We start from the raw sequence: 139,254 nt of genomic DNA on the forward strand, positions 1-139,254 counted from the left end.
TCCAGGTAACCACACACAGTATTAAGAACCAAGGGTTCCCAAACTTTTGAATGGGTTATTTTAATAATTTCAGCATTTTTTTTGTCTTGTGAACTAAATGAAAACATCTTTTATGCACAATATCTTACTCAGGACAGTATTAAATAAAAAATAACATGCATTTAGTATGATCTCTCTTATTTTTTGAAAATTATTCACATTTTCACAGATTCTGCAAGGGGTGCCCAAACTTCCAGCCCCACTGTATATACACACACACACACTACTGGTCAAAAGTTTGGTATCAGAAAGGATTTGATTTTTTTTTTATTTGTTTGTTTTTCTTATGATGGTTGAGTTTATGTGTTTATATGATTAAAGGTGGAGGGGGTGTAATATTAATATTGATTATTATGATGTAAAATAATGTTTCCCTACTTTAATATACATTAAAATCTAATTTATTCCTGTGATGACAAGCTGAATTTTCAGCATCATTTTTTGGAACCTGTGATACTTTTTTCAGGATTCTTTGATGAATAACAGGTTAATTAGAAGAGCATTTATTTAAAATATAAATATTTTCTAACAATATAGACTACCGTCGAAAAGTTTGGGGTGAGTACATTTTTATTCTTTCTTTTTTGAAAGAAAATAAAACTTTTATTCAGCAAGGATGCGTTAAATTGTATGATAGCGAAGATTTATATTGTTAGAAAATATTTATATTTTGAATAAATGTTGTTCTTTTTAACTTTTTATTTCTTTTTTTTGATAGTATAATGGTATAAGAGTTTCACAGTTTAAATATGTGTATGTGGAGGTGTTGCTGTTGTTGATATTTATAATTCTAATAATAAATATTAGTATTATTTTTTTTTATTCATGTGACACATTATATACTGGAGTAATGGCTGATGGAAATTCAGCATTGCATCACAGAAATAAATTATATTTTAAACAAAATTAAAAAAGAAACCATTATTTTATATTGTAATAACATCTTGCAAGATTACAGTTTTTTTTTTGTATTTTTGATCAAATAAATGCAGCCTTGATGAGCATAAGAGACTTAGTCTTACTTACTTATATATAATATTCTGTTTACAGTTCTTATATAGCAACAAAACTTGAATCTCTCCAGTGTTGACCACAGACTTTGCTTTGCTTAATTGCAAGTAATGCAAGAATTCTATTTGAAAATCCAAAGGAAATACTTCAGGGAACTTCTAATAAATTACCCTTTCCGTGTTGGCCTACAATTTGGCACTGTGACTGAACAGCTGCATTTAACTTACTTCAGTTCCATGAAAAAGTTATCTTAGTTTTTAGGGGTTTTTTTTTGTTTTTTTTAGCTGTACTTGTGTATCGTAGAAATACAGACAAAATTAACACATGATTCAGTAATTGGCATAAAAATAGGGCAGTTTGAACTTAAATGGTTTAGGAGCCTTTGTGTATAACTGGTCAGGTACAAAATGGATTAAATGAATGTAACCTCTGTTTTAATTCTTTATTGTGTGCATTATTGTGAAAACCAAATCGACCAATTTGTTTCTGATTTACTTTATCTTTTTAGCGCACAGATGTCTCTGTGGTTGGATGCTTTCTCCATCAGTGTCTTCCTGTCTACCCAGACAGCAACATAGTGTTGGCCCAGATCCGGCCCACATCTGCCCCGCATGGATTTCATGCCGGCCAGATGTGGGCCGAATCTGGGCCAAGTTGTTGCTGTCTGGGTAAGTACAGTAGGTGATCCTAAATAAGCTGGGAGGTAGAACAGACTTTATGGTCAAACAAGTTTTGCAACATTAAACAACATTAACAGGAAAATATCAGAAGAAATGTAACGAAAGGTCACGTCCACTCAGAACCAGACTTGTTATTTGAAAACATCTGCTATGCAGCTGTCTGAAAAACATTACACATAGGCCTACACGGTGGCATTTTCAAGTTGAAAATCCTAGCAAGTAACCCACACTCAAATAACTTGTATACAAGAAAAAAGGCCAAAACTTCCTTTTTAAAACAATCACTCTCACGGGACTCCTGATAATTATGAGATGTCTGTATAAAACATCAAACAGTGAAGTACAACATGAGTTTCAAGATGTTTTGTCATACTTATGACATACTGATAAAAAAGCAGTGGTTTCATCAGCAGAGAACACCTATAATAAGCATTTAACATTTCATTTTCCCATACAAATACAAAAGTGCAGGTGTTACAACATGTTGCTCAATGCTCAGTAGGCCATTTCTCCCATGACATGGAGAAGCAAGCAAGTTTAGCACATTTAACCCAATATCTGTCAGCAGATCACATAGCTGTGATAAGCCCATATTTAAGGGAAAAGATATATGTTCTCATTTTACACCCCATGTACAGCCTCAAATCATGGGAGAACTTTTTCATAAAAGCAACAGAATAATTTATTTATAAACTCCATTTAATTAATTGTCACTTGAATATAGCTTAGACATTTTACAATTTAAAATATCATTTCGCCATAAAATGCATTTATTTATATTTTATCAGTACTAAAATGTTATATTTTTCTATTTCTAAATTTTTCCATCGCTGCCCAAAACACTATAGTAAACACCTACAGTACATAAGAAATAGGCCTACTGAAAGTACTAACGCAGTTTAACTATTTAGAGATTTTTATCAGAAACAATAACATTTATAGTATTTTAGTATTTGTTCCAACAGAACGGTTTTTAACTATTTAGAGATTTTTATCAGAAACAATAACATGCAGATAAGATAGCCACCGCTAGTCGGAGCGCTTTACTTCAAAACGGTTTTTGCCAGCGCTCACAAATGTTGTCACACGTAACGCTCAAATAGAGTATTATCAGAAACAATAACATTTATAGTATTTTAGTATTTGTTCCAACAGAACGGATTAATTTTAATGAGGCAAGACTGACACATACAAGCAACATGCTATATTTGCCAAAGAATTTTCAAGCTCCTTGTGGGTTTCAAATTCTAAAATCAGTTCCTACTTTTACATTGAAATGTATAAGGGATGTGTCGTGCAGGGCTGAATGTAAGTGCACTACTAAAATGAAACGTTGTGCAGATTTAATTTTGTGCAGAAAATCCCATGTGAAGGAAAGATGGTTGTTAGGCTATTGTTCAAATGCTGCCTGGATCAGCTCTATAGCTGCAGCTTTATTAAATGAGCAATGTCTTACTATAGCAATCTTTTAGAAGTAATACAATAAAATACAACGAAAATAGACCTATATATATCTATATATATATATATATATATATATATATATATATATATATATATATATATATATATATATATATAGGCTATATATATATACATAAACATAACCTTATAGTCACAGTGTAAATTCATTCAAACATTCAAAAGACCGAGCTTTATCAATTTTCCTGGAAGATAGAAATAGACTAAATACGACTTAAGAGGAATAAATGATTCAATCTTGCAGCCTGTAGCATGTCATTCATTAATTTATGTAATTATTTGGAAATTTCAAGAACACACTGAGTGTGACGTAAATTAAGCACTATAGCCATTCAAAATGCCTACAATACCCACAACATCCAGCAGCACCTTTGCGTTGTTTCTCCATGATGTTTGTAGTTCCAGCGCCGTTTTGATGCTGCTCAGGTGGTGGAGTTGAGAACCGCCGTGGCTTCTGCGATTGGTGGATGACTTGAGAGTGATATAACACCCTTCATTGCTTCACTGGACTCTCTTTATAGGTAGAGTCTGAAGGCGCCAGAGCATAAATCACAGCAGTTGGTTTGTAGTTATCCAGACTGCTCCTGACGGAATAACAGATCGACTGTGGCAAAAATAACACACTTTATCTGTTTTAACATGCAGGACTGAGCTTATTCAGAAAACAGTCTGAAATGAAGAGGTTTTATTTACTTTTATGCAAGATCATGCAAGAATCAAGTCGAGCTCATAAGCTTACAATACCTGCGAACTAAAATGCACATTTGTAATTTGGCCAGCAAAACACCGAAAGCAAATCGTTCGGTGCGTCTTCGATCAGGCAGGAGACATATTGACTGTGTGTGTTGACTGCATGCATGTTGTTCCTCCTCAGACACAGTTGGTGCAGGCGGTGGGCCAAACTGGGAGTGGGCTGCTGACTCAGCCACCAGTGGTGCATTCATTTATCTGCACTGCAGTGCTCCGCCGCACCCTCTCTCCTCTCTGTCTCCACCTCGCCTTGCACATACTGAACGCGGGGGGTGAGACAGACATTTTATGATAAAAAGCAGGTCCGTACCATGCGTGGCTGCTGCACCGATGGGTTGGGGATGGGATACCATGCGTCGTTAAGGTTTGTCGATGCGAGTAAAAGGAGGGAAACAACAGAACTAGCCAGGTGACTTGCAGAAAGGCGAGCTGGGACACAATCCTGCTCAGCTGTGAAATGGTGGAGAAGCGAGGAAAAGGTAGAAACATTTATGAGCGGTTTACAGCGCCCACGCTTCTTCTCTTTTGCGTGGTTTATTTGCGTCCTTTTCCTTTCTGCTATCTTCTTTTAAAACCCAAAAATGAATATTTTGACTTTTCTCCCAATTAATGAACAAAACCTGTTTGCTGTTAAGAACATTCTGGTGGTTATTTTTTCAATAAAATGAAAGTGAATGAGGACTGGTGCGGTCAAACTCCAAAATTACATAAAGCATAATAAAAGAGATCCATCTGACTCGTGCACTATACCCAAATCTTCTGAAGCCATACAATACATTTTGTGACACTAGCCGAAAATTTAGTCCTTATTTACGGAAAAAACTTGATATCTACCATAGCCGGTATATTCATGAGGAAAGTTACAATAATGTCCGTTTTGTAAATGATTTTTTAATGAATCAGAATAATCTTATAATGAATCTTTTTGACCCATGGCTTTTCTAATCTTTCATGATTTACTGGGTAATAATTAAATATATGATGTAAAAAATATTTTGTACTCAAATTTTCAAACATTTTGGAATATGTATTTAATATAAGAATGCCCATAGAGTTTTACAATTGTATTCATTTGCATAACTCTTCCAGGCCTAGAAATTACACTTTTAAAATTAGGCTTCCTCACCTTCAGGTTTTTTTTCAAATCAAGTTGAGGAGCTAATTTAATGAGAATTCATTAAAAATGATTTTGTCCCTGGTTGAAAACCATCTCAAGGTCAACTCATTGACAGTAAGACATGTCACTGTTTTTCACTCAAGGCTATTATGTGTATCAGATGGTTATAATATATAAAGTCACATGGACCACATTTTTTTTTTTTTTTTTTTTTTTTTTTTTTAGCATGACAGCTTCAATCCCCATTTATTGTCATTTTAAGGAAAAGAATGAGATGCACTATTCAAATTTGTCTCCTTTTCATGGTTAAACAGAAGAAAGTAACAATGAGGGCAAATAAATAATAATCCTTTAAGCAATGCTACACTGGTAAAAGTGCAAATCCATTCAACCAAAAGCTAGTGGTCAGGATGCAACCCCCCTGAGGTTAGGAGGTGAGGCATGTCAGATGAGTGTCACTGATACTTAAGCTCACAGCTAATAGCTTTCTATTGATCTCTCTGCTAAACCATGACTTACTAGATGAACAGAGGAGCATTTCTTGCCACAATTCACAGTAACGCTCATTTAGAAGTCCATGGTATTAGTACAGATCCCATCTTACCCCTGAGAATCATTTGAAAGTTTCTCATACTGTCAAACTCTCAATGACAAGACCACAACATTAAGGGTTTGAGATGACTTACTTTCTTCTGCTGAACTAAAAAGTGTTTTCTCAGTGTTTTTTTCATGTATTAGATGCTGATGGCGTCCAACTTTATTTTTGGACCCTGCTGATTAAATTAGATGAGCAAAAACAGTTGAAATAGCTTTTATTGTGTTCCACAGGAGAAAGAAATGCATATAGCATTGGAACAGTTGGAACAAGGATAAGTAAATAATGATCCAATTTTTTCCTTTTTGGGTAAACTATCACTTTAAGAGCAGAGAATTAAATTAAGTAAATAAAATGTAAAAGGTGTTAATAGTTTTATGGAGGTGGGGGGCAGTTATTACTGTAGCAGATTAAAGACTAATTTTGTGATGTGAAGTGTGCTCTAAATGTGTCTGTGGCTTCTCATTCATGGTCAACAAAATCAGTAACAACTCTGTGCAACTGGAAGGCTGCTTTATTGTTAATAAAAAGTTTCGTGCTCAAATGAAGACAATCTTTTATATGTTCTTACTAAGAGTTCCAGTGGTTGTGCCATACACACCGTTATATGTCGTCCTACAACACTGTGTCAAACAAAACAACAGTTTGAAAAGCACTTTTGAAATCTTTTCAGCAAAATGGAAAGCATTTTAGTCATGCTAAAAATGTAAGTCCAGTAACTGAATATCGATACAAAAGTGAGTTTCAAAGATGGAAAAAACACAAAAGTCTGAAGCCAAGCAGTAGTTTTTTTTTTTTTTTTTTTTTTTTTACAAGCCAAGTGGATGATACACAAAGTACAGAAAACAGAACATCAGAAGATTTCATAACATTGAATCTGGAAGAAGTGGGCTTGTTTTCTTGGTTGGTTTCAGTGTTCCTCTAGTATAACACCAGACACCTTGTTCAGACTATTTTGAATTTTCATATCTTTCCCCCACCATCAACTAAATGTTAAATATGGCACCATCCTTCAAAACTGCAGTGAAATGCAATTCAGAAAATGAAGGAACATGGAGAAAATGCAGTAAAAAGGCACACGACAATTAGTGAAGTAGCACTAGAAACAGACCACTGAACACATAAAACCTGGATACGAAATGCATACAAAACTGTTGTTCAGGCCCGCAAGTACCGGCACTGATGTGTTTGGGGAGGCCTTTAGAGTAAAATACATGAACTGTTTTAGACTTTCAGGCTCGGGTGGGTGACCACACAATGTCCATAGGCAGGACGGCGCATATATATATATATATATTGGTGTGTGTGTGTGTGCATTCACGTGTAAATGTGTGTTTTGTATGTGTGTCAATAAAACCTCAAGGTAACAGAGGCGTGCTGATTGCATAACCCTCTCATTGTACAGTATCAGATTTAAATATCCAAGCAGCATTTATAACAACCGTGCGTGTGTTCATCTCCAACATAATTTTTTTGGACATCCACTGGACATGTTGCATATAAATGAAATATTACAGTGCTCATTAGTATATCCTTTCATATTATATATATATTTTTCTTTTTTCTGATATATATATACACACACACACACATATATATATATATATATATATATACACACACACACATATATATATATATACATATATATATATATATATATATATACACACACACATATATATATATACATACACATATATATATATATATATATACATATACATATACATATATATATACACACACACATGTATATATTCTTTGTATAATATTCTTGATACGTTATATAATTTAATTCCCTTTAATAAAAGTGAAATGTGAGAAACAAAATTAAATATGTGACAAGGGCATCAGCTGGAAGCCATTCTATATCATTGTTATAATTTATTATTAGATTAATAGCAGTAATTCTTTAAAATTCTGTATTTACAAAACCCACAACAAAGCATGCCATTTAAAATAAAATAATATATTACAATGCTTATAGTTTTCCTCAAAAAGTTCATTCTTTTCAGCAACTGTGCCATGTACATCATAACCCCTTTCTGTACATTGAATGATACATTAACTTGTCATACAGTCAGTGAGAGTGATTTTTCATTTCACATCTGAACTTAAATGGGAGTTAGGGGGGAAAACTACACGGTAGTCTAAGTGTTTCACCAGGCTTCGTTTGGTTCAAGTCCACAGCACACACACTGATTTACAGATCTCAGGCAGTAAGCAGACCTGCAGGTCTGAGAAGTAGAGGAAGTGGGTTTGTAAACTGGTGTGCTCTCCCGCTCACTGGTGGCGTGTGTCTGCTGACCCAGCGATTGAAGATGTCCTATGATTTAATACTCCTGTTCCTATGTATTAGCATTGTATTACGTTATCTGTGATCCACCGTAACACCCCACACTGAATAAGTGTTCATCCTTATCAAATATTAGAGTTAATGAAACATTACTCAAAATACTGTAAACAAAAGAATTACTGTTGCCAATTCAAACTATTTCTATTGCACCCAGAGCAAGAAGGGATGGCAGTTTGCTCAAGAGGTAGCAATGAGCCAATTTGTAGTATCACCACCACTGGCTAAAATAAACTACATGCTATCAGGCAACAAGTACCCATCACTTCATTAAAAATCATCTTCGTACTTCATAAAAGGGCCACCTTCCTTGTTTTCCTGCTGTGTAAGGCCAGTTTACATGTATAATCCAAGCTGTTCCAAATATACATCAGTCACTTTTTTCATTCAACAGGGAGAAAGCTATTAAATGTCTACAGGATGCATTCAAAATGGCTGCTCGAGTGCTTTCTCCGACATCTTTCAGACAAAACAAGATGCTAACACAACTGACAACCTCTTTTAATGGTAAACATGAGGATGCGCTGACATGAAGACAAGTACCTCCAGGAAAATCGAAGAGATGGCCTCCCACCAAAGCATTGTAAGGGTTTAAATGGCATGGTGGCTGTACCTTTTGAAGATCTATTGAAGGCCCTACCGGAGCCTCAGCTGCACATTGAGGGGCAGTTGAATCATATTGCTGGTGCAAAAAAGCAAATCAAGGTTTATGAACCCAAGATTTGATTCGAGTGAAATCGTTTCTCCAAATTGGCATCCCAAATTCTCCTCAGGTCCAGGGCAGTGAAACGCCTCTACGGGTGTGCCAATGTGCAGTTGCCACATTGTATAACCAAATGAAGGAACAGCTTTGATTGACCACCTTAAAAATACCCACATGACGCATGGTGTGAGAATCGGTTAATCAGGAAGCAAGCTTTAGGAGGGGTAAGTATACATATACTTGTCATAGCCAGTAGTTAAATATGTTGCTATTGACCAATCATTTCCCAGCTATATCTATTTAATTTGATAACTAGTGGACAGTATCGAATGTATGGTCAAGCCACTGATGTGGTTTGAGTAGCAGTGTCAAGTGGACTATGATTATACATGCATGATTCCTGATCAAAACATGCCACCATGCAAGTCATTTCTATGCATTGAACGAGCACAATTAATTATTTATTTACCAGGAACTCGGTCTGAGTAAGTCCCTTTCAGCCCAAGTCAAAACCCTGATAAATTCCCCAACCCAATATCAATGTGAAAGCCCATGTATAAAATGTCTTTTTTCTGTAAGTATAACAAAGAGATGATGACGAGATGAATGACATGGGCTGAGCTTTTTTCCCTACTTTTTGTGGGTCAAATAAGGTGAGATATTCATCACAACTGAAAACCCTTGCATAATGTTTCTGTTTTGTTTTTTGTTCTTTTTTTTTTTTAACCACGGACACTCCACATGATTGAGTTAACGTCGTTATTACTGGTTCTCCTATGATTAAAATACAACGTCCCAGAATCCTCGGGTTGAGCGGGAGGTTTCCGTGGGATTTCGGCAGTGTAGTGTTTGAAAGGGATGTCCATAGCAGAGGAATGCTGAACTCCACGCGTGGTGGTGCAAAGGAATCCATCTTATGAGCTTGCTTTGTACTGCTTTGTCCTTTGGCAGGTGGTCCCTATCAAAGATGTCTGCCATAGGTCATTATTTTGTTTCTTCTTGTAAGTGCCTTTCAGCTGCAGTTGGAACAGTAAAGTATTGGTCACTGAGCACAAATGTTAAGACAGTAAGCTCATAGGTTGGTTTGGTCATCATTAAATCTGTAAAAACCAAGCTGCTTTCCCGGTACATTTGTTGTCTGTAAACAACCTTGTTCCCCAAAGATTTCTGTGTTTTTTGTTGCAAATGATTTTCTATACATTTGTTGGAATAGATAGTTTCAGTCTCAACTCAACAGTTCAGTCTTAACACTTGGATTCCTTGACCTCTTTTTGGTTTTTGCCCTTTTTGTCACTCTCCTCCAGGTTCTCCTTCTCGGGTTTGGTCACACTGTCGTAGGACGGCAGCGAGGCAGTAGAAGGCGTGCTCTCCTTCTTGTCCTGATTGGTCCCGCCATTCTCCAGCCTGCTGCTGCTGAGCAAGCGCTTGCAGATGAAGCCTCTCCGAATAAGATAAGCACGGTAAGAACGCTGGATGACTGCGGCAGACATGTGCTCCTGCTTTCGGCGCAGAGTGGTGGTGATGGGCTCAAAAGACACTTTGGAAGGATTGGCAGCAATGAATCGTTCCTCCATCTGTTGCCGCATCATGTCCAGGTCGCCGCTATCACCCAACACGCGTTTGGTGAAGGCAAAGAGGATATCTAGGCAGTGAATACGGTCGCCGCTCACCATGGGCAGGTCCATGGCGATCAGCTCTATAGTGTTGGGCTTGGGAACCCGCAGCGGGTGCTCCAGAGTGTCAGCAAAGTCACCCAGCTTGGCGAAGGTGATAAACTGGGAAGCAGTGGGGTCAAACTTTTCCCAGATTTCGTAGAAGGACTCAAAGTCATCCTCGCAAAGTGGATCAGCGCTTTCCTCTGTGGCGACGCTGAAGTTCTCCAGAATGATGGCGATGTACATGTTAACCACGATAAGGAACGAGACAATGATGTACATGACGAAGAAGAAGATGCCCACTGAAGGGTTTCCACAGTTTCCTTTCACTGTGGTACCTGGATTCTCCTTATTCGGGTCACAATCCGGTGGGTAGTTGAGAATGGGAGCAAGAAGGCCATCCCACCCCGCTGAGGTGGTTATCATGAACAGGCAGATCATGCTATTCCCAAAAGTTTCAAAATTATACAAGTCATCTATGCCAGCCTCCCGCTTTACGTAGGCAAAGTTTGACATGCCAAAGATAGAAAAGATGAACATGACCAAGAACAGCAGAAGGCCGATATTGAACAGGGCCGGCAGTGACATCATCAGGGCAAACAGTAGAGTCCGAATGCCCTTTGCTCCTTTGATCAGACGCAAGATACGTCCGATTCGAGCCAGACGGATAACCCTGAACAAAGTTGGTGACACAAAGTATTTCTCGATCAGGTCAGCCAGAAACATTCCTGTGGTTTGGGGGATAGAAAGCAAAGAGAAGAAGAGGACAAATGAGCCAAACATATGCCACTGTATTTCAAAACCTAAATGAAAAACAAAATGGGATTTAGTGAAACATTGTTCACTTACCCACGATAGAGAGAATGACCACAACACAGTCAAAGATGTTCCAGCCATTGGTGAAGTAATAATGACGCAGTGCAAAGAGCTTCAGGACAAACTCAGTGGTGAAGGCCACAATGAAGATGAAGTTAACCCAATACAAAATGTTTTCAGTCTCTTGTGATTGATCGTCTGTCTCAACCATCATGGTGACCATGTTCAAACAGATGAGGATCATGATGGAGATATCAAACACCTGCTGTGTCACAAAGTCAAACACCATGCCCTGGAGCTTGTTCTAAAGAAGAGGAGAAATTAGCATAGATTTGAGATTAGGACTCTATTCAAGTCAGTTCAATGAGCGAAATATCACACTTTTCCTCAGTGTTGTACCTGGGGTCTGGGTATGGGTTTCTGAGGTTTCTTTGAGCCAAGCTTCTTCATAGCATTGTAGTACTTCTTTTGTTCCTCTGTCATGAAGATATCCTGACCTCCAAAGTATAGACATAAACAATATTTGGTTAAAATCTGCTCCGCTAAAGTCCAAATATGCTGGGAAAATCACTTGTTTAAATACAAAACAACAATAATTTAAAGTGAAGAAAAAAAAGTGGAGACTTATTTTTTTCTTCTGCTGGTTGAAGTTATCAATGATGACACCAATGAAGAGGTTGAGTGTGAAGAAAGAGCCAAATATAATGAAGATAACAAAGTAGATGTACATGTAGATGTTGTCCTCATACTTTGGTTGTTCTCCCACCTGAGGAGAGAAAGACAGTTTAAAAGGGTACTTTGACTCAGGTGTCAAGTAAGATTGCACAGACATCTCACCTTTCGTGAATCAATTGCTGCATACATGATGTCCATCCATCCTTTAAAGGTTGCCTAAGCAGCAAAAAGGGAAAGTTAATATCAGTGTTTAACATATTTCTTCAGCCAAAAAAACATTTTACTAAAAACTAAAAGCAGGCAGGTAGTCTTACCACTTGCAGTAGAGCCAAGTAACCAGCACCCACATTGTCAAAGTTGATTTTGACGTTTCTCCAGCGCACCTCAGTGTAGTTCTGATCTATCAATGCTTGGCACTCTGATTTGTTGTTGACTACATCAATTTCGAACAATGCCTTTTCAGTTGCATTGTAGCAGTAGTAGTACTTTCCCGCAAACAGGTTGACACCCATGATACTGAAAATCAGCCAAAAGATGAGGCAAACCAGCAAGACATTCATAATGGAAGGGATGGCACCAACCAAGGCGTTGACTACCACCTAGACCAGAGTAGGACAGACAAGATGTACAGTGTAAGAGACCCGAAATGGCCCATCAAATCCTCAAACAGAAACACATTTAAACACTCTCACATTTGTGGCTGCATATTTGCATGGCATAAGAAAAAGAATGACACTACGAACATTGCTCAGTGTCCAATATTAACTAATTATAAACTATCTTTGATTCATGTTTCAGTCACATGGCCATCCAAGAAAATTGCTTCAAAGCTTATTGTCTACACTGTCTTTATTTTGTTTCAGCGATAGGCGGAGCGTGTGTAAGGCTGGGGAAGGCTTAGCCTTCCCATGCCCTGACCATGGGGACTTAGGGCAAAAATGGCTCTAAATTGGACAAAAATGCCCCTGTACAAACAAATTAAATATAGTATGTCTGTTGCTAACAAAGGGAAAATGAATAGACAGTGTCGATTGTGGCATTAAATTAAGATCTGATCATATGTTTCTGTTTTTATTTTTAGTATTTTTTGTTTGTTGTTTTTTTTGTATTGTGTATTTTAATTATTTTGAGATTATTCTGTTGAGCTTAGAAATGCAATGGCCAATCAGAGGAGTTCAGTTGAGTCATCGCTGAAATTCATTTGTTTTGTTGAGTGCGTGCACATTCTCTGACTGAATTCTGGACTCTTGGGAATTCTCTCATCAGAAACAGCAAAGCGCAGATGTACGTACAATGTAAGTAAGAGATTAATTTCACAGTGTATACAGCTTCAGTTATAACGGTAGTTTCTTTTTTTTTGAGAGTACTTAAACTTGTGATAGATCAAAGTTAGTGATAATGTCACTTTCTATAGCCTATATAATTTATTCGCTGTTTGAATAGCAGTGGAAAGGAATTATCAATTTCTAATGTTTTTATTAAATTGTAATCACGTTAAATACAAATTGAGTCTCATTAAACATGTTTTATTAGCCTACATGACACCCATGTCTGGTTCTTGCCTAAGAAGATGGGTTTATGATGTTTAATACATTTGGCTGCTTTTAGCTTTACCTTGGAGTTGGTTCAACCTCCTGCGGTTTCAGCTCTATGTTAAAAATGTGTCCAAGGTTCCTGCTATAATTCTATAATTTGACTTTTTTGTTGTTTTCCTATAGACAGCAGTTTCAGATCAGGGATCTTAGCTAATACTTAAAATCTTAAATTTGGCTGCAAGAAGATTTTCATTGTAATGATGACGTGTTCAACCTTGTTATACCAAAAGACGGAATTTCTCCCAATTCATTCCAAAGGTATTTTTTTCCCAAAAAGTATGAATGATGCTTTTCTTCAGTCTAATGTAATGCAAGATGATGACATCAGTGTACTTTCCGAAAAAAAACTAGCAACCAAAGTTTTGTTTTTGTTATCTGTAATATTATTTCATAAATGTTGTCTTCCAAAGTTTATTAATTTTCATTTTTTATTAAATGCATTACAATATTGCGTTACTCCATAAAAAGCTACCAACTCCATTATTTTCTATGGAAAGTAAGTCATTATGTTACTTTTGCATTACATTTTATCACCTGGGCTGGGTTTGCTTATTTATTTTTTAATAACAAGAAACCCAAAAGTTATATTTCTTTGCAACTGTAAAGAACTGTAATTAAAAATAAGACCAATTTTGTAATCATTTTGTAAAATTAGCTACAGGACCCACATACAACCCATAATTTGTAAATCATCATAATTAAGTCTCTTTAAGGTCATTAATATTCAAGAGTGAAGCAATTAACTTAGTGGGATTTGTAAATTGATTGTTATTTCTTTGCATAAATATAAATTCATTAGTATAGTACTGGTGGAATTTAGCATATACTGTACGTACATCTGTGGTTTGGGAAATCTTTTTTTTTTTACTGGCCATGCTGTCACTACAAATAGCTTTTTTTGTTTTCCTTGGGTGGCCTATGACTTTTACAAAGTAAATACTATTACTTGTCTATACTAGTTTCAAAGCCAATAAATCCTTTGAATCCCAAAAATTTGAGTCCTAAATAGGTGGCTCCTTATTCTGGCTCTGGATTATCCCAGCACTGCACAATGTGGAAAGATGCATCCAAAATTGCACACTGCATTCAATGATATATATAAAAAAATAAAGTCCTAAAGTCCTACTCATCAAATGCACAGTGCTGAGGTCTTCCAGGACTACAGCCCTAAATAGTAGCTCTCTGACTAAGCAGTATATTTATAAAAATGAATGCAACATCTTCCATACAAATATGCCACAGACTCACACAACTTCTACATCCCCAAAGCAAACAGTTGCATCCTTAAAACTACAACCCACCACCCAACTACTTTAACATTGCCATGGCAAGCTTGAGTAACTTAAAACCTTTTACACATCATCCCATCCTCCCCACAACCCATTTGCCTCCATATCCCTCCCCTCCCCCACCGTCCCAGTCAGGACATCGTCCATCAGTGATTAGCGATGAGCAGAGCGTGCCAGGAGACGCTCACTAACTGTGTTAGGCAGCCGAGCCGCAGCTCTCAGGCAGGCAGCTGAGCATGCACATACTGAAAAGTGGAGCCATATTCCCCCCTTGAACACACTGAGAGGCACAGAGGATGGCAGGATTCTCTCAGCAAGTGCAGGGGACCAGGCTGATAGCAGATGTTTTTGAGTGCTGATTTGTTTTACATTTTCAAAATGAGAAATACAGTAATACACAAGATGACAGAATACGTAAAATTTGGAGTGCTGAAGATTGAAAGACCCCCAGGAAAAAGCACTTGTCAAGAGAATTACTGTCCATCTTTTAATAGAGACTACATGTTCAAATGTCACATAGACGTAAAATATATTTGTGAGAATTGACACAGATATCAAAGTGAGGGAAAATGGCTTTCAAAAGTGCATAATGTGCATTTCCAATTGAACAGGACATGCGTGTTACATGACATCTTTGTGCAATCTCAAGAACCGTTAAAATCAATAAATAAATGGACAGGAGAGGCAGCAGTGTGGAGCGATTTCTGCCGTTTCAAAGCTGGCTGGGGTTCGATATATGATTTGGGGTACAGAAAAACTAATAATTGAATAAGGTAACTCAAATTTTAGATAATCAAGACAATACATCAGACGAGAACTAACTCCTATACTTAATGTGTTTGTATTTGGCCAGAGAATCACCTATCAAAAATCGCAAACATAGCACAGTCTAAGCTGGTTTTATCTCTCCACTGTTGCGTCTCCTTATCAAGTCATTTATTCATTTTTAACTCTAATTTCAAACAAAACAGCATATCAGTTGATGAACATCGATTATTCACTAGGGTAAGAACTCATCGTTCTCTCTGTACTTATTTTACTTATATATACTTCTACCGGTTACATAAAATGGATTTCACACACCCTCATGAATCCAATTATAGGTACACAAACAGAACAAATTTAGGAAAACACCATTTCGATTCACCCAAAAATGACAGTATAATCTACACACAATACTTAAAGTTTTAAGAGATAGAAGAAAGACAGAAGACAACAAAATAATTACTAAATCCTACGAAATAAACTGCCATAAAATAGTACAACAGGGCTCCAGAATAAAATAAAAATGACTAGCGAGCCACTGGCTCTTAAAATTAAACATTTAGGAGCTAAATAACTTTGCTTATGATCTATAAATTACAAATCAATAAATAATAATGGTAAATATATATTTTTTAATTCATATAAGTAACATATCCTAGTTCATTTACAATCGGATTGAAAAATTGTTATTCACCAACTCATTGCTTGAACATTTCACTGACTGAGCTAGTCTTATTTAAAAAACTAACTCACAAGCACATTCGTTTCTTGAAACATTTACTCAAAGCGGGACAGACATCATGGCTGCCACTATGTTCTTTACCCATGCCAACAAGATTATAACTGACAAACTGTATATGGACAGCAAGTTGCCCTGACTAAAGCCAGTGGTGACTAGATTTTAAGTTAGTGTTTTTTTAAATCACATTTGCAACCATTTTAGTTGAAATCTGGAGCCCTGTTATCAGATGTATACATAAGGGCAAACATAACATCAACTATAGCTTTAAATTTGATAACTGATATACCTTATCTGTCATTTTTGGGTCCAGGCATACCTTAAGTCATAACAGCAGTGTGAGATCACAGATCTCTTTACTCTGATTCCTTTTCTGTTTGGAAGTAAAACTAACACAAACCTCTCACTTCCATAGTCTTGCACATTTCCTAAGCTTCTGTGTTTACTCCTTGTAAACCACTGACTAGTAACTATTACAATTGTCCTAACTAATCAAATCTAAAAGATATCATCCACTCCACATTGTTAAAGGCTTCAACTGGAAACCAGATGGAAAATGCAGAGAGATACAGAAGCTTAGCAAATATATCCCTCTCACACCCAGGGTTTCTCTTTTCACAGTTCCATGTGCAGATCCTCGACAAGCAAAGAGGGGTGAGGTGAGCCTCCAGCGGCTTGGTTCCTCGACGCTGCTCTGGGCTGGGCAGCGCGGGGCCAAATGGGCTGAAGTGAACAGTGTGGAATGGAGGGAGGTAGGGAGGGAGGCAGGGAGGAGGTGAGGAGGGGTTGAGAGGATACAGCTCAGGGCAACCAGTCCACAGGTAAGAGAAGAAAGACTGAAAGTGACAACAACCAGGTGCAACGGTTCACAACCATCAAAGGGGTAAAGTACCTATCGTTGCCAAATTTGTTAGGATGGCCTCCATGTGTTCAAACATTCAGCACTGACAGGTGTTTGTTGTTTATAGGGAAACTCTCACACATATTTTTGCTCTCTGACTAAAGTAAAATAGCCCATTTCTTTTACCTTCACCAACTGACTCTTTGCTAAGCCTTAAAACGTCAGTGACCAATTATACCTTAGCAATACTTGCTATATCAAGCTTTGGCTCTTTTGTAATTAAGTCAATGGTAGATATGCGTCTTTGGATAGTTTTAAATGGAATTTGAAAGAGTTTTTACTACTGTTCATAAGTTTGGGGTCGGTAAGATTTTGTAATGTTTTTGAGAAAGTCACTTTTTCTCACCAAGGCTGCATTTATCTTGACAAAATAAAGCAAAAACAGTAATATTATGAAATATTATTACAATTTAAAAATCTGAATTTTCAGCAACTATTAGTCCAGTCTTCAGAGTCACATGCTGATTTGGGTCTTAAGATACATTTGTTGTTATTATCAATTATCAGTTGCACTGTTATTAGCTGAAAAGAATTTATATGAAATTGAATCTTTAGTAACATTATAAATGTCTTAACTGTCACTGTTGATTAATTTCTTGCATCCTTAATGAATAAAAATACAAATTAAAATTAAATTAAAATCTAACTGAACCTATACAGTTTAGTGTATCCACCTTATTTTTCAATGCAGAAGTCATTTTCTGTGAATGAGCGAGACTTCTGGTTCATTAGCTGCTGTAGGGAAATAACAAGAAGAAAAACAAAGTGCAGTAAATGGTAAAACTGTTTTCACTACACACCAGTGTTTTCATAATTAAGATATTACATTAAAATAATATGGTAAGACACAGCAAAACAAGCTGTTTTATACAGCTAAAATAGCAGGAAGCGGATGACACCGGAAGCCAGACACATACAATTTACAAATGACCACATCCACACATGGGAAAAATAAGGCGGATACAAAATGGTAAAATATTTTTGCTAGAAGACATACATGCAGCATTTGCCAATCTTTAATGATCATTATAAGATGTGTTATTCCCAAAAGAACATGTTTTACTTAAATATGTACAATTTGAATTTTAATTCATTTAAATATTAATTCATATAGTACTAGAAATCACAGTATTTGATTATTTTAGAGCTTTCCTTAATTCAACCTCTTAATCTCAGTATTGCATAATTTAATTTCCTTAGAAAAATGGCAGATGAAAGATACTTTTTACATTTTAACAACACTCACGGAGAGCGAGTAACAGTAACCAAGGGGGGTGGAGCTTAGCAAAGAGTCAATTATATTAAATGTGCTCTGAGTCATCAAGAGAATATCTAGTGTGCTGTAGTACTAGTGAAGTGGGGACCTCAGTGGTAAAGTGTTTTGTGCTGCTGGTTGTTCTCTGAGAGACAGGGTCAGTGTAACAGAGGAGAAATGGAAGGAAGGGGGCTCTCCATCAAAAGCAGAAGTTGAGAGTCAGGCCAAATGAACAGCCAATTGCAGATCAAATGCTGTGTGAAAATGAGAAGGGATTTGAATGGTTTTGCGTTTGGATTTGTAAATAATTGTTCATGCTATTTTTGTCGTCCAGGGCCAATTGGAAATATTATTTGTAATGAGGCAGCTTTGATACATCTGACAATGACTTTACTAGGAGTCAATCATACACCCGATTTCAGTTAAATCAGGGAAGCTTTTCACATCCTATTTTTCAAGTTATCTCAGCTGCATCATGACTGGATCATTAATGTGGTACAGAAGAGGTGTGCATGAAAAGGTGAGTCCTTTTCATTGGCGGCTGTCTTTAAAAAAAATCCCCCAGTATGGTTTCGGTGGTTCTTGTCGCTTTTTTTTTTTTTTTTTGTTTGTTTTTCGATCAGTTCTAGCATGCTTTAACTGCTGAATGGGCATGCAGAGAGATCAGCTCTATAGCTTTGTATCTTACCCTCATCCCTTCAAAACGTGACAATGCTCTGAGGGGTCTCAGGGCCCTTAGTGTCCTGAGTGATTTAATGGGCCCTAGTTCGGAGTAGCCCAGCGCATTAGCTATAAGGCTGACTATAGACACCTACACAGAAACAGAGAAGCAAAAAAGGATCCATACTGTTAGACGAGAGAAAGCTCTTGAGGGAAGAGATGGCCTCTAGAGCTGCTGGAACGTTGGTTTACACACATACACAACAGTTCGGATGGGTATATACATATATAACACTGCATTTATACATGTATATATCCCCAAGAAGGAGAGAGAGAGAGAAAGACTCATATTTAGTATCGGTTACAGGTACAGATAGGGATTTAGAGGCAGAGGATAAACCCAGGATTAGTTAGTTTTGGGAGGTCACCAACCCTTGTGAGCTTCCTTACACCTGTGGAGAAACTTGTGGTTGAAAGAAAGAGACAGAGAGAAAGAGAAACATAAGACTCGAACAAAAAAAGACAGAGAAGCGCACAACGCACGGCTGATGAAGTACGTTAGGGGACCTTGGGGACGTGGGGGGTTGAGAAGATAGAGGTGACCCCTGCAGATGCATCAAAAAAGCAACCCAACATACTTCAAGAACCTTACCCTTGCCCTTCTAACATTGTCTCTCCATGTAGCTCTTGGCTGAGGCATTAAATCCCATTTAATTTAAGACAGACAAACTAATGGAACCTGTGAGAAAGAATACAGGTAAACATGTACATGTATGCCAAATTGCAAATTACATTGATTTTACAGTTTAAAGAGCATCACAGTGACACAGTAACGTGACAGCGAAAGGGGAGATCGGGGGGCGCAGATAGTAAATGAAAATTAGACAGCACCCAAAGGACGAAAAAATCACTCTGTGGGAACCCAAGCCCTGGTTACTCAAAATGCCATCCACTGTGGAAAAGTAAATGCCCTCCATGCTAACTGGAAGGATAAAGCGAACATGTAAGTAAAGGGCAGAAAGGTCATATCGGTCAAAATGGCTCTCTAGAGAACTGTATTGATTATATCGCATGTATGTCCATGCAAAGGATTGGTGCAAACAAGAACATCAAAAAAGGCTTGTAACTGTTCAGGAACAAAAACACCAATGGATAGGCAGTGGATTGGGACACCAGGCTTGAGCACCCCTATGAAAAGGTATACAAACAGACCTGCACACCTCCAACCAACCACTGACGAAGACTTGGTAAAAACACAGCAAAAGTCCACAACACCGAAAGCTAACCAACTCACAGAAGGGGTTCTATTAAAGGTGAAAGCTTTATTCTGAATGGCTATCATATTCCTTTACTGAAGAAACCATGCTAGCTGACATTTTAGAAACCAAAAGGCAAGAATTTTTGGCGGTTTTTAATACCCACAAGGGCACCAGTATCCATCAATAATCTCTGCACAGAAATATCCAGTTAAATTCCCCTTAAAAAAAAAAAAAATTATTGATTCGGTGGCATCAATTAAAATGGACTAATTTTTTTGTTTCACATATTTAAAAATAATAAAAATGCTCTTTTTCTCTCAAAATAGACAGAATACAACTCTTCACAAAATGAGTACTTTTTAGAAGCTACCGTGTAATAAAGCTTTCTCCTTCATCTACAGATCATGTGATCTTTGGGGGTAATTGTCACCTTAAGCCTCAGTCGGAACCCACAAGCACCCCTTTATGGAGGGCCCCGGGGCCCCCTGAGCCGGCTGAGATGGCCCCTCAGTGTAAGCTTTCTTCATCTGCCAGCACGCTCGCTCTGTAAGGCAAGGTCAATGAGATGTGTGGCTGTGACCAAATGAAGACAGGAAAAAAAAATGTCAACTAAAATTGAATAGATTCAAAACAATCAAAAATGGCTGATGTTTGTCACTCAAACCCTTTTGGTTATTAAATGAATTACAAGATAATAAAGCATATTAAAATAATATTTAATATATTATTAAATAATTTCTTTTGGAATGGATCTTAACTTTATAATATATATCTAAAAAAATTAGATATATGAGCATAGTCAAATAATAGTCTGTATGGCTGATGGCACAGATATATAGCATGACAGACAATAGGAAATAATGGAACATATACAGTATATAAACATACATGAACACACAAACGCATGCTAGATATGATGCTGGCCCCTTGTGAAAGCCCTCTGAGCATCACACCCATAAAAGCAAAAGCAAATATCAGTGGAGGAACAAAGCATATACTAGTCAGGAGGACAACTCACCGTCTGCTGCACGTCCTCAACATCAACACATCTCAGCACTACCTCACGGAAGGGAAGAGTGGGGAGGGAGGAATGAACTTTTGATCCATCTTGGGATATGGAGTTCTTCCCAACTAGCACAAGTGTTAGTCCAGCACCCCGGGAATAGTTAAGATGGACTATAGCTCCCATCAGCCTCAGTTAGGGCTGAGGAGTAGGGGTTGATGGACAGAGGGTTGGTATGGACTGTAGTCAGAGCAAACTCACAAATTTGGTTTATTTTTTAGCTGTGCTGCATTCCATTCAAAGTCAGATGTGGAACATTCCTACATGATATCTTAAAATCCCTGAATAAAAACCATTCCTCAACACTGAGACGATGTATAAATAAGATGTTTGAAAATTCATTTAGGCATTTGGTAGATGCTTTTATCAAAAATCAATTTTGTCAGTTAATATGTTCCACGTGAATCAAACCCATGACTTCAGCATTGATCGTCATGCTCCACCATTTGAATCACATCAACTCTATAGATTTAACCAAATAGTAACCAAATTGTGGAGGATAAATGATGCATGAAAAAATATCAGATACCAAAACATTACCACGTTTCATACTATCTGAAAACAACTTCTACCCTCATGTAATACCTCTGACTAATTTCTGCATTTGATTTGGTAAAAATTAAAAATGTTAAGTATCATAAATGAACATCCATGTGAACATCTCCCTATACACAACTATTTAAAAGTTTGGGGTGGTTTTTTCAATGTTTTCAGTGTCTTATGCTCACCAAGGCTGCATTTATTTGATCAAATAAAATCAGTAATATTGTGAAAAGTTTATTACAATTAAAATATTAGTTAATTTTTTTTTTTCATTTTATTATAAATCTAATTTGTTAAAGTGATGGCAAAGATGAATTTTCAATTTTCAATTTGCTGATCTTGGTGCTCAAGAAACATGTCTCAGTATTATCACAGTCGATAACATTAGTGCTACTTAGTATTTTTGTATAACTCATGATACATATTTTTTCAGGATTCTTTGATGAATAAAGAATTTATTTGAAATTGATTTTTTTTGTAACATCACAAATGTCTTTACCGAAACTTTTGATAATTTTAATGTGCCTTTGTTGAAAACCAGTATTCATTTATTTAAAAACAAAAATAATAATAAATAAACTTCCCAAACTTTTGAATGGAGTTTGCGAGATGTCATAAAACCAGCGTCTCGGCAAGTTTCTGCATGGATTCCGAGACGGAAGTCTGTTAGTGAAGTCAAGTGAAGTTCTTTCGAACTTTTGCAGGCAGGAAATTCAAAGTTTCAGAGTTGGAATGGAATACAGCACCAGCTATGAATGAGGGATCAGGCTTTGTGTGTAAATAAATAAATGTGATATTTAATTAATTGTCATAGTGTAAAAATTATCTTCATATAGTGCTAAACAAAATATTTCAGAATAAAACTTTTGGGAGCGTCTATATGCTTTTGGATAAATTTCAGGTGTATAAAACTGTTGGTAAAAGAAGATTAACTTCTGATAACATTTAAGGAAATATATGACATGAAAGAACATCAAATAGACTGTGTATGCATCTAATAATGTCCCACAGCACCTCATTAAACAGCATTGTGTGTACGAGTTCTGCTAAAAGGTGGTTAGTTCAGGAACAAGGTCAGAACACACATACAATCAAATTGTATCTTGACATGGTCACTGCAATTGTAACATGTCCTCCACATATCATGAGAAAAGCACATCCACATGACATTCCTCTGAATCCCTTAGTTTGGAGTCCAAGTGTGAGCATTTTAGATACATAAACAACTTAACATATTTTCATCAAATACCTTGACTCATAATTTAAAACTACATTAGCATCACTCATTTGTTGTGTAAAATACTCTGTTTATGGAACAACTGATTGCAATCATAACTTGTAATGGACTCTAAAATGCATTTTACACTTGGTGAGTCTCCCACAATAAGGGCAGGGCAGAAAATGAACCCAGTCAGAGGCCACACATATCTTATTGTTCACACAGTATAGACATCATACACATGTACGGGATTTAGAAACAAGGTTCATTTAGAATGAGATATGCTTGAATATCTTAGATCAATAATCATTGTTATTGACAGACTGATTCTGGCTAGTAATTTCCATTCCAACACTTAAACCATACAATGATAGATATGGCCTGTGTCATTTTATTAAAGGAAATTGAATACAAAGGGGGAAGACAATATTTGCACAATATTGGTGACTTTCAAGCCAGTTTATCATTCTTGATAGCAGATATTCAAGCATCCCAGGGTAATGTAGAAATCTAGCATTTTTGCACAGCTATGCATGGGTGATAGATCTTAAAGAGATGATGCAATCTTATGAAATAACATGATTTAGACACAAAGAATATTTATTATATAAGCATTTATATTCAAGATAAGCACAACATTTTTCCTTCAAGCTTCACCCCTGCATAACAACACACAGCTTTACTCTTCATATAAAAGATCACATTTGACTCTTCTCTGCCCAAAACATTAACATCTTGTTAAAAGGGGAACCATCCTTTTGTTGGCCTTGACTATCGCATAAAACATCTGCATAGATACAGGACGGCGAGCAGATATTTGTCTTTTCATCTCCTCTGCTGCACCATTTTCCTTTTTAACTGACAGCTCAAAGAAACTGCTCAACCGGTTTTCAGCTATTTTTAAGTCATCTTTAAAACTTACATTGCTGTGACTGGCAACCAGTATCGTCAGGTCTATGAACATGCAGAGTTTATACGATCTCTGCTGTCTGAAATGCCAAAGAATTTATTTTATCATTTTAAACAAAGCTTCTAATGTCCCTGACTTGGTTAGGTCACTTGGCGGCCATCTTGATAACACCCATTTGCAGCTAATTTTTATGTAGGTAAAAGATATACAGCTCCTAGCTACTTGAATGGGAAAACAGAGAAATTTCCAAAGCTGTTTATCAAGACATTTTGACCCTAACCCTAACCCTAAGTCACAGAAAAAGCACTGACGTGTCTGTAGTAAAGTAGAGCTCCTGCACTCAGATTCATAGCTTGTTTGTGGTAATAGCGAAAAGAAAGATTTTTTGAACAGTGGAAAAAGTGTAAAATATAAAAAAGTGACAGGACTGAATTATATACTTTATTTATTTTATACTTTAAAACATAAAATAAAACAACAACAGAAAAAGTGTAAACGTATATTAAAAAAAGTTTGTTTGTAACTTTGTTTTATTTATTTCATACTTTGAAACATTTCGCACACGCACACGCACACACACACACACTGATATATATATATATATATTATATATATATATATATATATATATATATATATATATATATATATATATATATATATATATATATATATGCATATATACATATATACACACAAACATTAATGTTGAACATTAGAGTTTCCACCAAATTATTGTTATGGTCTGGCTTACACTCTCACTCACACTGTTTCTGTCCTGGTCCAGGATAATTCTACTTTTCTCATTTGCTAAAATGCTTGAATTACACTTTCATGTTTAAATGTATTGACTGGTATGAGAAGCATACAAAATAATCTTATCATCATAAAGTGACTTAACAAAAGTTAAATTTTTTTGTCCAAAGCAGCCATACGTGTATCACATCATGCTGCTTGGCCCCACACACTGATTTGTGCAAAATCTCGTTCCACATAGCTTCATATTAGAAATGAAATATGTTCAGGTTATGATACAATGTAACACTAGTCAGACTTTGCTTTTGGCAGGATGGAACCCATCAACAAAATGTGTACGTTAAGGGCATTTATCAAACTGACAACAAACATAGCACAAATTAAATCATAGACTTACGTCAACAATGAAGAAGTCCAGCCAGCACCAGGCGTTGGTGAAGTACTTGACAAAACCGTAGGCCACCCACTTTAACAACATCTCCAATATGAAGATGTAGGTAAAGACCTTGTCAGCGTACTCCAGAATAATACGGATTGTCTTCCTCTGTTCAATGTACACATCCTCAAAAGCCTGCAGCAGATAACATACAGTTGCATTAATAAAAAAAGTTCTATCTGCTGCTCTAATTCTCAGTGGTTTTCATTTCAATTAAAAAACCAAAGAAGAGAATGCAGTAATATTTCAGTTAGAATATTAATTCAAGAAATAATCAATAGAAATAATACAAAAACAGATAATGATATTATTATTATTTATGCACAACAACAACTGGGAAAACAACTGAACAGAAGGCTACTTCTTTGTGTTATAATTCAGTTTAAAACAGAGTCAGCTTTCAAAAAGCAATTGTATAAAGCAAGACCCCTGATTCTATTACATTCCTTTTTTTGGCAACATTAGTAGTGCTAAATACAGGAACATTTCCAATGCCAGAAATAGATCCAATAGGATGAATAGGACAGTCCATTAATCACATGGCGCCAGGTCTCTACAATGAGACAATGCCTGCTTGAACCTCACATTATATATACCTCACATGAACATTAATGCAACAGTCAGACAGAATCCAAAACATAATGGAAATCAGTTCAAAAGTACAAAAAAAAATATATTTTTATGTTACAAAACAATATAATAATGGAATCCCAAGCAATATTTAAGCAGCATTTTTCTACTTAAGTAGTTAAACACAGAACAAAGTGCTTGTGTGTTTGTGTACATTCTCACCAATGCTCCACTACTGAGGAGGATCATAAAGATGATGAGGGTTTCAAACCAGTTGTGCTCCACAATGAGATAGCAGGTCTTCCGGAGGAACCACCAGTTCTTACCCCAGCCCTCCGTGATGGGCACATCACAACACTTGTAGCGGGCCACACAAGCTACAAAATGCCACACATTATTCTTCAGTTCTCACAATCCATTACAGTTTCTGTATAAAAAAATAAATAATCTGCAAAGAGAAATCTATGAGCCATTTTACCTTCAGTCCAGCAAGCTTCAGGGTCAACATATTCCTCTACTGCCTCCACCACCACCGCTTCCTCTACCTCTGGTTTAATATCTATGGTGCTGCCCTCTGAAGAGCTGATGTCATCCAACTGATTAAGAAGAGTTCACAAGTGCCATTTTTTTATGTAAAGAAATTAAAATAGCAAATCAAAAACAATGTCCAATGCCAATTTTAACTGCATTAATAAAACGCTTATAAAAACTCAAGATGCTCAAACAGAACAATAGCCTAAATAGCATGAGTTTAGGACTGTTTGCCTGACCAGTGGCAGACAAGAAAATGTGTTTGTAAATGCTAGACATCCAGAATGAACACACTTTAGCTCTAAGAATGAAATGACAAGTATCTGTATTCATGTTTCACAATACAGTGTTCTAAATGGCCTACACGCATTTCGACATCATTTTGAAACAATACACTGCACTTTACTCCACATATATCAATATCATGGACAAAAATTAGCAAATACCTCAGTTTAGAATTACTAAACATTTACTCCTGAGGCCAAATCAATAACCACAGGGTATTACATTTCAACCACAAGCAACTAGGTCAAAGCCTAAAAGCATCACAACATCAGCTCTTTTGCATACTCACTTCTTTGCTGCCCTCTGCTTCAGACTCACTGCTGAAATCTTCTGTGTTGAGATTCTCAAAGTCTGACTCGCCCACGGCGATGGGCACGCATACGGTCAGGTTGGGGTTGTGGATGAAGGACATGTGGTCATCATCAATCATGTACTTGCCCACGCTACTGCCTATACCACTGGTGGTTCCGTTGCCATTTTTCTGATAGTCCAGGTCACGGCTGATGTCCACGCCTGTGTGATTGGTGATGCAGTTTAGTTTCCGATCGTACATGTCATCTAGCGGCTTGGCCTCATCGGTGACCTTCCTCCTGAGGATGATGTTGACCAGTTCACGAACTTTGATCTTCACCCAGGCAATTCCCTTCTTAATGCGAATAACTGCAATCTGCAGGTTGTTCATCTCGCCGTCGTCATCAGAAGCTGCCAAATTGTCTGCGCTGAATGAGCTCAGCAGCAAGGCAAGGAACAGATTCAAGACCTGATCAGTGTGAGAGAAAAGTAATATAACTTAGCCTCAAATGACCAAGACAGCTGCCTTTGAAGGCATTTTATGCATCATATACTCAGGAATACTGATAAAATTTTTAAAGTGATAGTTCACCCAAAAATGAAAACTCTGTCATCATTTACTCACTTTCACGTGGTCCCAAACCCAAAAGACTTCAAATTAATATATTTTTATAAAGAAACCTGACAAGTTCTTCCCTCCATTAAGTAACCAAAGCTTAAAAGACCCAAAAAAGTTATAAAGGCATCATAAAGAGAATTTCAGTTTAATCTAACGGGTGGTTTTTTTTTTTTTTTTTTGCTTTTATTTGGTTCATCTTAAGTCAGACACAATAACGACAAAATAGTAATGTAATATAAATAATATTAATATACACATCTACAGAACATATAACAGGCAACCATACATTAATTCAGATGAAGAAAAAGAAAACACCAGGCAAGCATAAAGGTGTTCTTTAATGTGTATGTTTTAATGTATTTGTGTTTAATTGTGAATAAAAGCCAAAACTGAATGTTAGTCATTTGAAGCGATTGTTATCTCTTCACTTGACTTGTTTTAAATTGTTTGATTCATATGGGTTAATATAACCCACCTTTATAACCTTTTTGGATCTTTTAAGTTTTGGTTACCTGGACTTTCAACAGAGGGATAGAAACCTAAATATTGCGTTTATCTCCATTTAAGCAGTTTTCAGTACAACTTAGCTCAAATTTCATGACAAAAATGCATTTTCTGCATCAAAAGAACACTTACCACCAAGTTTCCTATGACCATGACCATCATGAAGACAATGAGACACATTCCCTGTCCAGCCACCTCCATACAATCCCACATGGTCTCGATCCACTCTCCACATAACACCCGGAAGACGATTAAGAATGAGTGAAAGAAGTCATTCATGTGCCAGCGGGGCAGCTCACAATCTGCAGCGATCTTACACACACAGTCCTTGTAGCTCTTCCCAAACAACTGCATGCCCACCACGGCGAAGATGAAGACGATGATGGCCAACACCAGGGTCAGGTTCCCCAAAGCTCCCACTGAGTTGCCGATGATCTTTATCAGCATGTTAAGGGTGGGCCATGACTTAGCCAGTTTAAAAACTCTCAGCTGTTAAACGAGAGCACAAGCAGAATTAACATGTTCAATATTATTCTTTGAATGTGTGCTATTGAAAACAAAGGGCATATTCATTAAAGAGTTGTGCAACTTATTCATTATGTCTTATTCACTAACCACCCACAATCCTGCTTAACCAGACGCTGTTTTAAAATAATGTTGCTCTGTATTTAAATAAAATAACCGTCATTCTTTTCAGTACAAACACACCTCCTTTCTATGTAAATTAGACTTATTATACTCACAATCTCCCTTATGCAATTAACATTGTGCTATTACCTCCCACAGAAAGAAGGTGCTAAACAGAATTTTATTTATGAGAGATCTGTGTTTATGCTTTTGTATTTGTATTGGAAGCAGATGACAATCATAACATAAATGACATACTGTCCAGACCTGACAAAATTTGACTTTTTTTGAGTATCATCAGTGTGCAGTGTGAATAATAAAAAAAAAAAAATCATAGGTTACTCAGTGTTCACTCCTATATTTCTGAATGGAAGAAACTGCAATGCGCAATATGGTGGAATAGTCCTGCCTTCTAAATGAAAGAGCCGTAGAAAGCTGTAAACAGTCCGCCATTTTTTCGACGCCGGAGCAGGTAGACAAGAATGTTTCCTAAGCGACTGAGGTGTTTTGTTGTTGGATGTAATAATGAACATAGTAGTTGTCATTTACTCCAAACATCTGAGCCGCTGAAGATGCAGTGGATCACGTTTGTTTTTGAAGGGAATGCGCCCCCCCCCCAATCTACCTAAAATGCTTCTATGTTCGCACAAATCATTCGTGATCCAGCTTCACCTACAGAAGAAGTGAGTATAAGGGTTTTTTAAATTAATCTTTGCAAATCGCCTTTCCTAACAATGTGCTAGTAAGCAAGTTCTGCAGCTAAATGTGGCTAAAGTTTACAGTCTCTCAGAGAACGGCTCATCACCCCACGGAAGAGAGGGGTGGGGTGAGCAGAGCTCATTAGCATATAAAGGGACATGCACCGAAACTGGTCGCTGTGAACAGAGCTGTTTTTGACAAGGTAAAAAGGGTGTTGTTTTACAGTACCATTGAGAAATTTTAACTGAAGTATGTTACAGACTTTTCATTAACTCCTGGAAAATGGGCATCCGTTGACCTCTTTAAAAAAATTCCAGTACACTTTAATTAAAACTATTTCAAATTTCTTTTCATAGAAGTATTATTTTTATGGATTGGCCATTATTTAGTGCTAAAAAACCCATGTAATGTCAGTTTTAAGGCGCCCTCATGCAAAAAATCCACATATGGGTCAGAAGTAATAGAACTGATGACACACCAGGAAATACTTAATATGGACAAAAGCATCCAGCTATCACTGTAACTGAATAAAAGAACACAGAAAAGCTTTGAATGATGACATTCAAAGAGAACATTGCAACAATAAACACTTGACTGTTACAATGTACTGTTTATCTGTGCTCTTAAAACCACCTTGGGTATTTTTATAATTATTAAGTATATTTATAATCCATTGCTAATCAGCATAGCCTTTGTTGCAGTATAGAATATATTTCTGCATCATTATGTGATAAGTAGCCACATCAGATTAGGACAGAAGTTATTTCTAACATTTGTCTGATGTTCTGGGTTATGTTATAATATTCTCTTTTGTTGGACAACAGGTTTAGAATCATTGCAAGGGAAGATGTTCGGTGTTGCGTTTTCAGATGCACGTTTTAAGCGGGGAGGCGCTTCCTCATCTCAGCACGTACATCCACATACACACACAAACAGAGCCAGTTTGGAGAGAAATAAAACACATGGAAATTCTTTAAATGTAAAACCGAAAAACAAAACGATCTGATTGGTTGAACTGGGTTATTCAGAAAACAAAAATGTAGGGAGGGATCAGTTGTTGATTCAATAAAACATAGGTATGAATAAAACATATGCATGGATGAACTGTTCACAATAATATGCAATTAAAAATAGGGTGATTTCGCATTTCATGCAAACTTAACCACTGATTCTGTTCCCTGATTCACATAATTTCTTAATGCAATAGCACATGCACACACATCAAAGATCTGAAGCAATAAAAATGTTTACCAATCGGAATGATCTCAGCACAGAAAGACCTTCTACATCGGCCAAGCCCAACTCCATTAAACTCAAGCTCACGATAAAGCCATCAAAAATATTCCAGCCTTCCTGGAAATAGTAGTATGGGTCCATTGCAACCAGTTTGGCAAACATTTCGGCAGTGAAGATACCAGTAAACACCTGGAAGAAAGAAAACAGAAATTACACGGATTGATGGCAAACAGATCACTTTGAGACAGACTCATTGATTTTTTTCTCTTTATAACATTACAAGAAAAATATATCTTTATATTTTTCTAGTCCTGTTTTTTTCTTTTTATTTTGTATGTCTACATATATGTGTCATTGATTTGTTCCTTTTTATAAGATACGTCATGTTGTTACATTGTGTGCTTTGCTCAATAAAATAAAATCTCATGTTAATGAGCCAGACTAATTTATAAAAGCAATCCCATATCAACAAACTGATTAAAGACGAATAAGCAATGCAGTTGTGAGAGTAATCAGCTCTTTCCTGACCTAGCAGCAACAACATCCTGGCCTACACATTCACAATAACTCCCTGACCAATCGCTACAAGACTCTGTGACGTTCAAAGTGTCAAACGTATCATCCTGCTGTCACAGCTGAATGGTGCAGTTAATCACCCTGCAGGCAGGTGAACTGGGGTAGGGTACAAGGTGGCCTTGACTACAGGAGGCCTGCTGCGTGTCTGCACAAACAGCGAATGTGAGTCATGCTGCCACCTGCACAGCCACGACCTGCTCCATCCCACAGGTGTACTGAAGAAGTTTGAATACTTGCATCATTATATCACCATGTCAGCTGAAATTTGCTGAAATTTCATTGAGAGAGGCCTGGCTATTGCATGCACGTGATTTACTCCACAACGCAGTTCACGTGGCTTAGAAAATCATGATTTATGGTAGGTGTATGGTGCACTGCACTGATTTATGACCCATAACAGTCTCTGTATCACTTGGCTATGCAATATAAAAAGCAATTTGGTTCATAACTGGGAAACATTATCTGTACTTTCCTGCAATGTTGACAATTTCACAAGCATTTTTACACTCATTCAGATGCAGGAACCAAATTGCACAGGTTCAAGCTCCTAGAACTGTGAAAACGCCACCATTTTAGAGCTGCTCATCGATTAGGCTACATGAAATATTTATGCTGGCTCTGCACCACCTCACTCAGCCAGTAGCTTAGCACTGTCTCTACGCCAAGCAAAAAAATGGCTTTGAGTGTTCCAACAACGTCCCTGCACAGACTACAAAAAATAAGCCGTGGGGGAGGGGCACAGTTTCATCAAGCAACGAAAGAATTCTTTATATTTGAATTCAAAGACTCTTGGAAAAAAAGGGCTTTGCAGAATCCTCACCAGGTTTCCGACAGACAGCACATGCTCAAAATTCTCCGTCATAGGGTAATGCTCCATGGCCATGAAGAGAGTATTCAGCACAATACAAATGGTGATAGCCAAGTCTACAAAAGGGTCCATCACGATCAGGTTCACAATCTCCTTAACCTTCATCCAAACAGGTCCACACTCCCAGATAAGAAACTTGTTGGCAAATTTGTACCAGCATGGTGGACAATTTCTCTGAGACTCTTCCAATTCTGGAAGCAAAGAATGAGAAGTATGGTAACCATGGTAACAGATTTCCTTCTTTTCTTTTTTTTTTTTTAAAGCAGTACATTCCTTAGGTTACAAGATATGGACATACCCTCAACCAATGTGTTGGTTAACGCACTCATGACACTGTTGGCTCGCTCCTTGCGCCCAAACGATGTGTTAAGCTGCTCTATAGAAACCATTAGAGAGCCTGAGAGTTTCTTCTTGATTTCGAGATCAGTGGTTGGCTGTCAGGAGAAAAACAATGAGGTTAAACAGAAGCACCACAACATTATACAGTGCAGCCAATGGGTGGGGGAAAACCTGCATCACAGGGCTAGTTAAAGAAAGGCTGGTTAGGAGAAGAATTTTTGTCAACACATTTTGTCCAAAGGAGCCATTTTTCATTTGAATGCATTAAAGCAGAGACATGCTGGGCTCTCACAAGAGAGAAGGTAGGGTGGAAATTCATGGGTATTTGTCATTAGCATTCCTGCGATACATATTCCTAACATAAGCATGTGATTAACACGCTATATGTTATCAAAATGCTCACTCATATGGCCATATGGTCAGCCATGTGTTATAAACTGTTTGTTTTAAAAAATAATATCCAGAATGCTGGAAAGGCTATGAATAAGTAACTTATTCAAGTTTATCATATTATAAATCTACCATTGTTCTCCGCTCCCTCCCTCCTCTCATCTGAAGCCCCTGCATCTCCAGATTTTAGGAGATCCAGTCAGCATGCATCAGCATGCATTCAGTCTAAGAAATCAAGAGAAGAATAGAATAAATATCCTGATCCATTAACCTCATGCTGAAGATCTGAAGCTATACCAGACCTCTATATGATTCATAAAGCTAGCAGACTACCATGCTAACTACCATGCTAACTTCAATGCTTTCATTATAATTACAGTACGAAGAAATGGTGCTGATCATTAAAATAAGAAAAGAATGCATGTATACACTATAAAGAAGAAACACATGGTATACAAAAAAAAAAGTCTAGATTAAGAAAAAATGTGAAAAGACAATTGAAGGCTAGAGGGTGGAAGTGGAAGAATTTCATGGTTAATTCACCTTTGCGAGAATATAAAATGAAATACAATTACAAAGGACATTGAGTTGACATGTATGTTAAAATAAATAAATAAATAAGTATGAAAAAATGAAGAAAGATTTTGCTTGTGGGGTATAATGAGATGATGCAATGAATTCTAATTCCTATTACTAAGACATACATTACCATTAAAAATTCTGGGGTCAGCAAGATTTTTTTAAAATAAATTAATACTTTTATTTAGCAAGGATGCAATAAAATTGATCAAAAGGGAAAATTAATGTTTAAATTAAACAATGCTATATAAGATCATAAGAATAAATGCTGTTCTATTGAACTTTCTAGTCATCAAAGAATCCTTAGAAAAAAACATGAATTCCATGAAGATATTAAGCAGTATAACCATTTTCAACAATGATAATAAAAAAATGTTTTTAGTGCACCAAATCAGCATATTAGACTGATTTCTGAAGGATCATGTGACACTGAAGACTGCTGAAGACTAAGCTTTGCCATTACAGGAATATATTACATAAAATATATTAAAATAGAAAACAAGTATTAAAAATGTAATAATATTTCACAATGTTACTGACTTCTTTCAAAAACATATAAAAAAAAAAAATCCAGCCCCAAATGTTTGAATGGTAGTGTATGAAACCCAGTTTTATAAATCTTAGTGGTTCATTTACTGAGAACTATATATAGTTAGCAGCTTGTTCACTAATTTCAAACTGGCATGGGAGGGCAGCATATCACACAGGGTTTGAGAGCAGTCCTCAACTGAAAGAGAGCTCATTTAAGAGCAAAGTCAAAATAACCATTACACAAGTGCATCAGAAAGAGAGAGAGCCAAACAGAGAGAGCCAAGGTTCAGAGATAGATAATGCCCATGCCTAGACTGATCTACTCTTAGACTTCCTTACGCTGTCGTCAGTGACTGCCTTATCTATTATCACCTCAGGCAGTAGCCGTCCGCCAGGCCCCGGTCCGATGAGAGAGACCACTCCATTGCAATCCACAGTGCTGTTGCGCTTGCCGTAGTAACCTGTGTAGCTGCTGCGACGTTGTGGGCTTAAGAACGAATCGCGCCGCTCGTCGTACTCCTCAACCGTGCTGTGTTCATCATCTGCAAACTCGTTCTCCGAGCCTCCGTCCTTACAGCGGCTGAAGATGCTGCTCTTACTGTTGCGTCTTGAAGGGAATGGTGAGCCTGGGATGCTGAGCAGAGACTGAAGGCAAGAAAGGCAGAGAGACAGATCAAATAGCTGACATCTTTGGTTTTACACACTTGCTCTCGACAGTCGAATGTTGGACATTAGTCACAGACATTAGGAACTTTTCCAGTTACTTCTTAAAGGGGTCATCGGATGCCCATTTTCCACAAGTTGATATGATTCTTTATGAAAAGTCTATAACATACTTTAGTTAAAATATATTAATGGTAGTGTAAAACAAAAAAAATAACCTTATACACTTCTTCTGTAGGTGAGGCTGTTATATTAATGGTTTATTATTTTTAGGGATAAAAAAAAAAAAACACTGGGTGGATTTTTATCATTTTAGGGTGGATGTGTACACACACTGCCAAGACATATTTCACTTCAAACAACAATCAAAAGTGAATTTTGCATCCGATGACCCCTTTAACAGAACAACCACAACAAAAAAACAAGGTCATTCTTTACCTGGTTCATTATAGAACTCCTACGTCCTAAACGGTTGTCAGGGAAACGGAATCTGCTCCTCCTGCTTCCATCATCCGATTCGGATTTGACAAACTTCTCACTGTCCCCTTTCTCCTTGTCCTGCTCTTTCTGCCGCCACTTCTTCTTGCGGTTGCGTCGTTCTTTGGCACTCTTGGAGCTGAGTTTAGACATCTCAGATGAGCTGCAGGACAAGTTCCCACCTCCATCACCATCATCCTCCACCACGTCCTCAGACACCGTCCCCGCCGATGTCGCCATTGCATTAGCCTGCAGTCACAAAATGTATCAATCATTCATCTAAATTACTCTGAGTTTAATTAGTTTTGATTGTAGTCACAAAATTACATTTAAAATATTAAAAGTCCACAATTAGAAACCAGCAGGCAAACACTACACTAAAACACATGTAAGTATTACGAAGAGGACCCTTATTATAAGCATTCAATTATTGCCTGACCTGTGCCTCCTCCTGCTGTTTCTTCAGCTGTTCCAGCATGGCTTTAAACTCCGCCTCCTTTCGCTCCGCCTCTTCCATAGTGGCCTGGTTCTGTTCTTCATATGCCATGGCCACCACAGCCAGGATCAGATTCACAAGGTAGAATGAGCCAACAAAGATCACTAGCACAAAGAAAATCATGTAGGTCTTCCCCGCTGCTCTCAGGGTCTGTGGATGAGGGCCAGATCATATTATATTACAGCGCATCATACATTAGAATAGAAAATGGTTTGTTTTTTAACACACACACACACACAGAAGAATTTCTCAACGCTCATAATAATATTCAGGGATTTTATCCAAACTATTTCACTAATATACAAGTGGCAGAGATGTACTCGCTGGAAAAATGCAAATGTCAGTTCATTATTCTGAGCCTCGGTCATTCAGTTCATTCAACTGTATTAAAACTACTTAAGAGTTAATACTTAAGTATTAAAACTACTTAAGAGACAACTATAACATTTTTATTATGTCAAATTTCAAGTCATATAATAATTATTTTACATTTAAGAATTCGTTTTCATGTTTCTTGACAACAAATTAAAATAAACATGAAACTTGTATCTGTTTATCAGTAACAGTAGGATATCTAGTGCTGAGATAAAAGAGAGGGGGTCTAGATGGCTATGCTTGCATCTACATGTAAGAGTACAGAATCAACTAGAGCTCAGGCTATATTTAGTGTTTTACTATTAAGTCTTCTAGCTGTCCATTACTGCTCCTGATCCCAAAGGGTTCAGTGTGTTTGTGTGCATCCTGCACAACGAGGGCTGTCTGCAGCGGCATACATATTGTGGCTAGTGGTTCAACGGACCACAAATCGCACGGTTCGGATCACATTACCGTTTTTGACCCACGGATCGGATCATTTTTCGGATTAACAAGAAAAGAAAAATATTTCAATTTAACTTATTTTTACATTTATTACTAAAAGCAAAGTACTTCTTTGATACCACAGCAAATAATACTAGATGAACTAAGAACGTTTAAACATGATTAAAGAGACAAGAGAACAGCCAGTAAAAATAAGAACAAATACACAAATTACAAGCATAGATATATACAACAGAATATGTTACAAATAAAATAAGGTTGGTAGTATTCAAATAAAGAAATGTAATATTTGTGGAAAATAATGCATAACTGCATAGTGTTCACTGTAAAAATTAAATATAGATTTTTATCACAGCTGTTTTGTTGTTTGATGATCATTAATGACTGCAGCAGTATTTACAGGCTGCTGTCCCTTTAAGACCTGATGCACAGATCCGATATAATGATACACATCACATCCGACATCTTTTTCAACTGTTTTCATTCACTTGAGACATAACTGACTGCGTTTACCTGAATGATTGTCAAGATGGATATTTTGCCATAATTTTATATGTATGTGTCTGTTCAGAGGATTCAGAAGAGGATTCAGTTCAGTGTTCGCGCACCGTCTGAAACGCATGTGCGCGCTTCATGTGTGTGCGGCTGTGCACGTAGAGAACTGCACGCGAGTAACGAATCAAGTTCCCCTTCGCCTTTTCTCTCTGGAATTTTTTACAATTCGCTTGCTTGTGTAAATACGAACAAATGATAAACGTATACTTTATTATGGTTAAATTTTGCAATTAAACCGTGGATCACATGCATCCCGAACAGTGGGGCTTGGTCCGTTCGGATCACGGATCAACTACGATCCGTTTAACCACAAATTGTGGCTCATCCTAAACACTTTTTCATGTGAGAAATTTACACTTCAAGCATATTGAACTAATGAAAACACAACCAATTGTGACAAAATAAAGAATTTTGAGAGATACATATCGTCACAGTCGCTAATTACATATCATTTTCTGTTCTTTACAAATGTAGTATTAAGTATAAAAGTGTAAGTATAAATATGTATGCCGCTGCAGACAGCCCTCGTTGTGCAGGATGCACACAAACACACTGAACCCTTTGGGATCAGGAGCAGTAATGGACAGCTAGAAGACTAAATAGTAAAACACTAAATATAGCCTGAGCTCTAGTTGTAGACCTTGTATATTCTGTACTTACTGCTTATTGCACTTCTGGTTGGATGCTAACTGCATTTTGTTGCCTTGTACCTTACATGTGCAATGACAATAAAGTTGAATCTAATATAATCTAATCTAAAAAGGCATGGGGGTACCTCAAGCACTGAGTTTGTTTAATTTGCATGCTAAATGCAATTAATTAAATGTGACTATTTAATTGTGCAAAGATAGACCAGTACAATTTTAGATAGTATAATTTAATTTAAATACACATATCATCTGATTTCAAAAAGATTCATTTGCTCAGTAGCAAAATTCAGATTAGTGAGAAAAAAATCTTTAAATGGAACTGAAAGTGATGAAAGAGGGGAAAAAAAGACCACGCCCTTACCAGCTGGTACAAGTTCTCCCAAAAGTCCTGCGTCATGAGGCGGAATAGAGCCAGGAAAGCCCAGCCAAAACTGTCAAAGCTGGTGTACCCATAGTTTGGATTGCGACCAGCCTTCATGCATGTGTAGCCTTCAGGACAGCGACTGAGAGGGGAAAGGAGCACACAACCCAATAATGACTTGGCACCAGTCTATGGATTAGCATAAAATGAACAGTTTGAGAAGAGTCTCAGTAAGCTCTTGCATGTTTTGTCTTTTAACAAGCAAGTGTTCTTTATTATTTTTAATGTCTGTATTCTGTCATTTATAGTTTTGTAATTATATTGTGAAGGAGAAGGCCAGACACTCACCCTGAATCAGAGCTGTTTCCACACAGCAGAGCATCTAGCTGGTCCGGCAGGAAGTAGAAATTGGCTGATGACAAAAAGAAACAGAGAATGTTAACTAAACTATTTTGTAGTTTTCAAGCAATACATGGCCAAAACCGATAAGGCAGATAAACACCCAATATTAAAATTATTATAATTTAAATGCTTCAAGTGAACTTGGCAATTACAACATCATAATGTGTGTTTGTGTGTGTTTTTTTGTGTGTGAGTGTGTGTGTGTGTGTGTATATGTGTGTGTGTGTGTGTGTGTGTGTGTGTATGTATATATATATATATATATATATATATATATATATATATATATATATATATATACACACACACACACACACACACACACATTATGATGTTGTAATGCCCAAATTCACTTATTCACAAATTCATATATATATATATAAAACATTTTAACAGTGTTAAACTGTTAATTTATAAATATTAAACGTAAAAAAAAATCTAAATATAAGTAGTAATTATATTATAGTTATTATAGATGTAGATTTTAATTTGTTTTTATTAAAGATTAACTTTAAATGAGTGTTACATGGCAGTTAAAGCAATGCATGATAAACAGAAACTAATATATTGTCTTAACTGTTTCTGTAATTTGTGTGACAAATTAAACAAAAACTCACTCTCGTTCATGATATACTCATCCCAGTTGAATGCATGGGTGCCATTGGCCTGGTATAGTTCTGTGATGTTGATGGGCCAGACGACACACTTTTGTCGCAGATTTCCCATGAAGAGCTGCAGACCAATGAGGGCAAAGACACTGAGGCAGAAAACGGTGAGGATCATCACATCTGACAGCTTCTTCACCGACTGGATCAAAGCGCCAACAATGGTCTTCAGACCTTTGAGATATCGAATATGCACACACATACACGCACAAATATGCACGCAAACACACACACACACAAAAAGGCAAAGACAGTTGCATGTGTGTTCAAGTCCCAGAAGTGTATAAAAGGAGTCTCAAGGCATGATGTGAGGAATTCACATTTTTTAGATGTGAGGCCATCTATGTTTCATATATATGTCTTGTATACATATTATGTAGATCTGTGGTTCTCAGCTGGTGGTGTGCAGGTATTTTCTGATTGCAGGGAACAACACAATTATTATGCAATACATTTCTATTTTTATTTATATCTATATATTTGTTTGTTTTTGTTGTTGTTTAGGTCTGTATATGTTTTTTTTTATTATTTTTTATTTATGTTGAGTTTATTTTTATTTGTTTCTTAAACTAAGAAAACATTTCCCATACCTTTTCTTATTGATATCATAGGTCAGGCATCCAATAAAACTCAAAAATCATCTATTACTTGGTAGAATCATGAACATGATGCTGGACATGGCCTTCATCATAAACATGGTTTTTGGCCTAATGAGTTTTGTATGATAAATTACTGGCTGCCAAGAGTATGAAACTGTTTTTAAATGTTAATCTGGCTCCTGAAACAAAACCAGTTGAGAACCACTGATATGGCTGCTTAAGGATGCCCTTCAGCATAAATTAATGTTTTTAATTGTTAATTATTATTTTTTCATAATATCATACCTTGAATCCTTATTCAAAATTCACAATGACAATGTATAAATAACAGAGCCACAAAATACACTTTAAGTGTCTTTACACACGTACTGTTTGGGAGCCATCCCGTCATTTGCTCTAATTAGATGAATAATTCACTTTTCTGCTTAAACGTGGTTTAATTAACGACTACAACATTTAATATATTATTCCAGGAAATGCAAAAATTTGTCCTGAAACCTTTTTGAATTCCAGCATTCCAGAATAGAAGTTGAAGGTTCTCGAAGGATAACCTTCAAAGAATTCTCTTGACAATAAAGGGAGGGCTCCCTGAAACAGTGAGAACAGCCTGACATCCGGTTGTCTATAAATACTGCAGCACAACCAGAGGGCCATGACATGGGGAGAATAGAGCAAGCAGGGACTAGGGGGGTGAAGACTGCATGCAGGTCATTTCAGCTCGAAGGCTGAACAGAAACAAGTCCAGTGTAAAAATCTTCCATGGCTCCATCAGACATGCTGAGCTAAACATCATCAGAACTGCACTGACCCCTCCATAACTCCCTCCCAAATACAAAAGAGCTGCTTTACCTTCAGGACAGCAGACACTCAAATTACTATTGATATGCTACAATCCTCTTGCCCATAAACCTCACAAAAACATCAAAAAATCTTGCAGGGCTCAGAGATTTGATGAGTAGGCTTTAGTTCATAGCCTTACTGAAATTAACACAGGATGACAAATATGACTTGCAATAAAACCTAGTCAGCTAAATAAATCCTGTTATTTCACCAAAAATGACTTGCATATGACACTAATGTGTCAAGACATTAAGCTAAAGGTCTGGAATTTTTGCAAAGCCTCTGACTAAAATAAAAACAACAGTACAGATACAATGAAACAATTTAACTCATCTGAAACAGATTTAAAAAAAAAAAAAAAAAAAAAAAAACATTCCTCCTTGACCATCTGCACTATTCTTGTTTTATTTCTAGGTGCAATTTGTGAGTTTCATACAAAATTAAGGAAAAAATAAATGAATTGTCAAACAAATAAAATAAAAGGCAGCCAAGCACTTAGTAGGCTAATACTATAAAAGCAAGTGACTTCCAAAGCATCATGCAGCATAAAATATGTCCACAAACTAGGCTTGGCAGTCTTCATAAATAAGTAAGTATATTCTTTGGGAACTCACTGAGGGCTATGCAATTTTCATTTTGGGGAACAAAACATAGCTTGTTAAAAATATCTACTCTAGTGTTCTGAGGCCAGGGGGCTAGCTTGAAAAGGTCTACTTGTTTCATTATAATTATTAATCAGCAAAATTAATGTTCATACCTTTATTGTTTGATTTTTGAGAAACATACAAGCTCACACACTAGTGAATTCTACAATTAGCTTTTATCTAAAGTCCTCACTGTTAAAATCTGAAATAAAACATGCCTTATGTAACACAAAGATCTGCTTTAGCAAGATCTCAACAACAAACCTACAAATAATACAATAGCTTGAGTTCAACCCTGATCAGGGTTTGTTCACGGATACGTTTTTTGCCTACATGAAAGAGGTTAAAGTGGTTTGGTCGCTAAAGCTTTCTAACTTGCTCTAATCTGCTCTGAAGTTTCTAAAGGGGCAAAATGGTGTTGAAACCAAGGACTCTGGAGATTGATAGTAGACTGCAAAGCCTATCAAAAATGTATAAGTACCATTTTTGATCATTTTGGAGATTGGAAAAAAAGCAAATTAAATGGTCCTCTCCAAATTAATTTCTGCTTAAAAAAAAAAAAAAGATTTCAAATTGAATAGTAATAGGGGATCATACTGAACGTTAACCTCAGCGTCAAAACTGCGTCTCACCTGGAATTACAGAGATAGTTTTCAATGCTCGGAGAACTCTGAATGTTCTCAGCGCAGATACATTCCCCAGGTCCACAAACTCTGTTACATATCTGAAATAAGGGAGGATCACACACAGACACCAATGACAACCACAAACACACCAAGAACACCACCACGCCAATGAACCACCAGGAGGTACGCCACTCACAGAGCCTGTCCACTACCGGGGGAAAGGAAGGAAAAGAAAACCAAGATACACACACCGACACACCAAGAGAACACCGACCCGACCCCCTCCCGCCCACACACTCTCTTACCTGGGATTACAGAAATTGTTTTCAATGCCCTCAGAACTCTGAATGTGCGCAGAGCTGAGACATTGCCTAGGTTTACAAACTCTGTTATATACCTGCAATGATCAGATCAAAGTTACATGGAGACATGGTCATGACTTAGTACTTGATGACTTCCATATGCAGACAAAGATGATCTGTTTCTTATAAGGTGGGAGGAAATTAATGTGGTGTTGTCACAATACAAAGTAGAAATGCCAAATAATCCAATATTTTGATGACAAATATACTAATTAAAACAAAAAAAGAAAAATAATACATTTAATAATAACAATAGTAATTATTATTATTATTATGTTAACACAATGAATATTTTCTATGTTGAAAAAGTAAACATACTATGACAGTATACATTAAATATATCTTTCAGATAGAATATGTGGGCTATTCATGATTTTTATAATATATTATAATTATTATATTATAAAATGTATAATAATAATTATAATATTTGGCATATAATAATAATTATAATAATTATATTATATAATAAATAATATAATTATATAATATAATTATAAATATCATTATATTATTATATAATTATATTTATTAATTATATAATAATAATAATATTATAATATTATAATTATAATAATTATAATATTATATATTTTTTATAATATTATAATTATAATATATAATAATAATTATAATATTATAATATTTTGGCACAACAAAACAAAAACTAATGTCTGTCTCCCACCCCAACAGCTTTTATAAACAAACATGCTTTTATGGTGACATACAATATATTTCAGATGAATATGTCTGGTATGGTTTGTATGCAGAAAACATGACAGATAAATAACAGATGCAGTGAAAATGGAGAATGAGAACTAGAGTCAGTGTGTGAGAGAGAAAGAGAGGAAGAGAGAGAGTTTTCTGCGTGGGCTGCTAAGAGTCGTGTTGTTGGTGAATGGCTCTAAACACTGATAGGTAGGAACATTTGAACGATGAAAGTTCTCAGAAGAGAAGAATAGAGGGATTATTCTGGATCAGTGCAAGAACCAGGTATATCCACAGAAAAGCAGAGAGATGAGGAGAAAAACAGTCACAAGGACAAATGCAGAGCTGTGAGGAACTGGACACAACATGAGCAGAGCAGCCACATCCATAAAGATGCTACCTAAAAAGTGTTCATATGGTTAGAGACAGAATTAACAGCTGAAAATGTGTTGTCTGCATCCCCCGCATACAGTAAGAGCTCAGTGTACAAGCAGCTTTACAGGTATTTATTTTCATCATCCATTATAAACAAGAATGAGGCAGAAAATTGTTTCAGGCAAATGTAATAATCCTGACAAGTTAAATGACTTATTTTTCATAATTACATTAATGACAGAATACTTACGCCATTGAGATGACCATGAAATCCAGCCAGTTCCATGGATCTCTAAGGAATGTGAAGTCATCTATACAGAATCCACGGGCAATGATTTTTACAGCTGATTCAAACGTATAAATTCCAGTGAAGGTATACCTGAAGGAAAGAGCAGCAGTAACTGGATTAAGAAAAAGGGACTAAAATCTGCTTTATATTTTGAATGTGTATATTTCTGATTTTGTGATGTGAATGGCAAGCTGTGGTTAGGATAAATACTTACTCTACTTGTTTGGACCACTCGGGAGGATTACTAAAAGTCATGAACACACAGTTGGTCAAAATTGTACACATAATGAACATGCTGAATACTGTGGGTGTCAGTTAAGGAGATTCTGCGATATTACAGAAAGAAAAAAATGACTTTTTACTATGTCAATATAAATATCAAGACATTCATCAATAACAGAATGCCAAATACAGACAGAAAATGGTGAATTTTAGCTGTAAAGCACTGCTAGGGCTAGGCAATATTTATATTTATTATTTGATGCTTGATATATATTTATGTATTCATCTAAACAGCCATTGTTACAAAGTAGATTAAAATCTTTAATGCAAGAGGTATAATTTTGCATACAATATCAGACAAACACTTATTTAACAAAATGTAATATTAACAAATTATACATGTAATACCTTGAAAAAACATCAACTTAAAGATAAAAAAAAAATCAAGACATGTTTTCCATGTTTGCCACTAAATGAACAGAGATTGATGTTTACAGTATATCTTATACTGTTGGAATAATTAAAATATTCACAAAAAACATTAATGAATTATGTATATTTAAAATATCACCCAGCCCTAGTGCTTACATCATAACGGGGAGTTTCCAGCTCATCTGTGTCATTTATGTAGGCAGTTAAAATGTTTTTGTTTGGACTACAACCACATTAACCATCAAATTAGTCCTCGGAGGACAGGGAATAGCATTACAGTTCAAATCTTTGTGGTAGCCTATACAGTATGTTTGAAAATGATTGTTTCCATTCAGCTCATTATTAACAGCAATGCCTCTGTCTGTAAATATGTTATGAATGAACTGAGAGTTAATGTGGCATGACTGACATCACAATCGGAATAAAACAAATGCCACTATTTGGTCAGAAAGACAAGTCATTTTTAAATTGTGCTGTATTGGCCAATAGGGAGACTGCTTCTGCATGGCGTATGACCACTCAACTAGATGTCCTTAGCCATGGGTTCCAGCATCAAAACAGGACACAACGTGCTAAAAACAGGCCACAAAGCTCCACCATTTTCTCTCTCTATTTGGCATCTCTACTGTCAAACAAAACAGTTGCCGTGCATCTAAAATTTACACCTACATCCACACCCACTGATATGCTTTTACAGTCCCACACTAGAACATACTGCTTAACTACAACATATTAGTCTGCATCTATAGCGTTATTCCTGACCATCACATGCACTCTAGCGATAAGCAGACACGTTACATATTTGATGTCGAGAGAGACAACATAGACATTCATCACATACATTTTAACAGCTGAAAAAGGATATGAATGTATCAAAATTTTAATCGCTATTCGCCTAGCGAGATTAAAAGGGCTTATCATGTACAAGGAAGGTGTGGCACTAAAGCGGAAGATTGTTTTCCCTTTATTTAGGACTATAAATGTCTGTGGAGAGGAAAAAGAGAACAAGCCAGAGAGAAGACAAAGACAGAGAAAGAGAAACATCAGATTAGTTACAAGCAGAGAGAAACATCATCACTTATTCAACTGGACTTTAAAAAGTAATAATCGCATACTGAAAGCCTACGTCTGTTTCTAGAGGACAAGGCATCATAATGAAGACAAACTGCTTTATATCCTACTAAATAATTAAAATCGCATTCTTTGGCAAGTAGTAAGTAAGTCCACAAGTCTGTATGCAAAACATCCATACTGTCTCCCGAGTACAATAAAGTTTAAAGATTATATAACAATCTTTATACAACAGTTTGTTCCAGTTCTCGAATTTGATTGGTTGAGAGCACTGCTATTTCATCCAACACAGTGATCTGAACATCAGCACGCTGTAATTTGAATTTAAGATTGAGGCTGCAAGATGCTTGAAGGAATAATTCACCCAACAATGAATAATAATAATACATTTTATTTTATATAGCGCCTTTTTAAAAAAATATCTCAAAGAGTTTTACAAGAAATAAAATAAAAAATACATTGAAATAATGAAAAATCTGTCATCAAATTCTGCCCTTTTTTAAACAGCAATGTAACAGTTGCATTTCTGCCACCTACTGGACTGGTATTCACAGGGGTGTAACGGTTCTCTGTAAAAAATCAAACCATACCGTTCTCCACCCACGGTTCCACAAGCACATGCACAGAGGGTCAACTTAATTCTGCCAACACATCTGTAATGTTATAAATATCCGTTCGGCTAACAGTATTCACGTTTGGTATTCACATTCTGGCTTCCACTCATCACTCATCCAATGAGCACACACAAATATTGACTTCTCTTTCAAGTTTTGTCCTTGAATGAACAAATTCACACAAAAATGTGGTCAAAATGCCTGTTTTGGTAAGTATCCTAGCAGACATAGCCTGCTGAACATACTCAATGTTAAATCAATGCACTGGATCCATGCATTCTCTTAAAATGACAGCACTTTCTTAATAGTAATCGAACAGCAAAAACAAAAAAATCACTCATTGCTCTTGATGAATTGCTTTTGTAACTTTAATAAAGATTAATCCCTAATTTATAGTCAAATACTCAATGTTATTTTACATTTGAATACTTTATTCAATTTCTGTACCTAAAAACTAATGTTAGACCTACCTGCAAAACAATGTTTATTTTATTTGTATCTTTGCTCTATTGTGTTTATTTGTGCTGTTGCTTGTAGTTATATTGTTTGTTATTTTCTTTATTTTTTATTTGACAGCATAGTCTTTTCCCGAAACATAGCACATACTGAACCGTACTGACTAAACCGTGTTACAAACTGTACCGCAAGTTGAACCATTGCAGCCATAGTGTCCACCACAATTTTATTGTTAAAACTGCTTAAAAATTGGGTTATTCTTAACCAAAACCAAATTATCAGTAAACCGTTTTTTGCTGACACTCCTGCTTGCTTTATTAAATCACAATACACTGCCATTGTAATGAAATCACCCAACCAGATATTCATTGAATTAAATCTTTTTGTTTTCTGTCATTTTCAAATGAGGGTGAGTAAATGTTGACATTTTCACTTCATCATTAACCCTTGAAGTACCCAAAATAATGATGGAAAGTGTAAACAATATTTAAGTCACATATAGGACTGGGAATAAAGAAACAGTACTAAATTCTGTTTTATAACTACAACATACAATAGAATTTACCACATAAGTAGAAAATGATCTTCACTGAGCTGTGACTAAACAACTAAAAATAGCAGAGCACACCAGAGAATTTGGAGAAGCATTAGTGACTCATTAGGCCATTTTGCCCCATTCCAGGAAAGAAATACACATACAGGATTATTAACCTTTACAAAACCTACTGAATATTTGATAAACACATTTCTAAGGCCTCTAAATTATCAGCATGATCAAAACAGCTGAAAAACCTGTTATACAATTTACTACATGCCTTCTGTCCTCTGATATTTCATACTTTTAAACTTTTAGCAGAATTCTAAAAGGTTTGCACACATCTTTTTGCTGTGAAAGTAAATGAGAATAACTTTGATATTGTTAGTAATATTTCAATATGCTGGTCTGAAGCAACTTAAGTTTACTTGATTATCCATAATTTTTTTGTGTGTGTGTGTGTTAAAATGTATCGTAATCAAAGCTTTTGGAGAACATGTATTTGCATATCTCTCAATCATCAGTTTTGCTCCCACAATTAAAATGACAAAGGCTTGATAATAAAACTAAGCTATTAAAATGTTATCTTACTAATATTATTGAGAGAAATAGCATGACAGCTGATATTCCTATGCATTTTAATATGCATATTTTATATGCATATTTATGTAAGTCTGCTATACTGTTATAAAAATATCACTGATTTACAAGCCATTTAAATAACAATTGTGATAAATAGCATACCTGTTTTTGAGCTTTTTTTTTAATGTTTTAGTTTCTTAGAAGAATATATATGCATAATATGATCCACAATGAAAAATTAGGTCAAAGAAGCACAGCTCAGTAAACAACACTTTGTATAAGTAACTAAAGATGGAAAATAGCTGCATCCATTTGGGTCAGACTGAATCAGGCCACCATGTAAACTACATACTGGGACCTGCTTAGTCAAAAAAAAATCTGGTCACTGCTCAGCAACAACAACAGCATGTGTGACATCAGGGTTCAAAAGCTGCATGCTGTGGGGACAAAAAAGAAGAAGACTCATTCAAACCAGCAGCACATATTCAACCGCATATGAAACATGAGATGAAAAATAATGCAGAAGTGGTGCAGTATATGAACAAAAATACATCTGCCCTTTTTCAGTATTCACTTGCTATAGTACAGGAGCACACACAAGAGAAGTGCATGTGGGTTTCGTCTTTTTAATGCATGACAGGCTGCACAGCTACTGAAAATTTCATAATCCAGAATGGAGAAGAAAAAAGACATAGAGAGATAAAGAGCCAGAGAAAGACAGCCCAGAGAGGAATGAGTAAGCAGTGAGAGGAAGGGAGGAAGATGGAGAACGAATGGGGCAACAAGAAAGACAATTAAAAGCCAATGGGAAACAGAAAAAAAGAGCAGATGCTATAAAAAAAGCTGTAAAACTGGACACAGCCTCAAGCAATGAATAAAAACCCCTCGGACAATGTCCTTCAATTCAGCAGCTAAGGTAATAAAGAAACAAGAGGGAAAATAATACTGATGGAAATGCACCATGATATAGCATTTGTTCATAAAAATAAGAAATTAAATGAATACAATCTCAATTAAATTCATAAAAAGTATAGGAAGTTGTTACAGAATTTTGATAAAATGAATGACGGATGGCCAATGCCTGATTTAAAATAAATAAATAAATAAACTTTATACTTGCCAACATATTTCCATACAAGAGATGCCTCCAACTAGAAATTACAATATGTTCAGTTAAAACTCTACATTTAAATTTATAAAATAAATGTAAATCAAAATAAAATGTACACATTTTTGCTAAAAAATGCTGTTATTATTAGACACTGCAATATGTTAGGTTAAAAATATTATTCAGAAACTAAAATTATTACATTTATTTTAATATTCCAACTGAGGCTTCAAAACATCAGGTAGAATCACAACATACAGAAAATAAGAGAGAGAGAGAGACAGAGAGAGAGAGAGAGAAAGAGAGAGATCATGTTACAAGATGATGCCAAGTGAATAGGAAAGAGTAAGTGATTTAAAAAAAAAAGGTGAAGCACAGACCACACCTGTGGCAGGACACATGGGGAGGAGAGAAACATGAAGAAACATAATGACAGAGACAGTGATTAATGTAAAAAAGTGTGACAAGCAGAACAGCAACTGACAAATGAAAAGAGTGAGAAGATGCAGAGCCTATAATAACTTGTATCGCAATCCAAGGTCAAGCTCTCTTCATTCTGTAACATTTAATTTCATACATTATAAAATATTTTCAAATAGCTTCACTTTCAAACCTGTGATTTAATTATGTTTATTAAAATTAAAAGAATTACTGTATTATATTTGTGACCCTGGACCACAAAACCAGTCATCATAAGTCGCACAGGTATATTTGTAGCAATAGCCAACAGTTCATTGTATGGGTCAAAATTATCAATTTTTCTTTTATGCTAAAAATCATTAGGATATTAAGTAAAGATCATGTTCCATGAAGATATTTTGTAAATTTCCTACCTTAAATATATCCAAACTTAATTTTTGAAAAAATATATACATTGCTAAGAACTTAATTTGGACAACTTTAAAGGTGATTTTCTCATTATTTAGATTTTTATTTTTATTTTCTTTTTTTCAAAATATTGTCATATGGAACCCTTATTTATTCAGATTTCAGATGATCTATAAATTTCAATTTCAAAAAATTGACCCTTATGACTGGTTTTGTGGTTCAGGGTCACATTTATCTTTTAATAAAGCACAGAGAAAAATGTACAGGCTTGTTCCTGCATGTAGCCATTTACAGCATATGTACTGAGGCATGTAGCTAACAGAAACAAATGAGATGCCTACATTATAAGATGAGTATTTATAAGAGCTGTTGAGAGTGCTGAGGCTGTGAACAGATGTGAGGCCATTATACTGAAGCAGAGCATCACCCTGCCTTCCCCAGCCCCCCAACCAGCCCAGACAAGCCCACTCTGAGTGCTGCGTCATAACAGGGGGAAGCAATGGTCCTACATGGCACATTTTGAAGAGCCCCTTCTAAGATTTATGACTCCATATGGAGCTTTGCCTCTCTGTCTTTCTTCTTCTGTCTACCCTTTCTACAAACCCTTTATTCAAGCAGAACATGTTCCTGGATCAACAACAATCCTATCAAACAGACAGAGCACAAATCTGATTCCCAGGGATCACACTTACTAATTAACTGCATACCTTGCGTGCATCGTAAATCACACTGGATTTTTTTTTTTTTTTTTTCAATGCATAAAAATAAAATGTTGTTCAAGAACCTGAAGAATGTAGATGCAACATGTCCTACTTTGGGTAAATCCTGTTAAGCCTCTCTTTCTCACAACTGATTTGTTTTCAACATACTGCACTGTATAACCATCTCCTTGAATCATCTGTGCTGGAGGACTCGGGGTTCATCAGCTGCTCCTGTAGCAAAGCTTCCTAGGCTAATTGCTTCTGATAGTGTCACGGGTCTGGATTTAAAAGCTGCCAGCTCCCATTTCTCAGCTGGTTTTACTCTATGAAGAGAGCTGCCCTGAGCCTCAAGAATCAGGTTTCACTACTGCTGCAGGCTGCAAGTCGAGCCTAGCGTGTGGAAACAAAAGGACAATGGGATGCGGGGAGATCTGATCCCAATGCTAGCAAAGGTTACAATCAAAGAGCCATTAAATCCTCGAGATTGCAGGATAGTTAGATATTATATACTACAATATGGCATGTGCATATAAACAGAGATGCATCTAAATATTAAAATATTCTAATGTAAAGTCTAACGTGAGCGATGTTTACAAAAAAAATTAATTCGGTTGAGAACACAATTCCGTTCCTTAACACCACTTTTCACATACGCTCCTCCATGAGGTTTTCATCGGGAGACTGAAATCTCCTTCTTGTGCATGCATGAAGCAGGCGGTTACATAACAGACAGTGTGTGCTGCATGAGAGGGAGCCAGAGGAATGAGACGGAGGGAGAGAGCAAGAGAGGGAGGCAGGGAAAAGCTCCAACACATGCACACATTAACAGGCATTAACACACAAATGAGTCTGTGCATTATTTAGTAAAGTCCAGTGTGGCAGACACCACTAAAGTCTCACCACTGCACTTAGCGCTGAGCCAAACAGGAACACAGATCTCAGCCTGCTGGGCTCCATTACAACTCAGACAGAAAAGATGACCTCATCTTCCACCCGTAGGCTACATCTCATAACAACAACTCGCTCTTGAAAATCTGTTTGAGGACTAGCTTGCATCTGATATTGCTTATTTTTAACATCAAAACAAGCCACTGTTTTATGACTGGTAACATATCAAGAAACTGTGCATTCATTTAAAAGCACAAAATGATTGATTTTTTTTTTTTTTATTGAATTTTTTTTCCACCTGCAAAATATTTTAAATGAAAGATTGAAAAATGTGCAGTTATAAAATGTTGTGGCATTTGGTTTTTACTCCACAAGACTGTGTAGAACCTTTACCATGATTTGTGAATGATCCAAAGAGCGTATTGTGCATCTGAGGAGATTTAGAGTTAAAAATTCATATTCATGTTACATCGTGAGAATTACTACTTGTTTTAAATTTCAAACAGCTAAAAGGTTTCCAGGTTTAAATTTTGAGCTCCAGATTTTTAATGTGGTCACATACTTTTGGTTTGGAGGCTTCACTCATAAATGATAAAAGCCAGTTCTTGGAAATCAAAATAGTCAAAGATCGGCATACAGTTCAGAAATATGAGTAAACACACAGCATGATGATATAATATTAGGCAAAATGCAATAGATTAACCATTAGTTGTGAGCTCTGACTGGACCCAGCAAATTCCGTCCATAACATGGATTTAAATATTTTTGCTGAATAAAACAATTATTTTAAGTGACAGTAAAAACATTTACAATGTTACATAATATTTTGAACATTTGAAGGTTCTATTAAAAAAAAAAAAAAAAATCCTGAAAAAGGGTATTAAGGTCTTACACCACAACAAAAAAATTTTAACAATGAAAATGTTTTTTTTTAGTTGTAAATCAGCATATTAAACAAGATCATGTGACACTGAAACCTGGAGTTATTGCTGCTTAAAATTCAGCTTTGCCATCAAATGAATAAATTACATTTTAAATGATATGAAAACAGAACAGTGTTGTTTTAAATTGTAATAAAATTTCAAAATATTACAGTTTTACTGTATTTGTGATTGAATGATTGAAGGTTTGGTATGAATGAAGTTTTTTTTTTTGTGATGTAATTATTTTAAAATATTTGATTTAAAACAAAATCTACATTTTGGTTAGATGTGGAATACATTTCAGAGAAGAAGTTCTCACTTTTTTTCTCATATTTTTCCTATCTTCACCATATACTGATTTCACCAAAACCTTACACAACAACATTACAGATCTTTAAATAGCCTTGTCCCACCACTCAGAGAGCTATTCTAATATGCTGCATGGTTCCTTTAAATGCATTTCTTTTGCCTCTTCATTTCTAAAGGATTATTACTGGAACAATTAAAACAAGTCTGTCAGCTGGAACTGTAAAGCTTCAGCAGACCACTGCAAACCTCCTCTACAAACCGTTTTTAAGCATCATCTCATACACAATCTACAACATACATAAGCCACAAACAAATTCTTCTGCCCTGTAGTGGATTACTGAAGGATGTTATTCTCATTGTCATATGTTTCGCAAGTAAATCCGACAGCTGCATGTCACCATCAGAGGTTTTCGCATATAAGAGAATAACAATAAATGACCTGGAAAAGTTGGGAAAAAACACATCAGTTTCTCCACTTCTATAATGAGCCATAGTGCACTGCTTAGAAGATAACGTGTGAAGGCCAGCTTTGCAGGACTTATGAATAGACATGATGATGCACTCACTTTCTTATTCATGTAGAAAGGATCGAGATCCTCCAATGGTGTTGCCACCATTCCAGGAGGGATGTCCCCATAGATGAAGGGCAGACTCTTGCCCACCTCCAGGTCACTGTTAGGCTTGGGCTTGTTCTCGTCGTCATCGTCGCGGTAGCTGCTGTCTGCTTTAGGTGGCGGCTTGGCTTTCTCCTCAGCAATGCGCTTCTCGATTTCACACAGAGATTCCCTGGTAAAGTATTTGAAGCTGTCAGGTCCTGGCGGTGCAAAAAGTGGTGCAGCCATGTTTTCATCCTGCAGCAACTTCTTCTGCTGTTATGTACCCTCCACGGCAGCCAGATCTATATCGGAAAGAGAAAAGGACATTATTGGACAACTAGGCTCATAATCATACAGTAGTCTTCTCCACACTGCAACTTGTTTTGTCTCATAAACGCATACGTGTAAAGCAACTGTGCACTCTTACTGCCAAAAGCCAGCCAATGAGATAAAAGCTTACCAGATCAAGAAATTATTTTCTAATTTCGCATTCAAAATGTTCATTTAAGCATTTTGCATATGCATTCCGTATCAGTTCATGCATTCCCTGGGAATCAAACTCATGACCTTGGTCTTGTGATAGTGTGTTGTCTGAGCTCATATCAATATTATATAACATTCCTGTATTATACATTTATCTGCATGTAGCATAAGATATCTGCAAGATATAAGCATTGGAAGAAACTGAATCATATCTAATCTGCTGGTTAAGCTGTGATGTAATAAATACTTTTTCTGGGTCCAAGCCTCCACTATCTCGAAGAATGAGGGTAACCAATTAGTAGCTGGTCCCCATTGACTTCCACTGAATGAAAAATATACAAAATGACAAATATACAAAGTTTTTGGCAGTACTATCCCTTTAACCTAAGCTTACAAAAAAAAAGACTTTAGATACTTAGACAGTGCACTCACATTGCTTATGAATGGGAGAAAGTGCACAATGGTGGAATAAGCCCAATCTTCTAAATACAAAAGCCAATTGGTAAAGTCATTGAACATTTGCACTGGCAGGTTCAGTTTTAGGTTTTTTAACACTATTTTAGAATAAAAAACAAATATGAGCCAGTTTGTCAAGATTTTATGGCTGATTTAAGTGTGGCACGCAGTTTTTGAGATTTCAGGCTTTCCCGATTCAAGTAAGTAGAAGTTGGTTTTGGATGCCTGAAATAGCTTCCCAGAGGCTCTGTAAATATGTCCGCTGAGTGAACAGACTTTCCCTGAAAGGGACTTTACTGCAGTCTCTGTGCTCACAGTGTCCCGGACACCAATATTTTAATGATTCATTAAAGATGAATCACTGTGTGGCCAACTGAGATTTCGGTATTGAGATAAAGGTTAGGATCATAATTTTTAGGTAGTAGTATGACAGAACATTGTGAGTGTATATTAGCACTGTTTGTTATTTGCTTTTGGTATTTAACAGATTACCTTAAATCTACATTTTGCTGATCTTTAATGAAGGTTGGCAAATGGAGAAATCTAAAATTTCAGGACTTAAAGTTGAGATAAAATAGAAGTAGTGACAGATCAGTTGACTGCAAGAAAAGGATTTAAGATGACTAAATGATTGAAAAAATCCAGTATACATCACCAGACAGAAGTTCTTTGCATCAGAAAATCAAGTGATTTCAAGTTTTGAATAAGATCTATAAATTAGCTTATATAGAAAAACTGTAAATCTACTTAAAAATAACTCAGATCTAAATATGTAGCAAGATTTTCTAATCTACAACATTACAATAACTATTCATTCATACATATGATCATTTGTCGTCAATTAGGTTACTATTTTTACCAGCTACTACTACTATCTTGTATCACATCATCAATACTTAAAATCTAAGCCAAGAGAGTCCAAACAACCTTGTCACAATTAAAAAAAAAAAGAAAGATGTATTTAGTTTTAATTTTATTTTGTGTTGTGGATTTATTTTTTCTTAATGATAAATACTACCTTGTTACATCATCCGCTCACACAAACTGATATGTTAAGCACAGGAAAGTAAAATGCTAAGCCTTGCATCTAAAAATATTACCTTACACATCAAAACAATCTGTTGCTAAATTGAGAGCATGTTAAAGAGAGACTGGCACTAGATCCTGGATGAGTCATCCACTTCATGAAAAATGAAATGCACCCTCCATTATGAGCAGATAAAGGTGATACTTAATGTTTGTCTTTGGATTACACTTGCAATAATATGAATTGCCTTTGTGATAAGTGATTCATTGGACTTTTTTCCTGATTTGGGCTTGCGTAACTTCTCATGGTTTGGTTCTTTTGGGTCATTATGATGGATGTTTCTATTTTAGATGAAAAGGTGCTGGGAGCTGAAAGGATGTAGACTGGATTCTAAGAAAACTCACGATAGCACAAGCAGATTTGAACCTGTCTTCCTCATGAACAAAACCTCCACTGAGTGGCCGATTTGGGACATGCGTTATGTCCCCAAGGCTGCAGAATGGGAAATGGGGTGGGTGGTGAAGGGAGGCCTGGTGAACCACATCATCTAAAAGCTTGTGTGCACTTATGGGCCAGATACTTAAACAAGCCATATCCTAATATTACAGAGCTACTTACTGTAGCTGACTTTTTGCTTTTCTCTCCATCCAATTCCAGTTTTTGGAATGGCATTTGCATTGTCATCTGCCTTTGAAGTAAATATACCCTATTTACCTTCAAGCAAATAAGAAACATGAACAAAATATCAAGGCATGCGACAAACATTGGCACATAACAGACATCATTGGTGGCAGAAGTCCCATGGGTATGAATCTGATATCACTTCAAGACCTGCTGGAAAAAACAACTTAAAACAGCCTTAGCTGGTTTGTCAGTCTTAGTAGGTCTCTTGGCAGGTCTAAAAAGGGTTTTGGCACTTACTTGGTCAGACTAGGAGACCAGCTTAAACCAGCAAAGACCTGTAAACCAGTTTAGGTTGGTTGAAGTTGATTTTTTTCCCCTTTGCAATGAAACAGATAAACAAAAGAAATTATCATACTAAAATCCAAACACATTTTGTATTTGTCATTTTTAATGACTTGTGACTAGTAAAACTGTGTAAAGCCATGTGGTCAAAACAACACAAGCAAAGAGGATCTTGCCTTACGGGAGCTGTCCAATCAGCACCACACTGTAAAAACTGACTTATAAGGGTTTTTTGAATCCTATGCAAGTGGAAATTAGAATGACTTTAAATCTACATTTTAAAATAAAATAAAATAAAATAAAATAAAATAAAATAAAATAAAATAAATACAAGAGCAACAATATTTCTGCACATTTTGACCCACCAAGCCTAACAGAGTTGTCTGAATACACATTTATGTTCTAGAATGCTCCTGATTTAAGGTTTCGAGAATTTCCAGCATGCAGTGCAACATGAACAAATTATGCATTAATGGTTAAAGGATTATTATTTTGCCATATGCTGTTAATTGTGTTGTCAAGTTAATTAATTGTTAGTTATTTGTTTAAAAGCACATATTGTTACTTAAATACTTTTCATTAAAATGACAAATTAACAAATTTTCTATTATGAAACACACACATACAAATAGTTGCCCTCACAGGATTTTATTAGCTGTAATGCTATTTTGCATTTTGTGAACAATCACATTCAAATTGGTTAAACAGTAGTATGTAGTATTACTAACGACAGTTAAGAAATCTCATGGCATACCACTGCCAGGAATTACATTTTTACAGTGCACCTTCCATAAGCTTAAGTATAAGGAAGCATAGTGTTTCTCGGCGGGGTTATTGTAAAGGTTTTAAGGGGATTCGTATCAAATGAACGAGGTGGGCTTCTGTTGGGTGGGCCTAAATATCTCGAAATAACTGAAGGGACTGTGCTGGGCTGGACGGGGACACGGCTTTAGAAAATTTCAGGTGGGCTACGCGGTGCATCTTATTTACAGATGAGAGGACATAGGTTAATTTGGGAAGCGTTATGAATAAAATTATGAATTCATTTTCATCCATGTGCTTTTCGAGCTACTTTGCGCAACAGAACGGTCAAAACGACACACTAACGTCTTCAAATGCAAAACACGTCAATAAATGATGTATATTCGGACATAAATTACAATTCCTTAAAATAAACCTCTACCTTATTTCAAGAACATCGTCAAGTATGGTTATGTGACTCGATGCGCAGTGGTCCTACCTTGATTTCATCAATGTTTGGTCACGAAATCCTTATCGGCACAACGGCTCTTTGCGTTCTCCAAACATCTTTGCGTTTTCCAAAACGCTGTCACATTATCCTGAGGTCGAAAAAAATATTTTGTCTGAAAACGTACGTTTCTAAACAGCCCGACGCCTTCACGAAAGCGGGCCGAAGCTGCGGAGGGGAAAAGGAAGGTAGGTTGGTTAATTGAGTTTTTTTTTTTCTCTCTCTTGGTTTTTTAACTTTTTTTATTGAAAAGCGAAAATATTTTTAGTCATGTTACCGCATTTCTGAGCAAAACGTCTATCGCTTTTAGAGAACAGCGAGATATCTCAACGACGTTGTGCAAGGTTTCTGCTCGCGAGGAACATAAACAAGAAAATGTAGCATACCACACCCGTGCAACCTGCGTCCACCCTACAATCAATAAGCAGCCAAGCACGTATTGCCGTTTGAACGTCTTATTAGAACGGATCACTTCAAACCTGTCCACATGTGCATTTTTTGCTCATTTGCTCAGCTTGACATTTGATAAATGTTGACAAGAAGACCTTTATTCAGATGAGGGTGCAAAGCTACAGGCTACGGATCACGTCATTGATAATGCAAATACAAATAACACACCACATATTGCCTTGCAAGAATGTGTTTAATATTATGACCGCTTAACACTGTCATTTGAGAGGGTGAAATTAAAGGGCCTAATCACAATAGGTTCATCTGAACAAAAAAAGAGAGCTACATTACAGTCATTTCAGTCATAACGGAATAAAAAACGAATGTGCATTTGGCGAGAAGGGTCTAGCAGTAAAACTCCCTCAGCGTGCGGCGCCTCTGCGACATTCATTGACAGTGCAACGACTTCCATCGCTGGGAATAAACACATCGCGAGTGCGATATTTAAACACAATACTTACTATGATTACGTTAGCGGGTATCCAAAAAATCCTCACTGGACTGCAGATGTCGAATAAATTGGGAAGGAATTGCGGATGTCGCCATATTGTTGCTGCTACCTTCTTTCAATGTGCACCGTTACCCTGCATAATTGATGACTCCCAGCAAAATGTAAGGGAGTGTCGGCCAATAGGTAGCACCAGTTCCACAATAAGAGATTTCTTTTTAGTTTTCGTTTTCAGTTAAAGTGCCTTCTTCGAGAATGGGGTGTTCCATATGTTCGGGAATGACGATTTTGATGTTATGTTGCCTAAAATGTCTGAAGCAACAATCACACTGCTTTCATTGTGTTTGACTTGGAGTTTAGAAATATCTTTAAAACGCTATAAAATAACAAACAGGTTGTTGACTTGGTGTTTTATCATGAGGGACAAACTCGCATGAAACTTTATGTTATAGAAATTGTAAATATGTATAGCCTATTGTACAATACGCTGTTTTCTCCATAAAGTAAAGATTTGAAATGTGTTGATTTGCACGTTCTTCCTTGTCCGGGTCTTTTAAAACATTACAGAACGATGTTACGTCACTTTCAGAATCTTTTCAGATTACCTAATAATCAGTTCCAAGGAGATTCGATTGTTTCTATCTGCTTTGTATCTCCCTCTTATAGCTTTCACATTTAAAATGTTTATAACAGCCCTGCAATTAGTCTTCATTAGCTCGTTATCGTCTGGAATTACAGGTAGTTTCATTTTAACAATATTATTATTATTAACCCATTTAATCCCAATAAAACAAATTACATGCGTTTTGTGAGGTTTCAGACAATTCTAGTAAAACAAATTATTTTATTCCTTTAACGTTAGACAGCTGTTATCAGTGGTAAACTATATCAAAAAGTCAAAAAGAAAAAAAAAATCAAGCAATTAATAAAGTATCATAATGTTATATGTATTTACTATCAGGCAGTTGTGGGAAAACAAAATTCATATGCAAGAAAATATTTTCTTAAATGTTTATTTAAGAGAATATTTCTTAAATGTTTTATTTAATGTAACAAAAAATTTAATTTTTACTCTACTTTTATAATTTTACTCTACCATTACTTGTTCAAAATAGGGATCTGTGTTTTCCCACTAACATTTACATGCATTGTGAGAGGACCACCTTAATACATCATTAGACCTTTTAAATATCATATATCAAAAAATGCATATAAACGGCTTATTAAATGTTACTGGCGTTTTAAATGGGTTAATATTATTTACAGACAATCTAATCATCAGTGGTTGTCACATTAAAAGTAATGAAAAGTGTTCAGTGTAACTGACTAAATGCACTTTTGGTTGTGGAAAGCAACCTTTGCTGGATCCTCCAAAGCACCTTCGTATTTCAGGAGGCCTTTCTGCATTGGAGGGTGCATGGCCTTGGCAGGTGAGCATACAGCGGATGTCAAGGCATATCTGTGGTGGGTCCGTCATCAGCCATTGGTGGGTAGTCACCGCATCCCACTGCTTCAAAAATAGGTGAGACACTTTATGCTTCTCCTCTCTCATACCATGCAGCATTTGTGCGCAGACAGACATCTTACTATTATAACTTTAAGCAATGTTTAATGTTGCGGGTTAAAGCAAATAGGTGATATGTCACCAGAGCCCAATAACCATTCACAGATGCACATTTAGTTAAATAAACAAGGGCTGGTAGTTGAACTGAAAGTATATACTTGCAGTAGTAGTTCAGTTAATTATATCCTTATTTCTTTTTAGATTAGCATTGGATGTAGACTACTTACTACATCGAACCTTTTTACTCACCAGGAAAATGCCTAAAACAATTTAGGCTTTCGATAAGAATAGTTTTTATTGCATTTTGTATGTAAATTTGTCCCTTACATCTTTCTTTTATAGTAACAACTATAAATTACGAATAGTGGCTGGAGTGAATTCTCGATCCAAGTATGGAATGGGTGTCCAGTATCGTTCAGTCCAGCAAGTGATCCTGCATGAGAATTTCAGCCGATTGAATTATGACAACGATGTGGCTCTTTTGCATCTGCATCACCCTTTATATTTCACAAAACATGTGCAGCCTCTGTGCATAATGGAAAATGAAATGGATGAGAAACAACTAAGCTTCAGTTCGTGTTACATCACTGGTTGGGGCAGCTCAGTGTTAGAAGGTTAGTATTTAAATGTGAAAAAACACTAGTCCAACTGCAAAATCTCTGCATCATAAACTGATTATTATTTAGCAAAATATGTAATAGGCAGCTTAGGGAGTTTGCAGAAGTGGAAGTCGTCATTGTTGGATAAACTTTTATGATGAACGCAAACTTCAAATATATTTTTTTCGTGTTCCCATTTGCTCCAATAGCAAAAGGGAAAAAACATCTTTGACAGTGTTTCTACGACTTTCCAAAAAAAGGAAGAAAAAAAACATTGAGAGACTGATTATGTTGGTCAGAAGAGAAAAATGTCATTAGTATTAGAAACACTCATGCATCAGCATTAATTAGATTTCTTCAACATAGTAAGGTAATATAACACAAAGTATAGTGTTATAAAGATTATACAATAATAAAAAAAAAAAAATGAGAAAAAAATCTGCTAAATTTACAATGTTAAAAACTGTGGAAATGCATCATCACATTCTGTGAAAAGGGTTCATATATCAGAGAGGAGCTCTATTTTTTTTTTTTTGACATCTTTCTGGCAGTTAAACTGTTAAAAGTATGTGGGTTTATATAAGTTCACTCCTTCCTCTTTGAGAAGAAAACCATGAACACTTACATTTTACATGACAACAATATTTTCCTTTAACAAAATTTTAATTTTTAACATTTATGGATGACTTAAGATAATTTCTTATGATCATATTCAAAGGGAGTATTTAAAGAAAAATATATATTTTTTTATTTAAATATTTATGTAATTTGTAATTTTTTATAAGACTATACTTTGTGTTTTATTATATAAAATACATATATATTATACACACACACACACACACATATATATATATAAAATTTTAAATCTGAAACATTTTACTTTTTTTGGAATGTTATTTAGCACTCTTCAGGAAGCTGAAGTTGATCTCATTGATACTGGGATCTGCAACCAAAGTAGTTGGTATAATGGCCATGTTAATGACAACATGATCTGCGCAGGATTTTACAAAGGGGGAGTCGACACGTGTCAGGTAATGTTGTCTCATTATTTTAGAGTAACTTGTCAGTGAAAGACAGTGATTAACAATATCTGTTGGAATACTCTTCAATCAGGGGACAGTGGAGGCCCTTTACAGTGTTTCAGCAAAGACATGGAGAGATTTTACCTTTATGGTGTGACAAGTCATGGAGAGGATTGTGCATTGCCAAGGAAACCTGGCATATATACGCGTGCTAGCCGGTACACTGTCTGGCTGAGAGAAGCTCAAACAAGATCTGTATCTGCTGCCTCAGTCACAGATCTGCCAGTTTTTAAATTAACCTCAGCCCTGTTTTTCTCTGCCTGCATGGGCCTGCTAATGTGAGCCATCCCCCATCGGAGATCAGAACAGCTCTCTGGGCTACAGTATGTGCTGTGTTCCTGTCATTACAATAAAGTGTAACAATAAAATTTACTGTATTTAAGATTTTTTCTAATTGTATTTGATATTCTCATTTTCACAAACTGAATATAAAATGATCACATTTTGTAACTTATTTTATGTTTGTGCTTTTAATTCGTATTTTGATATTTAGGTTCATTTTGAGCACAAATTCCAGTTTGCAAATGTAATAATTGAAAATATGTTTAATTGGTTATTTTTGTACTTTCATTCACTTACGGTGGTCGAGAGCTCACTGCGCTGCAAATGAAAAACACATGCAAATAGAAAAAAAGACCTGCGAATTAAGAAAATATCTTCATCAATTTGACAACTCACGCTAGGGATGGGCAAAAAATCGAATGCAATTTTTATGCGCATCTCGTCAGTAAAGCAGCAACAATTTCCCCTCTGAGATCTGAGCATTTAATAATCACTCCACGAGTGGCATTTGCTACACAGAGCATAGTTCACTGACAAGCTACACAAAATCACGTTCAAAATTGCTGGCGATCCATTGCTGATTTTGAACAGAAACATGCTGCAAATACTCACAACACAAATAAAGAAACATGCTGCAAATACTCACAACACAAATAAAAAAATGTGCTGCAAAAACAGAAACGTGCCGCAAATACTCACAACACAAATAAAGAAACGTGCTGCAAATATTCACAACACAAATAAAAAAATGTGCTGCAAAAACAGAAACATGCTGCAAATACTCACAACACAAATAAAGAAACGTGCTGCAAATACTCACAACACAAAGTATCAGTATCGCATCAGACAGTGCACTATAGATCCCCTGAGGAACAGTTCTACTCATTCTCTACTATAGAGAGGAAGAATTGTATAAACTTGTTAAATCATCTAAACCAACAACATGTATGTTAGACCCTATTCCATCTAAGCTCCTAAAAGAGGTGCTTCCAGAAGTCATAGATCCTCTTCTGACTATTATTAATTCTTCATTGTCAGTAGGATATGTCCCCAAAACCTTCAAACTGGCTGTTATTAAGCCTCTCATCAAAAAAACACAACTTGACCCCAAAGAACTAGTTAATTATAGACTGATCTCTAATCTCCCTTTTCTGTCCAAGATACTACAAAAGGTAGTATCCTCACAATTATATTCCTTCTTAGAGAAAAATGGTATCTGTGAGGATTTCCAGTCAGGATTTAGACCGTATCATAGTACTGAGACTGCTCTCCTTAAAGTTACAAATGACCTGCTCTTATCATCTGATCGTGGTTGTATCTCTCTATTAGTGCTATTGGATCTTAGTGCTGCATTCGACACTATTGACCACAACATTCTTTTGCATAGACTAGAACACTTTGTTGGCATTAATGGAAGTGCATTAGCATGGTTTAAATCATACTTATATATGACCGCCATCAATTCATAGCAGTGAATGAAGAGGTATCATATCGATCACAAGTGCAGTATGGAGTACCTCAAGGCTCAGTACTAGGGCCGTTACTCTTCACGCTTTACATGTTACCCTTGGTAAATATCATCAGGAAACACGGTTTTAGCTTTCACTGTTATCCTGATGATACTCAGCTCTATATTTCTTTGCGGCCCGGCGAAACATACCAATTTGAAAAACTAACGGAATGCATAGTCGATAATAATAGTCGAGGTGTTAATTATAGGTGTTAATTATAGGACCTAAAAAGGTGTTAATTATAGGACCTAAAAACTCTGCATGTAATAACCTAGAACGCTGTCTAAGACTTGATGGCTGCTCTGTCAATTCTTCGTCATCAGTTAGGAACCCAGGTGTACTATTTGATAGCAATCTTTCCTTAGAAAGCCACGTTTCTAGCATTTGTAAAACTGCATTTTTCCATCTCAAAAATATATCTAAATTAAGGCCTATGCTCTCAATGCCAAATGCAGAAATGCTAATCAATGCGTTTATGACCTCAAGGTAAGATTATTGTAATGCTTTATTGGCTGGTTGTTCTGCACGCTTAATAAACAAACTCCAGCTAGTCCAAAATGCAGCAGCTAGAGTTCTTACTAGAACCAGGAAGTATGACCATATTAGCCCGGTCCTGTCAACACTGCACTAGCTCCCTATCAAACATTGTATAGATTTTAAAATCTTGCTTATTACTTATAAAGCCCTGAATGGTTTAGCACCTCAGTATTTGAACGAGCTCTTGTTACATTATAATCCTCCATGTCTGCTGCATTCTCAAAACTCAGGCAATTTGATAATACCTAGAATATCAAAATCAACTGTGGGCGGCAGATCCTTACAGTGCCTAAACTCTGGAATAACCTACCTAACATTGTTTGGGAGGCAGACACACTCTTGCAGTTCAAATCTAGATTAAAGACCCATCTCTTAAACCTGGCTTACACATAGCACACTAATACGCTTCTAATATCCAAATCCGTTAAAGGATTTTTAGGCTGCATTAATTAGGTAAACCGGAACCGGGAACACTTCCCATAACACCCGATGTACTTGCTACATCATTAGAAGAATGGCATCTACGCTAATATTAGTCTGTTACTCTCTTATTCCAAGGTCACTGTAGCCACCAGTTCCAGTCTGTATCCAGATCAGAGGGTCACTGCAGTCACCTGAATCCAGTACGTATCCAGTCCAGATGGTGGATCAGCACCTAGAAAGGACCTCTACAGCCCGGAAAGACAGTGGAGACCAGGACAACTAGAGCCCCAGAGACAGATCCCCTGTAAAGACCTTGTCTCAGACGACCACCGGGACAAGACCACAGGAAACAGATGATTCTTCTGCACAATCTGACTTTGCTGCAGCCTGGAATTGAACTGCTGATTTTGTCTGGTCAGAGGAGAACTGGCCCCCCAACTGAGCCTGGTTTCTCCCATGGTTTTTTCTTCATTCTGTCATCGATGGAGTTTTGGTTCCTTGCCGCTGTTGCCTCTGGCTTGTTAGTTGGGGACACTTCATTGCGACATCGTTAACTTGATTGCAAATGATTGCACAGATACTATTTAAACTGAACTGAGATGATAACATCACTGAATTGAATGATGAACTGCTATTAACTGTCATTTTGCATTATTGACAAACTGTTTTCCTAATTAATGTTGTTCAGTTGCTTTGACACAATCTTTTTTGTTTAAAGTGCTATATAAATAAAGGTTACTTGACTTGACAAATAAAGAAACATGCTGCAAATACTCACAACACAAATAAAGAAACGTGCTGCAAATACTCACAACACAAAAAGAAACGTGCTGCAAATACTCACAACACAAACAGAAAAGCACAGCAAATAGGCACAGACCACATCGGAAATATTTAAGGGAACAGCAAAGTGACGAACATGGCTGAGACATATTTATCAATGTTTGCATTGAAATGTGAGATTTTTGTTTATTTTAACATCCTGATCATATGATTCCTTAGCATTATTTTATATTATTAGCCTAAATAAGCTGACAAAATACACAATTACTATAACTGTGAAAGGTTAGGCTATGTAAGGTGGCTAACTTACTTTTACAACTTCCCTTAGAAAAATTAACCATAGTTAAGTAAATTAACCATAATTAATAAAATTAATTAATTAATAATAAACATTTATTAGGCTATATAAAAATAAATAAAAACAAAAAATGGTTACAATAGTTAAATCATGGTAATCATGCACAAATTAACCATGGATTTACTACACTAATCATAGTTTAACTATGGTATATGTACAACTGTGGTTATACAAATGTTAATCAATATGGCAAAAAAAAGGTTAATTTTGATTTTGTTAAGGTAATTTTGTTGAGGTTTGTGCTACTTGCGCGTTACTGTATATGGTTGTGTTGTGAGGATTTGCAGCATGTTTTGTATTTTGGTCTGTATTTGACATTTTTTACTGGAAAATGTCATCTGAACAAGATAGTAACATGTCTGCTAATTTGTTCTGACCAACTGAGAAAAAAAAAAAACCTTACAATACATTGCGCTACCAACTGTGATTAAATCTAACGATCGCTTCGCTCATATCAAATCAAATTGTGCAAATTTTATATATACTACATTTACTTTACAACATTAGCATTGCGTGACTAAGTTACATGTATGTAGTGTGTATTAGCGTTACCTGTAGATGGCTTGGGCCCGTTCTTCGTACCTCGCTTAATACATCTGAGAAGATTTAAAAGGTTCCAGATCTAGTAACGGTGATAACTGATCTCTGGCTAAATTGGTTCGTCAAACCAATTTGCAGATCTGATTAAAATATCGGGATTAAGTTGACTAAGATTACAGCGCATTCTTGTGTTCCCTGTAAAGGTCAGGTGTATAGATACTCGAAACCACGATCAGCAATGCAGCGATTGGCTGGCGGCAAGAAAGCAATGTAATGACATCATATAATAAAAAAAGACACCTGACGAAAAGCTTGACAAATTACTGGACCTTTTCAAGGAAACAGCCAAGTGAACAAAACTACATAAATGTTATAATAGATAAAGGAAATGTGCACTGTTTTTATTTTATTTATTTTATATTTTTACATGATTCCCAATTATTTATATTCACGATTACTAGTATTTGTACAGGCTTTACATTTTTAATTCAATGTTGAAATTAGCAATTTATGTCATTTTATCTTTGAAGCAGATTTGTTATGCGATAGCATTAAAGTTTCTTAAAGTGGTCCTATTATGCTCTTTTACAAGGTCTTGATTTTGTTTTGGGGGTTTACTAGAACAGGCTCTCATACTAGGTTGTTCGAAAAACACATTAATTTTCACATATTTAACATTATTACAACACCTCTCAACCCAGTCTGGCATGAACATCTGGAATAGTTCCTGGATCATATGAAGGCCCGCCTTTGAAATATGAAATGCGCTGTGATTGGTTAGCTGGGCCAGTCTGTGTTGTGATTGGCAGCACTCGGCACCTGGTCGGGAAATGTCATTCCCCTTAACATAGCCACTTGCTGTGAGCTTCAGTGTAAATATTGCATCAAAATGAAATCAATTTGAGTGCGATTTAAACCCGGATGATTGTAATTACTCTAAGCTCGTCTGCCTTGGGAAAGCTGTGTCTCTGATAACACTCGTTGCCTTCTCTAGTGCAGCTCAACCGGGTCTCGTCCCATTCGTCGATCTTTGTGATATCACAAATCCCGGAAAATATGTGTTGTGACGTTAGTCCAAACGAGTCGTTCGTTGTTTTGAAAAGTGATTTCTGTTACATAAAATATCTCCTTTTGAATTGGACTTTGAGCTTTATAACTTTGCAGATCTTTTTTATGCTCAAACAGCAACATTACAGACTAACTAAAGTTGAAAAAGTGAAAAAGCATAATATTCAATTCAATTCAATTCAAGTTTATTTGTATAGCGCTTTTTACGATACAAATCATTACAAAGCAACTTTACAGAAAATTAAGTTTCTACAAAATTTAGTAGTAGCTTATCAGTGGTGACTGTCAGTTCATGTGCATATGGCAGAAATGTTCAGAAAAATCAATAAAAGACGTAAACAAACAGAAGATTAACACTATTAACAGCAATTATGCATTCAAACTTATAACAAAATGTGGTAATAGCATCCCTTTAAGGGTCAAGATCATGTTATCTGCATCTCCTGCACTCCATCAAGCCACTCCCATAATAGCCATCATCACTCAAATTAATACACGACTCAGATTAACTGTATAGCATGTGTGTAAGTCCCTAATACAATTATAAAGTTATTATTTTATCACAAATAAAATTTTCAACGAGTAAACCTGGCTGTCTATAGTGTTATAGATGATGACTACACAACATTATAAACTCAACAGAATCGTGTGTAATTGGTTATAATGAGCAATGCTGTAAAATGCGTAAAAATAAGATATAATAACATAAGCAGGTCTGACTTTAATACAGCAATCGAAACTTCATTTTAAGTATTAAAGTTTTATTGACAAAAACCAGGGGATCCCCGAAGAATATTTTTTTGGGTGTTATGGGGGGTCCCTTAATGCTGGTCCCTTAATGGAGGTCTGGTGTCCTGACATTTTATCCTACCTGTCAGATTTTCCTACCAGGGTTTACTGCGCATGCGCACATCAATATTGCATCCTTTTTCTCATGCTGAACAACAATATTTAATGTATCTGCATTACTGTAAGGTATAGGTTTAGGGTTGGGGTAGGTGTAGACTTGAATAAAACACAATCTAATAGGTAGAAAAAAATATTTTATGTTGGTTTCCTGTAGCTGTATCCCTTCTAGCTACAACCACGAATATAAGAAAACATTTGCTGTATTTGCTGTATCCTTGTGGAAAAGTCTGAAGGAGATCACCAACTACAAGACACCATCCCCCAGCACTGTGGAGAATCAACAACTGGCAAACGATCTGAACGAGTTTTACTGCAGGTTTGAAAGAACACCTCACACCCGCCCTGAACACCTCTCCACACAACCGTTCACACCATTCACACCTCCTGCAACCCCCCTTTCCCCCACATCTGCAATTCACATCAGCGAGGATGAGGTGCGCCAGGTCTTCCAGAAGCAGAAAAGGAAAAAAGCACCAGGCCCAAATTGTGTTACACCAGCCTGTCTGAAATCCTGTGCTGACCAGCTGGCCCCCATCTTCACACATATCTTCAACAGATAACTGGAGCTGTGCGAAGTCCCTTCATGCTTCAAATGCTCTACCATCATCCCCATCCCAAAGAAATCCAAAATTACAGGACTAAATGACTATAGGCCTGTGGCTTAAACGTCTGTGGTCATGCAGTCATTTGAAAAACTGGTGCTGGCCCACCAGTATAGGACATTACTGGACCCTTACTGGATCCTCTTCAGTTTGCCTACAGAGCAAACAGTTCTGTGAACGATGCAGTAAACGCTGGACTGCATTATGTTCTGCAACATCTAGACAGACCAGGGACTTATGTGAGGATCCTGTTTGTGGACTTCAGCTCTGCCTTTAACACTATCGTTCTAAACCTTCTCCTGCCCAAACTAACTCAGCTCTCTGTGCCCACCTCCATCTGTCAGTGGATCAACAGCTTCCTGACAGACAGGCAGCAGCTAGTGAGGCTGGGAAAATACACATCCAGCACCCGTACAATAAAAACTGGAGCTCCCCAGGGCTGCGTTCTCTCCCCACTGCTCTTCTCCCTGTACACCAATGACTGCACATCTAAAGACGCCTCTGTAAAGCTCCTGAAGTTTGCAGATGACACCAAACTCATCTGCCTCATTCAGGACGGTGTCGAGTCTGCTTACAGACAGGAGGTTAAAGAGCTGGCTATCTGGTGCAGTCTCAACAATCTGGAGCTCAACACGCTCAAAACAGTGGAGATGATAGTGGACTTCAGGAGAAACCCCCCTGCTCTCCCCCGACTCATCATCATGAACAGCACTGTGCCTGCAGTGGAGTCATTCAGGTTCCTGGGCACCACTATCTCTCAGGACCTGAAGTGGGACAATCACATTGACTCCATTGTGAAAAAGGCCTAGCAGAGGTTGTACTTCCCTCGCCAGCTGAGGAAGTTCAACCTGCCACAGGAGCTGCTGAAACAGTTCTACTCCGCCATCATTGAATCCGTCCTCTGCACTTCAGTAAATGTCTGGTTCAGCTCAGCTACCAAATCTGACCTCAGAAGACTACAGAGGGTAGTCCGGACTACTGAGCGAATCATTGGTACAACCCTCCCTTGTATCCAATAACTGTACTCATCCAGAGTGAGCAAAAGGGGCTGGCAAAATCACTCTGGACTCCTCACATCCAGCACACTTCCTCTTTGAACAGTTTTTTCATCTGGTCGATACTACAGGGCCCTGAGCACCAGAACAGCCAGACACAGGAACAGTTTCTGCCCTCAGGCAATCCATCTAATGAACACTTGACAATAACTGTGGAAAACACAACACTATTTATACACACATACACTTATTTATCTAACACACATACATAGTCTACACTTCAAATTTTTACATAATATACCTGTACATACAAAACTGCCTATTGTAATATACCTGCACATACAATTGTCAATTTGTATATTGTTATTCCTTACTTGTTCTATTTAAATTTTTTTATTTGTATGTTTTATTGTTATTTTTTAATTCTTTTATTATCTGATTTTGTTCTGTCGCTGTCATTCTGTTGCACTGTGGAGCTTCTGTCACGAAAACAAATTCCTCGTATGTGTAAACATACCTGGCAATAAAGCTTATTCTTACTTAATATGGCACACAAAAGTGGAAACACTTCAGGAGTGTCGAAGTCGTCATCAGATTGGTTGAATTCTACAGGATTTCCGAGAGACGTGTGTGTCGGATTCTTTAATGTTCCGCCTGGAAACAAAGATACCATGGCGCCGAACCCCCTCACAAAAGAAGAAAGACTAGTGTTTACAACTGTGACGACGAGCGCTTATCAGGATCAACTAAATGCTGGATTTTCAAAAGTATGTGAAATATTTAAAGTCTGTGGCATAGAATCTTTAAAATATGTCCGAGAGTTTTACACAGTGGTATGTTATTGTGGCGACATTTTCACGCTTTGAAACGTGACGATGAACGAAACAAACTGTGATTGGTTGTTTGACATGTTGGTCAAACGGCCCTATGGGCAGGCCTTGGCCAATGAAAGCTGCCATAGATTCCAGACCTTCTGTTATTCTGAGGTAAAAAATTACTAGCTAAATTTATATTTATACAGCTGAACGACGCTTGCTTTGAAAGGTTAATTCAAACAATGTAAAAACGCTGATGAAAGCGGTAAGACTAACGAAAAACATTGCCGATGTTCACTCAGTATAGTGGGCTCTTTAAATTTCCGCGCTGTTGTGACGACGTATGTCACGTGACAATGTCAACATGGGCGGATGTAGTACGTCCAAGGCTGCATCCGAAAACTGAAAAATGCTGCCTTCAGAGGACGCATTCTAAGGTAGGAAGGCATCAAGGCACGTCCAAATTCAATGTCAGCTTGAGTATTCAGATGGAGTATTCTGATGACGACTTTCAAACCTTTTATGGACCTTGGAACTGTTATTTACTTGGCAGTCTATGGGACAGTTACAGGCCTCCAGGTTTTAATCCAAAATATCTTAAATTGTGTTCCGAAGACGAACAAAGCTTTTACGGGTTTGGAACGATATGGGGGTAAGTGATTAATGACAAAATTTTCATTTTGGGGTGGAGTATCCCTTTAAGTCTCTTGATAACTTGCGGTTCAGTAAGTGAGTCAAATTAATTCATGAGGGATTCATAAAAAAGAACTTATAAGAAACTATCATTTCGAGAATCAGACATTTTCCCTGTGTGTTTGTGATTCAGTTAAAAGTACTGACTCATATTAATTTGGTAATCGTTGTATATGTTTGATTCACTAAAAAGAACCAATAGAAATAATAATAATAATAATAATAATAATAATGATTTTGAAAAAAAAATGCTTTCGGTTCCAGTTGACGGCAATGAACTACATGGACCCTCTTCACATTTCCAGGTTTCTCAGCAGCAGAAGTCATCATAGTTGGGTTAACTTAAAGAGCAGTGAATGTGAGAGTACCACAAATATATTTTTTGCATTCCCATTTGCTCAAATAGCAAAAGAAAAACTCAATGATAGTGTTTTCGTGACTTTCAATAAAAGGGAGAAAAAAATTAGAGGTTATACGAGACCCTTTTTGAGAAATGTCTTAAGAGAATTCAAAGATTACATTGAGAAACCTGCACTGCCAGCTCAAAATACAGAAGAGAAAATTATACCTTTGGTCACTTTTTACTCATCTCAAAGCACACAACTAAATTGGGCTACTAAACAAAATTTCACTACGTTTTTGAAAGAGACTTCTCATTTACAGAATCACAAACCAATTGCGGCCTATAAAAGAAATAAAAATCTATTGGATATTCTAGTACAAAGTAAAATACAAAGTCTTACCGTCCCTCCCATGTATGCTGCATTAGAAACGCCCTCGCATTAGCGTTTTTTTTATGCAAAAGTGACATAATACAAAGAATAGTGTTATAAATGTACACACATTAAAAAAATATTAATAATACAAATATGAAAAACTTTCGACGATTTACGATGCTGATGACCGTTAAACGCGTCATCACAGTCTTGTGAAAAGGGTCCATTATCGGTAATATTATGCTTCACAAAACTTAATGACTTACGTCACAGAATTCAAAATTTGACTGTTATTTCAAGCACCCAGTTCCTTTAAATGAACTAAACGTCTCCGTGATGAGCCCTAGCATGAAAATACTCATATTTATAGGTGGTTTGGGGTGGGGGGTAATTTTTTATTTTGCCGCGGTGGGTAACGTTACTCCGACCGAAGAGCGTGAGTTTTAACTTTAACTTTATAAACAATGAGATCAGTGCACTACTTTCAGCGAACTGGGTAATTTAACTCTGTGTTGTTACCAATCTCCTAGATTATCTGTGCGGACAAAGGCCCGAGAGAGTGGATGAACGTCGAGATAAACGGATGATCGGAGGCGAGAACGTCAAAGTGAGCGTTTGGCCGTGGCAGGTGTCCGTACAGTACCAGCCCAATTCATCCGCCCCGTTCACTCAGGTCTGCGGTGGAGCTATCGTCCACCGATACTGGATAATGACAGCAGCTTCATGTGTTAATGAGCAGCAGCAAAGGTGATATATACACTTTAATCCTAAACAGTCAGTATTGATCTGCATATAGCCTCTGATAATGTTGTTGCATTCCCCCATAGCCAATTTTTGATCCGAGCAGGAAGCAATAGATTGGATGTTGATGATAAATCCACACAGCAATCAGAAATCGCCAGAATTATTAAACACAAACGATTCAATCCCGTCACTTTGCGGTACAATATTGCTCTTTTGGAAATGACGACCCCTTTTAAGTTTAATGAGTTTGTCCATCCCATCTGTGTGCCTGATGAAAACACTGCCGATCTTCGATATGAATCGTGTCACATCACAGGATACAACGCTCAGCCTGGTGGTGAGTTGACACTGCAGCTATTTACAACAGCTGACTGAAGATGTTTGGTTTATATTTTATATTTTTATATTTATCAGATGATATTGGCATACTGCAAGAGGCCAAAGTGAATTTAATGTCACGGTCCTTGTGCAATAAGCCAGAGTACTGGAACTACACAGTGCCAGCAGACATGCTTTGTGTTGGTGAATTCGGTGGCGGTGTTGACGCATGTGAGGTATGTTTTAATACACTTCTTAGTGCTTTAACTTTATGAACGTTATAAAGTACTTAAAGACATTTAACTGCTTCTGCATTGGAATTGCATAGTATAGTATCCGTATACCATATTATCAATCGACATAAAAGATTTTTCAGATTATTTTTTTAAACGATTTAATTGCACATATTTGTACATTCAGATTTTTTTCTTACTGACAACAATTTTCTTACTGATTTTTTTATATAAAAAAAAAAAAAAAAAAAAAAAAGTTTAATTTTGGAGTGAGTTAAGCCACTTATCTTGACTGTTAATATTTTTTATATAATTTAATATATTTATTTATGCATGTATGTTTATGCCATAACATGCAGACAAATCTTGGTGGACCGCTGAACTGCTATATCAAAATTGAGGATCGCTACTTTTTGATTGGAATTCGTGTGAAGGCCACTTCTTGTGGAGAACCCAACCGACCAAATGTTTATTTGAAAGTCTACAGCCACTATTATTGGATTGAACGGGAAATGAATATCACCTCAAATTAAATATGAATTTGCAAATACATAAAGATATTTTATATATACAGTAGGCCTAATTCAAATATACAGTAGAGTGTTGTGTCATGATTGTATTGACATACAGTAAGAAAAAAAATCAGAGGATATGGTGACCTCTGGTGGACAGATCTGAATTTAGCCTGAAGCGTGTGTCCTGATTCCTGGATTCATGAAATGTCATGTTAATAAAAGTGGATTATTCCTGAAAAGATGTGTGTGGACTATTTGAGGCCATAAATATAATTTCTTAATATGCCCCTGTATTTATACCTTCAGTAAGCTTGCTTTGAATGACAAGCATGTGCTCCATAACGGTCATTTAAGAACCTAAAAACAGCTCAAACAAACGAAATTCAGTATTTGCACTGTGGTTTTGCTAACCTTAATTACTGATCCTATATTATCACTAAATCTTGGATTCATTCTTTTTATTGATTTATTGTCTTTACATTAACTTAAAACAAATTGTGGAGAAAGATGTTTCAGCACAGCACACAGGTTAAATATAAATGAACTAGACTGCCACGTCCATACAGAATTGCATGCTGTTGATGCTATTTGCACATTGTTTACATAAAGTGACTGTAATAAAGACAGTAAAAGATTCAGTGATGACAACAATAAATTTATTTAACATAAAACGTTATAAATTTTGCACCAACACACTCAATATTTTGACAATTAAGAACTGAATTAAAAATACAAAAAGAACAGGTATGAGAATGTGTGCATTGTTAAAGAAAAGAGCTGCACAGAATTTCACATGTAAACAATCTGCAGGAAGAAAGAAAAATTTGATATCTAAGGCCATTTTGAAAAACATGTTAGGTGCTAATAAATGTTACTGTAATTTTTATTAAGATAGAAAAGATATTTCCTCTCTTAGCTCACATTCTCTTTTTCCATATGTCGGTTAAAACACCCTTTTTGCTTTCTAGCACGCTCGCTCTCTCACACACACATCCAAAACACTGAAAAAACATTGAAGGGTTGTTCACTGTCTGCCACTCGGCGACCCCAGCGGGCTTACGAGAAACGATCTAAAACAATCTATTTTGTGTGACGGTCCTAATGGGTTAAAACGATTTTTGTGTTTCTGCATCATGACCTTGAGTCACCACTGCTAAGGACTGCCATCAAGTATGAAAGATCAGTCAAGTTTTTTGGAGGACCAGATAACACCAGTGAGACACTACAACATCTAGTCTACATTCAAACACCTTCCATCTCTTCACCTTTCCAGTCACCTCAAATCAAAATAAAGAGACAAGTTTTATAAGGCATGGAAGTGTCTTAATCTCTAAACTTTTCTGTCACCCTCAACATAAACGTTTAATGCATACAGATGTCACGTTCCAAATGTATTGTGTTAAAATTGCTTTGAGTGAGGACAATGTCACAAACCCCTCCTCACTCCAGGTCTTACAGTTACAGTTGGCAATGTGAGTAAAAAAAAACCTGTTCACGCAATAATAAAATGCGGCGCATTTATTTTAAAACCGTTAAAATGACTAGCAGTTTTGAATAAAAGAAGATATGCTTGTTTTGCTGGTGATACTGTTGATCCATAAAACTAAGTTAGCACTTCCAGAATGAAAACTGAAGGACACTCCTCTGGCCACGAGAGGAGATAAAGTGCGCAGAAAAGCTTTGTGTTAGTCCCTCGGGTCTAACTGCAAGAGCACAAGCGCTGCTCTATGGAAGAGGCTAATCGGAAGTTGGACATTGAAGTCAAAGCAACTGGCGAAGATGTGGTATCATCTGTTTTAAAGGGCAGAAATATGTTCTAAAAGAAGAGCACCACCCTCCTGGATGTCCAGAGAAGGTTGGATGGCTTGAGCCGGGTGACCACTATTGGTCGAACAGGCCACAATCACATTAAAAAGAACATAAAAATATGTACAAGGCTCAGCGCAGGGGCAGAAAGAGGACTAGCCAGCTTCTTCCTCCATGTTGCGTGCTGACGGCACGGAGGAACGGCTTGTTGTGAGTGGTTCTTTTGGGTGCCATGTTGAGCTTTAAGCACGTAAGTCCACGCTCACATGTTGTACGCCACGTAGATGGGGTCCAGCTGGTCGGCCAAGAAGGAGTCGCGCAGGTGCATGCGTTGCTTCTCGCCTCGCGAGTTGATAGGGATGACGCCGGGGTCCACGATGACCACTACACCAACTATGAGGTGATGCTCTTTCAGAACTACATTAGTGACCAGGGGAACCAAATCGAGAGCTTCCTGCTCAGATCCACTGAGCTCCACTACAACCACCAGAAGGTTGGTCCATGTAAAGACGGCACTGTAAGATAAAGCACATGATCCAATCAGAGACATGAACTTAAAAACACAAGTATAATGTACAGTAACAACAAAGCTTGTTTAGCGTGGTAATCAGAAACTGATGTGTTCAGACAGGAGTGTCAGTGTTCGTGAGGTTCTCACCTCTCAGCGATGCTGCGGTGCGCCCGAGACACAGAGGTCTCAATGTCAATGGGATGATAACGCAAGCCTCGCAACTCCAGTGTTTCATCGAGTGAACCCACCACAAACAGGGCATTGTGGCGGTCTGATGTGGAAGATAAAGGAGAAGAACAAGGAGCATGAGAAGATGCTCGTGCTATTGGAGCACATTGTCTGAACATGTATGTGCATTTTTATCCCCTGCAAACTTAATCCTGAATATTTTCCTGTATAATTAAAGCTATTGGAGCACATTGTATGAATCTGTTTTTGTGTTTTTTTGTTCGGTGTTTATTTTATTTATACATGTAAAAAAATGTATGTGTACTGTTCTACAAAGTTTAGGGGCAGTAATTTTTTATGTTTTTGAAAGAAGTTTCTTATTTGATCTAAAAAAAGAAAAAGAAAAAAAAAAAAGCTATTTTATTAATTGTGAAATACTATTACACTTAAAAAAAAAATTATATTAATAATTATATATATATATATATATATATATATATATATATATATATATATATATATACATATATATATATATATATATATATACACATATATATATATATATATATATATATATATATATATATATATATATATATATATATATATATATATATATATATATATATATCCATCTGTTATTGCATTTTTTTGTTAGGAAAACTGAACATTTTATTGTATTTGTTTTTTTTATTTTTGTGTGATTAAGTAATTGTAAAATGATCCTTCATATATATTTGTATTTTTTTTTTTTAGAGTTATTTTTTTATCAATGTTTAAAACAGTTGAAGCTTAATGTTTTTGAGGATTCGTTTATGAATAGGAATTTCAAAAGAAACTAGTTTATTAGAAACAGAAATCTTTTGTGACAGTGTAAAAGCTTTTACTAAAAGCATAAAAAAAACTTGCTGACCCCAAACTTTTGAATGCAATAACATTAAAAATGTAATAATAGATTATAAAAATACAATTATATGTAAAAAAATTGACAATTTGAATAATAAAATATCATTTAAATTCATACAAATGTATAGTTTGTTGTGCTAGAGCCAGTTAAAATTATGGCAGGGCAAGTCAAGGCTGCGAATATGGTTTATCAAATCCAAATTCGGAGTCTGAACAATCCATTTCACAATAATCATCAGTCTGTAATATAGTACAGACCTCCACTTGCATCCAGTAGCTCTGTCCTCGTGACAAATCCCAGATATCCAGTTCTGGCCCAGAGTGTTTCAGTGTCTCCAAAGCTCAGCCGTGTGTTGAAGTGGTCTGCCTGCAGGCTCTCCTCACCGTAGATGGTATAATAACCACTGGCATTATGAGGACTGCTCACCCAGATCTGGAAAACAAGGCAAGAAAGCAATGAAGATGTTAGCCATCAAATGGAGTATATAAAGGGATCTCCATCATGGACAGTCATACATCACTGAAACAAGTTGTTTTTGTGTTATTACTCAAATGAAAGTGTGTTTGGTCACCTCGCCTAGATGAGAGTCTCCTAATGGTCCTCTCGTCTCTGGGTTCACGATGATTACTCTCACTCCAGGAAGAATCTAAGGCAAGGCAGAGAAAACAATACGGCATGACCGATATGTCTTCTTATAACAGTGTAAGATAAAGTAGGACAGAACTAGCATGGCCTTACAGTCCCAGACTCCGTCAGCGGCAGACTCTGAGGAGCTCCTCTCTCCACCAGCCTCACTCTATGACAGAGAAAAGAGGACATTGTCGCATTGCAAGCATGTAGCAAACTCACTTCATGTCACCACTGGGCTCATCTCACACATACCTGTCATGCCGGAGGGACTTCATGTCTACATAAACAGTGGACGGGTCTGGACCAGCAGTGCCCTGATGGAAGGAGACAGAAATCAAAATAAGGCCCTGCTCTTGCATCATGACACTGTTGATGCAATACATTTTTTGCCCCAACCTGTAGACAGATGGCCAGGTTGACTCTGGCGCCGAATGCTGTGCTCACTGCGCGTGGAGACAGGCCCAGGTCTTTGAAGAGCTTGGAGAATGACTGCGTGAGTGCCAAACGAGGCCTCTCTTCGGCTATGACGACACAGCTCCTTACACATGAGAGGTTCACGCCGCGCGCCTGCACATACATCTCTCGTCAGCTTTTATAGACACTTCCACACTATGTTTATCTTGGACATCCCTTACTGAAAGCTATTTTCCTCACTATTACAGGATTAGTAACCCAAAAATTCTGTTTTCTTTTTTTTTTTACTCAACCTCATGCTATTCCAAACCTGTATGACTTCTTCCAATGTCCGAGGAATACAAAATAAGGATGTTTAATAATGTGCTGGTTGTTCTATTGCAGTAAATGAAGCATTTGGCTTGTGTATTTCAATTCTTCTGAAGCCATACGATAGCTTTCTGACTGAAATGTATGTTATTTAAAAGACGATCTGCCCCTGGCAGTGAGATGAAACAGGAACTGGATTAGTCCTTTTGGTGAAGTAATCATTCACTGGTTTTGTGAACTGGAATCACCAAAAAGATCTGACTCCAAATAACATTTTGTTTACAAAACGGACATTGCTTGTACATGCCAACCAGAGAGGAGTCTCTTCATATACTTGAACCTATTGTATGGCTTCAGAAGACTTAGAATATAGTACACAAGTTGAATGGACCATTTTTATGCTATTTTTGTCATTGTGTAGCTGTAAAGAGTGGCCAGGATATACTTCGAGAATATTCCTTTTGTGTTTCACTGGAGTCATACGGGTTCAGAATGTAGATGAATAAGAACTTTTATGTGACTGAGTGTCTACAAATTCAGCTGTCATCACAGAAATAAACAATATTTTAAAATATATTAAAATAGTAAATATTGCTTTTAAATATGAATAATATTTTGGTTTTTACTGTATTTTTGAACAAATAAATGCAGCCTTGATGAGCATAAGAAACTTTGTTCAAAAACAAATCACACCAACCCCAATATTTTGAACTGTAGTGAATCTACATCCTGTTGACTCACCTTCAGAGCTTCAGTCTGTGTGCCAAGGCCCTTGGTGCAGAGCTCCATGACAGAGTATGAACAGAAGGTGTCTCTGATCTTATACTGACTAAGTGTGCTCAGCCACAGGGGCAGAGACGTCTCCAACTCCATGGGAGGGATCAGGATTGACTGGTGACCTGAATAAACACTAGACACACACAGAAACAAATTACAGTGGTTATTCTAGAAATTCCATGCATGGCATCCTGTCCTAACCAGGTGCAGTCTCAGCTTAACATAAAATAGATGTGATTTATTGCGTTAGGTCATATCTGAAAGGTTTGACTGTGTGTACTACCTAGACATACACCACAGCACAAAGCCCAGGCCACAGTAGGGGTCCATGCAGATGGCAATTTGTCTGGACGAGTACAGCTCACACTGCAGTTTGATGGACCGACACAGAGCATTGACCGCTGAGTGAGATATCTAAAAGAAACAGATAAACAAGTTGTTTAGCACATAACCCATCAAAGACCCTACATACTAGTTCTTCACGAAAGCAAAATGAACAAGTAAATGGATAGATAAGACTTGCCTTAACTCCGGTCAGCATGCCTGTGGTGGACACACTGAAGTCCAGGTAGGCCAGCATTTCTGCAGTGGGAGGTTTATAGATGTGTGAAGGCCGTTTCTTGGGAAGATCATCTGCATACACACAAAAAAGTCAAGTCAGGGATACTGATCCTTCAACAGTTGTCATAAAAGCTATGGGAATATATTTCATTTCTGTACCTGTGTCTATGATATTTGGCCAAGTCTTCACATTCACACTGGCTGCTGCTTCTTTAGACCGCAAAATCTTCATCAGGGTCTGAGTTGTGAGGATGCAGGATGCTTTGCTCACCTAAAACAGACAACATTTGTCAGATTAACATTCTAGACTTCATAAAAACAAATGGATGCCATGTGCAAAATAGACTCACATCTATGATCATTCGGACTGTGGGGAGAGTGGCGGCAAGGTTCTGCGGATGAGGAGGCCTGACGGTGACCGGAATGCAGCCAGCATACAGACAGCCATAAAAGGAGGCAATTAAGTCTATGCCTGTAGAAAAAAGAAAAACATATTTCTTGATAACATTCCATTGTGATGATACATGCTGAGGGTGCTGAGTGCAAATGGTGATTTTAATGCAAATGGTGATTTTAATGCAAATGGTGATTTTAATGACCGGTAGATAAAACCAAAAGGTTTTCTATGTGCCTACCAGTGACTAAAGTTACCATATTTAAATCATCTTAAAAACACACACACACACACTTGAAAGTTGCAAAATAAATGCATGTTAAAAGTCTGTGCATTAATGTGTTAAATTCTAGCTGTATATTCACATTTACAAATGTTTGGTTAATTTTCCTGGGCCAACAAACAATGTATCAATGTTTGCTTGCAGAATTTAAACAGAATTTCGTTGGAGTGACCACATCCTAACATCTACTATAAAAAAAGTTAGATGGACATCGTTACCAGGAGGATAAAGCAGTACTACGTTGTCTCCAGTGTTAATTCCTCCTCTTTCCAGCAAAGCTGCAGTGATCTTCTCTGCACGCTTGTGCAGTTGAGAACACGTGGCTGTGCTCACTGCTACACCCTGAAGGCCAAAGCAAGAAGAGCAGAGTCTGAGTACAAAACGGTTTGACTAAATGATCCGTTTTTTATGGGGGTTGTATGCGTCACCTTTGCATTCAGCAGCATATAGAGGACGTGATCAGGATCAGTCTGTGCTCTCCACTGCAGGGCTTCAGACAGGAACTGATGCTGTAGGACAGAAGAGGACAGGTCTCAACTTATTATCCATACAAAGACCCCAATAACAGAAGTCTTAGGCTTGAATATGATAACAGGAGACACAAATCGACGCACAATAGCAGTATTTCAGCAAACAGCATTACAAAGCCAGCAAACAAAAAATGATCTAAGGTTTATAATATATATATTTTGGGGGGAGGGGGGGGGTGATCATTCACATAGTTTGTCTGTATATTTAAACACCCATAGCAGGACCCATATGCAGGTAGCGGCAATAATGACCACACCATGCAGCAAAAGAGCAAGTGTATCCCTTCTGTTTCCAAAACATAATGTTTTCGTCTCAGAGTAGAAAATTAAAGAGGTACTTTAACATTTAAAATGAGAAATTAAGCCAATTTTATAAGAAATAAATATAAATTGTGACAAAGTCATAGTTACAAGAAACAAAGTCACAATTCTGAGATATTAAGTTAATAAAACCTATTCTCCATTTTGCTTTTTTGTTGAAGTAAAACCAAAATTTCTTTAATAAAATCTGTATCTTTTTGCATGTTTTTTTTATGGCTGGTTGCAAAGGGGAATTGAAGCTCAGCACACACAAACAGCAGAGCGTTGCTGGCATTCAGGCTTACCGTTTTAGTGGGCCACGCACAGAGCTTCAGCCCCGAGCACCAGAGAAAAAGAAAGACCAGAGCACAAGCTTAGAGGAGACTAGACAAACTCTCTTCATCCCCAGTTCTCTTTAAACTCTAATTGTGTTGAGTTTATGACACTATCATTTAAACCAGATCGAAAGGTGGAATCCCAGTGGTGTCTGGAGATACTCAGAAACTGGAGGCTTGATGTTGATAAATAATGATAATAGAGTTAAAGTTGTGTATTATGATACATTATAGATTTTATTACTTTATTATAGAGATAAGCGGCATTATTAAAATTGCCTATCATCATATCCTGGGACATCTTGCAAGGATATCTACAGTGAGTTTACTAAGCAGTGGTCCTGAAATCTTTGGCTAACCTTTTTGGATTGCTCTTGGTCATCAATGAGCCTAAGATCTCTCCCACTAGCCTGTGCGATCCTCTTTCCCGCCACAAGGTTGCCCACCATAATGGAGGCGGGACCGACTCCCACTGTGAAGAAAGGAAAGTATATTTTTATAGCAAATTTCACACATAATGGTAATTTAAAGTGCTTTACAGATAAATAATAAAGATTCCGATAAATTTAAAAAAAAAAAGTTTACAAATTAAAAAAATATATAAAAAAAGAACAAAAAATAATGAATAAAGTTTATATTAAAAAAGAAACTAATAAATAAAAAAAGAAAAGAAAAATAAATATAAAAGGACAATCTGTAAACATAAGTACAGGCTATAATATATAAAACCGTTTTAAAATCCAATGTTCTTTTATTGATTTAGATGCAAATCAATAGTACCTGTTTGCTTTTGCCTGGGTTTTGGAAGGTTGGTCACACATGTATGAGGACACATCAGAACATTGCAAGGGTGCAGAGATCCCTCCAGAAAGTGGTGCTTGGTCTCAGACAAATGAATACCACCCAGAGGAGTTTTGGGTAATGTGTTAGCAGGGACCAGGGCCAAACAGTACAAGCCCACCTGGTGGATACCGTCTATCGCCTGTGGGAAAGCATGCAGAAAACAGGGAGCCATGACACCTATTACTGTGAAACAGAGTCAAAATCTATAAATGGCAATATTGGATACTGTAAATTTGTCATTGTTATCTGCCTCATTACATTTAGCCTGTCAGCTCAGGCCTATTTATCTCAATGACCTACTTTAAACTAAACTAAATAGATTTTAGCAAGGTCATTGGGGGTAACTTGTGTATTACCTGTAGGACTCTACTCATCCACTGGAAACTGTCCTCTTCATTGGCATCAGGCCTCTGCTCTGCCACAATCACTATTCTCTCATCATAGAAAACAGTGACGGAGAACACAGCAATTCTGCGTACACAAGACTGAGTCTCAGAAGAACCACAGCACACTATGACATTAGTCTACACACTTTCACCTGTAATCTCAATCAGTTTTGCAGCATTCGTACCTCCCTCGGTAGACAGTTTTGACTGGCTCCACAGCCAGCGCTGTGGCCACCAGGTCGTCTGCATTGTGTCTGCGCCCGCTGACTGAAAGCAGACCCTCTATCTTTCCAACCACAAACACCAAACTTCCCTGAGGGCACAGAGAAGAGGTTTTTCAAGAAAAGACAGATTACCACGTCACAAATCTGCAAATAGGCTTTGTTCTACAGGTAATCCAACTGGCCCCAAATGATCAGAATGGCAGAGATGCCTTAAAAATGCAATAAAGTCTACTATACTTTTACTTACCGGACCCACAAAGCCCAACAGTCCAGTGCGTGTGAAGGGAACATCTCCAATAGGGGTACCACCTGAGTTTACAGGAATCAACTGCAGACAATAAGGTCAGTGAGACATTGTTTTGAGTGAATGTGTTTATTCTGTGCATTGATTGTAGAAATATTTCTTCCTATGCATTTTATCCATACCTCAAAAGTGCTCTTGGTCACCCCGGGCAGGCCGTAGTACATGGTGCCTCCGGCACGTGAGTTCAAAACTATCTCTCCGATCTCATCGGTCTTACAGAGCATGGGCAGCCCATCGGGCTTCACAATACACATCAGAGCTGTGGTTCAGAAAGAAAAAACAGAAATGCTCTTTAATGTAATGAATTTACTGAAATCTTAAAATATTTAAATCCAAAATTATTAAACTAACTATATATTTTTCCCACAGCATTGCAGTAATAGTGAGCATTCAGACAAATTTCAAATTATGCATGAATGTGGTTTTGACTGTGTTCATAAACATTGCATTTTGTGCATGCTATTAAAAAGATTTAAATCAGATAGTTTTTTTCTGATGTATTGCATGCTAAATTAGTTGCCAATACCCATTAGTAGTTTCCAAGGTGGCAGTTGGTTTTAAACTTGCAACAGTTCACATCACGTTAGAGCTTAGATTCTCTGCCCGAGCCCGAGCCCGGACTCGACCCGACCCGGCCGATATTTCCCGCAACCGTCCTCGGGCTGGGTCGGGTCGGGCCCTTGATAAAGCACATCACGTGTCATGCGCAGCGTCTCGTCCACTCGCATTCGCAGTCTCGCACGCGTGACGCATCACACCTGCTGTGCGTGCTGTACTATTCAGTAGCTTAAGTGCCACATGGAGCTTGAAGAATCAAAGAAAAAAAAATTAAAACAGGGAGAATTAACTTTGAGCAAGTTTGGAGGAAAATCGGAGGTATGGAAACATTTTAAACTAGTCGTGGGGGAGTGACAACATATGTGTTGGCTTTGTCTCGTGCATAAAATGCGGCACGCTGCTTGCCTATGACAGCAAAAAAAAAAAAAAAAAAAAAAAAAAAAACAGTCTTAGGCCATCTTTTTCTGTGTTCATCATTGTTCACTGTTTATCTTTTTATTTTTATTTTTTACGTTTCTTCATTCGGAATTTCAGATCCATTTACGATCCATTCAGTTATATCTGAATAAACAAACAACGCAGTTTACATGCTTCTTCCTTGTCGTATTATTCATTAAGACTCATAATTAAAAAATGCACGCACAATTATGAACTTGATAAATGTTACAGATATGTTACTATGCACAAACAAATGCCTTTCAACTTACATGTGCAAAATTCAGAATTAAATGAATGTGCTGCAATTTGTACAAAAAGAGTCTGTAGTAGCATACGTGTTTTTAGCCATTAAATAAGCACATTTAGTTTCAAGTTTAAGTTTTGTTTTGAAGAAAGATTTTCTTTAAGGTGAATTTCGTTTAGTATAAATTGTATCTTAATTTTAATACATTTTTTCATCAACCAATTGCCTGGATTTAATACATAAAAAGCAATATAGCAGACAATATAATAATGACATGGAGGCGCCGGCGCGCCACGGTCACACATACACATTTAAAACTCACCGAATTTACAAATGCACATCTTGCTTGTTGCTCACACACATATTATGTTGAAATAACAATATGTTGAAGTAACATTATTAATAATAATTACTCTTTAAGAATATTTAATTGAATGCTGAATGTTGTGCTTGTTCAATTTAATAAAATTAAAACTTTAATTATGATAATTAAAATAATTTAATATTTAATATTGAGTGGCCAATTTTTGCTCATTTATTAATAGTATTATATATTATATATATATAACTGCGCAGCTCCCCCCCCCTGTAGCCTAAATGATCTAGCACAGCAGCACCTGCGTTAAAAAAAACATGGCGCCGCCCCTGGTTATAACGGCCCACATATTTAAAATGGTCGGGTTTATATCGGGCTCGGGCTCATAATTACAGTGAACGTGTCGGGCCGGGCCGGGCTCGGACACAACGTGCTCGGGCTCGGGTAGGGTCGGGCTTGATTTGTTGGGCCTGATCTAAGCTCTACATCACGTATACATGATCTACAGTGAAATTTTTCAATGGTTGCGGAGTCTCACCTCCAGGCATGACATGTCCTACATCTTGCACGGTAAGGGCAGAGTTCTTATCCTCTGTGTTGACCCGAATCACCCCGTGACTGAGTCCTGCCATTGACAGAATGGCTCTGGCAGGGAGCGGAGCGCTCTGAGTACCAGGCCTAAACGCATAAATTGACTTTAAAACATATCTATGGTAATTAAGTGTATAATGATGATGTGTATAGCTCTTGATACATGCAGGTACCTGCGGATAGCCACCGTCATGGCCTCAGGGGAGGAAGCACATGGACAGATCATCTCAGGTTTCAACCCATGAGACTGAAACACGTTCAGGAATGCATCACATGAAGACACAGACCCTAAGACAGAAATATAGATCATTTATTTGTGCTGAAATACAGAAATACAGCCACTTCAAGCTATTTCTCACAGCTTGTTTACTCACAGGGATTGGCTCCATCAGCTACGATCAGCATGCGCAGGGAAGACAGATTGGTGTCTTTCTGATCTCTGTGAGCCAACATAGCCCAGTGCAGATCTCTACATTTCACCAAGGCCACACGAGCTGTGCGCACACATATACATGAAAGACATTTAGATACTGTAGTACAGAACTGTTGATATTTTGATAATGTGCCATGATTTCTTTCTAGATGATTGACCATCAGCCAGATTGCTGAAACAATTAGATGCACAGATGTTGAGGATGTCTTTACCTTTGTGAACATGAACTCTCTGCACCCAGGACAGCGGACAAGCCTTCATGACAGAGTATGGCACACTAATAGTGTGGATCCTGTTCATGACACTCTGTAAAAAAACAGAGTGAGTCATGGGGAAGTCTGTAAAACTGAAAAGAACTCACAAAATGTAAATAGTCAGTAATATTCACTGTTAAAACTCCATGCCAAAGGCCTGAGTCTTTCTTGAAATCCAGGACATTAACCAGTGTTTCTCCTAAGAAAAAAACAAGAAAATACAATTCTCTTTGAAAAAAGTACATTACTATAATAGCATAATGTTATATTATATTATATTATATTATATTATATTATATTATATTATATTATATTGTTAACTAAAACTATTAAGAATAGTTTTCGATACCTGAAATAAAGATGAAATAAAATAAAATAAAATGTAATATTAGATGAAAAACTCAAATTAGAAATTAGTTGTCTTGGCCACTATCTGATATAAATAAATTTTAAGTTCAAGCACTTAAACTAGCACATAAGAACTAAGATTTAAACTAAAATTAAAATTAAACTAAAAATACAAAAATAAAACAAGTAATCTCCACTTCAAATTGCTATTCAGAAAAATAATCTAATTAGTATAAATCTAACGAAATAATCTATGACTAAGCACTGGCTATAAATTAATATATCTCACTACTTAATTCTAGAGCCAAGAGCCACTCAGCATTTTGCTACTGCAATACCAGGTTTACGTGCGTTTGTTGTATAGCAGTAGTGTAGCATTCACCTTCACAGTAATTACAGGCCTCTGTTAGAGCCTGACAGTGTGTCAGCATGGAGATTTTCGACACAGCCACTCCCATCACTGTACCCTCCTTAGAGGCCTTGTACTGAAAACACACATATCACAGACTTAGACAGATTGAAAGGATTCTTACTCATCTAAACAAACGTGTGCTCTCCTGCCTGCACTCACCTCTATGTAAGCAGTGTCTGTGTTTGCAGTAGGAATGTGCGGCTGCCAGTCCTTGGAGGGTTTGGTGAGATACTTGGTATCAGTGACCACCCATTTGAGCCGAGGCCATCCTGTAAAAAAACAGGTTAGACTTCTATTCTACAGCTTCAAAAGAAAACAATGAATTTAATGAAGCAAGGTGATAAAATAAGAAAAAGCAACAGGGAGCTAACCTTTAAATTGCATTATTTCTCCATTCTGGGTCTTTGGAAGTCCTTTTAGACACACTTCACTAGTGAGAGCGAGACCCACACCACAGCTGCCCAATAAGAAGCCTATCTGCTGACTTCCTGCATCCTGAAAATCAGATAAACAACTGTGAACACTTCATTTAGCCGATATCATGTTTGAATAGTTTGTTAATACTTGATCTTCTCTTATACCTTCCGAGATAAAGGCACCTCTATCGGGACAGGAATGACCTCGGCGAGAAGGCACCCATAAAAGGCCACCCAGAACATCCCAGGGTCACTGTTTGGATAAACTAATGCCACCTAAAGGGAGAAAAATGGAGAATAAGACTTGAGCTGAGAGCAGTATATGATCGCAGTGTACCAAGTACTGTGTTGGAATCTTACCCTATCTCCAGGTTTCAGAACTGGTTCATTTTTGGTGCCAAGTTTGTTTAACAGCGTGTATGCCAACTTCAGACTGCGACTCCACAGTTTACCTACAGAGATCAAAGGGTGACATAAGCTCAGACAAATAATAAATGTAGCAGCATATGAGTTTTGAATGACATGAGGGTGAGTAAATAATGAAAGTTTCCTTTTTGGTGAACTATTCCATTAAAACATTTCAAAACTACTTGTTTTGCCAATCCAGACATCTTACCATAAGTTAGGGTGTAGAGTGGTTTGCCAGTGATGTCCAAGGCAGTAAGGGCTGGACTCTTGGCCTGTGTGGCTCCCCAACGTGCCAGTGCCGCCTGCAGAGCTGGAGGCCAGTTACTGACCACCCCTAGTGGCTCCCCTTTTACTGGAATGATCTGTCGCCCCTCTGGCCTGGGTGTGTTGGGATCTGGCTGGGGAACTGTAAGTAGAGAAGACAAAGCATATATTTACAGTAGAGTCCAAAGGACTGAGGGCATACTGAAAATCTGGGACTAATTCTAGGTCACTAATCAAGAAAATTTGTGACTCTGATCAAGTGACTATTTGTAAAGATTTTCTTGCTTCCACTGAGGCTGAAGATGCTCATTGGATCGTTCTTAAATCAAAAAATGCTGTTAAATTATAAAATAATTTAGAAGCAAAATTAAAGCATTTTCCATATATTATGAAAATATCCAAATAAATAAAGTATGGCACCAAAAATAGTTTCATACCTTCAACAATCTCTTCAGAGTCATCCAGGAAGAACTCACAGAGAGGAGGCCGCTTGGGTCTCTTTAACGTGTTGAGCAGCTGCTGTATTTTGGTGGAGACACGACTGTGTGCTGGAACACCTGTTGACAGAAATATTCTCATTCACCTGTTCATATTACTGGAATGTGAGCTGGTCAAAGGAAACCATATGAAACAGTCAGAGTCAAAGCAAATACAGATGATTCAATCAGGAGGTTTGTCACAACAAGCAAGCTGGAACAACACACAGAATCATACAGGACCAAGTTGGGAGGACAAAACCACTGGGTGTCACTGCACTGCACTAAACACCCCTCCACCCCTACCTTTTCCTACAGTCAGATGGCATCACGAACAAGGAGGAAGCAAAAAACATTAAAATGTCAACAGAAAAACACAACAAACATGTCAATTTACGATCTCTCTTAAAAAAAGCACCGACAGGAAAAGTTTTGTGTTGCTCATTCGGGAAAGTGAATAGTGATAATAAACACGAGTGATGAACCATGCATCACTTTTATACTTAACAGGAAGTGAAAAAGCCATTCAAATCAATGAATTTACATTATTTTTTACTGTCGCTTGTGATTACTGGATAAGGATTTTTTTTTAGAGCCGAGCTTAACTGGAATTGCTCATATAAAAAACAAACCCCCAATTATTATTATAATTAATATATTTAAAAAACAAATTCTAAATCAAATTTTTTAAATCCTCATAAAATTAAGATAGAAAATATGATTGCAGTTTATATCAAGTAGTTATATTTCGCTATATCTTGAAATTTCTAAAACCAAAAAAGTATTAGTTAATTTCTAATTAATTTAATATAAAAATGCATACGTTTTTAACAACAGCTAATTACGGTAGCTATCTATCAAATGTTAATATTAAATTTTTGTATGGGATGTTGTAAAAGAAAAACTGCTATTGGATAAGAAAATACACCAAAAAAAACACAAAAAAACAACACAAGTAGACTAATTGGAGTACATTATTAGCAATGCTTCATAGGATGAACAAATCATTAATTTCATTAAAAAAAACTTTAATATTTTAATACAATATTTTGCTTTGAATCAAATATTCAACACAGAGCTAGATATGTGGTGTTGCCCATACCGCCGGCAGTGTCCATCATGCTGGAGCGGCTCTGGCCGCGGCTCATGCCCCTCACTGCGATGTTGGGTGGCATGTCCACTCTGGAGTTCCTGTCCTGAGGCACTGAGGACGTGATGTCAGGCGGAACGCTGCTGCTCTCTGCAGTGAGGACACATGACAGCACATTGATTCATCCGGGGAACCCATTCACATGCACAATATGAAACACAACTGAACAAACAGGTTTGATTAGTCGTATTAATGCTGACTGATTTGGAAATTTTGATTTGCTACTGCTTTGTTTTGCCTTGACCAAGTCCAATAGTGCCTACGTAAGTGCGAGACAACTATAAAACTGAAGCTCTTTTGTGTGTGTATAAGTAGTTGTCTATGATTCAGCACCTGAACATGTGTGTATGTGTGACTCATTATCCCGCAGTACCTATGCGGGTGTGTGCCAGCACGTCAGCGAGCACGTTGGTCTGCCCCTGGCTGTGGTTGTGAGTTTTGCCATCTCCATGAGAGAGGGTTGAGGAGGCAGAGGAGGAGGTGGAGGAGCCCTGGACAGAGCGGTTGATCCAGTACTCGGGACTCTGGAGATTCTGAGCCAGCATTGCACTGATTGCGGCCTGACGCCTCCGCAGGGAGCCCTCGTCCTCTGACGCCGATGATGTATCTGTGGCAACACATGTAAAACAACAGTTAAAAAAAGTAATTTTTGCACAGAAATTAAAAACTAAATACATATAAGACAACAAAAGGCAGACACATATATTGCCTTAAGAGTGTATTAGCAATGAAATTGTGGTTACTTAATTCAATTAATCACATGTATCAAATTTGCTATATATATGTGGCCAGGGTGTGCCATAAAGGTTCGGGTGTGCCTGTATTTTCTGAGACCCTGCTGGTCAGTGAGATCTGGACAGAAGGAGCAGCAGAAGGCTTGTGGGCGAAGTGGGACCAACCGGGAGGAGTGCAGTTTTCCGCAGGAGATTGGACGAAGGCTGAACGACGCTTAGTGGGCATGGGAAGGGCCATCTTCGCCTCTTTATGCCTGGCCAGAGCTGCTTGCACAGCCTCTGTGTGGATATCTAGCAGAAGGATGCAAAGAACAATGAGAAGAGAGAACGAACGGTACAGAAAGGCAAACGGAGAGAAAAACAGTTACACAAAGCCACATAACAGGAGGCAGATGAGACATCCAGCAATGTCACCAAACAGTAACTGTAGTTACTAAACTGACTCATGTAGAGACAAAGAAATGTCTCTTCGTGGTGACAAATACATTAGAGAGCTACATAGAGGCATTCAGTAACACAATGTACGTTTATTTGGGCCTAGTTTAAGAAACGACTTGAGGTTTGGCTGGTTAGTACCTTCTGGTTGATGCTGTAACTACACAATAAGGAGACAAAGCATCTTTCTCCATTGCTAACTTTTCAAAAATCCTGCATCTTCCAAATATTACAGATGTTTTGCCTTGTAAAATTTTGAAATGGGCTTCTTTGGGTCACTCTCAAAAAGTATCGGTAGAAGTGTAAATTGCTGTTCCAAAATGTTGTTCCAAACTCATTAGACATTTTCGGAAGAGAAGAAATTATTGAATAAAGTCTTTTCTCTGCACACAAAAAGTATTTTTGTAGCTTCATAAATGTCATATGGACTATTGATGTCCTTACTACCTTTCTGGGCCTTGAGCGTGTCAGTTCCCTTGCTGTCTATGCAGGGTCATAAAGCTTTTGGATTTGATCAAAAATATCTTACTTTGTATTTCGAAGATAAACAAAGATCTTACAGGTTTGGAATGACATGAGGGTGAGTAACTGATGACAGAATTTTCATTTTTCTGCTTTACTGACGAGATTTACTGATTAGATTTATCAGGCAGCCCTATAACCAACCACAAATTTTTGAACAGTAGTGTACTGACAAGCTGATTTTGTTTACCTGACCGATAGCGGTCATCTCGTGTTCCCCCGCTGCGGTGAGCTCGGTGTTGCCGTGGGGCGGCAACGGGGACGGCATTAGGGGTAGAGGTAGGGTCTGAAGAAAGGCCCGGGGTTAGCTGGATACTCACATCCACATCTATAAAGATCACAGGGTGGTGAGGGTGAACAAATAATGACAGTAAGCTGTAAACATGTTTGGTATTACATATGTTATATATACAGTATGAGGATGGAAGTTAAGACGCAGACTGGGCAGAAGTGGACTTCAAAGCGTTAAAATGGCACCTTTGAAGACACACTTGGTATCGGGGGCTTCGAATGAAAACATATCTACAAAACAAATATTGCTACATATTGCGATTGAGATATTTGAAGGTCAAACCTATATTGTTTAAACAACTTTTCCCTGCAATCTACAGTAGTATGCAATGGTTTATGTAACCATAGAACAAGGACGTCAAATAGTAGGTCACTGAACTGTCAAAACCCACCAATACAGTGAACTTAGCCATTTCAGTTCCTCTTTCATGCCTGTCAGTGGGCTGCTGCTTACAGGAAGCCTATATGTATGTATGTGTGTGTGTGTGTGTTTGTGTGTGGACATTAACAGGCCGGAAACACCCTGAGAAGTGTGATCGCATGATCAGAAAAATAATCAAATTACTCAATGCTTCCAGATAAGAAGATGGTTTACTAATGGCTGCTTTGGCCACAATATTATTTCAAGTGTTCATTTTATTTTTAAAGTGCAGTCTCTTTATGCAGATATTAATCCCTTTAGCAGGTCAAGTTCTACAGATCACCATTAGGGTGCAGCATGGAGACACACATTTGCAAACAATACAGAGGAAATAAAACCAAATCTCACATGCATATTTTATGGAACTGGGTTAAAATAGTGCAATATAATTAATGCAATGTCACAGATGTCATACTTCTACATTATATTTAATTGACTCAGCCAGTGTGAAGATGGCATTGTGTGGCATGCAAAAAAAGAAACAGAGAGGAGGAGGAAAATTAGCAGACAGGAAGTCTGTGTGGTGAGTCTTACTTTGGGTCTGTGGTACGAAGGGTGCGAGAAGTTTAACTCGTTTCTTTTCATAGCCCTTCTGTGTAATGTCACCTGTAGGAACAAAATACAAAAGACACATATATATTTAGTTTGAGATGTGATGGGGCCACACGTCTACAAACATAAGCTGAGCTTTCTGGCTTTGTGACAACGGGTGAACAGACAACACACAATAAGTTTCTTGCAGTGTATTTCCCAATTGGTGGTTATTGCAAAAGCAAAGCATCCCTACTATTGCTCATACTTATGGTTAACTTGTATCTTAATGCTTTTCTTCTGTGAGACACAGAAGGGGAAATGCTTAAGAAAAAGCCCGTCAAGGGGACTGGAGCAGTCAAGTTCCAAAATGGCAAAAGGGCACCATTAAACAAGACTTAATTATTGCTCAATTGTTAATTGAATTTTAATTCTTTTTAAATAAATACATTTTTCATATTTTCAGTAGTTTTAATTTATATCTTATGTTATTTTAATATCATGGTATTTATTAATATTTTGAATTAGCCCTGTATTTGTATATTAAGTTTATTTAAATATAGGCTATACTTCAAGTTTTATTATTTTATGTGCTTTTTTCATTTTTATTTTTTATATCTCTATTTTGCTTTTTTCTCATATCAGTTTTAGACATTTTATTTTGTTATTTGCCCAAAAAACATTTCTAATTTTCATTTTAGTGTACATTTTTATTTGCTTTTTTATTTTATTTTAGCTTTATTTCAATTAACAAAAAATGTAATAGTTCCATTTAACCATAACACTGCATGAGACCATAAGCTATATTTTAAGTCTCCTGAAGTTACATGACAACAAAAATCAACATTCACTTATCTTCCCTTCATATATCAATTGCTTCGTTATTGATCAAGCAACTAAGGTTGAATGGATATGGATTGCATGACTTTCAGGCCCTGTTTACACTAGTGTGTTTTCGTTTTAAAACGCATAACTTTTGCTATGGTTACGCCTATCATTTACACTACTCTGGCATATTCGACCCTCAAAAACGTAGACTTTTGAAAACACTGAAGACCCCCTTTTAGTTTGAAAACTCTGTGGTTGCATTTCAGTGTAAACGGACCAAAACTGAGACTTTTGAAAATGATGGCATGGCTGCCCACTTTCGCTCTGCATATTCTTGATGACCGTGTAAACAATAACATCATGCGCATTGTTGTACCCATAGATGTATAGGTAGATTCCCTATTAGATCACTCCAAGCACGTAGACGTGTCCATGATCTAAATAATAGGGAATCTACCTACATATTTATGGCTGTACCTGCATGGATGGTCACGTGACATGCATTTTAGGTTGTGCAGTGTAGACGGAGATCGTTTCTGAAACGCAGCGGAAACGCCAGTGTAGACAAGGATTGTTTTAATTCAAAAACGCCATTTTAAAATGAAAATGCACTAGTGTAAATGGGGCCTCAGACTGTTCCTCACATAAAGCTATCAGCTTCAGAAAACCTGGAAGATAATCATTTTGACTGCTTTTCTAAAATGTTTATGGTACTTTTGAATTATTTTGAAGCTTGGCAGCACAGATCCCCATTCACTTTGACTGTAAGGTAAACAGTGGCCAGCACATTTTCAACACTTCTCCTTGTGTGTCCCACAGAAAGAGGAAAGCCATAAAGTTTGAAACAAAACAGGAGTGAGTAAATAATGACGGAATGTTCATTTCTGGGCTAACAGTTCCGTAAAATGAAGAAAAAACAAACAGAACAAGCAAAAACACAGAAGGATGGCCACGTGAGTTACCATCACATGGATCTACCTTGATTCTGTTCATTTTCTCATTTCTCTTAAAGTAGTTTTTGACCTATTACCATCAAAGACCACTATGAGAGCTCCTCAAACTTACACAAAACACCCCTCTCTCACCCATGTCTCCTTTAAGCTGTGGAAAACAAGTAGCTCCTAAACTCCAGTGACACACGGCTGGATGAGATTCACACCTCATGGCCTGCGGCGAGTTTGAGGCAAAGTGCATTACGCAGCCAAATCGGGGCTAAACAAAACCAGGAGTGACAGATCTGCTGACGACTGTCGTTTTTCCAGAGGATACAACCAGGCTCCCGGTAATTTTCTAAACCAGATCTGGTCCGTTTAGGAGACAGCTATCAGCTTCAGGTGATAAGATTACACACAATGGTGTTTATGCTGAAAAATCAACATGCAACAGGTCAGCATGAGCTTCACAGACAAAAGAAGTGAAAAGGAGGCAGGTCAGAGGGGCCAAGTGGGCCAGTTCAGCTATGAAAGGGGAGAAAAAAGAAAGCAAGCAGAGAAAAGAGAGATGGCTCTTTCTGTGGTTGTATAAGAAGGAACGGGCCACACTGAGCACAGACTTCATGCCTGGTTACTCTCTCTGCTTAAGAATGTGGCCTAGAAACACAACAGCCCTTTCCTGCCCCCTCTGCTCAGTATGTGACAGCTCACATAAACACACAACATCCCTTATTCAAACATTTAACAAACATTACAAATGTCATTTTTGAGCACAAAAAATATTGCCGTAGTTTCATAAAATTGAACTACTGATGTCACATGGACTATATTAATAATGTCCTTACTATCTGGGCCTTGAATGTGTCAGTTATGTTGCTGTGTATGAAGGGTCAGTGAGCTATCCGATTTCATCAATAATACCTTCATTTGTGTTCCGAAGATGAGCGAAGGTCTTACGGGTTTGGAACAACATGAGGGTGAACAATTAATGACAGAATTTTCATTTTTGGGTGAACTATCCCTTTAATAAGGTGCTCTGAAGAGTTTTCAGGGCATTGCTATGGTGTTATAGATAGTGGCCAGGGCATACTATGGTGCTGCTTTATTGTTAATATGGTTCGTTTTGGCAGTTCAAAACAGCTGACCAAAGCGAACTTTCTGGGGGAGTTCATTTTGGCTCCTAAACACCTTTGAACTTCCATTGGTCCGTGGCGGTTACACTATCAGTGGGTGTGTTCTGAAACTCCACCTTTTTTGACGTGCAAATGTTTTTTCCCGGTTCGTTTCTCTATTTAACGGAGGTGAGGCAAGAGAGAACAGTATCTCCGGCCTAGTCACTAGCAAAATGAATACACTGGAGTGTCGAATAGCTGAGTTGGCACAGATATATCCGCACCTGTGCGATCGCTCGCAGAGAGACTTTAAAGATTTACAGAAAGCATTTAATTCATAGAAGGAAATTGCAACGAAGCTTGGTGTCGACGACCCGGAGTTATGCAAAAAGCGATGTAGAGAAACATCAGATACAAGTTTTCCAAAGTCATGAAAATAATGAAAGGAAAGAGTAAAGATACAAGGTAGAAAGTACCAAATACATGTGTTTCAAATAAATGTTACACCATACTGCTGCTGCTGTTGTTTTTCTTTTAATAAACAAATTTAAAGGGTATACAATAAATAAAATGCCTAATGAACATACAATAATAAACATTTGTTTTTATCAAAAGTAAATCATGACACCACATAAAATATAAAAAGGTGTAACAATTTATCCAGTTTAATAAAATAAATGAACACTAATAAAATAAAAGTAACAAACTGACAATATTTTTTTCCAATTTTTCAGACTATGAGACATTCATACTTCCCATAAAGGACTGATTATGGTTCTTTTGTATTGCAAACATGATACTTGACTCTGAACTGTTGCTAATCATTATTATTTTGTCTATAATATTCTGACCATTGGGGCCTGTCTCACACCTAGATTGCCTACACTTCTTCATTTCATTGTTTGTTGCGTTTAGGGGACACGCGCGGGCATCGCAACACGTTTACATTAATCCACACCCCGCCTCCAGCAGCGCTGAGGTGTCGGAATGTTCGGAAACAGTATGCCGTCACTCAGCCTTTTCGAACTTATTTTTGCCCCCAAACGAAGAATGAAAATGAACTTCGTTTGAAGTATACCGGAGCCTTTACCATCATGTCATTCTAAACCTATACAACTTTTTCTTCGGTGGAACATAAAAGATGTCCATACAATGAAAGCATGTTGTCCAAAATAAAATAAAATAAAAATACCTTCCACAATGAGATTGAAATGGTTTGGAAAAACATAATGGGGAGTGTTCAAAACACATACAGCGCAGAATGGTCTACATACCAATGTTTACTTGGGTTAAGGGATTTAATCAAATTCCTAAACATGAGTATCAGCAACAGTAATAGAGATGCTTGTCTCAAACCGCACTAATAAAGAGCTCAGCTAAAAACAGTACACACACACACACACACACACGTGTAAGAGTGTAAAGCTGCTTTTTGCATGCGGGCAGCGTGCTGGGCATATGGAGGGATGGCTGACTGGAGTCTCATTGTGTGTGTGGGTGATGTGGGAGACTGATGTAATGCTGGGAGGGCAGCTGGGTCACACACACACACACACACACACAGAGTAGGGTCTGTGTTCGCACAACAACAGGTCCGCACAAACTGGCAGTGCCACTCCAGCACTGAGGGAGCTTTGTGCCCACTCGTTCTCTTCTAAAGAGCAATTCTTTCCCTCCCTTTCTCACATCTTTTCATCTGTTCATCTACACATACCTGTCTATTTAAGCACTGAGGAATCATGTCTGACTGTATCTGATCGGCTGACAAACTCCAAAGAAAAGAAACTTTGGCCTATTGTGACGGCTGTGATGTCTCATACAAGTGTGTGTGTGTGTAAGGGTCAGTGCACAGGATATGAACATTACCCCACCCAGCGTGGCCTGCCAAAAGTGGTCCCAGTGTATTCATGGGGAGGAATGTGCTGATTGGATGATGACTGGGGCCAACTGGCTAGCAGAAAGGCAATGGTGGCCAAATGGGATAGCTAGCCAGTTCCCTTCAGGACTCAAAACACAGACTTCACACTGAACGGACACACAAGCACACCATGAGCGGCCCAGTGTGCGTGTTTCTACAAATACCTGTTTAATGTCCACGCAGTTATCTGTGTCAGTGTGTCAGCGCTTGGATTCACCCTACACGCCTGTCAGGATCTGTGTGTGTGAGTGTGTTTACCATACACGCGGCTCAGGCAGAGCCAGTAGCGGAGGAAATGATAAGCTTGTGGGGCTTCCTGCTCCATTGGGCCCCAGGGTGACTGGAAAAACCCATGAGCACAAGGGAGGAAGTTCAATGAGAACACACACACACACAAGAAAGTGAGGGCAAAAACAAAGAACCCGACTAAGAGGGTGCTGAATACCCCACCACAGGAGTGCTGTGTTTTTTTCTGTGGGTTGCTAGGCTTCAGGCTTTTGCTGTCTCTAAAATGAGGCGAAGGCCCCGAGAAAGACAGGAATATAAATAACTTGCCTGATGATTTTTCATAATCTAGCCCATGCTAAACATAATTCCCATGAGCTAACGGCTCTCATTCCTCAACGGTTAAACAGTTGCTGAGGTGATATCCTTGTTTAACTCATACACCGCCTAATAAACAAAGCTGTGCGTGCTGCATGTATGCAGCATCTTTGTTTGGATTGTGATTAAAATACAGTGGTTGCCAGAGATTTTTTTTATTTGTATTATTTATTTGTTTTATAATTTCAGTTTAGTTTTGTTATTTGACATACTTCAATTTTCAATGGTTGTAAAACACTGATCTGCAAAAAGGTATTTGCACTGACTGACAGTGATTTGCAATGAAAAAGTGACTGCAAGTTGTTCATTTTCAGAGCAATTTGAGATGTTAAACAACACCATCTACTGGGAATTCAACTATGTTGAGCAGTTTAACCTCAAGTCCATCAAGAAAGATGATTCAATTCATGATTCATAGGTCATATTAACAATGATTTAGTTTGATTTAATTCACAATTAAATTTTATTTGATTCAATGAATGATTCAATTACATACAAAACGGCATGAAACAAATTGTGATCATCTTTTATTGTGACATATATTCAAGCAAAACATGATCTGCTTCATGATGCATGAAAAGCGATGACCTCCAGTGATTTAATTGCTTAAACACTCTTAAAGGAAGAACTTGAGTAGTTAAACTGTCAGGAGAGCAACGTATTAGTACCGTAAACATACTTGAGGCAATTTACATCACACATTTTTGAAAACATCATGATAGAATGATAGTATTAAAAAAAAAAAGCTGCACATTTTTTTCGGCAACACTCAACAAATCTGTGGTCTGGCTCTGAAAACTGGTTCACTCAAGCAAACAGGTCTTCTCAATAAAAGAAACCCTAAACGACTGTTCCCTACACTGAAAACACTTATCAAGGCTCTGTATACATTCCAACTGATTTAAGAGGACTCTTAATAAACACCCTCACAAAAGCTGCTTAACAGCCGTTCAGTGTTACTAATGAAAACACAGTGCCAAAGAAGAAGAAGTGTCCTGAAGGCAAGAATGCATATTTGCTGGATATTTGACTTCGACCACAACTGGGCCAAATTTAGCTGCTGATGCATGTCACAGGGTGCAGGGGTCAGTCCAAAAGAATCAGCTGTTATTAAGACAATGTGATGAGCTGGTGAAGATATTAACAGACTTAAAGGGCCCGACTAGGCAGATGGAATGTGTGGAATTACACACGGATATGCGAACACCCACATACACACAGACTCAGCACACTTTAAATCCATATTTCATCCATATGGTGCGGGGTTCAGCGATAGACCTGCGTTGCTTCATTTGCAAATTTACACAACTTTCAAGGTTGTTATTTGTCAGTTTACATATGCAGGTCATATGAGGGTGTTTTGAAAGCAAATGGTTGCCAGCTCTTAGCTTAAAAAAAAAAAAAAAAAAAAAAAAAAAGCTTACATCAGGAGTGCAGTGTTTCAGTAAAGTGTAGTAGATTGTATATTTATTTACATGATCGATTTAAATTTTTTCAATATTTTAAATAAATATTATGAATAAATTTAAATAGTTTGCAACCTGAAAGAGGTGCAGAGTGTGACATCATATTATACAACCACTATAGACCAGTAAATTTCTGCTTTTTTTTTGCACGCCAGTGTTATGTGGAAGACAGGGTGTCTGGTTCTGATAGCACTTCCTGTCAGCTTTTACAACCATCGTTATCACCACTCTCACGCCACATGCAAACAACCCGCCTACTGCGTCTCATTTCAAACCACTCTACTCAACAGTGTGGATATCGAGGAGTCTATAGCACTTAAAGTTAAAATGAGTGTGGCGGTACTGGGAATCAATCAATCCTAATTCTGTTTGTGTGTCTGCAGTTTAAAGAGATGATCTGAATCAACTAAGAAGCAGGAACTAGCAGGGCCATACCATATATCTCACCCATACATGTAGTGTTATGATGCTGAACACTGCAATCTGTGATCAAATGGGGTGAAACAAGATCTGTGAAACAAGGTGCTGATTGTAGTGGGTGATTTCCGGTTCTCCGTGTATGGGCGACAATCTGGTCTGTAGCTTCCGAGGTGAGAAAAAGCTCCTCGCGAGCAGCATAGAGCACTGATGGACAAACAGATTAGATGCTGACAAGAAAATAAAGAAAACCTGTGTCATGCCATGTCAACTGATTCTTTCCCAAGAAAGAGGAAATACCAAATGTCACATCAAGTGTCTCCAAAACCAAGGAGCTTCTGACCTAGACAGCATTTTTGCCCTCATTGGTTTATTCGCTGTCTATGTAGGTAGCTCACTAAGTTTGAATACACAGTCATAGTCCCTTTTAAATATAAATGTTTGGCACTAATAACAGTATTTTCAGGAGACAAATACATTACAAAGAACGAAAATGAGGTGACCAACAGCCTACAGCGGTTGTAGCATGATTGGGGCCTGTTCTGAGATTTTCAACTGCCTACAGTTTTTAATATAAGAATTAAAGCCACCTAAATGCAAGGAATACATTACATTTAAAAGATAAAATAAACAACTACTCTTGTATTAAATGATACAACTTTAATGGAACTTTGTAACACTCTCATTTACTCATTTTTCATCTTTTTTTAGCTCAATAACATTTAACATTTACATTTAAAATTCAAATCACTATTATTATTATTATTAAATCTATATACTATGATTATTTTCTATATACTAATAATTATTTTATCTAAAAGATTAACAATTGAAAATGAAGCAAAACTTGACAAGCGTTTTAATTAAAAAAAAAAAATATTCTAATTATATGTTGCCAGGGTTGGGAGCAACCCTAAAATAGGTAATCAATTTATTATTATTGTTATTAATATTATTATTATTAATAATAATAAAATTTATTTAGCATTACTACTTTAAGGAAAGCCTTTCTAGGGATGCAAAACGCAAAATATCATATTCTACACTCTATATGTAAAATACACATTTTCTTCTTGGCTGGAATCATGATTTTTGCACCGACATCTAAATTAACCAATGAATAAATAAAAATTAACTGCTCTTCTTATTGATTTTTGTTGTTTATTTTTAGCTAAATTATATTTAAATACTTTATATTTTAATATAAATTAAAACCCTGCACTACTTTAGGGACTATATTCATAAATTTTACAGCACTTTATCATAATAATAATAAATAAATAAGAGAAAAATATAAATCTAATAATATAATTTTAAATGTTAATATGGATAATACTACCGTATTACATTGTTATTATATAGCAGATTATCAGAGTATATAGCATTATATATCAATATAATTATATAAAATATGTAAAAAATAATTTTCTATAATTATAAATACTAAATAATAATACTATTATTAGTTATGATTGTCATTAATGAGCTTGGCTCTGTACTAGAAGAGCTGCGAGGATAAAGTCAAACAAGCAAAGAGGCAGGAATTCCCTGTAATCTGTATCTAATCCTTCCAACAGAAGAGAATTCAGTACAGCAGAGCCAATAATGCTACACTACAGGGCTACATCCTGGATACCATCACTTTATGATTACAATCAGGGTCGGAAAGTAAAAGCTGATTGTCTGAACTGCAACTTGTTGTTTCACATAATGAGAGACCATTAGCTCTAATAACAATTAGGCTACGTGACTATTAGACTATCAGGCTGATTAAACTTCAATAGAGGATGGGATTGATGATCATTTCTGATCTACAGTTAAAAGAAACAGGAAGACACACATCCTTCAGCAGGTTGGTCTTTATTTGAACAAGTGAGATCAGTCATAGTCAGAGCACCAAACAAATCAATAATCACACTGACCTTTGAGATCTGCTGGTTTGTAAAGTGCACTGTGTAAAGAGTCGTGTCACTAGCATTCAGCAGGCTGACACTCTCCATCACTGAAGTACTCACAGATGTGTTCCTGCTTTAATATTTACACACCGAGGTAGTTCAACGGCCATCAACGGCTCAATAAAAGCTCTGCAGTCCCAGTAACAATGAAACAACCCAACAAGCCTGCGTTAGCACCAGGGGAATGCTAGCTATTTAAACAATGTGTGAATTTAGCCACTAATCCTCTAAATAAATGAAAACTTGGGGGAGCATTTTCCACTGAATGTACTAAAACAATAATATGTGACTATGTGAATGGTATGATTCACTCTCTGAGAGAAAACTTTGCGATATGAACACGTCATAGACGGAGGAACATCCACTTTAAATCAAACACAGGATACAAAATTGAGTCACCGCACTACATGGGCGTTCACTCTGGCTGCGATTTGCACTGACAAAGCAACCGCAAATCATTCGTTTTGAATTCATTCAATGTGCAACAACTATGAATGGGAGGGCAGACTAAGATTGTGTATAACGGTACAAAAATTCAAACCACAGAGTTTAAACTGAAAGGTGCCAATATTTCGCTAATCTTGGACCCTGACAAGGTATTATCACTGAAAAACATTTGTTAAATGAAATAAACAAAATATGTAACAACTAAATAATAACTGGAAAAGCTACTATCTATCACTTTTCTCTACATCTATCTATATTCATGTTTATCTAAAACCAATATCTACAACCACTTCTATTGTTTTTATCTATTTATAATCAATTCACTTCTATCTGTAATAACTTCTATCTATTCTACCTATATCTACTTATAATCACTTCCATCTAGCGTATCTAAAATCATTTCTATCTATCTATAACTACTACTATCTTTAACCAATTCTGTCTCTCTATAACCACTTCTAGCTTCAAATCATTATCTATCTATCTATCTATCTATCTATCTATCTATCTATTATGGGTGCTATCCATTGACAGCATTGCAGCACATTCAGTTTTGATAATTATGTGTGTCTGTGTTTCAGACTATTGCAGACACGTCCCTACAGGGCTCCGGCCTCATTTAACCGGCCTAATAAGGACACTACATCTCGGTAAGCTTCCCCAGAGTGACTAATGAACAGGCCATGCAAGGGTGTGGCTTTAGGAGACTTTAAGAACATGTGTGTGTGTGTACTTGTTCTTGCATTTGAGGGTTACAGTCTCTCTAATGCAGATGAACATGGACCCCGGGGAGCCGGCTCTGTTGTAGGGCCATGAGAGAAACAGACAAGCCTGAACTAGAGCTAAACTGCAGAGGGTCAGCATGATTCTCTCTTCCATAAATTCCCTTGGTCTCTATGACAAAAACATCAGCCCATTCCCCAAACCACAGCATTCATAAGAGACCGGACTGGATCCCTCCATGAAACCTCTATAGTGCTTTAACTTCTGCCAAATGTACTCTGTCCCACATCAGTTCCCCAAAACACTTTCACAACAGTCATAAAAAATTACACTGACAACAAAACGGAAACGACTAAACAATGCTACATTCATATGATCACCATGTGTGATGGATGATTCATACAGAAGCTGTAATGGAAATGTTTAGAGTTGATTGCTCCATTTCAAAACATAATAAGGTGTCTACAGAGGCAGTTTAGGCATCACAGGCCCTGCAGTATGGTTGTTCCAAAACTTAATTGTGCTGCCTCTAAAGAAACCTTGTTTTTGCCAAATTCTCAGGCAGCATCCTTTACTGACAACACAATTCCAGAATACACTGCAACAAGCTCAGTACAAAAATATAGGGATGCACCGAAATGAAAATTCTTGGCCGAAGCCGAAGCACAACAAAATGAAACGCTGGGCCGAAAACCAAATAATGAACATGGTTTTTCGCATTTTTTTCCCTTATGTATTTTGCCAATGTTTTTCCACCACTGCATAAATCAAATAGACAAAATGTGCTTTTTACTGTTTTGTCTTGCTTTTCAAAGAAAAAAACAATTACGAAATTACTAAATTTAAAAATATTAACTTTACACTGAACATTTTTTAACATTCTAGCAGACATTATTACAACAAAGAACAATTTAACTTAAAATTAATAAGTTAGTAAAATAATATTTTTTGGCCATTTTTGAGACTTGAATCAGGCATGTATTTTTTACTGTACAAATAAAAGCAGCCTTGCTGAAGAGAATTCGTTTAAAACATTAGAAAATATTACAGATCCCTATCTGAAGACTGTGTGTGAATGCATTAGAAAATATTACAGATCCCTATCTGAAGACTGTGTGTGAATTATTATTATCGTACCTCAATTATTTTATTTTACAGAGCAACAATAAAATTACAATACTAGCGTTGATAAATGTTGATGGAGTTCTTGATTTCTCAGCTTTTATTTAGGCAGAAACCTGCAGAAAGTCCTCAGTACAGCTGAAAGCAGATTTATAAATGATTCTCATTATGAATTTGGGAAGATGTTTGTCGCACATATCACACTGTCACACGCCTTTAAAACTTTTCATTAAATTTTACTGAGCAACTGACGAGTAACACTGTTTCAGCGCAGATTTCCTCATGCTTTGAACCCTGGCTAACAAGCAGATAGCGCCATTAAAACATTAGAAAATATTACAGATCCCTATCTGAAGACTGTGTGTGAATATTTATTTACTAATTGTTTAAGGCCATTTTGATATTTCAAATATCATACAGTAAAAAGCAACAACCACCCTCCCTCTTCTCATTGAAGACATGCAATGAATGCAGCACTAAACAGTCTCTCGCTGTCGGTCTTTCTCTGACACTTTTAAATGCTTTCACACTACCAGCATGTTTGCTGCATTAGTGCGTGCCTCTAATTGACCATGTCACGTCATTGTTCAGTGCCCTGTGTGCTTTACATTATGAGTGCTATTTAACTAGATCGTATCAAATCAGCACCCCTCCCCCGCATGCACACACAAACACCTATAAACAGAGAGAGGGAGAGAGATGGGATTCACACTTTCAATCTGTACGATAAACTGTTTAATTCAGAAGATAGGCTACCTTAAAGGGATACTCCACCCCAAAATGAAAATTTTGTCATTAATATCACTTACCCCCATGTCGTTCCAAACCCGTAAAAGCTTAGTTCATCTTCGGAACACAATTTGAGATATTTTGGATGAAAACAGGGAGGCTTGTGACTGTCCCATAGACTGCCAAGTAAATTACACTGTCTAGTTCCAGAAAAGTATCACATCAGCGTAGCACCATTTTGGCGAATCTGAGCTGTAAGCAGGCAGCATACGCTCTTCTGTGTCAGCCACGCCATAAGGATACGCTTTCTACCTATATTTACGCTTTTATTTGAAAGAAAATTTGGCGAATCTTGTGTGTAGGAAGGCAGAACCTGTGTCGCGGCTGATTTTTACGGTTGAACCACTGATGGCAGATGGACTATTCTGACAATGCTTTTCATACTTTTCTGGACTTTGACAGTGTATTTTACTTGGCAGTCTATGGGACAGTCACAAGCCTCCCTGTTTTCATCCAAAATATCTTAAATTGTTTTCCGAAGACTAATGAAGCTTTTACAGTTTTGGAACGACATAGGGGTAAGTGATTAACAACAAAATTTTCATTTTGGGGTGGAGTTTCTCTTTAACTTAAGCCATATAATGATTGTAATGTGCTGAAACATATTAATATAATTAACATAACCGAATGACGGCACTTATTAACATAACAGTCCGTCGATTAGCATAAAGCTACTGATAAGACTAGGACACAGTTCCAAAAAATGGAACCTCTAAAGGGAATAGATACAAGATGGGAGGAAAAATATACTTCAATATCTTCTGTCAAAATTATATCGTTGGGTAATTATACGGTATATAAACTGTGGGCATCAGGGAGCCGTTATTAACATACAGGGCATTGAAATCGCTTATGAATGTGCGCTTGTTTTTTACTTTCACTTTCGAGATTCGCAATCACACGTATGGAGCAGCACTCGGCAGTACTTATCACATATTTTACAAGATTAGATGTTTGTCAGTGGTTTTCAGGATCTGCAAATCATTCACCATCATCCTATCAGTCATCTCTCCTTACTCTGTTTATGTAGCAAGTGAAATGTTATGTACTGTAATGTAACAGGCTATCGCTAGCAAGCAGCTAACCATGTCAGTTAAGTGGCTCTGTAGAATCCGTTATTTGTTTTCCACGCCTTTCTGAGTATGGATTCAGCCACACCTCTAACCCAGTCGGAGGTGTTTGTGGTCCGTACAGAACTTTTTTCTTTTTTCTTTTGTGATCCGCACAGAACAGAATGTATATTTAATGCCACGCAAGTCTACAGTGTGCACGTGAGACAATGTGTTCCTCTGTTGCCTGACAGCTTTTAGGTGTATTATTGGCAGCGCCACCATCTGCTCACATGAACACATCACCACCGCATCAGCACAGAAAACATGGGGAAATTTTTTAAGATAATAATCGCACAACCTATTCAATATTCTATAATTAAATCAACTAATCGAATATTTGAAAATCGTGTCCCATCCCTACTAAATAGACAGTGAGGCAGTGAGGCAGCTCACTAGGTTGAAGCTGAAACAGAGCTGATGTGTCCGGTTCATCCAGGCTTGACTGGAGTCATTTAAAGTGTCAAGGTCAGACTGTAAGAGTCATATTAAGGCATCAGTGACCTCTGTGACCCTGTAAGTCTTCTAGCAGAGGCAGTGTTATGGGAAAACACGTGATTCTTGCTGTAAGTTGCCTACAAGTACATCCATAAATCCAGAACACTCCTCTGCCCTGCAGCTAAACCTGATCTCATATACAGTCAGAGAAGTGATGAGTCTCAGCACAACACACACACTAACAAAACACACACAAAGAAATGAGCAGTTAAATTTTAGGTTTTCAGTAGATTATAAAGTTTCTCTTTTTCCCGTACAATTCCTGGCAAGGATTTCTAAAATGCATAAAATGTCATGGTTTTGGCTTTGTTTTCCTACTGTCTTTATACTACACACTTTATAATGAAAAGTAGTTTGACCAATAGCGTGAAGGCTCTACATAGTCGACAAATTGTGGCGTATGAGAAGGTAGGATCAACAGAGGACGGTCAAAGCAATGAAAATATGGGTACATATAGTGTATGAGGACTTATAGAGTGCGTCAATAATTTAAAAAAAGCCAAAACCCAGACCTTTTAGTAATTTAGTAATCCTGGCCAGGACATGTCATGGAAAAAGAGGATGTACAGTCACCCTATTATAACAAATTTTCATAAAATTTATGCACGACAATTTATGAAAAATACAACATTTAAAAAAAAAAGAAAAATTTCTGATTTATTTCAGATACTTAAACGTAAAAGTAAAAGGTAAAATAATATAAAAATAAGATTTATTTTAATTGTACTTGTCTAGGACAGTCACATAGGATAATGAATATTTTGATGCCTAGACATTTTTACTTGTTACAAGTTACTTTTTAATCCATGTATAACACCCACAGTGTATAAGAAAGTATGTTGGGTCAAGCACTAGTGTGTCTGTGCATGTATGACATCTTAATCTTCTCTAAATGGAAAAAGGAGGTTTCGTGTCGCAACTGGATGTCTGGAGGGCTTTGTTTTCGAGACGTGTCTGGCGTGACAGACGGTGGAATCAACGGCGCACCACTGAGTCAAAGATTCTGTGTAACTGCACTGATATCTGACTACAGATTCAGAGACAAACCCATCCAGTGGGTCATAACTACAGTTAGGCAACACATTCCACACAGGCCAGTTAAATTCAACCAGTGGTGTGGATATACCAACTCACACAAACACACACAAAATAAATAGCAGGAGCTGGCAATGGGCACATGTTCCTCTTCTATACTCAGATGATTTCTCATTTTCACTTTCTCATTATCAGCTAATAAACTGCTAAATTAGAAAACCAAATTTTTAACCATGTTTTGCATTACCAACATTTAAGGCCCAAAAGATGAAGACAAATGCTATATATGCAAACTAAAGATCATGCTATAATAATAATGAAATGTAAGTCTGATTTAAAAAAGATGAGGGTTATGAGGGTCTCAGCAGATGAGATGAGAACTGAAGTTATTTTAATTGAAGTATTCTTCAAGAAATAATTCTCTTAAAGGGTTAAATATTAGCCGTAATTAAGCCCTATCACAGAATTATATTGGTCCCAACATACTGTACACTCCTTTTCATTATAAAATGTTTCTGAGAAACTTAACTTATTGTCCCTGGGTCTGTGAAGGTTGAAAACCCCAAACATATAGTATGTTTAAAGGGTTAGTTCACACAAAAATGAAAATTAGCCCATAACCCTCAAGACATCCTAGGTGTATATGACTTTCTTCTTTCAGACAAATCCAGTCGGAATTATATTAAAAAATGTCTTTGATCTTTCAAGCTGTTTAATGGCACTCAGCGGGTGTTGCAGTGCACCAGTCCAAAAGAAGTTAAATAAAAAGCACCCATCCTTAATAGAAAAGTGTCACACGGCTCCGGAGGGTGAACAAAGTCCTCCTGTAGCGAATCGATGCATTTTTATAAGAAAAATATCCATATTCAAAACATAATAATCACTTTAATGTAGCTTGCCCCAACAGTTGTACACGGAAGGAGCTCTGGGAGGATGACGTATGAGGTCGGCGTTGCGCATGTGCCGATGAGTCTCGTGAAAACCAATGTTTGTTAGCAAAGCTTCCTTACATTAGGCAAAGGAAAACCAGTCTCATCTTGGCTTATATCGAAATCCTCTGACGTTCCTCTTTACAAATCCTCGTTTTGTACTTCTAATTAGCGACTGTTGTTTTGTTTTGCTCTCTCCCCTGCGCTTCCGCGTTCATCACTTCTGAGCAGCGGATGCGCAAAGCCGACCTCATACGTCATCCGTCCGGAGCAGCTTCTGTGTACAACAGTGAGCGCAAGCTATATTAAATTTATTACGTTTTAAATACGGTTATTTTTCTTACATAAAAGCATTAATTTGCTACAGGAGGACTTTGTTCATCCACAAGAGCTGTGTCAGACACTTTTTATTAAGGATGGGTGCTTTTTATTTCGCTTCTTTTGGCCTGATGCAATGCAACACCCACTGAGTGGCATTAAACAGACTGAAAGATCAAAAACTATTTTTAATATAACTCCAACTGGATTCATCTGAAAGAAGAAAGTCATATACACCTAGGATGACATGAGGGTAAGTAATTTATGGGCTAATTTTCATTTTTGGGTGAACTAAGCCTTTAAGGCCTAAATATGCTAGATAATATAATAATATAATATAAGATAATAATAAACACCAACTCGCTGTAGTGCAGAACTGAGTATGGTCTAGAGTACATGTTTGGGTTCAATGCTTTACTGGTGTGCAGTCAGTAAACAGACAATATTATGAAGGAAAATAATAATTTCACTTTCTCAAACACGGCTATGCCATATTAAAGCTATTTCTCAAGCCACTCTCCTCAAGAAACCATCCAGCCTTCAAAACCTCATAAACATGAGGAAGCACAGAAGCATGTGCTCTTACAACATGATTTCTCACAGCCAATTGTAGATTCATAACATTTATCAAAACAATCCGACTCCCTTTCCCCCACATCTCTTACTGTAGTGGGATAAGACTGAATTTTCGGCTTGAAACTAACAGTTTCCCAAGAGAGTGAGCATTGCTCACTCCAAACTGTTTACACGGAAAATGGTGACATCATTAAGGCCGGCCCTGTAAGAAAATACCAGATTTAAACATGACCAGAAGGGGAAAGCCCTGCTTTCAGGATGTTTACTCAGACTGCTGTAAATACACACCGATACATGCAAAAGTTGGCTGATCATTATATCAGAGTGTATCATAAGGCGGCTTGAGATTGGTTGAGCTGCCAAGCTCTGACGCGTCCTGGTCTCCATCCAACACGATGGAAACACGGAACAAGTCCCTGAGCAACAGGGTGTGTCCGCCGGGAGAAGAGCGGGAGGAAGGGAGAGTTTCATTGCAAAAGAAGCACATGCTAGATTCTGATTCATTTCTTGCCACTTCGTGATGTCACACCACCTTGACCCTATAGACAAGCAGATGAGTAATCTGACAAGCAAACCACTAGATGAGCCATAAGACAGGCTGGGATATATCTATGAGAATTATCTTCCAGGAAATGAGGGAAAGCTTATGAAAACAGGTGACTGGCAGGTCAGCCCACCTTTTTTTAGGAATTGATTTCTGTCACCAGATTTAATGATGTTTACAACAAACTGTATCCTAGATCACACTATGAAAAACCTTGATGTTTGACAGCTTTATGACGTGGCAAAGTGCCAAGACATCTCAACTGCTGACAGAACTCAGGGATCTGTGCAACCACACCTCTAAATATCTCCAGCTTTTGTTCTTCTGTAGTCTAAATAAACTTTACTAAAGAGACTGCCTTAGAGTCAGAGTTAGGTAGTGGACACCATATATAAACGTATATGTTGTATTAATTTAAATTTGTCCGAACTGCCCCAACTAAAAATGTCACAACCCACGTTACTACTGTAATGTGATACTTGTATTGTATTTCCAAGTGCAGCAGCATATTGAATAAGAAAAAAAACAAAAAACAACAAAAAAAACAGAAGCTTATCAACCAGGAATTGCTTCGATCTGATTACATACTAGAGATCTGAATATATATAGCCCAAGTGTTTTTCCTTCTTGAGAAGTGACAACATCTTGCAAGCCCTTCTGTGGCTCATGATGTCACACTTGGATTTAAAATTAGACCGTGTAGAGCTCCTGTTAAAACGCTTAACAGTGGCGACACCCTCCACCAACAATCGGGTGCTCATAATCTGATTCAGCAGGCCCAACTCCAGCACAATGACACACTGAGAACAGACAGAGCAAGGAAACGAGGGAGGGAAGACGATATTGGAGTGCGGATTAGAGCTGAACTTTTGGTAAAACATAAGAGAGGTTATTTTATCTGTGTAGACTGTTCCTTAAATCTGTTTTCCATTACTCATGGGTTAAATTCAGTTCACAACAACATAGGCCAGAGTAGACTTGACAAGAAACACAACAATCAGAGAGAACGCGAGTGTTGTGATTCACTCCCGACCGGGTCATTTGCTAGCAGAACAATAAAAGTAGTGATAGACTGACTGATTAATCGGCTTATAATTAGTCATTTTGAGCTTAACGGCATCATATAACCAAACCCACTGGGCCGATTCTTAGAAATGCCATCAACCAAAAGTCTCAATGAATAATGGCTTCAAATATTTTTGTGTAAAATAAATGTCAATTAGTTGTGCTTGAAAAGCAAACAGACTTAATTTTTGACTAAAATGGAAGAAAAACAGCCCTGCATCTTGGAGGCACATTTGGTCAACCACTAAAAGAACTTAAACTATGTTGTGTTTTATTTTACAACATATTACACAAGAACTCCCACAAGTGACTCGTCAAAGTCATACATGCATCTGAGAGAAACAGCATGCAAAGTTTCGACCCAGAACCTCCCCTTCACCTATATCACTACAGTCAGACAGATCTAAAGTCAAACAAACTGTTGTAAAGAAGCTCTGACTGAAACCTGATGTCAGTGAATGTGATATGGGAGTTCAGGAGGGATCTGTCAGCACTTGCCAGTCAGTTCACACTAACTTTGGGTCTTCAGGACAATAGTGTGCAGTGCAGCTCACATGTCAAGCATCAAGAGCTCAAAACTCCGGTTAATCCAGCGCTTGTCTGAACTGTGGGGGTACAATCCCCCTTTCCTGAAATTTAAGATCTCATTCAAGGTGCTTTTTCTCTGAGAAGAGTGCAGAGCAAAATCCCACAAGACATGTGTGCAAATCAAGCAAACACAACAGGACAAATGCAGGGAAAACTGGTTCTCACAGTCTGAACGTGTGTGAAACGCTTTTCCCTGAAGGATGGAGGGATACAAAAACAGGAGTGTCCCGGGTGCTTTGAATAAAAGCTGTAAACAAGGCTGAGGTTTGGAAACAGCAGCAGACTGAGGACTGGAGAAAGCTCTTGACTTCTACAGTCATTGGTCTGTAAATGTTCAGATTTTTCCCTAACAATTGCAAGATGTTCTGTAAACAGCTTTGTCAGGATTTAACTAACCCAAAATGTATTTTTTGGGCAGTATCAGCGAATGACTTGCTAAATATAGACTTGGGTCTTACACATTACTGCATTCTAACTCCAAAACAAGACATTTTATATCATTTAACTCTTCCAAAGTAGTTCAGTTATATCATTTTTCAAGGTTTCTTTCACCATGCAGTTGTAATTTAGTTTTACATGACCATTTTCCATCTTATCTATGAATCTAAGAAAAAAGGCTGTTGTTATGACTCATATGTAAATTAGCTTTGTTTTGATTGGTTAAGCTCTGTGTACCGGCGTCGTTCACGGTGTTGCTCATCAGGGCAAGCCATGATGGAAACTGAATAGGAGATAATGTGTAAAAGTGTGTGATAATATGCAGGCCCAGTCCGATATTTTCACACCGATGTTTGGAGAAAACTCTGTGGAATTCTGTTCAAAAGTTTGTGGTCAGTAAGATTATAAAGATAGTTTCTTATGCTCACCTAGGCTACATTTTTTTACAACTTTTTTTAAGCCTATGCCTATGTCCTACATTCTCTGTCCTCTGCTGGAACGCACCTCTCTAGTGAACATGCATATGATAGCTAGTGAAAGCTAGAGATTATGGTTCATGAAGTTTTAAATATGGATATTATTCTCACACAAAAACATCGATTCATTTCAGAAGGCCTTTATTAACCCCCCGGAGCCATGCGGAGTACTTTTTATGATGGATGGGCGCACTTTTCTGGGCTTCAAAATCTCAACCCCCATTCACTGCCATTATAAAGCTTTGAAGAGCCAGAAAATTTATTAATAAAATTCTGATTGCATTCGTTTGAAAGAACAAAGTCGTATACACCTAGGATGGCTTGAAGATGAGTAAATCATGGGGTAATTTTCATTTTTGTGTGAACTGTCCTTTTAATGCATCGTTGTTGAATATTAATTTCTTAAAAAAAAAAAAAAGCTTGAGCCCAAACATTTGAACAGCCACAGCTCTAGGACTTCTTATTTCAAACATGTAAGGAAATGTTTTGATATCGCCTTTATAAGGAGACCACATCCTGTTCATGGATGGCGCATTGTGTTGTGAGTTATGAGTGTTCCCTTGGCAGCGCATAGCTCCGTTATACCAAAACACTAACTTTCACTCATGGAGCAGCATGACGGCACTTCCCCCGTACACACCCTGGTTCACACAGGGAGGTTCAAGCAAAGCCTCATGGTATTTAATGAAGGCATGTTAATAATTCAGGCTCAGCACCATGTAAGACCACAGCGATGCAACATTAACTATCCACAGCCAAAGGGCAGCCTGGACCGGTTCCTTATACAACCCAAGCTGAGGGAGCAGACCCAGTGGGCCCAGTACCAGGAGAAGAGGCTCTGGGCTTTTGTTTGAGGGAAAGGGAATCTGTGTGAAGCCTGGACATCCGATCATGTCCCATCTGTCTAAGCTTAGCGCTCGGTATAAATATGATGCTCCCACAAAGAAAGCATTTTGTGCTTGATTCCTGTGAGGTCCCTGCTGAGGACAGATTGAAGGTTAAATTTGACAAGCATGCAAACCTTGGTCGCACTTGGTCACATATGGTGACCCAAAAAGGGGCTTGAACACTTTTAGACACTTAAGCCACACTTAAAAATGTCTCAATGTTTGCATTAGATATGAAAATTTAAACCAAATGACATCTGTTAACAAACGTATCCATCTATTTGTCTTTATTTAAACATCTGTATTATTGTTTTATAGTTTCTATCAAACAAATGTCACTTGGTTCGATATTTATAAATGAAACTCATGTAATTTTAAGTGTGTTTAAAGTTAAGAAACGTCATTTGTTTATCTAACAAGTATGTGAAAAACCTTTCCTCCATAAAATGTGTAACAAAGGGTCATTTACAGAAAAGAGGAACTGTGATGGTGTACTCATGGTCAGGGTACATCTGCACGCAAATTGTCTCAGCCACACAAAAACTGCCTATAGTCAACTGAGCATATTGTCAAGTCAAGTCATTTTTATTTGTATAGCACATCACAACCCATGTTGTTTTAAAGCAGCATTACAGAAAATCATATCTTAATGTTTTAAATGAAGAGCTTACATGATGCTGCATGTCAGCACATTTCAGAGCGAATCTCACAAAGAAATGTCTGAGTCACATTCCACCCCAAAGTCAATGGAAAAAATAAATTTTGCATACAAAAAATGAGGCCAATCTTTAGTGTAGCAAGATTTTTTGCATTGATATAATTTTCATGAAAATTAAGCTTCATTTTTGCCACAATTTCTGACTACAGTAATGGAAAAAAATTAAAGCAAACATTTAAAGGCAGTAGAAAAACAACTATGCCTCACATTCAAAATGTACATTTAAAATACATATTTATGTTTATAATAACTTACAGGCTATATTATATATTATAATACATATTTCTAATATTGTATTATTGTTTTTTATATGTTTTCATAATATTAAATGGATAGTTCACCCAAAAATGAAAATTTGATGTTTATCTGCTTACCCCCAGGGCATCCAAGATGTAGGTGAATTTGTTTCTTCAGTAGAACACAAACAAAGATTTTTAACACAAACCGTTGCAGTCTGTCAGTCTTATAATGGAAGTGGATGGAAATCACAGCTAAAGCATACAATAAAACAAAAAAAAAAAAACATACACAAACAAAACCAAATTAAACCCTGTGGCTTGTGACGATACATTGATGTGTAAAGACACAAAACGATTGGTTTGTGCAAGAAACTGATTCACGCAATGTCTGAACTGTTAGAACTCTCCTGAGCGTGTCCTCAGTAGCAGGTGCGTGAGGCGTTGTCTTCTTCTTGCTTTATGGCGGATCGCAGACTTATAAGTCCATTACCGCCACCCATCACTCAAGTGGACCATTGACACTCTATCTACAATCTCAATTAGGAGTGTCAATGGTCCACTTGAGAGATAGGTATTCGGTAATGCACTTATAAGCCTGCAATCCGCCATAAAGCAAGAAGAAGCTGCCTCACGTGCCTGCTGCTGAGGACGCGCTCAGGAGAGTTCTAACAGTTCAGACATTGCGTGAATCAGTTTCTTGCACAGACCAATCGTTTTGTCTTTACACATCAATGTATTGTCACGAGCCGAAGGGTTTAATTTGGTTTTGTTTGTGTATGTTGTTTTTTTAGTTTTATTGTATGTTTTAGCCGTGATTCCCATCCACTTCCATTATAAGACTGACAGACCGCAACGGTTTGTGTTAAAAATCTTCGTTTGTGTTCTTGGATGCCCTGGGGGTAAGCAGATAAACATCAAATTTTCATTTTTGGGTGAACTATCCCTTTAATAAGAATAAGAGTTTCATCAGGTTACTGAGAATTGATGGGGAAAATGTGATTAATTTTCAAGAACATATAATGCAAAAAAAAATTATCCTACAAAAAAAGCTTTATTTTCTTTAAATATTTTTCCCTTTAATTTTTACTCAAACATGTGTTGACCTTTTTGTGACTTTCCAATGGAAAAAAATCCTCCGTCAAGCTTTGAGCAATTTGATGGACTACACAAAACAACAGATGAAAAAGGAGAACAACTTTATGGCAAAAATAGATATATGTGGCTTCCCTTAATGGTCAGTGCTCAGAGGACAGTTTAACCGAGAAAGAGAAACAGAGAGAATGACTCAAGAGCACAAATGAGACAGAGTTCAGTCCATGTTCGGTCACTCTGTGTCCTAGATAGGAAGCAACTGGCAATAACATGCCCCCACCATCAGTATGGCGGCAGTAAAGCACTAAGTCTCCATACTGAAGTCAGCCTGAACTCAACCCTCTTCATAACAGCAATCAATACTAACAGACTACTCACATTAGCTGCACATAACAGCTGTCCACAGAGGCCACTAACAATCCAGGATTTTAAAAGAACTCTCCCTCAAAGTGACAGAGTGATTTAAATAAGCTGGCACACCATAGGGGCCATCCATGATATTCAGAAGATGCTGGGTTGTGTATCAGGCCAATTTTCCTTTGTTCTTAAAAAGAACAATAAACTATTTAGAAGAGATTAGAGAGCTAAGTATCTTCTGACCAACGTCACCAGGAGCTTGAACTATTTTTTATTGTTTGAGTTCAATTGCACATTAAGCCAGTTAGACAAAGAGTGGCACACATTCAAAAGCAGATTCAGACTGCACTCGGCTTCCTGCAACACCTTTATAAGACTCACAGATAACAGCATTGGTTTTATTACATGGTGTACAAGCACTACTAGACAGAAGAATTATAATTAGGGGCTCACTTGAATATAGAGATTATCAAGGTGTTATTTTTGTTTTTAAGAGTCTAGATTTAACACAATTGTTGATGGGATGCCTCAGTTTGTAAGGAGGCGATAGGGTGGATGTGCACATGCACACACACACACATGCACGCTTGCAGACTGATTCCATGTCTCCTCTCTCAGAGCTGGTCATTTGGAACACAAAGGTTTTAGTTGAAAGCTTCAAATGCCAGTTCAGATCAAAACCACCATAGTCCAGATCTGCTCAATGGTGCCCATTGTTACTATTATCACTACAACCCTGCAGAATTAGGTTATTATGTAGAAGATAATTTGGACAGAGTCTTTTCACTGTAAAAAGCCCCAGCGGAGCATGGTAATGGGAAATATCTCTACCCTCCAAGGTCAATGTGTACCCTTGTGGAAACCATGCACAGATCCAGAATTAAAGGACAGACACAAGAGATGGCAACAGCACAAAAACTTTTAACAGAGCAATTCAGAAACCAGGCTTTGTACAGTTTCAGACCAGTACATATCCAGAAGTTTTCCAGACATTCATGATTTTTTAAAATCATTATAGTGATCACTGGTGCAGATTTCCATTTGGATGTCTGGAAAATAGGCCAAATTTCTTGAATTAATAGATTTAAACATTTATAGCTACTTATTAGTGTATAAAAGTTTCAAGTTTTCACATGGTATATGGGGTTTTAATTCATTTTCTTTTTAATTTAATAGAAAAGTACCTTTTATGAAGGTACGAGAATACTTTTTGTGCAAAAAAATAAAATGACTTTATTCAATAATTTCTTCTCTTCCGTGTCAGATTTTGATGCATATTCACGACATAAACCACAACGTTTCATAAAATTAGGGTTGAAACACTGATGTTTTTTAGACTATTTTATTGATGTCCTTACTACGTTTCTGGGCCTTGAACATCAGGCCACTTCAAATCAGTTGCATTGCTGTCTATGCAGAGTAAGGAAGCTCTCGGATTTCATCAAAAATATCTCAATTTGTCTTACGGGTTTGAAATGACATGAGGGTGAGTAATTAATACCAGAATTTAAATTTTTGGGTGAACAATTCCTTTAACATAACATTGAAAGTGAAGTGAAAGTGAAGTGACATACAGCCAAGTATGGTGACCTATATTCAGAATTTGTCCTCTGCATTTAACCCATACAAAGTGCAGACACACAGCAGTGAACACACACCCAGAGCAGTGAGCAGGCATTTATCTTTATCCGAAAATCTTACTTCCGGGTTGGTACAAGTTTCGGCTGGTTTTTTTCGATCGTGGATCTAATGACGTAGACGATGGTGGAACTCATTATATGAGCATTTCTCTTGGAAAAGCGCACCCGCGCACATGTCAACCAAAGGAGAGCGAGACCATGCTCATCAACGCGCTTCATCTGGAAATCGTTGGCAGCGCTGCATAGGATTTGTTCGAGAATGTCTCCAAATAAGTGTTTTTGGATGTGATGGAAAGTTTACCATGTTCAGCTTCCCAAAGAACCCAGCATTACATGAACAGTGGATGCAGTTTGTTTTTCCGGGGCAGCAACGGAGTGTAGCAAGTGCATTTGTGTGTTGTGTTTTCGTCATTTCAGTGAAAAATGTTTTATAAACAAGGCCCAGGTCGACACTGGATTTGCACATGGTTTGCTATTAAAACATGGAGTGGTCCCAGTGATAAAAGACCCCATTCATGTAAGTACAACTGCATTAGATTTCTGTCTTTTGTTGGAAATCAGCACATAAGTCAATATATGTTAATGGAAACAACACGAAACATCAGTATTATAGCTCCGCCCACGGCACGCCTCCAGGAGCTGCTTTTTCTGGAGAGAATCGGAAAGCTGTATTTTTCTTTTATAAATATGATAAAACTAAAGACTTTTTGGAGATATGAAGGATGCAGTACTACTCTATAGGTACTCGAGATTAACATGAGATTAGGTGAAACTGTGTATGTTATGTACCCTTTAACCTATATTATTACTAGGTTACTAGTATTAGTTGCTGTGGCAGATCGAAAACTGTGAAATTTCACTGGTATCTAAAATTTTGATATCATAGCAACCTTTTTTCACAGCAAAATATTCTATATATATTCAACCCTCTACATTGCGAGTAAATCACATGCATATGCGACTATATCTTCACTCTGGGCGACTGAAGGATGTCTAATATTAGCCAATGGCTAATAAATTCTCAGATTTTACTCACCAGTGTGTGAGTTGGAGGCTAAGTATAAGTTTAGCACAGATATATTGTTTATTGAACGTACCGTAACTGAGCACTTCAGAGTTTCACTCTCCATCAAGCGATCTGTGCTATTTCTCAGTTCATCTGAATGTGATAACTCTGATTTCAGCAAATCAGTTCGAGCGAACACATACAACCTGATTAATATTCATGAATCCAGCAGCTCGATAATCCTTAGTGCATTTAATACTGTTCTTATTAGCAGAATTTATATTATTATTATTATCATCATCATCTTATCAGTATAATTGTTATTTTTTCCCCATTTTTTTATTTTACAGAAACACTGAATGACCAAAAAAGCACCACCACGAGTCCTAAATTCAGTTAAAATGTCTATGCATTTAATTGTTGTTTTTTATTGATCTCCTGAAAAATTTCTTTTTGTATTTTTGTGATGTTTGATGCTCTTGTTATTAATTTAGGTGTATTTTAATTGGTTAGTGAGCAGTGATTGATTTGAGTCATATCTGCAGAAACTACTTAGCCCAAGTGTTAGAGAGAGAAAGAGAGATGGTGCAAGCAGAAGAGAAGCAGGGATAGGAGTGCGACATGCTAGTGGGGAGGTGACCGTCCGGGGAGGCGATAGCGAGACTGGCAGCTACTCCTGTAGGAGGAGGGGGTGAGGTAGCCTGCAACCTCCCTCCAATTGACCAAACACTCCAGATCACTCACTTGCCCCAAGGGCACTAAATGCCCTCCACTAAACACACAGTTGCAAGACCTTTCATGTTGTTTTCACACACTCTCAAAAGTCACAGACCTCTAGTTCACATGCAAAACAGTGGTTTAAATCTCAGTTCACCCAAAAATGAACATTCTGTCATGATTTACTCACCCTCATGTCATTGCAAAGTCATATGGACTTTCTCACTCCAACATTGGGGTAAACTATTCCATTACATTCTTTTGCACTTAGCAATCATTTCATACTGTGGCTGAATGACAAAAAATATGTGGCTCAAATCTCATCAGTAATTATATGGTCATAATTTATAGTATATCATCATACAGTTATAAAATATTGTGTTACTCCGGTTACAGTTTCTACGGCTGGTTTTCTTGATAAGCAGCCTGGAGCTGCACACATCAACAAGCTGTTTGAGAGTGTGGCCCACACACTAAATGCTTCCAGTTGTGTAACACTATTACTAAGCTGAAAACTGACACATCTCCCCCACATAGTGCTCTCTGACAGAGTGAATGAGTACAGCGGCACTGCCTTTCACAGACAGATGACACGGCGGTGAGAAGATGCTTGAAGATGCATGACGGTGCATGAAACACCATCGCTGTGATGTCATGAAAATTGAATGAACTTCTAAACCCTGTGAATAGACAGGATGGCTGATCTATCACACAAAAACACTAACATAATAATATCATATTGGTCACACCGTTAAACATTAAGTGTTGCAAAAAGGCTCTTTATGATACTGAAGGACTTGGTATGATTCTATGCATGGTCTTAGAAATATTAACCAAAATTAAAGCATAATACCAGTCAGTAAGATTTTTTTTTTAAAGAAGTAATTATTTTATTCAGCAAGGATGCATTAATCTAATCAAAAGAGATATTAACGTGTTTGTAATGCTGTTCTTCTGAACTTTGTATTCATGATTCAAAAATGTATCATGGTTTCCACAAAATTATTAAGCAGAACAAATGGTTGCAACATTCATAAACAAGTTTTAGGAGTATGAAATCAGCATATTAGAATGATTTCTGTAGGATCATGTGACACTAAGGCCTGGAGTAATGGCTGCTGTAAATTCAGCTTTGCCATTGTAGGAATAAATTACATTTAAAAAATATATCAAAATATATATTTAAAAAACTCAAAATATCAAAATATTTCAGTTTTTACTGTGTTGTGTGTAGTAATGCAGCCTTGGTGAACTTAAAGAAATTTATTTCAGAAAACATTACAAAGATCTTAAAGACCCTAAACCTTTGAATGGTCGTGTATACATTCTTTACAATATACAAAAATGAATTATGGCTTCCATCAAATGCACTGCAGAACTGTATAGTCAAGTGTCAATGTCAACCAGAAGTCTGGGTGAAAGGCACTGTAGGAGGCCTGCGATAGAGTTATACAGAACTATTTATAAACTATATATAAATCTACTTGAATGACCTAAAGTAGTGACTGATAAGTAATACATTTAATAATGGAGCCCCTGAGCTGACAAGAGTCTGTAAGGGCTGAAAATATAGTTTACAAGAATCAAACAATGGAAATATAAATTTGAATAATCCTCATTTTATAATAATGACTAAAGGGAGAGAGGAAATGTCTATAGAAAAGGTGTGTTTGACAGATGTCTGTGTGCAAACAAGGAGTACAGCAAAAACAGACCAGCGCTGCCATTGAGTTTCGCATTAAAGCCCAGACACACTGATGACAGCAAAAGTGGTGCCCCTTTAACATTGTCTCAAATCTGAAAACAAAGGGCTTTGCGAACAACAATGATGGTAACATACATAAACCCATACGCACTCGATGTGTCTCTGTATTGTGTCTAGCAGAACTGTCAAGGGCTCTCTTTTCTTTGAGGTCTAGATCACTGAACGAACAATAGTCTCAGTCTCTTGAGGTGAAATTAACGGCCGGATGCAGCAGCATTGTTATTCTACTTCACTCACGTTCGGTTCTTTCATTTACACGAGTTTAAAAGCACATTTGAGAAAGGAAAATCATAATTTCTGCCGACACACTCCGGCTGCGTTTCAAAACCTAGTGAGCCGCCTACCTAGACAGCATGTCTGGGCATCAAAGGCGCGTTCGGAACGTTGGAAACTAGATTTAGAGCATCCAGACATTCTGTCTAGGAAGGCAGCTCACTAGTTTTTGAGACAGTCTGTTTTAAATGAAATTCTCTGAATGGAAACAGAGGAAATTAAAACATTAGACAGCCGTATGTTTGAGCTTATATATATCTGTTATAGCGCCATACGACTGTAGGATTTAAATATTAGGTTAATACTGTTAACATTTTTAAGGTTGAGGCGATAACTCCGTATCTTACCTTCAGACAGCTCAAGCTCCAACTCCGCCAAATGCTCTCTAACCTCTTTCGGTAGAGCTGCCAAATCCACACCGCGGTCTGCCATCGTCGTGAGAATACGCTAAAGTTGTTTTAAGTGTGATGAAATGCGTTTCGATAGCCAAAAATCCTCCCGTCAAGACAGAAGACATGAATTTAAAGGGGAGTAACAATCCATCCGGACAACTACTCCTTCCGCCATGCTGTGAGAACTTACCAACGGCACTGTGCGGTCACGTGATCGCGTTTACCTCCTGTGTGTGATCAATGACACCCCCAAACACACACGCACACACCTCGAGACGACATGCACGCGCCCTCTAGCGACAGGTTGTAATACTACCATGGATGTACTATGATGTTATGTACAGTACTGTCTGATAGACAAGGGGTCGGGAATCTTTTTGACCAAAAAAGTAAAAAAAAAATATATTATTATTATTATGATCTTCAATGGCAACCAATACATAAGTTGCAATATCGATTGAATTGTGTCGGGCTTTCACTGTGAAGGTAAAACTTACCAACTAAGGTGAATAAATGAGTGAGTGAAGAGTACAGCGCTTACATCGACTGCCCTTATGTGACAACTCACAAAGGTGGGCATTTTGTCATGTTTTTGTCACACAATGAATCTCTTATTTATAATGTGTGTCTGATTTGTTATAATGAATAGATTCGCGAGCAAGGAAACAGCCTTTTGAGCGGTGAGTGGATTCTTCCTCCTCTGATTGGCCATTGCCTTCAAGAAATCTGCAGATATGTCTTGTGATTGGCTACACTGCTCAGCGCTGCAAAAATACATTGTAAAAATAAACATTTGGCGCTGTTGTTATTACAACTTCACCTGAGGGTGCTCTTGCTTTCATTTGAGCACCCTCTAGCACACATAGCATTTTTAGGTTATAACATTAAAAATTCAAATCCAGATTTTGATTTTCAAAGATTTATTATAAAAACTGGTTATTTCCCCAAAAATGCAATAAATCCATTGAATACTATAGTTAGTTAATACTAATCTTATTAATAGCTTATGTTTCTTTTTTTTTTAAAGTTTTGTTCGATAAATTGCATGCAATTGTCGTGCACATCTCGTCAGTAAAACCGGTTCTGTGATTAGTAGTAAATCTTCATCACGTGATTTCAGATGGAGTGGCATTTAACACACAGAGCCAGAGATCACTGACAAGCTACGCAGTATCGCAATATCGAAGCGGATGTATCGCATTCTGCAGAGAAGGGAGACTGGCATTTGTCACGGTTTGGAAAGATAGGGAGAAAACATGACAGAATAACACCGTGTGTTTATCGCATTTTGCGTCAAATTATAAATCGACTTTTCAATACCAACCAGATACAATACTGATTTTGGTGGTAACTCAATTTTTTATTTTTTAATGGTGTTGATCGCGTTTTGAAACAAACTCTTCAAATATATATAAGACTATATATAAACTAGTCAACATTTAAAGTGGATCAAAACCTTTTATCAAAGTTGTCCTAAAACTAAAACCAAAAAGCGTTCTTGTGTTAGGACAACTTTGAGGACCTTTTTTGATCCACTTCAAATGTGGACTACTATATATATATATATATATATATATATATATATACACATATATACACACACACACACACACACACACACATATATATATATGTGTGTATATATATATATATATATATATATATATATATATATATTTATATATTATATATATATACACACACACACACACACACACATATATATATATATATATACACAGACACACACATATACACAGACACACACACACACACACACACATATATATATATATATATATATATATATACACACACACATATATACACACACACACACACACACACACACATATATATATATATGTTAATTATTTTGAAACATTTAAGCCAAGCAGGGTAACAATAGTACTGATTATTGTCAGACTTTCAAAATCCTTCATTACTTGAGTTAAGATTATAATAATTTAAATTTGAAAGCATATAGCCACCACAAAATAAGACTTAAGCACCTCCTGTCAGGGGTGCGGTGTATAATGAGCACACGAAGAAGAAGATGAACATAAACAGTCTTTAATCCAAACAGAAGGGAAGGCAAGCAGGTAACTCAACTTTAACTATGTTTTGATGATGAACATGAATTTAGAGAGTATTTAGTGCTATTAGAGGGTAGTTGGACGCTTGAACATTTTGAGTTCATTCGCTTCATTCGCGCGTGAAATTCGCTTCATTCGCGCGTGAAATTAACTTAACAACAGACGCGAATTCGCGTCATGGGAGGGGCTTCTGCAAGTTGAGTTCACGCAGCATTGTGATTTCAACCACCATTTTTATTCGGATAGTTTTCAAAATATTATTGTTATCGTGTCATGAAAGTTAGTTTTAAAAGTATTTCAGGCGAGAATGTAGTTGTTTTAAACTCAAATATGCAGTTTATTTATAAAAAACAGCGTCCATTTAAAAAATGTGTTTCGCCGATTACGGAGACGAGCTCCATGCGATCAGCGGGAGCTCAGTGATCATGTATCCGCCTAGAGCAGTCTCAACTCGGCTAGTCCTTCTGACATTTGCCGCTGGCTCTGATGTCTCTTTACTGGTTCAAGATAAAAATATAATTCACTTTCTTCCAAGCAAGATCCTTTTTATTCCTGTTTCTGTATAAGTATGAAGAAGTATCATATAGCTCCGGGTATCCACATACAGCGATGATGACTTTGTCCTCCATTGTTGTTTCGAATTTTCCCTCCGCTCGCTACGTCGTAATCACGTCACTACTAGAGCAAGCTCCTGATTGGTTAACGCGGCGCGAAATTTCGCCAAAGTTCAGATTTTTCAACTAGCGCGTTTCGCGCGAATCGCGAGTTTCGCGCGCGTCAAACGCCCGAAACGCTCAATTCGCGCCGCGTCATTCGCGCGAATCGCGTCATTCGCGCCGCCTCATTCGCGCGAAACGCGCCGCAGGTTGTCTATTCGCGTCTTTGCATTGACTTAACATTGAAATCACTCGCGCCAGACGCTCATTTCGCGTCTGGTGTGAACGCACCATAACACTGCGCGAGAGACGCCAGGACAGACTAGAACTAAATACACAGGCAAACAAGGAAAATTAACAAAATACAGGTGAACTGAATTACACAATCAGACACAGGGGGGAAAATTAGGTCACGGAGCACATGAGGGAAGAAAGCACAAACTATCCTGGGGTGTGACAGTTCGCCCCCCTCTTGGAAAGTGCAACCTCGCGCCGCAGACACAAAGGGAGGGACTGAGGGGGACTTGGGAGGAGGACAAACAGAGTGGAGAAGGGATGGTAACAGGAGAGCCAGGGCGGATCAGATGGAGGGAGGATCCAGGGAGAAGACAGGAGGGAACAAGAGGAGCCAGGCGGGACACAGATCCCAGCCAGGATGGCAGACCACAGTGGAGCCGACAGAGGGTGGAGGGCTGACGACTCCAGGGGGCCGACTGACGGCGGCGGAGCAGGTGGTAGTGGAGCCCGAGGTGGAGATGGAGAGCCAAAGAGCCAGGGCAACGGGGAGGATCCAGAGGGCCAAGGCAGAGCAGATGGCTCTGGTGACTGAGGTAGAGGCGAGGATCCAGACGGCCGCAGTGGAACCGGGGCAACAGAGGACCAAGGTGGAGCCAGAGGGAAGGAGGAGCCTGACAGTGCCAGAGGGATGAGGCGCAGCCAGAGGAGTGGAGTTCCTAATATTTTTCCCTAAAATTTTAAAATATATATATTACTGTAAATATATTCCAATGTCACACTTCCAAATATTTGGTATATCACAAAAAACAAAACAACAACAACAACAACAACAAAAAAAACTGTCCTTTATAATATAAAAGACTCAAAAAGATTTCATAAGTTTAGTTTAGTGGACCAAATCAAACTTCACAAGAATCAACCAATTATTATTTTATCATCATTATATTACTTCAAAACAAAACTATATAATTACATAAAACATTTTAAGTATGTACAGTCTTTAATGGTGCCGAAATAAGACTAGAAAGATTTGTTTTGTTTTGTATTTGTTTAATCAAAACTGCAGCACTGTGTTCAGAATATTTCACTTCAGCATGCATGAAAAATAGTAAATATATATGGTACACATATGTACACAACAAGGACAATTCCAAAAACTATCAGTCCAACTTGGAGTGAGGTTATTTCCCATAAAAGACATACACTTAAATCAACTTTTTTTTCCCCACAATATCCTCTTTTTTCTTTGGCCTAAGATCATCCTATTTAAAATGACTTTTGTTCTCAGGGAAACTGCATTGAATTTGCCTTGCATGAACTAATTCCATAATAAATTAATTGTGCATCATGTTGGAATTATGGATCATTAAGTCCATCAAAAATTTGGTTCAACTTTAAAGTGATTATCAGTAAAAGGGGGAATCAAACTAAATCTTATTAATCTATACAAATAAAAATACCTACAAATATTTGAGTACAAAGTGTTAGAAAAACACGAAATGAAACGAGAAAAGAAAGTCTACAAAAGAATTTGTACTTTTCTGTCTTACAACACACACACACACACACACACACACACACACAAAAGATGTATTGCAGTAGGTCATTTCTATAGTCCTGGCAGCATACAATGAAAAAATGAAATCTTAGAAAAAGTGCCAGTGAAGCTAAAAATTCTCAATTCTGCTCATTTCAGATCAACAATCCTCTATATGGGTTTGGCTGAACGACTACAGTGCCAGCAGATAATATAACAGAAAAGCCAGGGTCAACACTTAAACCAGGAGACATTTGTGAGATATCGGTTAAGTGGTAACCTTGATATGCTATTTATTAAAAGACTAGCTGACAATCTCCGAGACACCGAACTGGAAAAATGAACCCAAAATGTCTTTTAGTGCATTCTAACAGGCCTATATACATTTTGGACTGACACTGTATTAATTATCATTGTGTTAATGTTGAAAAAGTTCAAGTTACATACATTGATCAACAACAGTACATCTTAGTCCCTTATTTTTATTTTTTTTAAAAGTGTCTGATATTGCGTAAAAGACCATATGTTTGGATAAACATCTTAGTATAGATAAAAGCATTCAAACAACAGTAGAATTGGACACTCTTTGTTCCCTGCAGCCTTTCTAGGTACATTGAAATAGCACCCTATTACATCCAGGTGGCAGTAAAGAATATGCTTAAAATGAAGGGCAGCGCTCTCTGGCAGTTATTAAAGGCATTACTGTTAATTCATTACTCCAGGTCTGATGGTACAGATGCCTGAATATGCTAGGTGACCAGTGAGGTTAACCTATAAAGAGGCACTCGTGTGATTAATAAGGCAGAATCCCCATCTCTTCTAATTGTTTATAAGGGATTGTGCATGTTAATGAGTTGATAAGCAACCAGAGAAACAAATAGTGTTACAAAGCATCGTGATATCAACTTTAAAATGACTGAACGGGAGGCACTAGGTCTGTATTTCTGTAAATTGAGCAAAATGGAAGCCAATTTCTGACACATACAAAAATATATACATATATATAGTCAAAATTGTTAGATACTAATGAGATAAGTCTACATTGTAAGACGCTATCATGAGAAATTATGAAATTGTAAATAATTGTCAATCAAAGTTGATATATGATTTTTATAAATTTTTGGGGGACAATTTTTACTTTATGAATTTTTATGACACTTCATAAGTCATAATTATGGGATAAAGGTAAAAAAAAATCTCAATTTCAAAATGTACTTTTTTTCATAATTTTAATTTTGACTATCTCTGTTATGATTTTTACATCATTATTATGACATTTATGCTCTATTGTCTATTTTTTAATCTCATAATTATGCATGTCATACTTGGTATGTCTTTTTATCTCATAATGACTTAGTATCTAATAATATTGATGTTTTATCTAATACTAATTATTTACCAAAGCATATTTTTTGAACTCTTATGTAGCAGAAATGGGATTCCATAAAGAACACAGCAGCAGGGATAGACAATAACTAATAAAAAAGAAAAAGGCAGGGCAAAAAAAGTCTCAGACTACTTCAGGAGACTCAACACAACTCAATCTAAAGCTGCATTTAAAACTCTGTGATCACAGGGAAAGGAAATGGCATAATTTAAAACAGTAAATATGTCGATTTCTCAAGACAAGGGTCCTCATCATACACAATGACCTCGGACAGTATGCTGTTTGCTGTTTCTGAGTTTGTCGTACACAAGAAAACAACGATAGGACCAAACTATGAGGTTCCATAGCCCAAACTGAACACAATGTGCCAATACAATACAGTTTATATATAGCAAAAAGTCTGCATGCTAATGGGCAGTCTTAGTGTATCAGTTCATTACAAACTGCTACTTTCCATTGTACATCACTGTACACCCACACGAGAAGCACACATGCACACGTCGATTATAAACGTATATAACAGGTTAAAAATGAGGTAAGATGAGCAAGGGTCAGATGAGGGGGATAGCAACCTGAAAACTAAAAACCTGCTCTGAAATAGCAAGGTAGAAGATCCTACAGAACATTAAAGCATCATGTTTCTCTCAAACACACACTTACTGATACATATATATATATATATAAGAATATATAAAGTATTGCATCGTCGCAACTCGTGACATACACCGAGTGCACAGTCACGGTTCAAACGAACAATGTCTTTATTGCAGCGTGTGTCTGTGGGAATATGTTTAATGACAGGAAGTGCTTTTGCAGCCCTACAGCCAGTGGAGGAGCAGGAGGAAGTTGAAGGAAGGTGCAGGAGTTACAGAGGATGCAAATGAGAGCATGGTTTGGAGTCCAGCCCCCGTAGTCTATGGCATAGTGAACGACAATCTCTTTCTGTCTCTCTCTATATGAGTACATAGTCCCGGTTTCATTCCCAGAATGCAGCTGAGCTCCAGGCCAGAGCATGATGGCGTGAGAGGGAACCAGCATTCTTCTCTGGCAGATCTGCCCCCCTCTCCCGGGATGCGGAGAGTCCCAGGCAGACTGTTACCTGCTCTCATCATCTGTTGGATGGGTGGGACTGTGTGGCCATGATGACGTGCGACGGCCCGCCGCTCTCCCCTCTTTGGCTGCCCATCCCCGCCAGCACTGACATGGCCACCGCCTCAGCCGCAGCACGGGAGTTCAGGCCGTTGGGGCCTACCGCAGACGAGGGGCTGGGGGCCAGAGAGCTGTGCTGAATAACCGGTGCCGGGGAGCCCGTGGGCTCAGACGTCTCTTTCATGCGCTCCTCTCCTGAGAGACATCAATAAATGAAGGTTAGATCCCACAGATGCAGGTCAAAGACATCAATCTGAGCTCCACTCACCCAAGTAGACGGCTTTCTTTTGGAGGTTGGTGACGGGACAGTCTTTATGGGCTAACAGCAACTGCTTCAGATGAGCAACTTCGTTTCGCAGATGAGACACCTCGTTTTTTACACAGAAATACAGGAAAACAAAAAAATGTGTGAACATCACTCTTGGACACAAACTAGCTGACAACAAAGCACTTGCAAACACATTTGTATCTACTCAATTTCAAAGTACAATGCCAAACCTTCAATGCACACAACAAAACGAATGAAGAAATAAAATAACATGACAAAAATAAAACAAAATAAGGCAAGTAATGGTAAAACAATTGAATAAATAAATATACAAATAAAAAAATATTTTATATGATAAAAATAAGGCCAATAATTATAAAATAATAAACAATAATAACAAAAGATTAAACTAAATTAAATAACAAAAATTATAAATAAATACATAATACATACATAAAAAAAAATTATTCTTACAATAAATACAATTGTTATTATTTTTTAATAGTATCAGTGATAAAGTCAATTTGAAATAATCTCAATAACTGTAATAAAATAAAATAAAAAAATCTAGTCTCAGGTTATGTTTGGAATGAGACAGTAGCAATACTGCAGTATATGTAAGGATATTTTAAAAATATGAAAATATTTTAAAAACCAGTGTGTGAAACGGTATGCAGTAATTTCACGCTTTTCAGACCACGATTTGCTACAAATTGGTCACAATCTCATAACAATTCATATTTACATCTAGGTGATCAACATCCAGTTATCTATGAAAAAAAAAAAAAAACAGCCTTTTTCTTTCTTTTTTTGTGCAAACAAAATCTATCTTAACTTTTGCCAAACAAAAGTAACAAAACATCACAGTTGATGTTGCTTTTGGTTCAATCTTAACTTTTTAGATATAAGTTATGGACAAATGTAGAGATTCATGGGATACAGAATCCCACACAGTATGCTCTGGTTGCATAAAATCTGGGTTTTCTATGCGTTGCATTCAGAAATGTACATACTGTCAAAATTTGGAAGGACACAGAGGAACCACGTCACACGTTTCTCAAATTACAATAAGCAATATCAGTGCTCATTCACATTTTAGATTAAAAAATCTTTCGCACGCACTAACCGACAGCGAGACGTTGATGGAGGAGAGTTCTTCAGCCTTCTTCTCCAGAGAGCTGACCCATATCTTGCGCTTCTGTCTGCAACGAGAAGCTGCTGCCCGGTTCCGCTCTAGGAAGCGCTGCCTCCTCTCATCAGGGTCGTCATCAGTCGTCCTCCGCCTGCGACCTCCGATGGGCTGAGCGGGTGACACCTGAACACAGCAGGGCAGAATAAACGGAGATGTGTACTGCGTAATGCCACAGCAAAGTGAAAGATTGCTCCCTGACAAACACAATGGCATCTGTTGTATACATAATGTTTACACTCAACAATTCGAGTGTGAAAACTTGCAATACCTGTGGCTGAGCAGGGGACGGGGCGTCTGGATGCTGGACCAGCAGCTGGCTTTGCTCCACTCTCTGAGGGACCATCGCACTGGACCCCATCGCCACACCAAGGCAACCCTGAGCTGTGGGCATCTGCTGAGATAATGCTGCCTTCAACCTCTAAGGACAACAACAAAAACATCATGGTAATATGGCACAAGATAGCATTCTGTCTAATTACTGTATAAGGCAGCTTACAGCCGCAATACTCAGTTTTATCACTCTTTCATGTGGAATGGGCATGAACTGTGAACTGTGAACTGCAACTCATCAAGCACTGAGGAGAGAAATCATGTGACAGAAAGGAAATAACAGTGTGAACTTCTGCATTTTATTTCTGTAGTTTAGGACGGTCATCTAGATTTTTTTCTCCATGGCTTTTCTTTTTTGTCAAATCTTAATCAAACACCTCTCAAGAAACCAAGACACGTAGTGCTATTTATTATTAATAAAGAGAACATAAAAAACTCTAGTGTTATTTTAGTATTATTTACTATTATAGTATTTATTAATAAATTGAATTGGCTTTTATTTTTATATTTCAGTTTCCATTTCGATTTTTGAATCAAATTGCACAGTCGTCATTTCCACTAATCGTCAAACCACCCACCAACTAGCATATTACGAAAAAGTTAATTTTTGCATATCTTTGTATAACAAGTATATTTGAAATACAACCTGTTAATGACAGAGCTGCTTTGTTCCAACATTCGTGTTTGTTTGTTGTGAAAACTATCACCCATGTGATGTGCTGGATAAAGACTTTCAACATAGGAACACTAGGCAAGGAAGGCATCCGAGCATTTTGCAAATTGATCCACAGGCTGGACTAGGAGGAAAATAGATTTGCCCTCACCATCTTTGCCTCATTGTGGGGGTAGTAGCCTGAGGGTGAAGATGAGCCACTGCTGCTGCCCCCTAGTGGAGGGCCGGGAATTCCTGGAATGTTGGGCACCATACACAGGGGCCTCGCCAGCTACACCACAAGGCCAAATGCAAAACATGATATGAGGCAAATTATTAATGAAGATCAGAAATGACAGTTCACGTGACCAACACTTTAAAAGAGAAGTGGGTCATTTTTGAGCTACATGTGACACTGTGCTGAAACAAGGGGGTTGTATGGCACTTCAGCATTGGAAAAATATCACACACTTTGCCTTAAATTGAATCACAGCAAAGTCCCTTCAAGGTAAGTCACGAGAATCTATTTTCTAAGTAATAGCTACTGAAAGACTGAAATCTCATTTCAATAATATATTTCAAATCAACAAAGTTTGCTTCTCTAACTCAAATTATACTAACACAAGGCATTTTTACAGACTCCTAAACATGATACTAAGGACCTCTTTCTCAAATTATAGACAACTATATATTTTAAAACTGATATACAACCCCAATTCCAAAAAAGTTGGGACACTGTACAAATTGTGAGTAAAAAAGGAATGGAATAATTTACAAATCTCATAAACTTATATTTTATTCACAATAGACTATAGATAACATATCAAATTTAGAAAGTGAGACATTTTGAAATGTCATGCCAAATATTGGCTCATTTTGGATTTCATGAGATCTACACATTCCAAAAAAGTTGGGACAGGTTGCTATAAGAGGCCGGAAAAGTTAAATGTACATATAAGGAACAGCTGGAGGACCAATTTGCAACTTATTAGGTCAATTGGCAACATGATTGGGTATAAAAAAAGAGCCTCACAGAGTGGCAGTGTTTCTCAGAAGTCAAGATGGGCAGAGGATCACCAGTTCCCCCAATGCTGCGGAGAAAAATAGTGGAGCAATATCAGAAAGGAGTTTCTCAGAGAAAAATTGCAAAGAGTTTGAAGTTATCATCATCTACAGTGCAAAATATCATCCAAAGATTCAGAGAATCTGGAACAATCTCTGTGCGTAAGGATCAAGGCCGGAAAACCATACTGGATGCCTGTGATCTTCGGGCCCTTAGACGGGAAGAGAAAAAGGACAACCCAAGTTGTTATCAGCGCTCAGTTCAGAAGTCTGCATCTCTGATGGTATGGGGTTACAGGAGTGCGTGTGGCATGGGCAGCTTACACATCTGGAAAGGCACCATCAATGCTGAAAGGTATATCCAAATTCTAGAACAACATATGCTCCCATCCAGACGTCGTCTCTTTCAGGGAAGACCTTGCATTTTCCAACATGACAATGCCAGACCACATACTGCATCAATTACAGCATCATGGCTGGGTAAAAGAAGGATCCGGGTACTGAAATGGCCAGACTGCAGTCCAGATCTTTCACCCGTAGAAAAACATTTGGCGCATCATAAAGAGGAACATGCGACAAAGAAGACCTAAGACAGTTGAGCAACTAGAAGCCTGTATTAGACAAGAATGGGACAACATTCCTATTCCTAAACTTGAGCAACTTGTCTCCTCAGTCCCCAGACGTTTGCAGACTGTTATAAAAAGAAGAGGGGATGCCACACAGTGGTAAACATGGCCTTGTCCCAACTTTTTTGAGATGTGTTGATGCCATGAAATTTAAAATCAACTTATTTTTCGATTAAAATGATACATTTTCTCAGTTTAAACATTTGACATGTCGTCTGTGTTGTATTCTAAATAAAATATTGAAATTTGAAACTTCCACATCATTGCATTCTGTTTTTATTCACAATTTGTACAGTGTCCCAACTTTTTTGGAATCGGGTTTGTATATTATGTGAGAAAAAATTAGTGTGATAAGAAAAACAAACTTTTAAAATGTTTAAATAAAAATGAAATAATTAATACTATTGTTACTGTACTAAAGTCAAAATAAACTATTTAAATATTACCTGGAAAATAACAGTATTTATTAAAAAGAAAAAGATAATTTAAAATAATAGTTACTGTGAACTTTTCCTAAGTGCTATTTAATATTATTTATATACTATTATAGTAGATATTAGTACATTTTGCATTTATTTTTAAATGTCCAGTTTCCATTTAAATTTTAGTTTTAGGTTTTAGTAAATTTGTAATGTCCTTTGTCATTTTGTTAGTTCTATTTAATGTTATATTCTGTTTAGCTATCTTAGTACAACAGGTTTTTTTTCACATAATATTTATATTTTACTTTATTTCAGCTTTAAGTAAAAAATTGTTTTAATAGTTTCAGTTTTAATTACAATGAATTTTTCACAGATCTTGCAGACCCTATTATGAAAATCAGTTTTACAGTAAACAAAAAGGCAAGTGTCACCAACTCAACTCTCCACCAACTTTCTTTTGAGTGGGCCATCTCTTTATACTCCACAAATTTATATTCCAATACTCAGAAATACACTTCAAACTTACAGATATTACAGAGGGCATCTGCATAGGACCTGGAAGCACAGGAACTGTTTGATTGTTCGTTGGGAATCATCATTGTTTGGTGCGGTGTTGTGGGTGTTCTAAAACAGAAGGAGAGAAATGCCCAGTTTGCACAAGCAGCGAGACTGAAGTTCTGCTCTCTTCCTGTCCACTATCTGACCAAACATTCGTGGAACGTCAAGCACACCATAAATGAGCCAGCAGCCCACAGTTTCCAAAGCATTCCTACCAAATCAACTTAAAGCAGCACAGTGAGTCATATAGAAATGAGTCACACAGAATAAGAAGCTGACGGCCAAAAACGGGTTGTGCTCTTACCCCAGTGTGCGGTTGGATGGTGGGGTGTGTGTAATTACAGAGGTAGGGGAGGGCATGGTGGGCTGCAGGCCGTCATAACCCAGGTGCAGTGGGAGGGAGCCAGGACGCACTATGGCAGGGGTGGGAGCCGAACTGACGGCAGGCTTTAGAGGAGAATCCTGTAAGAAAGATAATCAGCCAGCTAAGCACATAATAATTCAAAAATCAACACTGTTTGCTTCCAAAAGCAATTTCATCCAGTCCTGACTGTTTGTTTAGTGATGCAACACATCCAGTTCATACACAGATTAGTGAAATGTACAATTATGGTCTCTATAGTGGCCACATGAATGCCAAATGTGTGCTAGCATACATTACTACAAACTATTTGATATATTTTATATTCTAAGTATTCTACAAAACGTCTCAGACCACTAGTGATAATGCTTAAATTTTGCATTTTCTCTTTTTTTTTTTCATTTTAATTAATTTAATTATACACATAATTAAATAGTTAAAAATAATCATTTAAAATAATTTACATTTATAATAATTTTCATTTAATTATTAAATGAAATAAATTATTTTAACTTTTTTTTTTATTACAAATTATATTTTCAATACAAGTGTACAAATTTGTGTAAAACCTGATTATCATATCCTTCATGTATCTTGTGCTTCAGTGGAAGAACATCTGACTGTCTGTACAAAAATACACATGATCAGTGCCATAATCTTAAATGTTCATTTTACGTGTTTCAAAATCCTAACATTCTAGGTTTCAATCTGGCTTCGAATTGCAGATTTCCAATGTGGTTTCAGATTTTTGGACCTTGTGCTTTTGGTTTTGCTCTAGCAAGTCTGGTTTGCATAAAGCATGTACCTTTCCTCTGCTGACGGGCTCTTTGCTGCTGTCTGACATGCTGGAGATGGAGTCAGGGCTGGCAGGCGGAGAAGAGTCCACCTCCACGGGGTCCTCCTCCTTCACTTTAATGTCTGAAGGTGTCTGCAAACTCATGTCAAGTGCTCCTGAATTAGGAGCAGGCAACTAAAGGGGAAAAAGAAAGACAGATGAAGAACGCGACAGACAGAGAAAGAGAGAGCGAGACGAGATGGTGTTACACATGAGAACTGATTGGGAACTCTGCAGTCCATAAATCTGAGTTCTTGGCAGGAGCCAGCTGAGCTCCTCAGGTTTGGAGCATGTCTGACTGTATGACTGAATCCCTCCACCCAGTCCCATAGCTCACCGGGTTCTTGGCCCTCTTGTCCTCATCTTCCTGGGCTTTAGGGAACTCCTGCTCGAAGGAGCTGGCCAGCTCATTGAACAGGCCCACCTCTTCACAGTTTTTCAGGAAACGAGTGGGAGTCGGCGTCTGGTCTGGAGTAAAGAGCGAGAAACAGAGAGATCTCATTGTTTCCTTATGCAAGACGGCCTCAAGGACAGTATAAACTCTGCCACGCAGCTAAATGGCTGTACGTACCAGTACAAACCAAATCTGCTTGTGATTTAATATGATAAATCTGGAAGAGTTGAAGGCTGTTATTACATTTGTGTTTTTTCCCAAGGGTTTAATGTGACAAAAAAATCCAAAAGAAACAGCACGTTGTGAATTTTCCCCCTTAAAATTACTAGCTTAAGGGGACTTAGCTTCACTCCACAGATATAAAGTAATGATATCGAATTACACTGTTAAATCTCTGTACTACTTGTTTTGACAAGCATTCAAAGTTACCATTAACCACAAAAGAAGTGACAAAAAACATGCACATAAATATGGGATGGATGGTAGAAACATGCACCTACCAAAGACAAATTAATAATCACTAGAGTATTTATTTTATACATATAAAAATTCATTTACTATTTCTACCATTTAAAATAATAAATCAAGTTACATAATGATTACATCATTAAAATGCACACATATATTAACCCTAACTTTTTTAATGTTTTATATTAAAAATTATAATATATATTAGTGTTGCAAAATGATTAATCGAGATACTGTAAAAAATATACTGTATTTTTTATTTGAAATTATATATATAAATACACACAAATGATTAATCGAGATACTGTAAAAAATATACTGTATATGCATGTATATATTTAAGAAAAATTTGTTGTTTATATTATATTTATATATAGTTTTTACTGTATGCGTGTGTATTTATATATAGTCAACATAATAAATAGACACAGTACACATACATATATTATGTAGACAAAAACTTTTATTTTGGATGGGATTAATAAGTATATACTGTATGCGTGTATATATATATATATATATATATATATATATATATATATATATATATATATATATATATATATATATATATATATTATACACAGTATATATATATAAAATATAAATTATATATGTTATAATTTATTATAAAATAATAATAATAATTATATATAGCACAATTAATTATACCTTTAGTTATATATATATGTTATTTATGTGATTTTTTGATTTTTTATAAATAATATTTTTAATGAATACATTAATATTAAATGATATATTTAATTATATAATATTAATTAATGATGTATTGAAATCAGTGGTGTGCAAAAGTGTTGGCCCCCTTCCTGATTTCTTTTTTTTTTAGGGTTAGGTTTGTCACACTTTAATGTTTCAGATCATCCAACAAATGTAAATATTAGTCAAAGATAACACAAGTAACACAGTAATAAGGTTTTTTATTATTAAGAGAAAACTAAATCCAAAACTACATGGTCCAGTGTGAAGAAGTGTTTGCCCCCTAAACCTAATAACTGGCTGGGCGACCCTTAGCAGCAACAACTGCAATCAAGCGTTTGAGATAACTTTTCAATGAGTCTGTTACAGCACTGTGGAGGAATTTTGGTCCACTCATCAATGCAGAATTGTTGTAATTCAGCCACATTGGAGGGTTTTCGAGCATGAACCTCTTTTTTAAGGTCATGCCAGAGCATCTCAATAGGATTCAGGTCAGGACTCCAAAGTCTTCATTTTGTTTCTCTTCAGCCATTCAGAGGTGGACTTGCTGGTGTGTTTTGGATCATTGTCCTGCTGCAGAACCCAAGTTCGTTTCAGCTTGAGGTCATTAACAGATGGCCAGACATCCTCCTTCAGGATTTTTTGGTAAACAGCAGAATTCATGGTTCCATTTATCACAGCAAGTCTTCCAGGTCCTGAAGCATCAAAACAGCCCCAGACCATCACACTACCACCACCATATTTTACTGTTGGTATGATGTTCTTTTTCTGAAATGCGGTGTTACTTTTACGCAAGACGTAATGGGACACACACCTTCCAAAAAGTTCAACTTTTATCTCGTCAGTCCACAAAGTATTTTCCCATAAGTCTTCGGGATCATCAAGATGTTTTCTGGCAAAACTGAGACGAGCCTTTATGTTCTTTTTGCTCAGCAGCAGTTTTCGTCTTGGAGTCATGAACAGTGACCTTAACTGAGGCAAGTGAGGCCTGCAGTTCTTTGGATGTTGTTGTGGGGTCTTTTGTGACCTCTTGGATGAGTCGTCGCTGTGCTCTTGGGGTAATTTTGGTCAGCCGGCCACTCCTGGGAAGGTTCTCCTCTGTTCCATGTTTTTGCCATTTGTGAATAATGGCTCTCGCGGTGGTTCGCTGGCATCCCAAAGCTTTTAGAAATGGCTTTATAACCTTTTCCAGACTGATAGACTGATGCATACTTTCTTTCTCATTTGTTTCTGAATTTCTTTGGATCTCGGGCATGATGTCTAGCTTTTGAGGATCTTTTGGTCTACTTCACTTTGTCAGGCAGGTCCTATTTAAGAGATTTCTTGATTGTGAACAGGTGTGGCAGTAATCATGTCTGGGTGTGGCTAGAGAAATTGAACTCAGGTGTGATAAACCAGAGTTTTAACAGGGGGGCAAACACTTCTTCACACAGGGCCATGTAGTTTTGGATTTTGTTTTCCCTAAATAATAAAAACCTTCATTTAAAAACTGCATGTCGTGTTTACTTGTGTTATCTTTGACTAATATTTAAATTTGTTTGATGATCTGAAACATCAAAATGTGACAAACATGCAAAAAAAAAAAAAAATCAGGAAGGGGGTCAACACTTTTTCACACCACTGTGTATATGTGTGTATATATATATATACACATATACATACACACACACACATATACACACATGACTGACATATGTATATAATTATATATAAATAGAATATTTCTGATAACTGTGCATTCACACTGTCTGCGTGCAAAGTACCTGCAATGATGACGGAGTCAGTTCTAACGGGTCCAAACTTCAGCGTCATTTCATGTTTGTGTTTATGGACAGCCAGGTGGTCCTCATTAGTAAACCTCTACAAAGCGACACAGATGAACAGATGGATTACCAGACAAATCTGACCAGAAAAAGAGAAAGGAGCATTTCAAGACCTCAGGGCAGAGACACATTTCCAAAGGAAGAAGAGGGAGTGGCATTGACAAGATTAGTCTTTCGAAACAGATATTGTAGGCCAGAGAGGACATAATAATGAACATTTTTCACTAAACCCGTGCTCTGCTCAAAGTCTCTGAGGTATAGAATGTAACTATACAGTGTAAGTGTCAAAGACGTACAGTGGAGACGGCTTTCTGTTTCACAACTGACCTTTGTGCCCTTATACAGCCTCAAGGCTTACAACGCTTACGTTTCTTTACACTTCCGTTCAGAAGTGCAGCTACAGCATTACACAGTAAGTATTGAACTTCCACATTTGCCACATAATAAAAAAAAAAGTTCTGCCAGCTTTCATGCAATACAAAAATACATTGTGCAAATGACAAAAGGACTAACGCTAAGGTGGAGTTTTGTGATTTAGCACTTTGTCTTTTGACCCACTGGCCAAGCCATAATGTTATGCATGCAAGACACAACAGCTCATGGGCAGAGCAAACTACACAGATGTATTCAATTAGCATTTATGACAGGCAATCATGCATTCTCCAACGTGCTTTTATATTTACCTTTGAAACAAAACAGCTGTTAAGGTGGTAAAACTGTACACTGCAGATGCACAGCCAGTGAATCATGGATATTTAAAGGTGCTGTATGTAAGTTTTTGACTCCACTAAAGCATAAAAATACCATAATATGTTTGCAGATATTTAAGAAACATGCTAAGTTAACATACTTGTTTATCTGAAAAACAATGCTACAGTCAGTTATTCTCCTTTGAAAATGTACGTTCTGGGCAGGAATGTCGGTCTCTGTTTTGGTTTGTGAAACCCGCCCATGTTTACCCAATTGCATTTCAGCACCCCGGGTTGCCAGTTGGCAGATTTTTTTTTTTTTTTTTTAATTATAAATTATATATATTAAATGTATTTTATTTGAACTACTATAATTTTTATAAGTTGCTACTTTTTTTACTACTGTTAAAGGGATAGTTCACCCAAAAATGAAAATTGTCATCATTTATTCAAGTTTTTCCAAATTCAATCCTTGATTCAAATTTCTCATAAGCTTAAATGATTTGGTCTAAAGAGAGAAGAATTCATGATTATTTTTGTTTGAAGACTACATAAAATATAGCTACCAAAATAATTTTGGTAACTGCAACTTGACTAAAAGTAATGACTAACAATTGACAAAAATACAATGACTTTTCGTCAACTAAAACTATGAAAGACTCAAATGACTAAAATGTGACTAAGACTATAAAGCATTTTCGTCTCAAGATAAAAACTAAGACTAAATCAAAAATGCCTGTCAAAATTAACACTGCTTCAATACCCAGTTCAACCACTCGGTGTCAATCCAACAAACAGCACCTTTAAGAAACCAG

At 37.2% G+C, this 139,254-nt stretch overlaps 4 protein-coding genes across 10 annotated transcripts in view; 1 reads left to right on the forward strand and 3 right to left on the reverse strand.

Moving 5' to 3' along the window:
- Positions 1 to 7,816: 7,816 nt before the first annotated feature.
- On the reverse strand, positions 7,817 to 58,059 carry LOC109088309 (sodium channel protein type 8 subunit alpha-like). Of its 5 annotated transcripts, none has more exons than XM_042750972.1 (27): positions 57,803 to 58,059; positions 52,681 to 53,012; positions 44,965 to 45,083; positions 43,660 to 43,749; positions 43,407 to 43,535; positions 41,718 to 41,809; positions 38,955 to 39,176; positions 38,284 to 38,347; positions 37,936 to 38,077; positions 35,494 to 35,700; positions 35,016 to 35,303; positions 34,287 to 34,559; positions 32,374 to 32,509; positions 32,028 to 32,266; positions 30,647 to 30,820; positions 28,202 to 28,558; positions 26,945 to 27,415; positions 26,318 to 26,435; positions 26,062 to 26,216; positions 25,231 to 25,404; positions 19,112 to 19,234; positions 12,194 to 12,478; positions 12,042 to 12,095; positions 11,833 to 11,970; positions 11,604 to 11,708; positions 11,238 to 11,508; positions 7,817 to 11,116 (listed from the first exon to the last, which is right to left on the reverse strand). In XM_042750972.1, the coding sequence occupies exons 2-27, from the start codon at positions 52,954 to 52,956 to the stop codon at positions 9,978 to 9,980; spliced, it is 5,841 nt and encodes a 1,946-aa protein (XP_042606906.1). In that variant the 5' UTR covers positions 52,957 to 53,012; positions 57,803 to 58,059; the 3' UTR covers positions 7,817 to 9,977. The 5 variants fall into 5 exon arrangements, with proteins under 5 accessions (XP_042606906.1, XP_042606903.1, XP_042606905.1 ...); XM_042750969.1 differs by having other exon boundaries at positions 34,254 to 34,559; XM_042750971.1 differs by lacking the exon at positions 41,718 to 41,809 and adding an exon at positions 42,017 to 42,108.
- A 13,431-nt stretch (positions 58,060 to 71,490) lies between these two features.
- On the forward strand, positions 71,491 to 73,322 carry LOC109047940 (plasminogen-like). Of its 2 annotated transcripts, none has more exons than XM_042751035.1 (5): positions 71,491 to 71,705; positions 71,800 to 72,016; positions 72,330 to 72,350; positions 72,428 to 72,567; positions 72,924 to 73,322. In XM_042751035.1, the coding sequence occupies exons 2-5, from the start codon at positions 72,001 to 72,003 to the stop codon at positions 73,095 to 73,097; spliced, it is 351 nt and encodes a 116-aa protein (XP_042606969.1). In that variant the 5' UTR covers positions 71,491 to 71,705; positions 71,800 to 72,000; the 3' UTR covers positions 73,098 to 73,322. The 2 variants fall into 2 exon arrangements, with proteins under 2 accessions (XP_042606969.1, XP_042606968.1); XM_042751034.1 differs by having other exon boundaries at positions 72,097 to 72,350; positions 72,924 to 73,319.
- Positions 73,323 to 73,713: 391 nt separating this feature from the next.
- On the reverse strand, positions 73,714 to 121,223 carry LOC109089012 (disco-interacting protein 2 homolog B-A). 2 transcript variants are annotated; one of them, XM_042751032.1, is made up of 39 exons: positions 120,936 to 121,223; positions 92,010 to 92,081; positions 90,954 to 91,091; positions 89,972 to 90,097; positions 89,446 to 89,679; positions 89,025 to 89,162; positions 87,884 to 88,003; positions 87,391 to 87,588; positions 87,135 to 87,226; positions 86,940 to 87,050; positions 86,730 to 86,853; positions 86,518 to 86,627; positions 86,329 to 86,431; positions 85,733 to 85,797; positions 85,557 to 85,650; positions 85,286 to 85,405; positions 85,085 to 85,199; positions 84,859 to 84,998; positions 82,887 to 83,023; positions 82,708 to 82,788; positions 82,422 to 82,549; positions 82,207 to 82,321; positions 81,788 to 81,989; positions 81,367 to 81,479; positions 80,978 to 81,001; positions 80,271 to 80,351; positions 80,061 to 80,184; positions 79,516 to 79,637; positions 79,325 to 79,436; positions 79,128 to 79,237; positions 78,888 to 79,018; positions 78,569 to 78,737; positions 77,501 to 77,671; positions 77,357 to 77,418; positions 77,213 to 77,270; positions 77,046 to 77,120; positions 76,732 to 76,906; positions 75,544 to 75,667; positions 73,714 to 75,400 (listed from the first exon to the last, which is right to left on the reverse strand). In XM_042751032.1, exons 1-39 carry the CDS (start codon positions 121,018 to 121,020, stop codon positions 75,148 to 75,150), a joined length of 4,752 nt encoding a protein of 1,583 aa, XP_042606966.1. In that variant the 5' UTR covers positions 121,021 to 121,223; the 3' UTR covers positions 73,714 to 75,147. The 2 variants fall into 2 exon arrangements, with proteins under 2 accessions (XP_042606966.1, XP_042606967.1); XM_042751033.1 differs by lacking the exon at positions 80,978 to 81,001.
- Positions 121,224 to 124,998: 3,775 nt separating this feature from the next.
- LOC109100052 (cyclic AMP-dependent transcription factor ATF-7-like) overlaps positions 124,999 to 139,254 on the reverse strand; it is a 19,853-nt gene continuing 5,597 nt past the window's right edge. The window contains 11 exon segments of the mRNA XM_042751221.1: positions 124,999 to 128,237; positions 128,311 to 128,416; positions 129,437 to 129,625; positions 129,771 to 129,920; positions 130,657 to 130,776; positions 133,121 to 133,177; positions 133,179 to 133,218; positions 133,457 to 133,614; positions 134,319 to 134,483; positions 134,686 to 134,816; positions 137,691 to 137,787. Of these exon segments, the coding sequence (XP_042607155.1) occupies positions 128,002 to 128,237; positions 128,311 to 128,416; positions 129,437 to 129,625; positions 129,771 to 129,920; positions 130,657 to 130,776; positions 133,121 to 133,177; positions 133,179 to 133,218; positions 133,457 to 133,614; positions 134,319 to 134,483; positions 134,686 to 134,816; positions 137,691 to 137,787 (1,449 nt within the window). The 3' untranslated portion in view covers positions 124,999 to 128,001.

This window comes from Cyprinus carpio, chromosome B23 (genome assembly GCF_018340385.1).
Source record: "Cyprinus carpio isolate SPL01 chromosome B23, ASM1834038v1, whole genome shotgun sequence".
Classification (NCBI taxonomy): Eukaryota; Metazoa; Chordata; class Actinopteri; order Cypriniformes; family Cyprinidae; genus Cyprinus; species Cyprinus carpio.

Bases quoted from the DNA above. Each gene is read 5' to 3' on its own strand.
- LOC109088309 (XM_042750969.1), bottom strand. From the start codon at position 52,956: ATGGCTGCACCACTTTTTGCACCGCCAGGACCTGACAGCTTCAAATAC. The intron at 32,267-32,373 runs GTATGTCCATAT...CTTTGCTTCCAG, and splicing joins AACCAACACATTGGTTGAGG to AATTGGAAGAGTCTCAGAGA. The intron at 11,117-11,237 runs GTAAGTGAACAA...CCCAAACCACAG, and splicing joins GGTCATTCTCTCTATCGTGG to GAATGTTTCTGGCTGACCTG.
- LOC109047940 (XM_042751034.1), top strand. From the start codon at position 71,606: ATGAGCCCTAGCATGAAAATACTCATATTTATAGGTGGTTTGGGGTGG. The intron at 72,351-72,427 runs GTGAGTTGACAC...TATATTTATCAG, and splicing joins ATACAACGCTCAGCCTGGTG to ATGATATTGGCATACTGCAA. The intron at 72,568-72,923 runs GTATGTTTTAAT...CATAACATGCAG, and splicing joins GCGGTGTTGACGCATGTGAG to ACAAATCTTGGTGGACCGCT.
- LOC109089012 (XM_042751032.1), bottom strand. From the start codon at position 121,020: ATGGCAGACCGCGGTGTGGATTTGGCAGCTCTACCGAAAGAGGTTAGA. The intron at 89,163-89,445 runs GTACTGCGGGAT...TCCTCACTGCAG, and splicing joins GCTGGCACACACCCGCATAG to AGAGCAGCAGCGTTCCGCCT. The intron at 84,999-85,084 runs GTACCTGCATGT...TTATGCGTTTAG, and splicing joins ATGACGGTGGCTATCCGCAG to GCCTGGTACTCAGAGCGCTC.